General features: G+C 42.6%; 4 protein-coding genes and 6 gene segments (V, D, J or C); 6 read left to right on the forward strand and 4 right to left on the reverse strand.

Annotated features, from left to right (window-relative positions):
- Window positions 1-401, reverse strand: part of LOC122739549 (mediator of RNA polymerase II transcription subunit 19-like) — a 732-nt gene extending 331 nt beyond the window's left edge. The window contains exon 1 of the mRNA XM_043981247.1: window positions 1-401. This exon is cut by the window's left edge and continues 331 nt beyond it. Coding sequence (XP_043837182.1) covers window positions 1-389 — 389 coding nt within the window. The 5' untranslated portion in view covers window positions 390-401.
- Window positions 402-5,136: 4,735 nt separating this feature from the next.
- LOC122739550 lies at window positions 5,137-39,458 on the forward strand. The segment is given in 2 exon segments: window positions 5,137-5,219; window positions 39,142-39,458. Coding segments are annotated over 2 exon segments (366 nt in total).
- Window positions 39,459-50,169: 10,711 nt separating this feature from the next.
- LOC122741047 lies at window positions 50,170-50,929 on the forward strand. The segment is given in 2 exon segments: window positions 50,170-50,294; window positions 50,613-50,929. Coding segments are annotated over 2 exon segments (366 nt in total).
- Window positions 50,930-59,263: 8,334 nt separating this feature from the next.
- LOC122737999 (mediator of RNA polymerase II transcription subunit 19-like) lies at window positions 59,264-59,987 on the reverse strand. The gene is given in 2 exon segments (XM_043980040.1): window positions 59,264-59,434; window positions 59,436-59,987. Coding segments are annotated over 2 exon segments (711 nt in total). The 5' UTR covers window positions 59,976-59,987.
- Window positions 59,988-70,462: 10,475 nt separating this feature from the next.
- On the reverse strand, window positions 70,463-71,194 carry LOC122739551 (mediator of RNA polymerase II transcription subunit 19-like). Its single transcript, XM_043981248.1, has one exon. The coding sequence runs from the start codon at window positions 71,180-71,182 to the stop codon at window positions 70,463-70,465; it is 720 nt and encodes a 239-aa protein (XP_043837183.1). The 5' UTR covers window positions 71,183-71,194.
- Window positions 71,195-75,911: 4,717 nt separating this feature from the next.
- LOC122743516 lies at window positions 75,912-76,610 on the forward strand. The segment is given in 2 exon segments: window positions 75,912-75,995; window positions 76,279-76,610. Coding segments are annotated over 2 exon segments (381 nt in total).
- An 11,887-nt stretch (window positions 76,611-88,497) lies between these two features.
- LOC122739552 lies at window positions 88,498-89,261 on the forward strand. The segment is given in 2 exon segments: window positions 88,498-88,622; window positions 88,945-89,261. Coding segments are annotated over 2 exon segments (366 nt in total).
- Window positions 89,262-95,121: 5,860 nt separating this feature from the next.
- Window positions 95,122-96,134, forward strand: LOC122739553. The segment is given in 2 exon segments: window positions 95,122-95,246; window positions 95,566-96,134. Coding segments are annotated over 2 exon segments (618 nt in total).
- Window positions 96,135-107,373: 11,239 nt separating this feature from the next.
- LOC122739554 lies at window positions 107,374-108,278 on the forward strand. The segment is given in 2 exon segments: window positions 107,374-107,498; window positions 107,782-108,278. Coding segments are annotated over 2 exon segments (546 nt in total).
- Window positions 108,279-114,363: 6,085 nt separating this feature from the next.
- On the reverse strand, window positions 114,364-128,315 carry LOC122743706 (lysosomal protective protein-like). The gene is made up of 12 exons (XM_043988829.1): window positions 128,146-128,315; window positions 126,494-126,605; window positions 126,232-126,366; window positions 125,560-125,718; window positions 124,475-124,566; window positions 123,652-123,736; window positions 123,031-123,180; window positions 120,622-120,752; window positions 118,935-119,097; window positions 118,387-118,476; window positions 115,440-115,542; window positions 114,364-114,451 (listed from the first exon to the last, which is right to left on the reverse strand). Exons 1-11 carry the CDS (start codon window positions 128,313-128,315, stop codon window positions 115,456-115,458), a joined length of 1,374 nt encoding a protein of 457 aa, XP_043844764.1. The 3' UTR covers window positions 114,364-114,451; window positions 115,440-115,455.
- Window positions 128,316-144,179: the final 15,864 nt, after the last annotated feature.

Consider the following 144,179-nt stretch of genomic DNA (forward strand, 5'->3'; position numbering starts at 1 on the left):
ATGAGAGAACGGAGGCTGCTGTTGTCATGGGAGCCGGGCAGGTCGATCATCCCGGGCAGGTCGGGCAGGAAGTCGCTCAACTTCTCCTTCACCTTCTTCCCGCAGAATTTATTGTAGGCATGCTCCAAGTTGTAGTGTGTGATCAGATTGGTGCTGCCTGTCAGGTCCGTGCTGCCTGGGAGTTCCCGCATCAGGTAGAAGGGTCCGCACCCAGCTGCCGCCTTGTTAGCGCCTGGAGGAGCTGGGGTCGCAGCGGGTGGCGGGACCGTTCCGGGGCCCCCGCCTGCAGGAGGAGGTGGAGGGGGCGGCTTCCCCTGCCCAAAGCCCAGCATGGCTGGTGGAGGGGGCGGCTCAGTCTGTGCACCAAAGAGCGCTGTGAATGTCTCCATCACAGTGAGGGCTCTGCCTCTGCTATAGCTGCTGCCTCCCTTGCAGGCCCTGTTATATACCTTAGTCCCTAATGTGAATGGACCCTCCCCTTTTTCCTCATTGGTCCGATTACTCAAGGGTTACAATCCACAGGCAAGAACTAGCTAATTGGAACACAGTATTCCCACCCCTCTTCCTTGTATGGGCATAACTCAGAAGTGGACCTTATACATCCTTATATGGACACAACTCCAGAGAAGACCTTATTGAGACCAAAGCTCCTTGAACCATGTGATTTTGTTGGGGGTGGGGGAGGAGGGCATCTGAGACCTTTGTCCTACAAACAGGTCAGGGGGAATATGATTGACTGTTATATCCTCATCGAGAGGAGACAACTACCCTTTTTCTTACAGGAGGCAAGAGGATCTTAGAATTAGCTTTATCACTTAAAAGGAAAAAGAAAAACTTTCCTTGCAGGCAGACAAGTACAACACTTTACAGACACAGAACACAATAAAACACACAGACAAACACCTGTGTGACAGAGATCTCAATGTTTAGGTGAGTCTTTCCAGTCTACCTTACTAGAGCCCACTCTTGGTGTGAGAGGGGGCAGGGAGGAGGAGAAGAGGGAGTGAGGAGAGACTGAATTTACTACCAGCCAGTCCCACAGAAGAAATCCTCTGAAGGGGAGAGGCTTTTTTCTGTTGTTCTGCATGGTTCCCTCAACTCTGAGTTCAAACTTAAGCCAACAGAGCTAGTATATGTGGGATCTCTGTGAAGTTTCCCTTGTGCCTGCAGAGTAAGTCCAATTGCAAAATTTAGGTCCCATTTCCTGGCCCCAAATCTTGAGATTCTAACTGATATTATGCCAGGAAGTGCTTCTAAGGTCAAATGAAGCCTAATTGTTCAATTTGCATCTCAAAGGAGAGGAATCCTTTAGCATCCTGTCTCCCTGCCTAGGAGAAGTAGAGCTGTGTGAGCAGTTGACCTGATATTTTCCCTGCTTCCAGGGAAATATCAAACACCAGTCCCACACTCCTCAGGGCATCCCCCAATTGTCTTGTGTGGACACAAGGCATGGTCCTTGCAAAGGAGACACCACTGCTTTGGCCCTATGACCACCAGCCTCCCTTCCCTTGGGCAGGCACCCCACAAGGGGAGAGGGTTCAGGGCAAGGGGAGAGGGTTCAGGGCCTGAGGGAGAAAATACACAAAAAAGATCTTACCTTAGGGTGTTGTGGCAAGAAGAAAGAGGAAGGGTTTTCCTGGTCAGGGAACCAGTTATATTACAGCTAAATGGGTTTTTGAAACATTCCCCTTTCAAAGAATTACTCACCCATACGATCCAATTAAAATTTAAGTAAAAGTTTTTATTATTTGTCACACAGAGGCATGGTTGGGAGAACCCTAGACTTCAATTCCCAGGGAGGAACAGGTTTATGGCATGTTCTTTAATCAGACGGTCATAGAGGTATAGCTGGGAGGAGAAGCCTAACTTCAATTCCCCAAACAAAAGGGAAGATGACAATGTTATAGAGGTGAGAAGGGGGTGGAGGGAGAGACCTAAGACTGAACAGTTACAGCAGTTTTACAATGATGATGTTAGCTATATGGACATATGAATAATAAACATTCCACATTTCTAATTTGGGATTAATGTCACACAGGAAACATGACCGGTTCCCAACGAAGCTCATGTTGTAAATTCAGGGAGCCCAGCTTTCTGGGTGGCTGCTTTATTACCTGTTTGACCAAACACTACCTGCTTCATCAACTACTTTGCTTCTCCAAGGAAAGAGTCATCTCTACCTGACCCCAGCAAGGTAATCGATGGCATTTCTCCATGGTCATAGCGTCCCCCTCTGGGTCAGAGCTTCCGGAACTGGACCCAGGACTATCAGGATGCTACTACCAGGACCTAAGAGTGAATCCTATTAGCAAAACTCCAGAGTCTATCCACTGCCATTAGTTGCAATGGTGCTTTGGTGTGCTCAGGAATCCTTGGGATAAGGATGGCAATGGATGAAAGATAGACATTGATATGTTTGGTGAAGACACATCTGTTATAAAAGGGATGATTTCAGCAACATTTTAATCAGTTCCATGCAATTCAAAAGCATTTGTTGAGCACCTGCTGGAAACTCAACACCTAAGACTCTGTTTTATCTTATCAATGAAACTGGTCTAAACTTGAAAAATTCCCTAGTGTTTGGTAATGGCTTGGGCATGTTCTTGGGAACCTGTACACAGGAATGGCCTCAGAAACCCATCAGGGGATTGAAAGAGCTTCCAAAATATCACAAACACTGGTAGGCAGAGATCCCTTATTGGGGGGGGGCCTCAAAGCCCCATCTGAATTCCAATCAGGTTTACCTCTTTAATGGGCCCCAGATGTCTGATTAAAAAGAAGTCCCAGTCACTGAAGCTGGCTTTGGTTATATCAACCCTGAGAATAAATGTACTTTTTGATTCTTTATTTTTCTTTGGGGTTTTTCTGTATATGTCTTCTTTCACAAAATGACTAAAGTGGTGAGAGGAAAACAACTCCTGCTCAATAATTGCCTGGAACAACTCAGCAGTGGTGATGTGTCAAAGGCTCACTTACTGTCCTTCCCTCCAGAATGGGCAATCCAGTGTGCAGCTGGTAGGTGCAAAGAATGGGGACTCATAGGCCCCATGTGAACCCCTAGTCCCTAAGGTGAATGGACACTCCCCTTTTTCATCACTGGTCTGATTACTCAAGGGTTACAACTGTTTGGGACAAACTGCCTCAGTTTGCCCAAATAACTCGAGGAGACCACCAAGTCAAGTAGAGACAGATTCATTTCATTCTCACAAGAACAGGGAAACTCAATGACAAATTTGAGTCTGCAATGATAGGCCCAAACTTTTAGGTTTTTATAGTAATTTTGAGGAAGTGGGAAACCTTCACATGCACAGAGTGAGCTCATACTCTAACATCCAATCCTGTCTCACCCAGAGTGCGTGGTTACCCCGTGATCCATATATGGAGACATGTATAGGAATGTCAAAGAAAAAGGGGAGGCAGGAATCACTCCCTTATCTAACTGCAATTGATTCATGACAGGGACTGGGGCTCTGACGTGATGAATTCCAGATAGGCTGAAGACACAACTTTTATTACAGGCCATAAAACTAAGATGTAGCTGACAAGTGGGGAGACTGAGCAGAAATAAAGTAAATAATGCAAATTGGTAGAACTTGACAAGCAATAAAACTTACTGGGGGGGGGGGCTGGATATCTTCCAGACCCCATCCTCAGACTTTACAGAACTGACCCAAGTCCATTATCTCATCAATAAAACTTAAAGGAGACAGTGAGAATTTAACAAGCCATTAACTTTTAGGGAAAGCAAGAGACTAACTATACTGGGGGGGGGGGGGCTGGGTATCTTTCAGACTCCATCCTCAGAGTTTAATCTGACTCAAATCCATAATTATCCCATACACAACCTACACACAAAAACTATCTAACTGGAACACAGTATGCCTAACCCTGATTTCCCTAATTATTCTTTGGATTCTTAGCCAAAATGGGAGGAGACACAGGAACATTTCCTCAATCTTCCCTTATATGGACACAACCCAGGAGAGGACCCAATTGAGACCAGTTCAGGACTCCTTGAACCAGGTGATCTTGTTTGCTGGAGGGGAAGGAAAGGGACTAAGACCTTTTTCCTCAAACAGGTCCAGAGGAGTGTAATTTGAAGGGTGACTGTTATATCCTTGTTGAGAGGAGACCTATTTCCTCTCAAGTGGAAATATATTTTGTCTGTATAACATATAGGATTGTTTGCATTCACAAGGAGAAAGAAGGAGAAGGAAGGAGAAAATCTGGAATTCAAAATTAAAAAGAAACAACAGTTAAAATTGTTTTAAAAAGGAATTGTAAAGAAGCTTACTCATGTATTCATGTATTTTTGATCAACTGGAGAGAGGAGCATCTGGAAGCAGTGAAATCAAACAAAGGGATCTTGCAATTCAAAAGGAGAGAAGTGATTAGACAGAAGTGAATGACTCCAGTCTCCTTGTGTCTATTTTTGACACATTCCTACTCCCCTCTATAGCCTCATATTGCTCATAGATTTGCTCAGATCCCCATTTCTAGAAACAGTCACAACTGGGATACTGGGTTGATCATAGTAAAGGTCCTCACTTTTAGTGCATTTCTGGAATGGGAAAATGGGGATTCGTAGAGACATGTTTTCTTTCCAATTACAGTAATCTCATCTAGTGACTGACAAAACCCCCAAGTGTCCAGGCTAAGCTCCTTCCAGTGTCAGGCAGCCCCTCCTCTCTGCCTCTTTGAATTCACACCTCCTGCAGCAGGGGGCAGGAGAGGGCCAGGTGCATGAGCAGAGGCAGGTGAGGCACCTCCAGAGCCTACAAGCTGTGAGCTCCTGCCATCTCTTCCCCCTCCCCAGGGCTGGGAGCTCTCTCCTGGTTATGGGGCACAGAGAGAAGCCTCCCCTCATTCACCCACAACCAGCTCCAACCATTCCCATATCAGACACTAAACAGGAGCTTGTCTTTGCTCCTGAGGTCACACACTGAGGACAGAGAGGAGGGAGGCCCCTCCCCCAGAGTCAGGTACAGTCAGGGTGACTCCGTGTGGCTCACAGGATCCTGAGAGGAGGCTCAGAGCAGACCTGGGGCTCTTTTGCATATGGAGCCCTAGGGGCCTGCAGGGAGCCCTGCTCAGGGTACAAAAGCTTCCTCCCTCCTTGCTGCGCCCTCAGGGCTCTGAGTGCTCTCTCTGCAGGTGTCTGAAGGCCAGGATGGTCTCCCCATGGCAGCTCCTCTGGCTGCTGGTGCTCTGGGCTCAGGGTAAGACCCAGCAGGGCAGGGAAGGGGTGAGGAGGTCACAGGTTTTCAGGGATTAAAGACCTGATGACCCCTGGATCCAGGGGGTGAAGAAGCTTAGGGACAGCACAGGCAGATGGAGGCTGAGGAGCATGGTCAGGCCCCAGATTACAAACATTGTGAGGTCTGTGGGAAAGGTGGTGTCTGTGGTGACAGTAAATACATCCACTTGTCAGCCATTTGGGATCTCAGGTTCTCCACAGAATTTTCTTGTTCCTACACTTTAACTTGGACATTCACACATTTCTCATTTCCTCTCATTTCCTCTTATTTCCTCTCATTTCGTTGTTTCCTAGATTCCCGAGGAGCCATTGTGCTGACTCAGTCTCCAGCCTCCTTGTCTGTGTCTCCAGGAGAGTGAGTCACCCTCAGCTGCAAGGCCAGTCAGAGTGTTATATATAGTGGTTATAACTACCTTCATTGGTACCAGCAGAAACCTGGCCAAGCCCCCAGGCTCCTCATCTACTGGGCTAACAGGCTGGCATCTGGAGTGCCTGCCCGCTTCAGTGGCAGTGGGTCTGGGACAGATTTCACTCTCACCATCAGCAACTTGGAGCCCGAGGATGCTGGAGATTATTACTGGCAGCAGAGTAAAGACTGGCCCCCCACAGTGCTTCAGACCTGAACAAAAACCTCCCCAGGCTGCTCGGGGGATTCAGCTCAGAGCAGCAGCTGCTTCCTCTCTGGTCCCCAGGCAGAGCAGCCCCTGCCCTCTAGGCAGGCTCACATCTCTCAGGGCTTCCTCTTTGTGGTTCCTCAGGTCCCCTCCTTTCTCACAAAGCCTTGTCAGTCACATGCCCTGTCCCCTAGGCAGGACTGGCCATATTTTAGCTTGGTGATAGGGAACATTTGGTCCAGTGTGTTCTGGGGCAATAAGTGGTACTGAGTATGTGAAGATTGGAGTGGTTCCCCCTGATGGAAGGATGTTGCGGGCAGGGGGGTTGCCTTTGGAAGACATGTAACTTTAGTGTCTGGAAGCTGGCCAGCTAGCGTCCCAGAACTTGCATCTGTAGAGCCACCTGTTAGACTTGTCAATCAGAGCTACCATCCAATTAGCTTGGAGCTGTGTGTGTGGAGAGCCCTGTTTCCTGTTGGAGAGGAGGCTTCTGGGAGAAGGACGGGGTGAGGGAGCTCTCTTTTGTCTGGCACCTCAGTTTGAGTGGATCTGAGATGCTGGCTCCCTGAGATAGGTAGATGAAGGAATCTTGGTCTCTTTCTCTCTGATCACTACATTCTAAGGCACCTTAATAAATGCTTAAAAGTCTAAAGTCTTTTTAAAGCTTCTAACATATGGCGACCACTAAGTAGATTTTTAGGCAGTCTAGCTAGAATTTTAGCCCCTTACAAGAGGGAGGAAGGAAGAGGGAAGACAACCTTCCCCCCAACCTCCTCTTTCTCTGTAGGTTCACAAGCCTCATTCCCCAACAGGCTCATCAGGGAAGCTGGTCCCCTTCCTGAGCACCTGCTTCTTCTCCCTCAGAGCCCAGCTGGGGGATGCTCAGATGCAGCTCATCTGGGTCCATTTAGGGGAAGGATCTGAAGGAATCCCAGGGAGGGGCTGCCCTGCCCTTGGAATGCTCTCCTTCAGTCCTACACTGGGGGGCAGGGCAAGGCCTGGAGCAGGGCTCTATAGGCCCCGTTTCTTCTTTCACTCCTCATTGGGGGAATAGAGTTTTCTGGAAGATCTGGATCCCGGCCATGCCTGAGGTGTCGCTTCTTAAACTCTTTCTAGATCCTTAGACCCTGAGCAATGAGGCTTCCCTCTACTTCAGAGGGTGTTATTGGCACAAGGTTGGGGAGAAGGGAGACAGAAATATAAGAACCTCTGTGGGCATTGCTAGAACGGGATGCTTGAAGCCTCAATGTCAGTATCTTTCCATTAGAAGCTAACCTTGAGCAATCTGCTAATTATGCCTATGTTATTTCAAGTCCCTCTTTCTATATTAACATACAGGCTGGCCAACTATTCACTGGCATCCATGGACCCAAACGTGTCCCTCAGTTCTTTTGCCATCCATTCTCCCACTACTCAACCAGCAAGGTATGAATCCCCTCTCAGGAGATTCTCATTACCTCTCACTGAAGGACTTTACCCCATCCCTCCCTCTTTTTAATAATAAACACATCCTGGCGGTTCCCTGAGCCCTGGGCAGTGAGCACTTGGAATGGGGAAATGGGCCTTCTATGTGATCAGTGGGGTTGGCAGAGCCAGGCTGTCAGGGGCCAAGTATCCAAATGGAAGGAGACTTTGGTTGTTAGAAGATGTTGGTTGATTATTATTTCCTGCTTTTAGGTTCCAGAGGAGAAACTGTGCTGAGCCAGGCTCTAGCCTGAGTGTCTGTGACCCCAGGAGAGAGAGTCACCATCAGCTGCAAGGCCACTCAGAGTGTCAGACACCGGGATGGAAACACTTATCTCTACGAAACCTGGACATTCTCCTCGGGGCCTCATTTACCGGGTTTCCAGCCTGGACTCAGGAGTCCCTGCCAGGTTCAGTGGCAGTGGTGCTGAGAAGGACTTCACCCTCTCCATCAGCAGTGTGGAGGCTGAAGATGAGGCCTGTTGTTACTGTGGACAACATTATTTTATTCCTCCACGTTGCTACAGACCTAAACAAAAGTCTACCCAGCCCAGGCTGGCCTCTCAGCTCTTCTACTTCCTCTCCTGCAGCAGTTGCTGTGCTGACTGCTCAGCTGCAGGGTCTCTGGGGATGGCTGGGCTAAAGGAACTCATGGGCAAGACCATGGACTGACAACTCTGTCCCCTGAGTATGCTTGCTCCTCTACAGCCATGTATAGCCAAGGAAAAATCAACTCAACCCCTCTCAGACTGGGCTACCGACCCTACTACACCCTAGACCTGAGACAGTCTCCCATTCATGTCTAATCTGACTCCCAATGAGCAAGAACAAAGCAGACACCGGATACCCAGAGCCAGCGGTGCATTCTCCCTTTCTTCCTAGAAGCATATCAGTCAACCTCACTATTATACTTTAATGTCTAATTGGCGGTTGTTCAGCCATTGATCACCCATGGCTGACTCTTCATGATCCCACGTGGGGTTTTCTTACAAACACAGCAAAATAGCTTGCCATTTACTTCTCCAGCTCATTTTCAGATGAGGAAACTGAGGCAAACAGGGTGAAGTGACTTGCCCAGGGTCACACAGCTAAGGAGTAGCTGAGGCTGCATTTGAACTCTGAAAGATGAGTCTTCCTGACTCCAGACCAAGCAGGTGACCCAGGCTTTATGGTGCTATCTAGTGGCCTTGCTAGTCTTTTCATCCTCAGGCTTCACATAGTGCTTAGCACACAGAAAGTCCTCTCCTCCAACAGCAGCAATCTATCTAGATTTCTAGCAAACATAACTCTCAGTCATCCAGTCATCCCAGCTGCCAGTTCTGTTAGTGCCCAAGGATGTAGTCCATCCAGGTCAGTTGCCTTCTTTTACTATCTTCTCATATTTACACAGTATGAGTGAAGGGAAGGGAAGGGTATTCCAGGTGCCCCATATTGCCTCTAGGATCAGATCCACAGTCCTCAGTTTGCTGTTCAGAACCCTTCAGAACCCAGCCTGCTCCTGCCTTTTCAGTCTTCTTACACCTTGCTCTCCTGTATGTACTTTTCAATTACAGCTTATACAGGAAGCCTTTCCAGCCCTTCTTATTTCCAGCACCTTCTCTCTTGTTTCCTGTTAATCTGTTTATAGCTTGTATGTACATTTTTGTTGTGGCTGCTCCCATTTCCTCTATTGTATTGTGAACTACTTTTAGGGAAAGGACTGTCTTTTGACTCTCTTTTTAAAAAATCCTTTCTGTCAGGCACATAGTAGGTGTTTAATGAATGTTTATTGACTGACTGACTAATTGACAAACATACACTTAGCCAAAGGCTATTCACCTAGATGATCCTTGGTCTCCAACTTCTGATCCAGATGAAATCCTATCCCTTGCTCAAGAAAAGAGTCCAAGATTTCTTTCCTTAGAGAAACAGGAATATGGTGATTACCAGGTAGATTACCTCATACCCCTTAATTCTAGTGTCTTCCCTCTGTTGGTTTTCACCAAGTTTTCCTCACAGACCTTGTTTGTCCATAGTGGTTCTTATGTAGCTTACCCATTAGAGTGGGAACTTCATGAAAGAAGTGACTGCCTTTTAATTTTCTTTACATTCCCAGCTCTTAGCACAGTGTCTGGTGACATGCTTAATGAATGCTTGTTGACTGCCTGAAGCAGACTGAAAAGGAAATATTCAGAGTTGATTATAAGATCACTTACCTCCAGCATAAATTAGCATGAACTCTACACAGCCAGTCTGACAGAACAAAAATTGAGAGTTTTGACATTGCTTTTATTTTTGTTGTTTGTCCTCTGTTCCTGAAGAGAACCATGACATCGGGGTGAGGTCATGACTTGCACTGAATTGGATTTAAGTGAGGGAGTGTTGTGCAAAGTCACCAGCCTCACTATCTCCTCCTGAGCCAGAAGTTACACAAAGACCATACATAGAGCACATCAAATATGCTTTTTTTGTCCAAGCTGATAGTAAACAGAAAATGGAATGATTATACAGATGAGAATATACCAGACAATAAACAGAGTGAGTAAGCTTTCCTGCTCAGAATAAAATATCTCCATTGATCTAAGAGAGCATGTGGCAAATTCTGGCAAGGTGGTAGTTTGGATGATTGGAGCAGGGATGAGGGCAGAGGACAACTTCGAGGAAGGGATAGTCAGACTCCCAAGAAATAGATCTCCAGTGTCAACTAATCTATGCTCACTGGTACCAGAGAGTCCAATGAACTGGTTCTGTGTCTAATCCCACTTCTGACACTGATTTAAATGTTAACTGGACCAGAGGGTGAACAGAAAGGATTTATGTTTTGCCAAGCTCACAGCACAGCCAACTTCCTAGGTCTTAGTTCTGGAAAATAGGGCATTTCCTAATATCTTGGCATTTCCCCCTTTTGACTAAAAGGAAGGGGTCTGTTTTCATTTTTCAGATGAAGGAATCAAAACTACCTAGTCATATGAAAAAAAATTCTAAGTCACTATTGATTAGAGAAATGCATATTATTTAAAAAAAAAACTCTGAGGTACCACCTCACACCTCTCAGATTGGCTAATATGACAAAAAAGGAAAATGATAAAGGTTGGAGAAGATGTAGGAAAATTAGAACACTAATGCATTTTGGTGGAATTGTGAACGGATGCAACAATCCTGGAGAGCAATTTGGAGCTATGCCCAAGGGACTATAAAACTGTGCATACCCTTTAACTCAGCAATACCAATACTAGGTTTGTATCCCAATGAGATCATAAAAAGAGAAAAGGGCCCATATGTACAAAAATATTTAGCAGCTCTTTTTGTGGTGGCAAAGAATTGAAAATTGATGAGATGCCCATCAATTGGGGAATGGCTGAACAAGTTGTGGTATATGAATATAAGGGACTGCTATTGTGCTGTAAGAAATGACAAGTAGGCAGATTTCAGAAAAACCTGGAATGTCTTAAGTGGAATGTTACTGAGTGAAGTGAACAGAACCAGGAGAACATTGTACACAGTAACAGAAACATTGGTCAATGATCAATATGATGAACTTAGCTCTTCTCAGCAATCCAATGATCCAAGACAGTTCCAAAAGAATCATGATGGAAAATGCTCTCCACATCCATAAAAAGGAGAATGGAGTCTCAATGCAGATTGAAGCATACCATTTTCATTTTATTTGGTTTTTCTGTGTTCTTCTTTCTTTCTTACAGTTTTCCCTTTTGTTCTGATTCTTCTTTCATAATATGATTACTATGGAAATATGTAAGGAGAACTGCCCTGATATCATAGAATCAGAGGATAAAATCATCATTGAAAGAATCCACTGATCACCTCCTGAAAGAGACCCCAAAAGGAAAACTCCAAGGAATATTGTAGCCAAATTCCAGAATTATCAGGTGAAGGAGAAAATACTCCAAGCAGCCAGAAAGAAGCAATTTAAATATCATGGAGCCACAGTCAGGATTGCTCAGGACCTGGCAGCTTCAACATTAAAGGACCGCAAGGCATGGAATATGATATTCCGGAAAGCAAAGGAGCTTGGATTGCAGCCAAGAATCTATTACCCAGCAAAAATGGTCATTGTCTTTCAGGGGAAAAGATGGACATTTAATGACATTGGGGACTTTCAATCTTTCGTGGTGAAAAGACCAGAACTGAATAGAAAATTTGATCTCAGCATACAAGACTCAAGAGAAGTTTAAAAAGGTAAACAGAGGGGAAAAAAAAGTTACCCTATTAGGTTAAACTGTTTATATCTCTACACAGGAAAATAATACTCATAACTCTTAAGAACTGTAAATGTATTTGGGCAGAGAGAAGAACTTTATATAGAGGGTATAAATATAAATTGTCTTTGATGTGATGATACAAAAAAATTAAGGGGTTAAAAAGGGAGTCTATGGGGAGGAGAGGAAAGGGGAGGTGGAATGGGATGACTTATATCATATGAAGAGGTGGAAAAAAACCTATTACAATAGAGGGAAAGAAAGGAGGGGAGAACATGGTTTCAACCCTATTCTCATTAGATTTGACTCAAAGAGGGAATAACATATACGTTCATTGGGATAAAGAAACTTAACTCATTCTTTAGGGAAACAAAAGGGAAGGGAAAGGGGGGACTGATAGAAGGGAGGACAAAAGCAGGGAGAAAAGGGTAAAGACAAGAGAGGGGGGTGAGAAAAAGGGAGGGCAGATTGGGGGAGGCAGGGGTAAGAAGTAAAACGTCGGTGAGGAGGAATAGGGTGAAAGAAGGGGGGAAAAGTACAAAGGGGGGTAAATAGAATGGAGGGGAATAGACAGTCAGTAATAATAACTGTGAATGTGAATGGGATGAACTCTGCTATAAAACGGAAGCGAATTGCAGAGTGGATTAAAAACCAGAACCCTACAATATGCTGTTTACAAGAAACACATTTGAAGCAGAGAGATACACACAGAGTAAAGGTAAAAGGCTGGAGCAGAATATATTATGCCTCAGCTAAAGTAAAAAAGGCAGGGGTAGCAATCCTTATCTCAGACAAAGTGAAGGCAAAAATAGATCTCATTAAAAGAGATAAGGAAGGAAATTACATCTTGCTTAAAGGTACTATAGATAATGAAGTAATATCAATATTAAATATGTATGCGCCAAGTGGTATAGCATCCAAGTTCTTAGAGGAGAAGTTAAATGAGTTACAAGAGGAATTAGATAGTAATACTATACTAGTGGGGGATCTGAATCTCCCCCTCTCAGAATTAGATAAATCTAGCCAAAAAATAAATAAAAAAGAAGTGAAAGAGGTGAATAGATTACTAGAAAAGTTAGACATGATAGATGTCTGGAGAAAATTGAATGGGGATAGAAAGGAATATACCTTTTTCTCAGCAGTACATGGCACATTTTCAAAAATTGACCATGTATTAGGGCACAAAAACACCATAGTCAAATGTAGAAAGGCAGAAATAGTAAATGCATCCTTCTCAGATCATGATGCAATAAAAATTACATCTAAGAAAGAGCCAGGGAAGAGTAGAATGAAAATCAATTGGAAACTAAATAATTTCATTCTAAAGAATGAATGGGCCAAACAAGAAATCATAGAAACAATCAATAACTTTATCCAAGAGAATGACAAGAATGAGACAACATACCAAAATCTATGGGATGCAGCCAAGCAGTGCTTAGGGGAAAATTTATAGCTCTAAATGCTTACATGAATAAAAAGAGAAAGAGGAGATTAAGAATTGGGCATGCAACTTAAAAAGTTAGAAAAAGAACAAATTAGAAATCCCCAATTAGACACTAAATTAGAGATCCTGAAAATTAAAGGAGAAATTAATAAGATTGAAAGCAAAAAAACTATAGAATTAATCAATAAAACTAAGAGCTGGTTTATGAAAAAACCAATAAAATAGATAAAATATTGGTTAATTTTGATTAAAAAAAAGAAAGAAGAAAACCAAATTACCAGTATCAAAAATGAAAAGGGTGATGTTACCACCAATGAGTGAAAATTAAAGCAATAATTAGGAAATATTTTGCCCAACTGTATGCCAATAAATTTGACAATCTAAATGAAAGGGATGAATATTACAAAGATACAAACTGCCCAGGTTAACTGAAGAGGAAATAAAATCCTTAAATAAACCCATATTAGAAAAAGAAATTGAACAAGCTATTAGTGAACTCCCTAAGAAAAAATCCCCAGGGCCAGATGGGTTAGAGGTGAATTTTACCAACATTTAAAGAACAATTAATTCCAATATTATACAAATTATTTGGAAAAATAGGGGAAGAAGGAGTTCTACCAAATTCGTTTTATGACACAAATATGGTGGTGATACCAAAACCAGGCAAAGCAAAAACAGAGAAAGAAAATTATAGACCAATCTCCCTAATGAATATTGATGCTAAAATCTTAAATAAGATATTAGCAAGGATATTACAGCAAGTGATCACCAGGATAATACACTATGACCAGGTGGGATTTATACCAGGAATGCAGGGCTGGTTCAATATTAGGAAAACTATTAACATAATCAACCACATCAATAAGAAAACCAACCAAAATCATATGATTATCTCAATAGATGCAGAGAAAGCTTTGACAAGTACAGCACCCATTCCTAATAAAAACACTAGAGAGTTTAGGAATAGGGGAGCTTTCCTTAGAATAATAAACAGTACTACCTAAAGCCATCAGCAAGTATTATATGCAATGGAGATAAATTAGAGGGCCTTCCCAATAAGATCAGGGGTGAAACAGGGATGTCCATTATCACCCTATTATTTAATATTGTTCTAGAAATGTTAGCTTTAGCAATCAGAGAAGAGAAGGGAATTAAAGGAATTAGAATAGCAAGGAGGAAACAAAACTATCACTCTTTGCAGATGATATGATGGTATACTTAAGGAATCCTCGAGAATCAAGTCAAAAATTACTTGAAACAATGAACAACTTTAGCAAAGTAGCAGGATATAAAATAAATCCACATAAATCATCAGCATTTCTATACATGACCAACAAAGTCCAGCAGCAAGAGATAGAAAGAGAAATTCCATTTAAAGTAATGGTAGATAATATAAAATACTTGGGAGTCTACTTGCCAAGACAAACCCAGGAACTCTATGAACACAACTACCAAACACTCTTCACACAAATCAAATCAGATCTAAATAATTGGAAAGCTATCAATTGCTCATGGATAGGCAGAGCTAATATAGTAAAAATGACAATACTGCCTAAATTAATTTACTTATTCAGTGCCATACCAATCAGAATACCTAAAAATTATTTTATACAGCTAGAAAAAGTAATAACAAAATTCATCTGGAAAAACAAAAAATCAAGAATATCCAGGGAAATAATGAAAAAAAATTCACAGGAAGGTGGGTTAGCGGTACCAAACCTGGAGCTTTACTATAAAGCGCAGTCATCAAACTATCTGGTACTGGCTAAAAAATAGAGTGGTAGATCAATGGAATAGGCTAGGCTCAGGAAATGCAGTAGTAAATGACACTAGTAATGTAGTGTTTGATAAACCCAAAGACTCCAGCTTCTGGAATAGGAACTCAGTATTTGACAAAAACTGCTGGAAAACTGGAAGATAGTATGGCAGAAATTAGGCATAGACCAACATCTTACACCTTATACTAAAATAAGGTCAAAATGGATACATGATTTAGACATAAGAGGTGATACCATAGGTAAATTAGGAGAGAAAGGAATAGGGTACCTATCAGATCTTTGGAAAGGAAAACAGTTTTTGACCAAACAAGAGATAGAGTATATTATAAAATGCAAATGGATGATTTTGATTATATTAAATTAAAAAAAAATTTGTACAACAGAAGCAATGCATCCAAAATTGGAAGGGAGGCAGAAAGCTGGAAACAATTTTTTGAGGCCAGTGCTTCTGATAAAGGCCTCATCTCTAAAATATATAGGGAATTAAATCAAATTTATAAGATCCAAGTCATTCCCCAATTGAGAAATGGTCAAAGGATATGAACAGGCAGTTTTCTGATGAAGAAACAAAGCTATCTATTCCCATATGAAAAAATGCTCTAAATCTCTAATGATTAGAGAGATGCAAATTAAAGCAACTCTGAGGTACCACCTGACACCTATCAGATTGGCTAAAATGACAAAAAAGGAAGATAATAAATGTTGGAGAGGCTGTGGGGAAAATTGGAACACTAATGCATTGTTGGTGGAGCTGTGAGCTGATCCAACCATTCTGGAGAGCAATTTGGAATTATGCCCAAAGGGCAATAAAGCTGTGCATACCCTTGACCCAGCAATCCCACTTTTAGGTCTTTTGCCAAAGAAATCATGGAAGGGGGAAAGGGACCCACATGTACAAAAATATTTATAGCTGCTCTTTACGTGGTAGCAAGGAATTGGAAGCTGAGGGGGTGCCCATCAATTGGGGAATGGCTGGACAAGTTGTGGTATATGAATACAATGGAATACTATTGTGCTGTAAGAAATGATGAGCAGGAAGAGTTCAGAGAAACCTGGAGGGTCTTACATGAAGCTGATGATGAGTGAGATGAGCAGAACCAGAAGAACATTGTACACAGTATCATCAACATTGAGTGTTGACCTACTGTGATGGACTATATTCTTCTCACCAATGCAATGGTACAGAAGAGTTCCAGGGAACTCATGATAGAAGAGGATCTCCAAATCCAAGAAAAAAAAGAAAGAAAGAACTGTGGAGTATAGATGCTGATTGAACCATATTATTTCTTTTGTTTTGGGTGCTGTTGGTTTTTTTTTTCTTTCAATTTTGAGGTTTTGCATCACTGCTCTGATTCTTTCTCTTGTAACAGGATTAATGCAGAAATAGGATTAATGTTATTATGTGTATATATATGTGTGTGTATATATATATATCTATATGTATATGTATAGAGATATATAGATATAACCTATATCAGATTACCTGCTGTCTAGGGGAGGGGGGGAGGGAGGGGTGGGAGGGAGAAAAATCTGAAATTGTAAAGCATGTATAAACAAAGGTTGAGAACTAAAAAAAAATAAATTTAATTTAATTTAATTTAAAAAAAATATGGAAATATGTTTAACATGATCATACATATACAACCTATATCAGATTCCTTGCTGTGTTGGAGAGGGATGAGGCAAGGGAGGGAGGGAGAGCAATTTGGAATTCAAAATCTTAAAAAATGAATGTTGAAAACTCACTTTACATGTAATTGGGAAAAAATAAAATCAAAAGGAGGGGATATCAAAGAACCCCTACCTTTCTGGTCAACAAAGGAGAGGCAGTTTATAAGCCAAGATGCCACAAGAGACCAGTTGGGCCAGTATGAATGTTGCCCAGAGGGTCAGTTCCATGAGTGGGCCTATTGGAGAAATGTGTTCCAGGTACCCTTGCATAGCTATTGTTTGCTCGGAAGCAGAAAAGGGGGAGAGGGCAAGAAGGTAAAGGCAGAAAATGAGAGAAGCAACCAATGAAAAATGTCAACACAAGCTTGAATCAGGGCCTTTGTTGTTGGGCACATAACAAAAAGAAAGGAAAAAAAAAAAACTAGGACAGTATCCTCAGCCCTTGTATGGAATCTTAGGACAGCTGTCTCAACTAGACATAACCTGATTCTTGGTCTATATTAGATGAACCTTAAGGTTGATAGAGGGGTCCTGCTGTCCACTCAGGAGCACGGGCTTTCTTCAGATGATCCAGTGATACACACACACACACACACACACACACACACCACACACAAACATATATGTTTGGCAGCTGTAGGAGTAGTCCAGAAGGACCTAGTAGGGGACTCAGAAACTATGATTGCTAAGTTAGCATAAGTTCCAATCCTACTCTTGACACTTACTAGCCCTTTGCCTGGGTCTCAGATTCCCTTACCTGTCAAATGAAGTTATAAACTAATTAAACTTCTTTCCAGCTGTAAAAAAAATAATGATATAAGGAAAATTGTGAGAAAATTCCTTTTATCAACCTTTGGATCCCAGTCTCTGGTCAATATAGCAAAGGTCTTTGATTAAGAGTCTCTAAACAGCACATAGAGATGATCCAAGTCCCATCCATGCAGGCTCAACAGCCAATTAAATACTTGTTTTTTGGACCAAGTAGTATGTAAACTGGAGGATACTGCCTCCTACTCTGATACGGGTGGAAGAGGTTGGTCACCTCCATTACCTGCACTCAGACTCTGGCTCACCAAACCTCTACATGGGTTAGTACCAGGGATTCTAAGAGGTTAGCAAGGAGAGATTTGCAGGAGAGGGAGATGTGCCCCTGTACATGCCACAGGTAGCATCTTGTGAGAGTCCCTAGAGAGTTGCCTCTTTACAACCAGGCAGGCATCAGGAAGAATAGTGATGTTGGTGTTTTTACAGATTTTATTCCTGCAGTTTTGAGCCAACTGTGCCCAGATCTGGAAAGTCCCTGTCACACTGGGATACTCTCTTCCAGATCAGTTGTAGTATTTACCAGTTAAGGAACTAATAGAGTAATGGGACTGAATCATGAAGACCTGGATTTGAATCCTCCTCTCACCTGAAACTTAATATCAATAGGAAAGGGTACCAGTGCTGTTCTCATAGTCACACACTGGTCAGCTCCCTGATTACAACTCCCATAACTGGAGTCTCCTGCAGCCTTTGGTGGACTGATGGAATCCCTGAGCCCACAGTCAGAGGGCCTCCCTATGCTGCATAACGAAGAGTGAATCTTATTAGCAAAAGCACCATGGACAGTTCACAACCTTCAGTTGCCATTGAGTTTTGTGCACTCAGTAATCCTTGGAGAAAGAGTAGCTGTGGAATTTTGTTGTGCTCAGTAATCCTTGCAATGAGGGTGACACTGGATGAAAGATAGACATTGTTTTGTTTGGAGAGAACATCTGTTATAAAAGGCATGATTACAGCAAGATTCCAATCAGTTTCATGCAATTCAAAAGCATTTATTCAGTATCAGCTGTATACTTAGCACTAGTCTAGATGTCCTAAGACTGTTTTATCTGATCAAACAAAGTGGAATAAAGTTGAGGAATTCCCTAATTGTTTGGCAATGATGTGGGCATTCTCTTGGGGACCCTGTACCCAGAGATGGCCTCAGAAATCCAGCATGGGGCAGAAAGAGTTTCCAAAGTATTATAGCCACTGATGGGCAGAGATCCCTCATGGGGGTGGAGAGCTGAAAGCCCCTTCTGAATTGCAACCACTTTTATTTCTGGACATGGGCCCCCAATTGTCGTATTAGAAGCTCCAGCCACTAACACAGTCTGTAGTTGTGTCAACCCTGAGAACAAATGTACATTCTATTCTTTACTTTTCTACAGGCTCTTTGTGTATATGCCTTCTTCGCAACATGACTAAAGTGGAAATATATTTTGTCTGACTGCACATGTATAACATGAGATTGTTTGTGTTCATGAGGAAGGAGAAGAAATGAGAAAATTTGGAACTCAATATTAAAAAGAAATAAGTTAAAATTGTTGTAAAATGTAATTGTAAAAAAAGAAAATGTTTACCAAAAGTATAAATGCTTTTTCATGTATTCATTCATTGTTGATTGATTATAGAAAGAGGAGACTGGAGGTACATGAATCAAACAAAGGGATCTTGAAATCCCAAAGGAAAGAAGTGATTAGCCAAAAGTGAAGGACTCTCTCCAGTCTCCTTGAGTCTCTGACTCAGTCCCACTCACCTCCATAGCCACACATTGGACACAGATTTGTCTAGATACACATTTCAAGAAACAGTCACAACCAGGTTATGAGATGGATTATAGTATGGGTCTTCACCTTTAATGCATGTCTGTAATGGGAAAATGGGGTGAAGGATAGATATAACCTTTTCCTCCAAGAACAACTACAGTAATGTCATCCAGTGATTGTCAAAATCCATTCCCTGAGGAATGAGGCTCTACTAAGTTTTTTCCCAGCAGCCTAATCTAAGACCACTCCAGTACGGGCCAACCCCTCCTCACTGCCTCCTTGAATTCACACTTTCTCCTGAAGGGGGCAGCAGAGGCACAGGCGCAAGACAAGAGGAAGGTGAAGCACCTCCAAAGCCTTCAAGCTGTGAGCTTCTGCCATCTCTGCCCTCTCCCCAGGGCTGGGAGCTCTCTCCTGGTTATGGGTGATCTCGCCCTGGGGCACAGAGAGAAGCCTCCCCTCATTTATCCACAACCAGCTCCAACCATTCCCATATCAGACACTAAACAGGAGCTTGTCTTTGCTCCTGAGGTCACACATTGAGGACAGAGAGGAGGGAGACCCCTCCCCCAGGGTCAGGCTCAGCCAGGGTGACTCGGTGTGACTCACAGGGTCCTGAGAGGAGGCTCAGAGCAGACCTGGGGCTCTTTTGCATATGGAGCCCCAGGGGCCTGCAGGGAGCCCTGCTCAGGGTAGAAAAGCTTCCTTCCTCCTTGCTGCCCCCTCAGGGCTCTGACTACTCTCTCTGCAGATGTCTGAAGGCCAGGATGGTCTCCCCATGGCAGCTCCTGTGGCTGCTGGTGCTCTGGGCTCAGGGTAAGACCCAGCAGGGCAGGGAAGGGGTGAGGAAGTCACAGGTTTTCAGGGATTAAAGACTTGATGACCCCTGGATCCAGGGGGTGAGGAAGCTTAGGGACAACACAGGCAGATGGGGGCTGAAAAGCATGACCAGGCCAGAGATTACAGACCATTGATATGGTTTATGACCCATGTTGACAACAAATGCAACTACTTGTCAGTCCACTTGGGGGTTTTCTTTGGTCTCCCACAGAATTTTCTTGTTCCTACACATTGCACATTCACTCATTTCTTTCTCCTCTCATTTGTTGGTTTCCTAGATTCTCAAGGAGCCACTGTGCTGACCCAGTCTCCAGCCCCCTTGTCTGCATCTCCAGGAGAGAGAGTCACCATAAGTTGCAAGGCCAGTCAGAATGTAAATAGCAACCTTAATTGGTACCAGCAGGAAACCTGGCAACCCCCCAGGCTCCTCATCTATGGAACTGCCAACCTGGCATCTGGAGTGCCTGCCCGATTCAGTGGCAGTGGGTTTGGGACAGATTTCACTCTCACCATCAGCAGCTTGGAGCCTGAGGATGCTGGAGATTATTACTGTCAGCAAACTTGGAGCTCTATTTTCCCTCAGTGCTTCAGGCCTGAGCAAAAACCTCCCCAGGCTGTTCAGGGGATTCAGCTCAGAGCAGCAGCTGCTTCCTCTCTGGTCCCCAGGGCAGAGTAGCCCCTGCTCTCTGGGCAGTCTCACGTCTCCCAGGGCTTTGACTTTCTGGCCCCATAGGTCCCCTCCTTTCTCACAAAGCTTTGTCAATCACATATCATGGCCCCAAGGCAGAGGGGAGGCAGCACATCCCCCTGGGAAAAAAGGGCAAAAGCATCTATTTTGTATTTCATAATTTTTTCTACCTCTTATCTTGTCATAAATTCTCTCCATAAATCTGAGAGGTAAACTATTCCTTCCTCTCCTAATTTACCTGTGGTATCACCCTTTATGTCTAAATCACATACCCATTTTGACCTTATTTTGGTATATGTCGTAAGATGTTGGACTACAAGTAGTTTGTGCCATACTATCTTCCAGTTTTCCCAGCAGCTTTTGTCAAATGCTGATTTCTTATCCCAGAATCTGGAGTCTTTGAATTTATCAAATAATAGATTCCTATAGTAATTTACTACTGCTTCTCCTGTGTTTAACACATTCCATTGATCTACCTCTCTATTTCGTAGCCAATACCAAATAGCTCTGATGACTGCCACTTTATGATATAGCTTCAGATTTGGTATTTCTAGCCCACCTTCCTGTGCATTTTTTTCATTAGGTCCCTTGATATTCTTGACCTTTTGTTCTTCCAGATGAATTTTGTTATTTTTTCTAGCTCTATAAAATAATTTTTAGGTAGTCTGATTGGTATGGCACTAAATAAGTAAATTAATTTAGGTAGAGTTGCCATTTTTATTATATTAGCTTGGCCTATCCGTGAGCAATTGATATTTTTCCAATTATTTAGATCTGATTTTATTTGTATGAAAAGTGTCTTGTAATTGTGTTCATAGAGTTCCTGGGTTTGTCTTGACAGGTAGACTCCTAAGTATTTTAAATTGTCTACAATTACTTTAAATGGAATTTCTCTTTCTATCTCTTGCTGCTGAGCTTTGTTGATCATGTATAGAAATGCTGCTGATTTATGTGGATTTATTTTATATCCTGCAATTCTGCTAAAGTTGCTAATTGTTTCAAGTCATTTTTTTGGTTGATTCTCTAGGATTCTCAAAGCATACCATCATATCATCTGCAAAGAATGAGAATTTTGTTTCCTCTTTGCCTATTCTAATTCCTTTCATTGCTTTCCCCCCTCTTATTGCTAAAGCTAAAATTTCTAGTACAATATTAAATAATAGAGATGATAATGGGCATCCCTGTTTCACCCCTGATCTTATTAGGACTGCCTGTAACTTATTCCCATTACATATAATGGCTACTGATGGTTTCCCATAGATGCTGCTTATTATTTTAAGGAAAATTCCATTTATTCCTTTGCTCTTTAGTGTTTTTATTAGGAATGAGTGCTATATTTTGTCAAACGCCTTTTCTGCTTCTATTAAGATAATCATATGATTTTGGTTAGTTTTGTTATTGATATGGTTGATTATGTTGCTGGTTTTCCTAATGTTGAACCAGCTCTGCATTCCCGGTATAAACACCACCTGGTCATAATGTATTATGCTGGTGATGAATTTCTGTAATCTCCTTGCTAATATTTTGTTCAAGATTTTTGCATCAGTATTCATTAAAGAAATTGATCTATAATTTTTTTTCTCTGTTTTGTCTCTGTCTGCTTTAGATATCAATACCATATTTGTGTCATAAAAGGAATTTGATAGAACTCCTTCTTCACCTGTTTTCCCAAATATATTGTATAGCACTGGAATTAATTGTTCTTTAAATGTTTGATGGAATTCACTTGTTTAGAATTTTCTTTTTTCCAAATTACATGTAAAAACAAATTTTGTCATCAATTTTGTAAAACTTTGTGTTCCAACTTCTCTTCTTCTGCCCCTTCCTAATGCCCCCCCAAGAATTCAAGCAATTCAATATAAGTTATACATGAGTAATCATGCAAAACCTCTCCACATTAGTCATGTTGTGAAAGAAAACAGACAAAAACAAAACTTCAGATTAAGGAACTATCAAACAAAATGTACTTCAATCTCTTTTCAGATACTATCACTTCTTTTTCTGTAGATGGATTACAATTTTCATAAGTCCTTCAGAGTTATCTTGGATCATTGCATTGCTGAAAATAACCAAGTCATTTACAGCAGATCATCTTACACTATTGTTTTTATTTTGTATACAGTAACATTTCACTCTGCACCAGTTCATATAGGCCTTTCTAGGTTTTTCTCATAGTATCCTGCTCACATTTTTTATAGTAAACTACATTTATGTAGTACTTCAAAGAGAGATTTCCTTACAATAAACATATGGGGTTGGTTATTGCAACAACAGTAATAGATAACATTTATATAATACCTTAAACTTGACAAAGAATTTTCTTCACAATAGCCCAGCAAAGTAAGTACCATACCTTTTGCCATCATCATCAATCAATCACCAGTCAGTCCTCACCATCTTCCTCATTCAATCCTCCTCCTCCTCAATCAGTCCTCATCATCCATCAATCCTCACCTTCCCCTAATCAATCCATCATCAATCACCATCTTACATTACTCTTGACTCTGCTTCAAAATTTTTTCACAATTACTATTTTTAACTGTTTGCTTCCATCCTATTCCCTTCCAATGATATTTACTCTTTTTCCTATCTTCTTTTACCCTATCCCTCCTCAAAAGTGTTTTGGTTCTGACTGCCCACTCCCCCACTCTGCCCTCCATTCTTTTACCCCTCCCTCCTTAACCCCTTCCCCTCCCACTTCCCTGCAGGGTTACCTAGATTACTCCAGTCAATTGAGTGTGTATATTATTTCCTCCTTGATCCAACTCTGATGAGATTAAGGTCTTTCAGCTAATTCTGATGAGTGTAAGGCTCATTCACTGCCCCACTCCTCCCCCATCTCTCCACTCACTCCATAAGTCCTTAAGATTTCACCCCATTCTACCTATCCCCTTTCCCCTCCCCCAGAGCAATCATCTCCCCCCCTCAATTTTACCCTAAAGATGTCATCATGGGCCAAGTAGGTGACACAGTGGATAAAGTACCAACCCTGGACCCAGGAGAACCTGAGCCCAAATTCAGCCTCAGTCACAAGACACTCACCCACCCTGACCACCCCACAAAAAAAGAAGATAAACAAAAATAAATGCTTTACAGATATCATATCTTCATAATCAATTCCCACCTCTGCCTTCTGTCTAAATTTATTCCTATCATCTGCCCTAATACTGAAAAAGCTCTTATGATTTAGATATATCATCTTCCCATATAAGGATGTAAACAGTTTAACCTTTTAAAATCTCTCATTGTTTTTCTCCTGTTTACCTTTTTATGATTCTATAGGGTCTTGCATTTGGAAGTCGAATTTTCTATTCAGTTCAGGTCTTTTCATCACAAATAGCTGAAAGTCCTCTTTTTTCATTGAAGTTTCATTTTGCCCCCTGCAAGATTATATTCAGGGGCAGCCAGATGGTGCAGTGGATAGAGCACCGTCCCTGGAGTCAGGAGTACCTGAGTTCAAATCAGGCATCAGAAACTTAACACTTACTAGCTGTGTGACCCTGGGCAAGTCACTTTACCCCAATTGCCACACTAAAAAAAAAATAAAAAGATTATATTCAGTTTTGCTGAGTAGGTGACATTGGTTATAATCCCAATTTCTTTGCCCTCCAGAATATCATATTCCTTGCCCTCCCATCCTTTGATGTAGAAGCTGCTAGATCCTGTGCTATCCTGACCATTGCTCCCCAGTATTTGCATTTATTCCTTCTGGTTGCATGCAATATTTTCTTCTTCACCTGGGAGCTCTGGAATTTGGTTATAATATTCCTAGAAGTTTTCATTTTTGGATCTCTTTCAGGAGGTGATAGGTGGATTCTTTCAATTCCTATTTTACCTTCTGCTTCTAGAATGTCAGGGCAATTTTCCCAGACAATCTCTTGGAAAGTGATATCCAAGCTCATATTTTGGTCATAGTTTTCAGGTAGTCCAGTGATTTCCAAATTATCTCTCTTGGATCTGTTTTCCAGGTCAGCAGTTTCTCCAAGAAGATATTTAACCTTGCCTTCTATTTTTTATTCATTTGGATTTGCTTTATTGTGTCTTGGTTTCTCTTAAAGACACTAGCTTCCATTTGTTCAGTCCTAATTCTTAGGCAATTATTTTCTTCAGAGAGCTTTTCCATTTGGTTTTTCAACCTGTTGACTTTTTTCTTATGTCTTTCCTGCATCACTCTCATTCCTCTTTCCATTTTTTCCTCTACCTCTTTTATTTTATCTTCAAAGTCCTTTTAGAGTACTTCTATGGCCTGAGACCAATTCATATTTTTCTTGGAAGCTTTGGACATAGGAGCCCTGATCCTCCTCTAAAGGTGCATCTAAATCTTCCTTGTCACTAAAGAAATTTTCTCTGGTCTGTACCTTTTTCTGCCTGCTCATCTTGCCAGGCTATTTCTTTATCTTTAACTCCTTCTTAAAGTGGGGCCCTGCTTCCAGGTTGCACTATCCCAAGCCTGAGGGGGGGGGGTACCACGTGGTACAATTTAATGAGGAGCAGGTCCTTCACTCACCTAGCCTATGCTCTGGTGTGTAAATAACCCCAGGCCAACTTGCTAATTATCCAGGCAACACAATTTTGTTTGCTATGGTTGTTAGCTCCAATTAGGCTGCCGCCTTCCACTACCTAAGCTGCTGCCACTCAAAATTTCTTCCTGGTTCCCTGCTGGAGTATGACAACAAAATTCCCCCGCAGCTCCCACAGACACCCCTGTAGTCTCCCACCACCACCACCACCACAGCCAGTCATTCAGCCCTCTCACCAAACAATGACCTTAGTTCCAGAATATGCTGGAGTTGTGCCTTATTCAGAGGCTCAGAGGTAAATTTCTCTGGCTCAACCTGACTGGGGCTAGATCTGTGTCAATGTGACCATGGGGTTGGACATGGCACAGCATGGCACAGCAGACCCCTCCTGCCAAACCTCTAAGCCACCCTTGGCTGGAAAATTACCTTAGCCATCTTTTGTGGGGTTAGCTTCTCCAGGAGTTCTCTTATGGCTGTGTTTGGAGATTTTGGGAGTAATTGTGTCAGGAGCTCTGAGCACTTACTGTCTTTATTACACCATCTTGGCTGCACCCCCTAGAATTCACTTGTAAACCCATCTAGCCCTGGAAATTTTTTTCATAGGGAGTTCATTGATGGCTTGTTCAATTTCTTTATCTAAAATGAGTATATTTAAAGATCCTATTTCCTCTTCTGTTAATCTGGGCAGTTTATAATTTTCTAAATATTTGTAAACATTTAATTTAGATTGTCATATTTCTTTGCATGCAGTTGAGCAAAATAGCTCCTAATTATTGCTTTAAGGGGCAGCTAGGTGGCGCAGTGGATAAAGCACCAGCCCTGCATTGAGGAGGACCTGAGTTCAAATCCGGCTTCAGACACTTGACACTTACTATCTGTGTGACCCTGGGAAAGTCACTTAACCCTCATTGCCCCACAAAAAAGAAAGAATTATTCCTTTAAGACCCACTTTATTGGGGGTGAATTCACCCCTTTCATTTTGATACTGGTAATATGCTTTTCTTCTTTCATTTTAAAATCAAATTAAACAAAGGTTTATCTATTGTATTGATTTTTTCATAAAACTAGCTCTTGGTTTTATTGATCAATAGTTCTCTTGCTTTCATTTTATTATTCTCCTTTGATTTTTAGAACTTCTAATTTAATATCTAATTGAAGATTTTTAATTTGTTCTTGTTCTATCTTTTTAGTTGAATGCCCAATTCATTGATCTCCTCTTTCTCTATTTTATTCACAAGAGTATTTAGAGATATAAAATTTCCCAATATAACTTCTTTGGCTGCATCCCATAAGTTTTTTTTAATGATGTCTCATTGTTGTTTTTCTCTTGGATGAAGTTATTGATTATTGCTATTATTTGTTGTTTAAAACACTTATTCTTTTCCCCCTTCTCATTCTCCTCCCCACACACACTTATTCTTTAGGATGAGATTAATTGGTTTCCAATTAATTTTCACTTTATCTTTCCATGACTCTTTATTGTTTATATTTTTATTGCATCATGATCTAAAAAGGATGCATTTACTATTTCTGCCTTTCTACATTTGACTATAAGGTCTTTGTGCCCTAATATGTGGTCAGTTTTTGTGTATATGCCTTGTACTGCTGAGAAAAATGTATATTCCTTTCTTTCACCATTTAGTTTTCTCCAGAGTTCTATCTTATCTAACTTTTCTAAAATTCTATTCACCTCCTTAAATTCTTTCTTATTTATTTTGTGGTTAAATTTATCTAACTCTGAGTGGGGAAGGTTAAGATCCCCCACTAGTATAGTTCTTCTGTCTATTTCTTCTAGTAACTCACTTAACTTCTTTAAGAATTTGGATGCTATACCACTTGGCACATATATGTTTAGTATTGATATTACTTCATTGTCTGTGGTACATTTTAGCATAGTTTTCTTCCTTATCTCTTTTAATTAGATCTATTTTTACTTTTGTTTTGTCTGAGATAAGGACTTCTACCCCAGGCTTTTTTACTTCAGCTTAAGCATAATATATTCTGCTCCAACCTTTTACCTCTACTCTGTGTGGATCTCTCTGCTTCAAATGTGTTTCTTGTAAACAATACATTGTAGGATTCTGGTTTTTAATCCACTTTGCTATTTACTTCCATTTTACTGCAGAATTCATACCATTCATATTCATAGTTATGATTATTCAATATCTATTTCCCTCTAACATGTTCTTTCACCCTATTCCTTCTCACCAATGTTTTGCTTCTGACCACTTCCTCCCTCAATCTGCCCTTCCATTTATCAGACCCCCTTCCTTTTCTTTCCCCTTTCCTCCCCTGATTCTGTCCTCCCATGTATCAGTGTGCTCCCTTTCCCCCTTAACCATTTACTTCCCTAAAGGGTAAATTAACCTTCTTTATCCAAATGAGTATATATGTTATTCCCTCTTTGAACCAATCTGATGAGAGTAAGTTTGAAACAATACTCATCTCTCCCTTCTTTCCCTATATTCTAATAGGTTTTGGGTGCCTCTTCATATGATGTACTTAACTGCATTCCACCTCTTGTTTCCTCTTCTCCATATATACTCCTTTTTTCATGTCTTAATTTTCTTTATATTATCACATCAAAGGCAATTTATACCTATACCCTCTATGTATACTACTTCTATCTGTCCAAATAGAGATACACTTCTCAAGAGTTTACTTATCTTCCCCTGTAAGGATGTAAACAGTTTTTCCTTATTAGCTATTTTTTTTCCCCTGTTTACCTTTTTATACTTCTCTTGAGTCTTGTATTTGATAATCAAATTTTCTGTTCAGTTCTGGTCTTTTCATCAGGAAACCTTAAAAGTGCCATATTTCATTGAATTTCCATTTTTTACCCTGAAAGATAATGCTCAATTTTGCTGTGCATTAGATTCTTGGTTGCAATCCAAGCTCCTTTGCCTTCTGGAATATCATATTCCAAGCCTTGCAAACCTTTAATGTTGAAGCTGCCAGGTCCTGTGCAATCCTGACTGTGACTCCATGATTATTTAAATTGTTTCTTTCTGGCTGCTTGCAGTATTTTCTCCTTCACCTGGTAATTCTTGAATTTGACTACAGTATTCCTTGGAGTTTTCCTTTTGGAGTCTATTTCAGAAGGTAGTCAGGGGATTATTTTCCCCGTGACTATTTTATCCTCTGATTCTATAACATCAGAGTAGTTATCCTTGTGTCATGTTTAAAATCTATATTGTGTGATCGCCTTAAATTAGAAGCTTCAGCGCCATTCTTTGGGCATTAAACATTTATTAAAGCATACAGGTATTAACACGGAGTTCAGAAAGTTAAAAAAAGGTCTATCTCACATAGCGTTCCAGCCTGGTTGGGTTCTTCCTCAAGTCCTCCTCCATGAGCCTACTTTAATCAGAAACTCTCCAGCAAGCTGATTGTGGAAGCTTTTTATAGGTCTGGAACAGAGGGAGTCCTTTCACACTTCTTCAAGCTGATTGGTTGGCCTCATCCAAATCCATTGGTTTTTGAAGGTGTTCTCAAGTTGAGTCCACAGTCTAGCTTCTGAGAACAATATCTTCTTAAGGGATAGCCAGGTGTGATTACAATCCAATTAACTTGAAGTAGGCTAATCAGCTGTCAATCACTCTCACTTGATTCAATCAGTCTAGATTAATGTCCAGGTGGGTCTTTGAGTATCTGCAAAATCCCATTATTTCATCACACTTGATAATTTCCTGGAATACAGTGTCTAAACTCTTTTTCTACCATGGCTTTCAGGCAATCCAGTAATACTCAAATTATCTCTCCTGAATATTTATTTGTTTTAGGTCAGTTGTTTTTGCAATGAGATATTTCACATTTTCTTATTTTTTTCTTCTTTTGATTCCATTTGACTGATTCTTTGTGTCTCACAGAGTCATTAGCTCCCATCTACCCAATTCTAATTTTTAAGGTATTATTTTCATGAGTAAACTTTTGTGCCTCTTTTTCCATTTGGCCAATTTTTTCCTCACTTGGGAAACTGTAATTTTTAAGCAATTGTTTTCTTCAATCGATGTTTCTGCTTCCTCTTCTGAGTTCTTGACTCCTTTTTCATAATTTTCTTCTGTAAATCTCAATTATCTCATTTCTTTTCTTTTCTTTTTGTTGTTGTTGTTGTTGTAGTGGTGGTGTTTTTTTGTTTTGTTTTGCTTTGTTTAGTTATTTTGGCAGGGTAATGTGGATGTCCTGTGGGTGGCCCTCCAGCTGGCAGCCTGTCCTCACAGCTGGTGCTGGTGAATCTCCTACCTGGCCTGCTGAGTCACCGGCTTGCTGAGCCAGGATCAAGCTGCCTCAGTTGTTATGTTATGGCCAAGAGCTTCCTGCTGACTTACCCAGAACCCCTCCATGTTGTGCTGTGTTGTGAGCTGCACTGTGCTCCGCTTTTGCCCAAGTGAGACTGACATTTCCTGAAGTCTTCTAAATTATCTCAAGTTTGAAGATTGTGTCTCTCTGTCTTTTTGTAGGTTCTGCAGTTTCAGAATCTGTAAGGTACTATATAGATGCTAGCTATTATTGTTGTTGCAATAATCAACCTCATGGGTGTTTTGCAAGGAAATCTCCCTTTAAAGTACTATATAAACATAGTTTACTACAAAAAACATATGAGCAGGTTGCTATCAGCAAAATCTGAAAAGACCTACATGAGCTGATGCAAAGTGAAATGTACTGTATACAAAGTAACAGCAATAATGTAAGATGATCTCCTGTGAATGACTTAGTTATTTTCAGCAATGCAATGAACCAAGGCAACTCTGAAGGACTGGTACCTGAATAGAGATGAAAGTATATTTTGATTTTGTTGTTAGTTCCTTTTTCCAAAGTTTTTTGTGTGCTATGTTTTGCACAACTGCACATGTATAACTTATATTGAATTACTTGAATCCTTAAGGGGGGATAGGGAGGAAGGATGAGAATTTGGAACACAAAGTTTTCTACAATTTGTTACAATTTGATTTTACATGTAATGTGGGGGCAATTCTAAATAAATCAAATGAGAGAGGTGGAAGAAAAAAAAGGGGAAAAGAAATGAGATTCAAATCCAGCCTGAGACACTTCACACTTACTAGCTTTGTGACCCTGGGCATGTCATTAAAAAGGGAAAATTACCCATATGTACAAAAACATTTATAGCAGCTCTTTTTGCGGTGGCAAAGAACTAGAAATTGAGGGGATACCTCACTCATTCTGAGTGAAGTGAACAGAATCAGAATGCTGTACACAATAACCACAACTTTGTGAAATGATCAACTATGATAATCTTAGCTCTTCTCAACAATACAATGAATGATCCAAGACAATTCCAAAAGGTTCATGATGGAAAATGTACTCCACATCCAGAAAAAGAACTATGGAGTCTGAATGCAGATCAAAGCACACTATTTTCACTTTGTTGTTTTTTTCCTTTTTCATGGTTTTTCCCTTTTGTTCTAATTCTTCTTTCACAACATGACTAATGTGGATTCTAAGAGATTACCAAGGGGAAGATTGCAGAAGATGGGAGATGTGCCCCTGTACATACCACAGGTGGCATCTTGTGAGAGTCCTTAGAAAGTTGCCTCTTTACAACTAGGCAAGCACCAGAAAGAATTGTCATGTAGATGTTTTAACGGATTTAATTCCTACAGTTCTGAGCCAAATTTGCCCAGATCTGGAGTGTCTATGTCACACTGGGATATTCCTGTCCAGCTAAGGGATTAATGGAGTAAAAGATATGAATCATAAAGACATGAATTTGAATCCTTTCCCCTGAAATTAATGACCTGAATTTGAATCCTCCTCTCCCCTGAAACTTAATTACCACATAGCCTTTCTGAGACTCCATTTTTTCCACTGTCAAAAGGGGATAATAATAGCACCCACCTTTTGAGGGTCAATGTAAGGGTTAAGACCTAATGTCAAGTGCTTTGAAAATTATACATTTCTGTACATATATGAATTCTTGATCTGCTACTTTGCTCCATCTTGCTGGCTAATTTATGTCTACCATGAAAATAAATTCCTGTACTTTAACATCCTTCTGGGTGATTCCTCATGTCTCGATTCTAGTTCTAATAATCCCTGCTGCTGGAACTTGGAAAAAAAAAAAAAGATGAACATGAAGTATCCCTCCTTTCATTTCTCTCTATGACCAGCAGAGGGGATCATTGCTCTTCTCATAGTCACACACTAGTTAGTCTCCTTATCCCATAGCTGGACTCTTCTTCAGCCTTTGGTGGACTGATGGAATCCCTGAATCCACAGTTAGAGTGTCCCTTTGTGCTCTAGGACCTGAGTGAATCTTTAGCAAAAGCACCATGGACATGAACTTAAGCACAAGCTTAAGTTGCAATGGAGTTTTGGTGTGCTCAGCTATCCTTGGAATAAGGGGGAAATGGAGGAAAGATAGGCATTGTTTTGTTTGGTGAGGACATCTGTTAAGAAAGGGATAATTGCAGCAAGATTCCAATGAGTTCTATTCAATTCAAAAGCGTTTATTGAACACTTTATGTACACACAGCCCCCGGCTAAGTGTCCTGACACTCTCTTTTATCTGATTAACCAAATTGGACTAAATTTGAGGAATTCCCTCATTGCTAGTGTGAGAAATAATTATCAATAATACATTTCTGGGGGCAGCTAGGTGGTGCAGTGGATAAAGCACCCATCCTGGATTCAGGTGACCCTGGGCAAGTCACTTAACCCCCATTGCCCCTCAAAAAAAATACATTTGTTAGGGGAGCCAGAGACAAATCCTTTCTCTGCCTCCCCCTACAACCACACACACACACACACACACACACACACACACACACACACCCCAGAAAGTTCAGTTCTCCTTGTCTGGGACAAACATAAGGGAACAAAAGAAATGGAGATAGACACTTTTGTGTAGCTCAGTGAAGGACTGATGGGATGGATCTTGCCTTAAAGAACTTGAGTAAAGGTCTTTCCCTGACATCACCTGTAGAGTTCATTTTAATGTAGACCACCCTCAAGTCAAGTCAACCAATGGAATTGAATAATGCTAACCAATTAGCTTTAATCAATGTATAATGACCCACCTCTATACAAAGGGGATAAAAACCTTTGGAAAGGGCCATGAACTCTCTCTCTCTCTCTCTCCCTGGATATGCTCTTGGCTTGGCTTGGCTTTCTCCCTACTTGGTATTCTGGGTCTACTCTTGGGTCTTGTGATAACCCTTTCCTACAGTGCTTCAGCCCTGAACAAAAACCTCCCCTGGCTTTTCAGGGGATTCGGCTCAGAGAAGCAGCAGCTTCCTTTGGTCCCCAGGGAAGGCTCACATCTCCCAGGTCTTCTCCTTTCTGATTCCACAGATCCCCTCCTTTCTCACAAAGCCTTGTCAATCACAAACCCTGTCCCCAAGGCAGAGGGGAGGCAGCACAGCCCCTGGGAAACAAAGGGGAAAATCAACTGGAAGAAATGCTGATATTTCAAGACCACTTAAGATCTTTGTATTGACATAAAATGTTTCTCTTTCATGGAGCCCAAGGTTACATTGAGGAGCCTTTGCTCCAATTTTGTTTAGCATCGCTATAGACCACACCTATTGTCCTCCAGCCCTGACCACGCTGGGCTCACAGGATATGAGCTGGGCCAGGCCAAGAGCCAAGATGTATGCTTTCACCCACCCATCCAGCCCCTATTCAGGAAGTCATCCTTTCCTGCTTCGGGGAGGACAATGGCCTTATTGGCTGAGTCAGGCTAATGTGTGCCCCTGTGTGGGTTGGAGTATACCTCCCCCCAGGTACTGGGGGAGTTCCATGGAGAGTAGGTGGCAGGGTCACACCTATTCACTGGCTATCTCTGCTAGGTGTCTCTGACTCTATTCTCTTCCCCAAGGCATCTCTGGGGTTATGAAAGTTCAAGGCCCTGTCCATTCCCTTTAGGAGCAAGAGTAACTACATGTTTTCAATACTGCCGTAGGGCTCTCTTGTCAGTCTTTGTCACTGAAAAGAAGAGGGGATTGTTTCACCTCCTAGGTTCACTTCAATGGTGCCTTGGTCCCTATCCTCACAATATTCCCAGATTCTGTCTGTCCTTCTGAGTCACAAACTCAATTCCTCTACTTCTCTAATTTTATCTTCAAAGTCCTTTTTGAGGACCACTATGGCCTGAGACCAATTAATATTTTTCTTGGAAGCTTTTGATATAGGGGCCCTGATGTTGACCTCTTCCTCTGAGGGTGCACCTTGATCTTCCTTGTCACTAAAGCAACTTTCTATGGTCCTCACCTTTCTCTGTCTGCTCATCTTGCCTTTCTTTGACTTGACTTTTAGCCCCTTAAAGTGGGGCACTGTTTCCAGGCTGTACTATCCCAAGCTTCAGAAGTCCCAGGTGGTATGATTCAAGGAGGATCAGGTTCTTCACTCACCTGGCCTGTTCCCTGGACTGTAGCTGACCCCAGACCAACTTGCTAATCAACCAGCTTTGTGTGTTGTGTTGTCAGCTCTGATGAACCTATGCCCTTTCCCCATGTGGGCCACTGCTACTCAAGCCTACCTCCTGGTTCCCAGCAGGGGTGAAAAACCCAAGTTCTGCCTCAGCACCAGCATAGACCTCTGTAGTCTCCCTGCTGCCAATGGTTAAGCTCTCTCACCAGACTATGAGCTTAGTTCCAGATGGCACTGGGGCTTCAGCTGATTCAGAGGCTCTGGGGGTCTCCTTTTCTGGTGAGGCCTTCATGGGACTGGATCTGTGCCAGGGTGACTGTGGGGTTGGGCTCCACTCCTGTCTCAGCACAGCAGCTCCTTCCTTCCAGCCTTCCAAGCCATTCTTGGTTAGAAGATAATTTCAGCACATTCTTCTGTGGGTTTTGCTGCTCCAGGCATTGTCCTATGACATTATTTCGATGCTTTTTGGAGTGATCCATGTCATGAGTTCAAGAGCTCACTGCCTTTCCTCTGTCATCTTGGCTCTGCCCTGGAAGTCCCCACAAACTCAATTCCAAGATTGGAATTACATAAAATATAAGAAATTCCTTACTCATTTCCCCAACTCAGAGAGGTTTAGTAGTCTGAAGAAAGTCACACAGCTAATAAAGAGTACAGGGGCAGCTAGGTGGCACAGTGGATAAAGCACCGGCCCTGGATTCAGGAGTACCTGAGTTCAAATCCGGCCTCAGACACTTAACACTTACTAGCTGTGTGACCCCGGGCAAGTCACTTAACCCCAATTTCCCTGCAAAAAAAAAAAAAAAAGAGAGAGAGAGTACAACTGACACTTAGCCAGGCCAACCTCCAAGGCTGACATTCTTTTCCTAAGTATCATGGCTAGGCTCAGACCTGTCTTTCCAAAATTAGGCTATGTGATCTGTAGTATTCCATCTTCTCTCTGTGTTCATTTCCCCTCTCAGAATAAGTAGGTAGAGATATGGGTCATATAGATGATAAAGATGATATGGATAAGTTATATAGATATCAATGTTATTACTATATGATGAAGATGAGGCAACATGGAATTATGGTCACAGAGTTGACCCCTGAGTTAAGAAACTCAGGATCAAGTCCTGTTTCTGACCCTGTTGGGTGAGTTCCTAAATAAATACTTAACCTCTGTCCTGAGTGAAACATAACAAATATAGACTGAGGCACATTTTCTCTGAGCAAAACAAAAACTTGTTAGGAGGGACACCACATGGTAATAAGGTAGGTGAACTCAGTTTAAGACAAAGACCCTTATGTCAAGTGGCAGCCCCTTTCTATAAGCAAAGAAAAAAGAATACAATTGGTTATAGGATTGGTGAAGTCATGGGGTAATGCATCTTGATTGGTTATATAAATGAGGAATGGAAAACAATTTGATTGTTTGGAAGTTGGGAATGAGGGACTAGCAATAACCCACTCATTTTTGATTGTGACTAAGAAGTGTTTATTGTCTAAGTCCACCTTCAAGGCCAGTGATAGTGGGTCAGACATCCTTTAAGGGTGGCTCAGTGGTATACAGCTATTGGACCAGAATCCCTGGTGTCCACCCCTATTCCTCAAGGATAGCAGATGTACTTGAAGCATGGACAAAACAGTAATCAACAGGAGTACTGGATTTCTAAATTTAACTCATTGCAGTCCAGGAAATTTTCTGAACTAAGTTTCAGAGACCAAGAACAATGTAACAGTAACAGGACAACATCAATAAGCTCTAAATAGGAGCAATAAAAAATGTTGCAGAATCAATTTAAAGTCTCATATGGATCATTTATTTATAGCTACTTCTATAAGATCTTTAACCTCATTGTTACCAGTAGGCTACACTAACACATGTTTTCAGGTTTAAGTTCATAACAGGCTTTAACAAAGTAACTATGCAAGGTCTGCGGTTTATGCGTTGTTCAGGGAAGACTAGTTGCTCTGATGTTAGGGCTGCTGAGCCCATTTTTCAGGGCTTCTTCCCACTTTGGGTGTCCATCTGCCACCCAAATCTCACCAGTGGCTTTAAGAAGCTGTATCATTTTCAGCAGCCCCACCCAAGTAAAACCATTTTGGCAGACTGGCTTAACTACTTTGAAGGTAACTGAGAGGTTTCAAACCCACTGGTGAGTTAGGAGTGTGTCTACCTCAAACATGTAAAGACTTCCCTGGCTAAATAGACCAATATGAAAAATTTGTTCCAGTGGGCCATGAAGACAGTGGAAACAGCTGCTATGGAGAGCTTGGAGTTTGGTTTGACATTGAAGATGCCAACAGGAGCCATTGCCAGTCATTTTGACTTTTGTCTTGCCATTGAGTCTGATGACCAGAAGAGTGAGGATGATGACTTAGAGCAACTCTGCCTTACTGAAATCCTCACTTAAATAAAAAAATAACATTCATAACATTTTACCTTTTATAGTTTACTCTTTATTTTATTATTGGCCTTACAAATAACAGCAAGAAAGCAGATGTTCTCCACCATGTGGAACCATACCTTCCATACACAGAACCATTTTTATTGCAGCAAATTTGTTACAGAGAAATTTTTAATACTGTGAATAAGTTCACTTACCTTGGTACTATATTTTCTAGGGATGTACACATAGATGACAAGGTTGACACATGCATTGCTAAAGCTAGCTCACTGTTTGGCAAGCTCTAAAATAAAGTGTGGGAGAGAAGAGCATTTCCTAACTTGGGTAGAGAGATTTTCTACAAAAGAAGCATGTAGAGTTTCATTGGGGCAGCTAGGTGGCACAGGGGATAAAGCACTAGCCCTGGATTCAGGAGGACCTGAGTTCAAATCCAGCCTCAGACACTTGACACTTACTAGTTCTGTGACATTGGGCAAGTCACTTAACCCTCCTTGCCCTGCCGAAAGAAGAAGAAGAAGAAGAAGAAGAAGAAGAAGAAGAAGAAGAAGAAGAAGAAGAAGAAGAAGAAGAAGAAGGAGAAGGAGAAGGAGAAGAAGAATGTAGGGACACACAACAACAATAATGGCCATTCAGGCCTAATTCTAAGAACTCAGAATTATTCAACATATATTCATCAGCATAATAGGATAAAGCATCCCTAGTTCTATTGGATTTCAAGTAAGAGTCAGTTAAGTTTTGGGAACAGCCAATAATACAGTAAAGCTCCATTGTATTTATAGGGTATATTGGTCAGGCTCAGGATTAACGAGTTGGGAAACATTTCTTTTCAGAAAAGATAATACAACAGGGAAACCAAATCAAGAAGATTCTACTTTTGGACATGCCAAGGTCATCCCTCAGTCTTTCCCAGAAACAGACATCTTACCTCTAGCAATTCCCAGAATTCATTCCCTTTAAACAGCTAGTGGGATTTCCCTTGAATTGTGGAGTACTAACTTACTTATCAATCAGGTAATCATACCTAAAATCAAAATTTAGAATAATATAAGATTACAGTCTCTTAAGATTTTAGCTCAAATAGGAAGATTCACTAATTTAGAGCTAAACACAATTCTTGTTGTTCTCATGTTTTTGAAGTAAATCAATTTGCCAGGAAAAGGATCCCAGGAGTTGCCCAAAACAATTAACTTGCTTTTCTTTTGATCATTCTACCTCTTCTTCAGTTTAACCTCATCCTTGGGTTAAAAGAAGTCATTAATAATCAATAAAACAAATACATTCTACGATTCTACATAAATAGTGCATACATAATTGCTTTCTCAAAAAGAATCCCTCAGGAAAGACTGATAATAATCTCTAGAATGAGAAACTTTCATCTCTTAGATATTGTATATCAATATTTTAAGCAAAATTAAATCTGTAGGACTGGGCTCTTTTAAGACCTTGTTGATTTAAGATATTACTTTATTTTTTATTTATTTATTTTTTTTTAGTGAGGCAGTTGGGGTTAAGCGACTTGCCCGGGGTCACACAACTAGTAAGTATTAAGTGTCTGAGGCCGGATTTGAACTCAGGTCCTCCTGAATCCAAGGCCGGTGCTCTATCCATTGCGCCATCTAGCTGCCCCTGATGTTACTTTAATATATACTGTGCAAGTATAATCATAATTTTCACGATCACAAAGCATCACATAAAGTACTTCTATATTATAAACAAATTTTTCAATTCTTCTCCCTCTGTTTTACAAGGAAAGAAAAAGGGTTTCTCATGTGCACGATAAACCAATTCATAATCTAGGAAATTTAGAACATTCAGCAAGTTCTTTCACAGGGCTGATAATATATAATGACCTTGCTTAAGCAGATGGCCCCAAGAAACTTGGGAGATTTTTTACAAGTGTATTTCCCACTCACTTTTTCTTTTTTCACAAAGTAACTATTATTTTTCCTTTTAAAATATACCCAATTAGATAGTCTATCAATTTTTACATTATGACAATAACTTATAATAATTGCTCATTTCATAGCAATTTTACAGCAACAAATTTCAAAAGGATTTAAATTTATCAATGACACAACTTCATCATCTTCCTAACAGCATTCCTTACATAATGATTTCCCAGAAATTATAATAAAAGAAAATCTAGGACCTCAACAATAACATTCATAATATCTTGAATTTAAGAAATGAAAAGAAACTTATTGCTCTACTAGTCAGATCACATCAAATCAGACAAATTATCCCAGTTAATGTATAGAAAATCATTCATTTGAACACCGGTAACATTTTGTGCCAATCACATTTAAAACTCAAATGAGAGTCATCAGGTATGGCATAATTGCATTAAAAGAAATAATGGTATACAGTACTTACCACATGCCAGGTTTGGTCTTATATTTATTTATTTATTTATTTTGCAGGACAATGAGGGTTAGGTGACTTGCCCAGGGTCACACAGCTAGTGTCAAGTGTCTGAGGCTGGATTTGAACTCCAGAAGAGGGTGGTAGAGGGGCAGAGGCAGGTGAGGCACCTCCAGAGCCTACAAGCTGTGAGCTCCTGCCATCTCTGTCCCCTCCCCAGAGCTGGGAGCTCTCTCCTGGTTATGGGGGATCTAGTCCTGAGGCACAGAGAGAAGCCCCCCTCATTCATCCACAACCAGCTCCAACCATTCCCACATCAGACACCAAACGGGAGCCTGTCTTTGCTCTTGAGGTCACACATGGAGGACAGAGAGGAGGGAGACCCCTCCCACTCCCCCAGAGTCAGACTCAGCCAGGGTGACTCAGTGTGGCTCACAGGGTCCTGAGAGGAGGCTCAGCCCAGACCTGGGGCTCTTTTGCATATGGAGCCCCAGGGGCCTGCAGGGAGCCCTGCTCAGGGTATAAAAGCTTCCTCCCTCCTCGCTGCCCCCTCAGGGCTCTGAGTGCTCTCTCCACAGTTGTCTGAAGGCCAGGATGGTCTCCCCATGGCAGCTCCTCTGGCTGCTGGTGCTCTGGGCTCAGGGTAAGACCCAGCAGGGCAGGGAAGGGGTGAGGAGGGCACAGGTTTTCAGGGATTAAAGACCCGATGACCCCTTGATCCAGGGGATGAAGGAGACACATCACAGGCAGATGGGGGCTGAGGAGCATGACCAGGCCCCAGATTACAAACATTGTGGGGTCTGTGGGAAAGATGATTTATGTCTCATGTTGACAGTAAATACAAGTATTTGTCAGTTATTTGGAATTGCAGTGGTCTCCACACAATTGTCTCATCCACATTCTTTAGATTAGATACTCACACATTTCTGTCTTCCTCTACTTTTATTGGTTTCCTAGATTCCCAAGGAGCCATTGTGCTGACCCAGTCTCCAGCCTCCTTGTCTGGGTCTCCAGGAGAGAGAGTCACCCTCAGCTGCAAGGCCAGTCAGAGTGTAGGTAGCTACCTTAACTGGTACCAGCAGAAACCTGGCCAGGCCCCCAGGCTCCTCATCTACGGGACTAACAGCCTGGCATCTGGAGTCCCTGCCCGCTTCAGTGGCAGTGGGTCTGGGACAGATTTCACTCTCACCATCAGCAGCTTGGAGCCTGAGGATGCTGGAGATTATTACTGTCAGCAGAGTATTACCTTACCTCCCACAGTGCTTCAGGCCTGAACAAAAACCTCCCCAGGCTGTTCAGGGGATTCAGCTCAGAGCAGCAGCTGCTTCCTCTCTGGTCCCCAGGCAGAGCAGCCCCTGCCCTCTGGGCAGGCTCACATCTCCCAGGGCTTCCCCTTTCTGGCCCCACAGGTGCCCTCCTTTCTCACAAGGCCTTGTCAATCACTTACCCTGTCCCCAAGGCAGAGGGGAGGCAGCACAGTCCCCTGGGAGACAAAGGGGAATATCCAAACAGGGGAAATGCTGACATTTCATGTCCACTTGAGATCTTTGCCTCCACCTCAAGTGTTTCTCTTCTTGGGAGCTAAGTTCATGTTGAGGGGGCTTTGCTGCAGTTCTTTGTAGCAATAATTGTTTCCTCATTTGTTGCAGTCGTTCAGTGTTGTCTAACCCTTTGTGACCCCACCTAGGTTTTCTAGTCAAAGATCCTGCAGTGGTTTGCAATTTCTTTATCCAGCTGGCTTTACAGATGAGAAACTGAAGCAAACAGGGATTAAGTGACTTACCCAGGGTCAAATAGTTAGTAAGTGTTTCCAGTCAGATTTAAAATCAGAAACATGAGTCTCTGATTCCACGCCCGGGGCTCCCTCCACTGCACCATCTGGCTACCATGGCATAGACTAGATTCCTTTTTCTCCAGGCCTGGACACCCTGGTCTCACAGGGCTGAGTTCCTCATTTCTGAGCCAGGCTAAGAGCCAAGGTGAATGCCCCCACTCACCCAGCCACCCCCTCAGTGAGGGCCTCATCATTTCCTTCATCTGGGAAGATCATGTCCTTATTGGCTGACTCAAGCTAATGTGTGTCCCTGTGTGGATTGGAGGATACCCCCACCAAGTTTGAGGGAGTCTGAGGAGAGGAGGTGGCAGGGTCACACCCAGTCATGGGCCATCTATGCTGGGAGTCTCTCACTCTATTCCTTGCCCCAAGGGATCTTTTGGTGTTATGAAAGTCCAAGGCCCTGTCCATTCCCTTTAGGACCAAGGACACAGATGTTTTCACTACTACTCCAGGGCTCTCTGGTCAGCCTTTGTCACTGAAAAGAAGAGGGCACTGGCTCAGCTCCTAGATTGAGCTCAATGGTGACTCGGGTCCCTGTCCTTACCATGCTACCAGTCTCTGTCCTTCACACTCTTGCACCCAGTTGTTTACACTGAATTTCTTTTCATGGATAATCTTTCATGAAATGAAGGTCATGAAGTAGGCACAATAAATTCTATAGAAAAGTAATTTCAGTTCATATGGAAAGTGAGACATGGGCAGCCAAGAAAATCAGGTATCCTAGAAGAGGAGGTGCTTGAAATCAGCCTTGAAGAATGCAGGGGATTCTCAGAGTCAGCTATGGGGAGGGGGCATTTCAGGAATGGGAACAGCCTGAAAAAAGCCTGGAGGGCAGAGATACAACATCATTTGTGATGGAGACCAAGGTAGATGTTCAGTTTGACTGTAGTACATGAAGGCATGTACTGTGTGATTAATCTGGATAGGGAGGGTGAGCTAGATGCTCAAGATGTTAAAGGACAGAGTGGTTTGTATTTTATCCTAAAGACAAAAAGAAGCTGTGCAAGTTTACTCAGTGAGTCTGTCAGTAAACATTTATTAAATACCTTCCATAGGCAGGGCATTGGGTAGCAGAGTTCTATGGTCAGATCTATGCTCCACTCAAAGGACCAGAGAACCTCAGGGCTTGACTCCATCATTTGAAACATGTACATTCTCAGTCTGGGGGAGTGGGAGAGAAGGCTGCCCTGTTATCTATTAGTCCAGAAAAATGAAAATAGTTTCTAAATTAACTAAGAAGGAAGAAGGAAGAACTGAGAAGTAGGAATCCTAATTCTGATGTGTCTGAGGCTCAAAAGAGATCAACAAATGACACCTAAGGGATGGCAGGGATCTAGATTTTCCAGAAAACTCTACTCTCAAAATGAGGAGGGAAAGAGTGAATGGGGCCTCTAGAACATTGCTGAAATGGGGTAGATGCTTAGGTTTTAGCAGGCAAAATGGTTCTCATCAGGGAACCATCCACTCCCTGGTCCCAGCACCCACTCATGTAGACCTAGGCACCCTAAAGGCTGATAGTGCTTTAAACAACAAAGAAGCTACCTTCCCCAATAATGTCTTTGGGGGGTAAGAGAGAGTATTTGTGTGAGTGTGTGTGTGTGTGTGTGTGTGTGTGTGTGTGAGTATGTGAATGGTCCCTATATGCATCAGGATTAGCATCTCAGATATAGTTACAACCCCCCCTTCCAGGTGAAAGGAATCCTTTCTTGTATTCTCTGTGTCTGTATGTGATTCTTCACAGAAATGAATTTCATTTACTTTTTTTGTCATTTCTCCACATTAAGAATCCTGTGCAGACAATGTGCTGATCCAGTCTTCAGCCTCCCTGTGTGTGCCTCCTGGAGAGAGGGTCACCATCAGCTGCAGGGCCAGTGAGAACCTCTGACCCAGGGATGGTATCAGTGACCTAGCCTGGCACCAGCAGCCACCTGGATAGTCCCTCAAGCTCCTGATCTCTTGGGCTGCTACCTGCACTCTGGGGTCCCTGCCCATGTCACTAGCAATGGGTCTGGGGCAAATTATTCTCTTACAGTCAGCAGTGTAGACCCTGAAGACATTGCACATTCCTATTGTAATCATAGATAGATAGATATACACACATACATGTGTATGTATATGTATGCATGAATATATATATATATAAACTATCAGGTTATAACATGTAGCTATATATGGTCAAGGGGCCAATGGATCTAAGGTTCTTCATAGTCTCATTTTCAAAAATTTCTTGGAAATGTCTACATTTATGAGGTTGCTGTGGCCATAAAAGTGAAGGTTTGGGCACTTTTAATAATGAATAAATACTAAGACTAAATTTATAATAAAAAAAGCAAAGGGAGGGAGCCTAGCAATACCATATATGAAGCTATATTATAAAGCAGTAATCATCAAAAATATTTGGTACTGGCTAAGAAATAGAGAAGTGTGTCAGTGGAATAGATTAGGCACACAAAACACAGCAGTAAATGAATATAGTAATCTCCTGTTTGATAAGTCAAAAGACTCTAACCTCCATGATAATAACTCACTATGTGACAAAAACTGCTTGGAAAAGTGGAAAATAGTATGGTAGAAACTAGGCATAAACCAATATCTTACACTTTACACCAAGGTAAAGTCAAAATGGGCACAAGATCTACACATAAAGGGTGATACCATACTTCCAACCTTCCTGCATTTTTCGCAGAGGCACCTGCCTCATTCCACTCTGAAAAATAAATTATTAATAATGGATTTCTTGAGGGGGACCCAGAGATCAGCTCCTCAGTCCTTTCTCCCCCCACTCCAGAAAGTTCAGATCTTGCCTGGGACAAGCCTAAGGGAACAAAATAAATGGAGATAGAATCTTTTGTCTAGCTCAATGAAGAACCATACCTTCATTGCCCTAGGCAACTTGAGTGAGGGTATTCTCCCTGCTGTCATCTGTAGAGTTAATTTTAATTTAGACCACCTTCAAGTTATGTCAACCAATGGAATTGAATGATGCTAACCATTAGCTTTGATCAATGTTTAATGACCCGCCTCTATTAAAAGAGGATAAAAATTGGAAAAGACCAGGAACTGGCTCTCTCTTGACTGGTACTTGGCCCTCTCTCCGGATGCCCTCTGTCTCCCTCTTAGGACAATGTAAGTTTTGTAGGTCTTCTGAACTGTCTTTGAGATCATGTGCTGTCTCTTTGAGAGGCAGCATGGGTCATCTGGGGCTTTTCTCCTGCTCCTGCTGTCACACACTCAATTCTTTACTGGTATATATATAATATTACTAATAAATGCTTACTGCACAAACTGGTGCAATGGCAATTAATTAAATTTAGAAAACATAGTTTTAGTTTCTCCTTATGAGATGCTTTTTGGTCACCCTCTTATCCAAGCTAAAACTTTTCCCCAGTTTATACATCATTGGTTGGAGGTGGTACTTCTGTTGCCTCCTATATACAGGAATTACAAAATAGGCTATGTGAACTCCATGAGACAGGAGTTGTTGTACAAGCCGGTCCTTTAGATTTTTCCTTGCATGATTTAAGTCCTGGAGACAACGTATATATTAAGAATTTTCAGCGAACATTTCCCCTCTTCCCCTTTTCTATATTGTTATTAACATATTGTTTGTTAGCATAGGGTATTATATTCTGTTATTTTTGACTGTTTCATCAAGGAAAAACCCTGTGTTCTTCAAAGAAACAAATGGGGAAATGTGCTAAGATTATTGGAATTTGGCTGACTCATTGGGAGAGGCTACACCTGGCCTGCCCTGAAGTGAAGTATGCTGCTGAGGACAGAAGGAGAAACCATTCTCCATAGGCAGTTTTTGAAGGACCTCCCCTTTTGGGCAAGGAAGACTAAATGCTCCTAGAGGGGAGCTTGCTGCTCTTCTGGAGTTCTCTTTTCCTCCCAGTGGCATGAGCAGCAGCAGCAGTGGCAGACAAATCCTTCAGGCCTGGCTGTAAGCTGTCCTTTCCATTGAAACTACAAGCCCCAGGTGGTGAGTTAAAATAAGAACTCTGCTCTTTTGTATAGATTTAGGTTAGAGCTAGGAGGATTATCTATATTTCTTTTCCCCTATTCCCTTGTCTTTGATTTTATTAATTTCATGTTTGCTGTTTACTTTATTCTCCTTAATAAAACCTGATTCATTTGTGGAACAGCAGCTGTTAGGCTCCTTTCTTATTGGTCTGGTAGAAATATCTAAAAAGGCAGTTTGGAGGGGAGGGAGCTTTGTACCTAGAGGTCCCTCATTATTTCCAGGACCCCAAAATTTTGGTGAGCCACCCAATTAACTCTCCATATTAATATATTTGGCCCCCACAATTTACAAATTTTAATAACACACCACACAACATTCTCATGGTAAATAACACACAGCTTATCACAGGCTTGCTCTGGAGCTCTGATGACATTAATAATCTCTCCATGTCAGATACTTTTACCATTCTCTTTCCACAGCAGTAGTTCTTTGTACTCTCTGCAATAAGCTTGGTCTTATGCATGTCCCACCACTTTTAGCACACCAGAAAATGTCTTGTTTCCAGCTATGCCTCAGTACCAGAGCAATATTAACAAATCATTCAAATGATTATTCTCTCCTAAGATGGAAAACCTTGGGATCCACCTGAAGGAGGCAATACCATCACCACAGAATCCCATATTATGTGGTTCTCACTTACTGGTGTTTTTGTAGAAGACATGGGAGGTTAAAATATATGAAGACTATCATATGTGAAATAGATATCTCAGGGTTTTGGTCTTCCATGTCCCATATTTAGAATGTCCTGGTCTGTATGCTGGCCCGCCAATACTTCTTTTTTTTAATAAAAGTATTTTATTATTTTCCAGTTACATGTAGAAATAGTTTTCAACATTTGTTTCTATAAGATTTCCAATTTCAAATTTTTCTCCCTCCCTCCCCTAGACAGCAGGTAATCTGATATAGGTTTTCTATATATAAAAAATAACATGAAACATATTTCTTCATTAGTCATGTTATAAGAGAAGAATCAGAGCAGAAGGAAAAACCACAAAAAAGAAAACCAACAGCACCCAAAAGAAAAGAAATAGTATGGTTCAATCAGCATCCATATGCCACAGTTCATTTTTTTTCTTTCTGGATTTGGAGAGCCTTTTCCATCATGAGTCCTTTGGAACTTTCTTGTACAGTCGGATTGGTGAAAAGAATCTAGTCTATCACAGTTGATCAACACATAATGTTGATGATACTGTGTATAATGTTCTTCTGGTTCTGCTCATCTCACTCATCATCAGTTCATGTAAGTCCTTCCAGGTTTCTCTGAACTCTTCCTGCTCATTGTTTCTTACAACACAATAGAATTCCATTACATTCATATACCACAACTTGTTCAGCCATTCCCCAATTGATGTGCAACCCCTCAGTTTCCAATTCCTTGCCACCACAAAAAGAGCAGCTATAACAATTTTTGTACATGTGGGTCCTTTTCCATTTTTTGTGAGGTCTTTGGGGAAAAAGGCCCAAAAGTGGTATTGCTGGGTCAAAGGGTATGCACAAACTTTATAGCCCTTTGGGTGTAATTCCAAATTGCTCTCCAGAATGGTTGGATCAGTTCACAGCTCCACCAACAATGCATTAGTATTCCAATTTTTCCACAGCTTCTCCAACATTTATTATTTTCCTTTTTAGTCTTATTAGCCAATCCGATAGGTGTCAGGTTGTTTTAATTTGCATCTCTCTAATCAATAGTGATATAGAGCATTTTTTCATATGGGAATAGATAGCTTTGATTTCTTTATCAGAAAACTGCCTGTTCATATCCTTTGACCACTTCTCAATTGGGGAATGACTTGGATTGTTGTAAATTTGATTTAGTTCCCTATATATTTTAGAAATGAGGCCTTTATCAGAAGTACTGGTCATAAAAATTGATTCCCATCTTTCTGCCTCCCTTCTAATTTTGGATACATTGCTTCTGTTTGTACAAAACCCTTTTAATTTAATGTAATCAAAATCATCCATTTTACATTTCTTAATATTCTCTATCTCTTGTTTGGTCATAAACTGTTCTCCTTTCCAAAGATCTGAAAGGTAGGCAATTCCTTTTTCTCCTAATTTACCTATGGCATCACCTCTTATGTCTAAATCATGTACCCATTTTGACATTATTTTAGTATAAGGTATAAGATGTTGGTTTATGCCTAATTTCTGCCATACTATCTTCCAGTTTTCCCAGCAGGTTTTGTCACATACTGAATTCCTATCCCAGAAGCTGGAGTCTTTGGGTTTATCAAACAGTATATTACTAATGTCATTTACTACTGTGTCTCCTATGCCTAGCCTATTCCATTGATCCTCCACTCTATTTCTTAGCCAGTACCAGAGAGTTTTGATGACTGCCACTTTATAGTAGAGCTTCTCCCTTTTGCCTGAGTGAGACCCTGCCTCCACCCTTCTTCCACCATGGCCTGTAGCTTTGCACCACTTGCTTGTGCAGCTCTGGGAGCAAGCCAAGCAGCCACCAAGGCCGTGGGTGAAGCCACTATTAATTGTTGTATTTATGTGTTTTTTTAACCATGCATATAACATGTATAAAATTTTGCTAACATTTTTATTAGATTCTGAACTTTTTTATATTATCAACAAAGGTTTTTCAGGTTGTGACCCTAAGCCCATTTTCCCTATGAACTGTGAGATTTAAAATTGGATATTAGATCATAAATCTACCCTACTTAACCTTTCCCTTAATTTATCTCCCAGACCAGTAAATGGAAGAAGCTTCTGGTTTTCTAAATAGACCATTTATTCTATGGTAGTCACAAGGTGATGTTGATTAGAAGGATAGGAAAGTAGAAACACAATACAAATTGTCTTAAGTCTAAACTTAGTCTATATTCCGTATAAAACTCACCAAAACCGAAGGCCCCCTTTGGGGAGAGAGAGAGACCGTCTGTGCAGCGCAGTCAGACCAGCAGAGCAGGAAAAAGCCTCCACTTCCGTTCTCTCCTTGCCTTTTAAGCTCGCACCCCGGAAGTCGAGTGCGTAGCAGGCAGTCTGATGTGTGCAGCAGGCGGACTGGCGTGCGTAGCTCATGCCGTTGGTCTCCTCCACAAAAGGGTGGTCCTTCAAAAACTGGCGTCTTTCAGTTATCCTAACTGACTGTTAAAAAACTTTCATATTTTTTTTACCACAGATTCCTGTGGATTTTTTGCATGATTTTGCATAGTGAGATTCTTTGGGGAATATATATGTCATACTATAGTAGAACTGAATGTATTTGCTTGTGAGTTGTCTCTCACATTAGATTGTGAGCTCCTTGACACCATGGAATGCTTTAAAAAATCCCCTGTATTTAGCACAGTGACTGACACAAGATAGCTACTTAATAAATGCTAGTTGATTGAATAATAGTTGGACAATTCTAAATATACAAAATTTTTTGTTACCTAAATGAATCCAATGCTGCAAAGATGGAAAGAGAAAGAATTAACTGAAGTAACATTCTTTGCAGTAATTTTCTCTTAAGATGCAGTTTTCAATATGCATAATATAGAAACGTAATTTTATAGAATAATAACCATACCAAAGGGTCAGAACAGGCAGTTCTCAAAGTAAGATATTTAAACTACCTGTAACCATCTTTTATAAAAAATGCTCCAACTTGAAAAAGACCTATTTGTACAAAAATATTTCTAGAAGCTCTTTTTGTGGTGGCTAAGAATTGGAAATCAAAGGAATGCCTATCAATTGGGGAATGGCTAAACAAGCTGTGGTATACGATGGTGATGGAATATTATTGGACTATAAGAAATGACAAGAAGGATGATTTTAGAAAGGCCCGGAAAGACTTGTGTGAACTGATATATAGCGAAGTGAGCAGGAAAAAAAAGTGAAGTGAGCAGAACCAAGAGAACACTGTGCACAGAAACAGCAATACAGTTTGATGAAGCACTGTGAATGACTTAACTATTCTCAACTATACAATGATCCAAGACAATTCCAAAGGACTATTAATGAAACATACTATCCACATCCAAAGAAAGAACTGATGTTGATGGAACAAAGACGGAAGCATGCTATTTTTCACTTTCTTTCATTTTTTCTCTTTTATTCAAGTTTTCATATACAAAATTACTAACATTGTAATGTTTACATAATCATACATGTATAACCTACATTTGATTGATTACCACCTCACAGAGAGGAAGAGGAGGGAGGAAAGGAGGTATAAAAATTGAAACCCAAAACTATAAATAAAAATGTTTCTTACTTTTAAAAAAGAAAGAAACATGCTCCAATAGGAGCATATATAGGTATAAGTAATATATAGGTATAGGTATAAGAAAAAAGTAAATTAAAAATAACTATAAAATTCCATCTCATGCCCATTAGACTGGCAGCATTGATAAAAAAGGAAAATGACAAGTGTTGGAAGGGTTAAAGGAAAATAGGCACCTGGATAAACTGTTGGTAGAGCTGTAAATTGGTCTAGTCATTCTGGAAAACTATTTGTAACTATACACCCAAAGTTATGAGGCTGTGCATAGTATTTGACCTCATGATACCATTCCAAGGCCTATACCCCAAAGAGATCAAAGGAAAAGGAAAAGGTACTATATATACAAAAATATATGTGTTATTTTTTATATTGGCAAAGAAATAGAAAATAAGGGAGTAGCTATCAATCGGATAAGGGCCAAACAAATTATGTTACAAGAATATAAAGGAATGAAATTGAGTTATTAATTATAATGATACATAGTATGATTATTATTGCATCTGTCATAAAAATATGAACACCTTTGGAGCATGAACTATTTTTACTTGTCCATTTCTCACCCAAGTACTTACCATTCTACTGTGGACATAGGTTAATAAGTGTATTTTTAAATGATGATTTCTGAAGGCAGAACAAAGCATACATTTTTATATTTTATTTTTCCTATTTTGTTCTTTATATCTGCTTTCACAATATGACTAATCTAGAAACATGTTTTGCCTGACTACATATATATAACATATAACAAGTTTTTGCCTTCTCAAAGAGGATGGGAGAGAAGAAAGCAGAAAATTTGTAATCCCAATTTTTTTTAAAGGTTAAAAATTGCTTTTAAATATAATTGGAAAAAAATGAATTATTTTCAAATAAGCAAAGGTGCTTTCTTTCTTCTTTCTTTCTTTCTTTTTGTGGAGCAAGGAGGGTTAAGTGACTTGCTCAGGATCACACAGCTAGTAAGTGTTAAGTGTCTGAGAACAGATTTGAAATCAGGTACTCCTGAATCCAGGGTTGGTGCTTTATCCAGTGCTCTACTTACTTGCCCCCAAAAGTGCTTTTTCATGTATTCATTCCCTGTTGATTGGTTGGAGAGAGGAAAGACTGAAGGCAGGAGTCTAAAACAGGGGGGTATTGCAGTCCCACAGGACAGAAGGGAATGACTGTAGCCTTCTTTGGTGTATCTCTGAGCCAGTGCCCCTTACCTTCATAGCCTCACACTGGGCAATGATTTACTAAGGTCCACATTTCAAGAAACAGTCACAGCCAGGACATGGGTTGGATCATAGGATTCATCCTCACCTTTAGTGAATGGCTAGAATGGGAAAATGGGGTGAAGGGTAGAGATCACATTGTCCTCCATGAGCTCAGAACAACTGCAGTAATCTTATGTAGTGAATGACAAAACCCATTCACTCAGGAATGAGGCTCTACTAAGCTTTCCCAGAGACTAAGGCTAAGCTCCCTTCAGTGTCAGCCAGCCCCATCTCTCTTCCTCCTTGAATTCACAACATCTCCAGCAGGGGGCGGGAGAGGAACGTGTGTATGAGCAGATGCCCTTGAGGTACCTCCAGAGCCTACAGGCTGTGAGCTCCTGCCATCTCTGCCCCCTCCCCAGGGCTGGGAGCTCTCTCCTGGTTATGGGGAATGTAGGCCTGGGGCACAGAGAGAAGCCCCCCCTCATTCATCCACAACCAGCTCCAACCATTCCCACATCAGACACTAAACAGGAGCCTGTCTTTTCTCCTGAGGTCACACACTGAGGACAGAGAGGAGGGAGGCCCCTCCCCCAGAGTCAGGCGCAGCCAGGGTGACTCAGGGTGACTCACAGTGTCCTGAGAGGAGGCTCAGAGCAGACCTGGGGCTCTTTTGCATATGGAGCCCCAGGGGCCTGCAGGGAGCCCTGCTCAGGGTAGAAAAGCTTCCTCCCTCCTTGCTGCCCCCTCAGGGCTCTGAGTGCTCTCTCTGCAGGTGTCTGAAGGCCAGGATGGTCTCCCCATGGCAGCTCCTCTGGCTGCTGGTGCTCTGGGCTCAGGGTAAGACCCAGCAGGGCAGGGAAGGGGTGAGGAGGTCACAGGTTTTCAGGGATTAAAGACCTGATGACCCCTGGATCCAGGGGGTGAGGGAGCTTAGGGACAACACAGGCAGATGGGGGCTGAGGAGCATGGACAGGCCTGAGACTATAAACATTGTGAGGTCTGTGGGAAAGATGTTTTATGTCCCATGTTGACAATAAAAACAACTTCTTGTCTGTCATTTGGGATTTCAGGATCTCCACTGAATTTTCTTGTCTATACCCTTTAACTTGGACATTCACCCATTTCTGTCTTCCTCTCATTTCGTTGGTTTCCTAGATTCCCGAGGAGCCATTGTGCTGAACCAGTCTCCAACCTCCTTGTCTGGGTCTCCAGGAGAGAGAGTCACCATCAGCTGCAAGGCCAGTGAGAATGTATATAACAACCTTCATTGGTACCAGCAGAAACCAGGCCAAGCCCCCAGGCTCCTCATCTATGGGGCTAACAGCCTGGCATCTGGAGTGCCTGCCCGGTTCAGTGGCAGTGGGTCTGGGACAGATTACACTCTCACCATCAGCAGCTTGGAGCCTGAGGATGCTGGAGATTATTACTGTCAGCAGGGTTATAACTGGCCTCCCACAGTGCTTCAGGCCTGAACAAAAACCTCCCCAGGCTGCTCAGGGGATTCAGCTCAGAGCAGCAGCTGCCTCCTCTCTGGTCCCCAGGCCAGAGCAGACCCTGCTCTCTGGGCAGGCTCACATCTCCCAGGCTTCCCCTTTCTGACCCCACAAGTCCCCTCCTTTCTCACAAAGCCTTGTCTGTCACATGCTCTGTCCCCAAGGCAGAGGGGAGGCAGCACAGCCCCCTGGGAAACCAGGGAGAAAATCAATAGAGGGGAAATACTGACATTCCAAGTCCATTTGGTAGCTTTGCCTCCACCTCAATTGTTTCTCTTCTTGGGAGCATAAGTTCACGTTGAGGGGTCTTTGCTCCAGTTGTTTGTAGCAATCATTTGTTTGTTTGTTTCCATGTTTGTTTCTGTGGTTCAGTTGCATCTGACCCTTCATGACCCCATTTGGGTTTCCTTAGCAAATGTCCTGGTGTGTTTGTCCATTTCCTTATGCAGCTGGTTTTACAGATGAGGAAACTGAGGCAAATAGTCGTAAGTGACATGACCAGGGTCCCATAGCTAGTAAATTTCTAAGGTCAGATTTGAACTCAGGATCATGAGTCTTTTTGAATCCAGGTCCAGAGACATTGGGTCCATCAGACAGTGCTGAGTGGGAGCAGGGAGTTCTGTAACTCCCCCCTTAGAGAAGATGACCACCAAGTGCAAGGGCCAGCCTAGCTCCTGGTCAGACTTGGCTGAAGACATGGACCTGGAGGAAATCGTTTGCACAGGGCAGAATCTGAAGCAGAACGTCAAATTCCCCTTCCTGCAAAGTGCTTTGTGTTGTGATGTTTCATCCCACTACCTGAGGAGAGGGACCAGTGTATGTGTCACTGCTTCTCCTTGTTCAAGCCCCTTGTCTTGGGAATCTTTTGTGGTAAGCATCTCTGATAGGAAAGAACCAGTAGTTGTTTTGGACCTCATTGGCATGTGACCTTGAGTAGCTTTTCATTTTCCCTGAGGAGAAAGCACGAGGTGACCTTCCTGGGGTTTAGAAGGTCGGATTGGCTCTAGTTGGCAAGTCCCAGATGTGTTTTCTATAGATATAAGTTCTGGATGCCGGACTGACCTGTGAAACCCCAGAGAAGGTCACTCCTGGACACTAAAGTGACATGGCTTCTCCTCCCATGCCTTCTCCTCATGGCAGAGCTTCCCTGCAGTATCTCTCCAGAAGGGGACACCATTCTAATTTTCACCCAGTTATATCAGATTCTTTAATTTCTCATAATGGTTTCAGGATAATTAGGCAGGTGATGCAAAAAGGGATGAAACAAAGATGAAAATTATATTCTTAATTGTCTTGTATTAAAGGTAACTTATGGGCTCCTTTGCGGGTGGCTTAGGAAAGTTTTTATACATTTTGAAACACATCTCAAGTTCTTTTCAAGAAAGGTAAAGGAGGGTAACTTTTAGAATGTTGTGTGGAGATAACATCTGTCTGTAGAGCATACAAACCTGGTTTCTTTATTTGACATGTACTGTTTTAAAGTTAAATATTTAAATGTTCTACAATCGAAGTTGACTTTTATATAAGTTCATTTGTGATCATTTTCTTATGAAAGTATTCTGCAATCTAAATTTTATGTGAGGATTATATTTTAACAATTGAGTAAGATCTTTCAAAGAATTGTTTTATATATATATATATATATATATATATACATACATACATACATACATATATATGTAGTTTGGAGAGAATTAAGAGTTCTGCTTTCTGTGGTATTTTTTTTTTCTTTTATGTTTTTTGTTGTTGAGGAAAATGGGCTTAAGTGACTTGTCCAGGGTCACACAGGTAGTAAGTGTCAAGTGTCTGAGGCTGGATTTGAACTCAGGTCCTCCTGAATCCAGGGCCTGTGCTCTATCCACTGCACTACCTTGCTGCCCCTTTCTGTGGTATTCTGAGAGAAAGCCTGCAGGTATCAAGGTAACATAATCCTTGGGCCTGTTGTTAAAAATGCTTGTTAAAGAAAGAATTGGATAAAGCTTTAAACAATATGGGAGGGGCACTAGTGTTATAATTTTATTGAGCTTTCAATAGGAACTCTAAGAAAATGGATCTACGGGACGAGTGCCCTGGAGACAAGACATCTTCCAGAATGTCCCCAAGGAAAGTGGTTCCAGAGATCTGACAGCTACATGGGACATCTAAGATTCTCGATGAAACTGATAACTGAATGGACACTGGAGGACGGGAGGGGGGAGAGGGGAAGGGGGAGGGAGGGGGCTAATACTGAATTTACAAATATGATGCTGGATTACCTAGGTGGCTCAGTGGATAAAGCAGCAGCCCTGGATTCAGGAGGACTTGAGTTGAAATCTGGCCTCAGACACTTAACACTTACTAGCTGTGTGACCCTGGGCAAGTCACATAACCCCAATTGCCTCACCAAAAAACGAGAAAAAAATATCATGCTAGCAGAGGACTGAGGGAGACCCAATGGTCAAAAACAAGGAGGAGGGATTTGTGAGGAAAAAGTGGGCCCCCTCCCCATTAAAATTGAAACTGCCTGGGGACTTAAGTGTCTGAGAGGGAAGAATAAAAAGAGGTGCTTGAGAAGCTGATGTCCACAGGTGGGGCTTAGTTTCTCAAAAAAGGTTCCCACTGGAAGAAGTGAACAATGCAGGGGGTGGCAGGGTGCTGCCTTGATGGAGTAGCCTGTGCCTACATATAAGATTGTAACCCTGGGGACCAGATCACCCTTATAAAAACAGGCCTTCCAAGATGCACATTGCTCTGCCCACTTGGGGCTGAGCCCATTCTCAAGAGAATGTGAATAAAGTGTTTTTTTTTTCTTTTTTAACATCCCAGTGCTGTGTCTCAGAAAATTTTTCCATGTTTTTCACACCTAGGGACTCCTTGATTGCTTACTGAACAGTTTTAGAAATGAAGAAATCAAATGCCCCCTACTCATTGTCTTGCAGCTATTAACCTTGTAGTATTAGAAGGGTTAATTCACAACATAGAAAAGAAATTACATTCTCATTGCCAAATTCAAACTCTGAATAGTTCACATTGTAAAAACATCCTGCAGTTGATTCTGACCTTCCCAGCCTGGCCAGTGCATGGAAGGTGTGAGGGAAAAAGAATCCTCTTCTCAATAATTCTCAGGAACTCAGCAGTGAGGTAACAAAGGCTCTTTATTTCCTTCTTGTGAGGAGGCACCCGAGTGTGCAGCTAGTGGGTGCAAAGAAAGGGGGCTTGCAGGCCCTGGTTTTTTTGTTTGTTTGTTTGTTTGTTTTTTGTTACAAGAGGAATTTTTTAAAAAGAAACCAAATCCTAATAAACCAATCCAAATCTTCAAGCAGACAAACTGTACAAAAAGACATGGAGACTCAGGAGCCAAGATGGCGGAGAGGAATCAGCAAACTGCCTGAGCTCTCCTTCTGTTCCCTCAAAAAGAACACTGAATCAAGCCTCTGGACAGATTCTGAAATGACAGAACCTGCAAAGAGGCAGAGAGACACAGTGTTCCAACCAGAGACAATTTAGAAGACTTCAGGAAAAGGTCGGTCTGACTCAGGCAAAAGGGAAGCAAAGTGCAGGGCAGAAGCCCAGCACCGAGGTGGGGGTCGGGGCAAGTCAGCAGGAAGCTGCGGGCCACAGCCGAACAACTGAGGCCCCTGCAACCTGGCTCAAAAATCTGGTGGCCAAGCAGGAGAGTGGAAAACCTACCTGTACCAGCCAAGAGGGAAAGTTGCCAGCTGGAGGGCCATGAACAGGGCCACTGATCCTAGCGGGCTCAGACAGGAAGTGCAGGAGCATGGAGAGACTGCACACAATAAAGTCCTCAGTGTAAAAAGCTGGTGAAACAGCACCTATACCCCTGCACAAGAAGCCCAAAACCCTGGTGCCCCCAGAGCAGAACTCAATTTAAAAAATAAATAAATAAGCTGCAATAATGAGTAAGAAGCAAAAAAGAGCCTTCTCCATCAAGAGTTTCTTTATCAATAGGGAAGAAGCAAACACAAACTCAGAAGAGGACAATACCCTCAAATTGCCTACATCTGAAGCCTCACGAGAAAAGGTAATTTGGTCTCAAGCACAAAAAACCTTCCTGGAAGAGCTCAAAAAGGATTTAAAAAATCAATTGAGAGAGGTAGAAGAAAAAATGGGGAGAGAAATGAAAGCAAAACAAGAAAACTATGAAAAAAGAATCAGCAACTTGGAAAAGGAAGCACAAAGATTGACTGCAGAAAACAATTTCTTAAAAAATTCATCTGGCCAAATGGAAAAAAGGTGCATAATTTCACTGAAGAAAACAATACCTTAAAAAATCCATTTGGCCAAATGGAAAAAAAAAAGCTCATAATCTCATTGAAGAAAACAATGCCTTAAAAATTAAAATGGGGGGGGGGCAGCTAGGTGGCCCAGTGGATAAAGCACCGGCCCTGTATTCAGGAGTACCTGAGTTCAAATCCAACCTCAGACATTTGACACTTACTAGCTGCGTGACTCTGGTCAAATCACTTAACCCCAACTGCCTTACGAAAATAAAATAAAATAAATTAAAATTGGACAGTTGGAAGATAAGGAATCCATGAGACACCAGGAATCAGTCAAGCAGAATCAAAAGAGTGAAAAAATAGAAGAAAATGTGAAATACTTCATTGGAAAGACAACTAATCTGGAAAACAGATCTAAGAGAGACAATTTGAGAATCATTGGACTGCCTGAAACCCATGATCAGAAAAAGAATCTAGACACCATATTCCAGGAAATTATTAAGGAAAACTGCCCTGATATCATAGTATCAAAGGATAAAATCATCATTGAAAGAATCCACCGATCACCTCCTGAAAGAGACCTCAAAAGGAAAACTCCAAGGAATATTGTAGCCAAATTCCAGAATTATCAGGTGAAGGAGAAAATACTCCAAGCAGCCAGAAAGAAGCAATTTAAATATCATGGAGCCACAGTCAGGATTGCTCAGGACCTGACAGCTTCAACATCAAAGGACCGCAAAGCTTGGAATATGATATTCCGGAAGACAAAAGAGCTTGGATTGCAGCCAAGAATCTATTACCCAGCAAAAATGGTCATTGTCTTTCAGGGGAAAAGATGGACATTTAATGACATTTGTGACATTCAATGTTTCCTGACAAAAAGTCCAGAACTGAATAGAAAATTCGATCTTAACATACAAGACCCAAGAGAAGTTTAAAAAGGTAAACAGAGGGGAAAAAATGTTATTCAATTAGGTTAAACTGTTTACATCCCTACATGGGAAGATAATACTCATAACTCTTTTTTTTTTTTTTTTTTTTTTTTTTTTTTAGTGAGGCAATTGGGGTTAAGTGACTTGCCCAGGGTCACACAGCTAGTAAGTGTTAAGTGTCTGAGGCCGGATTTGAACTCAGGTACTCCTGACTCCAGGGCCGGTGCTCTATCTACTGCGCCACCTAGCTGCCCCAATACTCATAACTCTTAAGAACTGTAAATGTATTTGGGCAAAGAGAAGGACTTTACACAGAGGGTATAAATAGAAATTGTCTTTGATGTGGTGATACAAAGAAAATTACTGGGTAGAAAAGGGAGTCTGTGGGGAGGAGAGGAAAGGAGAGGGGGAATGGGGTGAATTATATTATATGAAGAGGTGAAAAGAAAACCTATTACAATAGAGGGAAAGAAAGGAGGGGTGAACATTGTTTCAACCCTACTCTCATTAGATTTGATTCAAAGAGGGAATAACATATACGTTCATTGGCATAAAGAAACTTAGCTCATTCTTTAGGGAAGCAAAAGGGGAAGGAAAAGGGGGGCTGATAGAAGGGAGGACAAAAGCAAGGGAGAAAAGGGTAAAGAAAAGAGAAGGGGGTGATAAAAAGGGAGGGCAGATTGGGGGAGGCCGGGGTAAGAAACAAAACGTGGGTGAGGAGGAATAGGGCAAAAGAATGGGGAAAAAGTACAAAGTGGGTAAATAGAATGGAGGGGAATAGACAGTTAGGAATATATTCTGCTTCAGCTAAAGTAAAAAAAGCAGGGGTAGCAATCCTTATCTCAGACAAAGCACAGGCAAAAATAGATCTCGTTAAAAGAGATAAGGAAGGAAATTACATCTTGCTAAAAGACTCTATAGATAATAAAGTAATATCAATATTAAATATGTATGCGCCAAGTGGTATAGCATCCAAGTTCTTAGAGGAGAAGTTAAATGAGTTACAAGAGGAATTAGACAGTAATACTATACTACTGGGGGATCGGAATCTCCCCCTCTCAGAATTAGATAAATCTAGCTGAAAAACAAATAAGAAAGAGGTGAATAGATTACTAGAAAAGTTAAATATGATCAATGTCTGGAGAAAATTGCATGGGGATAGAAAGGAATATACCTTTCTCTCAGCAGTACATGGCACATTTTCAAACATTGACCATGTATCAGGGCACAAAAACATCATAGTCAAATGTAGAAAGGCAGAAATAGTAAATGCATCCTTCTCAGGTCATGATGCAATAAAAATTACATGTAAGAAAGAGCCAGGGAAAAGTAGAATGAAAATCAACTGGAAACTAAATAACTTCATTCTAAAGAATGAATGGGCCAAACAAGAAATCATAGAAATGATCAATAACTATATCCAAGAGAATGACAATAATGAGACAACATGCCAAAATCTATGGGATGCAGCCAAAGCAGTGCTTAGGGGAAAATTTATAGCTCTAAATGCTTACATGAATAAAAAAGAGAAAGAGGAGATTAATGAATTGGGCATGCAACTTAAAAAGCTAGAAAAAGGCAAATTAGATATCCCCAATTACATACTAAACTAGAGATCCTGAAAATTAGAGAAATTAAGATTGAAAGCAAAAAAACTATAGAATTAATCAATAAAACAAAGAGCCAGTTTTATGAAAAAACTAATAAAATAGATAAAATATTGGTTAATTTGATTTAAAAAAAGACAGAAGAAAAGCAAATTAGCAGTATCAAAAATGAAGTGGAAATTAAATCAATAATCAGGAATTATTTTGCCCAACTGTATGCCAATAAATTTGACAATCTAAATGAAATGGATGAATATTTACAAAAATACAAACTGCCCAGGTTAATGGAAGAGGAAATAAAATCTTTAAATAAACCCATATTAGAAAAAGAAATTGAACAAGCCATTAATGAACTCCCTAAGAAAAAATCCCCAGGGCCAGATGGGTCTACAGGTGAATTTTACCAAACATTTAAAGAACAATTAATTCCAATATTATACAAATTATTTGGAAAAATAGGTGAAGAAGGAGTTCTACCAAATTTGTTTTATGACACAAATATGGTGGTGATACCCAAACCAGGCAAAGCAAAAACAGAGAAAGAAAATTATAGACCAATTTCCCTAATGAATATTGATGCTAAAATCTTAAAGGAGATTACAGCAAGTGATCACCAGGATAATACAATATGACTAGGTGGGATTTATACCTTGAATGCAGGGCTGGTTCAACATTAGGAAAACTATTAACATAATCAACCACATCAATAAAGAAAACTAACCAATGGGGCAGCTAGGTGGCTCAGTGGATAAAAGCACCAGCCCTGGATTCAGGAGGACTTGAGTTGCAATCTGTCCTCAGACACTTAACACTTACTAGCTGTGTGACCCTGGGCAAGTCACTTAACCCCAATTGCCTCACTAAAAAACAAAACAAAACAAAAAACTAACCAAAATCATATCATTATCTCAATAGATGCAGAGAAAACTTTTGACAAAATACAGCACCCATTCCTAATAAAAACACTAGAGAGTTTAGGAATAGGTGGAGCTTTCCTTAAAATGGTAAAGATATTATTTCTTTTGTTTTTGGTGTTGTTTTTCCATTTTGAGGTTTTTCGTCATTGCTCTGATTTTTCTCTTAGAACATGACTAACGCAGAAATATGTGTAATGTTATTATGTGTGTGTGTGCGTGTATATATATATAAACACCTATATCGGATTACCTGCTGTCTAGGGAAGGGGGGAGGGAGGGAGAAAAATCTGAAATTGGAAAGCTTGTATAAACAAAAGTTGAGAACTATCTTTACATGTAACAGAAAAAAAATAATACTTTATTTAAAAAAAAAAAACACGGAGAGAAGGCTCCTTGGGAAGGGGGTAGCAGCTCCACCAGAGAAGCCAATTGGGCCCTGCCTTCCCCATGCACTTCCCACCCCTAATGAATCCACCTCATTTGCCCCCAGCCAGAGCTGGCCTGGCCTGCATTCTCCCCCAATGCCAGGGGAATGCTCCAAGGGCAGCGTGACCTCCAGCCTCCAAGGCTGCTTCTGTTGGCAAGTTCAGTGTAGGAGAACAGAGCTCCCCGGCCGGTCTGTCGTCCAATGGTCTTGTTAACGGAGGCTACTGCTGGCCTGGGAGCTGCCCATACCCGGATGCTCTGGCCTGTGTCGGTTATTCTTTTCTTTCTTCTTCCTTTTCTGCTCAGGATCTTCTTCTTTTTTCATTTTCTTGTTATCCAAATAGGACGGAGTTTCTGGGGGGACGGGGTCCTGGGTCCGACTCCCGTTTGTGCTTGTGCTTATTCTTCTTCTTGGGGGGTTGGAGATGCATCAGGCAGCATTGCTCTGGCAGCGGGCAGGAGTGCAGGCGGAAGCCTGCCAGCATGGTGCCCGTGATAGGGGTGAAAGAACCACCAAGGATGGGCGGCCTCTCGATCAGAGAACGGAGGCTGCTGTTGTCATGGGAGCCGGGCAGGTCAATCATCCCGGGCAGGTCGGGCAGGAAGTCACTCAGCTTCTCCTTCACCTTCTTCCTGCAGAATTTATTGTAGGCATGCTCCAAGTTGTAGTGAGTGATCAGATTGGTGCTGCCTGTCAGGTCCGTGCTGCCTGGGAGTTCCCGTATCAGGTAGAAGGGTCTGCACCCAGCTGCCGCCTTGTCAGCGCCGGGAGGAGCTGGGGCGGCAGCAGGTGGCGGGACCGTTCCAGGGCCCCCGCCTGCAGGAGGAGGTGGAGGGGGCGGCTTCCCCTGCCCAAAGCCCAGTATGGCTGGTAGCAGCGGCAGCTCAGTCTGTGCACCAAAAAGTGCTGTGAAGTTCTCCATAGCATGGACAACTCTGCCTCTGCTACAGGTGCTGCGTCCTTTGCAGGCCCTGTTATATACCTTAGTCCCTAATGTGAATGGACCCTTCCCTTTTTCATCATTGGTCCGATTACTCAAGGGTTACAATCCACAGGCAAAAACTAGCTAATTGGAACACAGTATTCCCACCCGGTTTCTTGTATGGGCATAACCAGAAGTGGACCTTGTACATCCTTATATGGACACAACCCCAGAGAGGACCTTATTGAGACCAAGGCTCCTTGAACCATGTGATTTTGTTAGCCTGAGGGGGAGGAAGGGATCTGAGACCTTTGTCCTACAAACAGGTCAGGAGGAATATGATTAACTGTTATATCCTCATTGAGAGGAGACAACTACCCATTTTCTTACAGGAGGCAAGAGGATCTTAGAATTAGCTTTATCAGTGAAAAGGAAAAAGAAAAACTCTCCTTGCAGACAGACAAGTACAACACTTTACAGACACAGAACACAATAAAACACACAAACAGACAAACCCTGTGTGACAGAGATCTCAATGTTTAGGTGAGTTTTTCCAGTCTACCTTACTAGAGCCCACTCTGGGTGTGAGAGGGAGCAGGGAGGAGGAGAAGAGGGAGTGAGGAGAGACTGAATTTACTACCAGCCAGTCCCACAGCAGAAATCCTCTGAAGGGGAGAGGCTTTTTTTCTGTTGTTCTGCATGGTTCCCTCAACTCTGAGTTCAAACTTAAGACAACAGAGCTAGTATATATGGGATCACTGTAAAGTTTCCCTCGTGCCTGCAGAGTAAGTCCAGTTGCAAAATTTAGGTCCCATTTCATGGCCAAAAATCTTGAGATTCTAACTGATATTATGCCAGGAAGTGCTTCTAAGGTCAAATGAAGCCTAATTGTTCAATTTGCATCTCAAAGGAGAGGAATCCTTTAGCATCCTGTCTCCCTGCCTAGGAGAAGTAGAGCTGTGTGAGCAGTTGACCTGATATTTTCCCTGCTTCCAGGGAAATATCAAACACCAGTCCCACACTTGTCAGGGCATCCCCCAATTCTCTTGTGTGGACACAAGGCATGGTCCTTGCAAAGGAGACACTACCACTTTGGCCCTATGACCACCAGCCTCCCTTCTCTTGGGCAGCCACCCCACAAGGGAAGAGGGTTCAGGGCAAGGTGAGAGGGTTCAGGGCCTGAGGGAGAAAATACACAAAAAGGATCTTACCTTAGGTTGTTGTGACAAGAAGAAAGAGGAAGGGTTTTCCTGGTCAGGGAACCAGTTATATTACAGCTAAATGGGTTCTTAAAAACATTCCACTTTCAAAGATGGCAGAGAGGAAGCAGCAAGCTGCCTGAGCTCTCCTTCTGTTCCCTCAAAACAAACATTAAATCAAGCCTCTGGACGGATTCTGAAACTACAGAACCTGCAAAGAGACAGAGAGACACAGTCCTCCAACCAGAGATAATTTAGAAGACTTCAGGAAAAGGTCGGTCTGACTTGGGCAAAAGGGAGGCCCAGCGCAGGGCAGCAACCAAGTGCTGAGGGGGTCGGGGCAAGTCAGCAGGAGCTGCAGGCCACAGCCAAACAACTGAGGCCCCTGGAACCTGGTTCAAAAATCTGGTGGCCAAGAAGGACAGTGGAAAAACCTACCTGCACCGGCCAAGAAGGGCACGAACGGGTCAGGCGGGAGCAGATGCCGGGGTCCGGCGCCTGGCTGGCCAAGCACAATCAGACAGGAAGTGCAGGGCGGTGGATCTCCACACACCATAAAGGCCTCAGAGTAAAAACCTGGTCACACAGCACCTATACCCCTGAACAAGAAGCCCAAAACAGGGACCCTGGTGCCCCCAGAGCAGACCTCAACTTAAAAAATAAATAAATTAGCTGCAATAATGAGTAAGATGCAAAAAAGAGCCCTCTCCATTGAGAGCTTCTGTATCAATAGGGAAGAAGCCAACACAAACTCAGATGAGGACAATAGCCTCAAATTGCCTACATCTGAAGCCTCACAAGGGAAGGTGAATTGGTCTCAAGAACAAAAAGCCTTCCTGGAAGAGCTCAAAAAGGATTTTACAAATCAATTACGAGAGGTAGAAGAAAAAATGGGGAGAGAAATGAAAGCTAAACAAGAAAACTATGAAAAAAGAATCAGCAGCTTGGAAAAGGAAGCACATAATTTCACTGAAGAAAACAAAGCCTTAAAAAATTCATTTGGCCAAATGGAAAAAAAGGTACATAATCTCACTGAAGAACACAATACCTTAAAAAATTCACTTGGTCAAATGGAAAAAAAAGTGCATAATCTGATTGAAGAAAACACTGCCTTAAAAAATTCACTTGGCCAAATGGAAAAAAAGGTACTTAATCTCACTGAAGAAAATAATGCCTTAAAAATTAAAGTGGGACAATTGGAAGATAAGGAATCCATGAGACACCAGGAATCAGTCAAGCAGAATAAAAAAAATGAAAAAATAGAAGAAAATGTGAAATACCTCACTGGAAAGACAACTGATCTGGAAAACAGATCGAGGAGAGACAATTTGAGAATCATTGGACTGCCTGAAAGCCATGACCAGAAAAAGAATCTAGACACCATATTCCAGGAAATTATTAAGGAGAACTGCCCTGATATCATAGAATCAGAGGATAAAATCATCATTGAAAGAATCCACCGATCACCTCCTGAAAGAGACCCCAAAAGGAAAACTCCAAGGAATATTGTAGCCAAATTCCAGAATTATCAGGTGAAGGAGAAAATACTCCAAGCAGCCAGAAAGAAGCAATTTAAATATCATGGAACCACAGTCAGGATTGCTCGGGACCTGGCAACTTCAACACTAAAGGACCGCAAGGCTTGGAATATGATATTCTGGAAGGCAAAGGAGCTTGGATTGCAGCCAAGAATCTATTACCCAGCAAAACTGATTATTCTCTTTCAGGGGAAAAGATGGACATTTAATGACATTGGGGACTTTCAATCTTTCCTGATGAAAAGACCAGAACTGAATAGAAAATTTGATCTCAACATACAAGACTCAAGAGAAGTTTAAAAAGGTAAACAGAGGGGGAAAAAAAAGTTACCCTATTAGGTTAAACTGTTTATATCTCTACACAGGAAGATAATACTCATAACTCTTAAGAACTGTAATGTATTTGGGCAGAGAGAAGGACTTTATATAGAGGGTATAAATATAAATTTTCTTTGATGTGATGATACAAAAGAATTAAGGGGATAAAAAGGGAGTCTATGGGGAGGAGAGGAAAGGGGAGGTGGAATGGGATGAATTATATCATATGAAGAGGTGGAAAAAAACCTATTACAATAGAGGGAAAGAAAGGAGGGGGGAACATGGTTTCAACCCTATTCTCATTAGATTTGACTCAAAGAGGGAATAACATATACGTTCATTGGGATAAAGAAACTTAACTCATTCTTTAGGGAAACAAAAGGGGAAGGGAAAGGGGGGACTGATAGAAGGGAGGACAAAAGCAAGGGAGAAAAGGGTAAAGAAAAGAGAGGGGGGTGAGAAAAAGGGAGGGCAGATTGGGGGAGGCAGGGGTAAGAAGTAAAACGTCGGTGAGGAGGAATAGGGTGAAAGAAGGGGGGAAAAGTACAAAGGGGGTAAATAGAATGGAGGGGAATAGACAGTCAGTAATAATAACTGTGAATGTGAATGGGATGAACTCTGCTATAAAACGGAAGTGAATTGCAGAGTGGATTAAAAACCAGAATCCTACAATATGCTGTTTACAAGAAACACATTTGAAGCAGAGAGATACACACAGAGTAAAGGTAAAAGGCTGGAGCAGAATATATTATGCCTCAGCTAAAGTAAAAAAGGCAGGGGTAGCAATCCTTATCTCAGACAAAGTGCAGGCAAAAATAGATCTCATTAAAAGAGATAAGGAAGGAAATTATATCTTACTTAAAGTTACTATAGATAATGAAGTAATATCAATATTAAATATGTATGCGCCAAGTGGTATAGCATCCAAGTTCTTAGAGGAGAAGTTAAATGAGTTACAAGAGGAATTAGATAGTAATACTATACTAGTGGGGGATCTGAATCTCCCCCTCTCAGAATTAGATAAATAATAGCCAAAAAATAAATAAGAAAGAAGTGAATGAGGTGAATAGATTACTAGAAAAGTTAGACATGATAGATGTCTGGAGAAAATTGAATGGGGATAGAAAGGAATATACCTTTTTCTCAGCAGTACATGGCACATTTTCAAAAATTGACCATGTATTAGGGCACAAAAACATCATAGTCAAATGTAGAAAGGCAGAAATAGTAAATGCATCCTTCTCAGATCATGATGCAATAAAAATTACATGTAAGAAAGAGCCAGGGAAAAGTAGAATGAAAATCAATTGGAAACTAAATAATTTCATTCTAAAGAATGAATGGGCCAAACAAGAAATCATAGAAACAATCAATAACTTTATCCAAGAGAATGACAATAATGAGACAACATACCAAAATCTATGGGATGCAGCCAAAGCAGTGCTTAGGGGAAAATTTATAGCTCTAAATGCTTACATGAATAAAAAAGAGAAAGAGGAGATTAATGAATTGGGCATGCAACTTAAAAAGTTAGAAAAAGAACAAATTAGAAATCCCCAATTAGACACTAAATTAGAGATCCTGAAAATTAAAGGAGAAATTAATAAGATTGAAAGCAAAAAAACTATAGAATTAATCAATAAAACTAAGAGCTGGTTTTATGAAAAAACCAATAAAATAGATAAAATATTGGTTAATTTGATTAAAAAAAAGAAAGAAGAAAACCAAATTACCAGTATCAAAAATGTAAAGGGTGATGTTACCACCAATGAAGTGGAAATTAAAGCAATAATTAGGAAATATTTTGCCCAACTGTATGCCAATAAATTTGACAATCTAAATGAAATGGATGAATATTTACAAAGATACAAACTGCCCAGGTTAACTGAAGAGGAAATAAAATCCTTAAATAAACCCATATTAGAAAAAGAAATTGAACAAGCTATTAATGAACTCCCTAAGAAAAAATCCCCAGGGCCAGATGGGTTTACGGGTGAATTTTACCAAACATTTAAAGAACAATTAATTCCAATATTATACAAATTATTTGGAAAAATAGGGGAAGAAGGAGTTCTACCAAATTTGTTATATGACACAAATATGGTGGTGATACCAAAACCAGGCAAAGCAAAAACAGAGAAAGAAAATTATAGACCAATCTCCCTAATGGATATTGATGCTAAAATCTTAAATAAGATATTAGCAAGGAGATTACAGCAAGTGATCACCAGGATAATACACTATGACCAGGTGGGATTTATACCAGGAATGCAGGGCTGGTTCAACATTAGGAAAACTATTAACATAATCAACCACATCAATAAGAAAACCAACCAAAATCATATGATTATCTCAATAGATGCAGAGAAAGCTTTTGACAAAGTACAGCACCCATTCCTAATAAAAACACTAGAGAGTTTAGGAATAGGGGGAGCTTTCCTTAGAATAATAAACAGTATCTGCCTAAAGCCATCAGCAAGTATTATATGCAATGGAGATAACTTAGAGGCCTTCCCAATAAGATCAGGGGTGAAACAGGGATGTCCATTATCACCCCTATTATTTAATATTGTTCTAGAAATGTTAGCTTTAGCAATCAGAGAAGAGAAGGGAATTAAAGGAATTAGAATAGGCAAGGAGGAAACAAAACTATCACTCTTTGCAGATGATATGATGGTATACTTAAAGAATCCTTGAGAATCAAGTCAAAAATTACTTGAAACAATGAACAACTTTAGCAAAGTAGCAGGATATAAAATAAATCCACATAAATCATCAGCATTTCTATACATGACCAACAAAGGCCAGCAGCAAGAGATAGAAAGAGAAATTCCATTTAAAGTAACGGTAGATAATATAAAATACTTGGGAGTCTACTTGCCAAGACAAACCCAGGAACTCTATGAACACAACTACCAAACACACTTCACACAAATCAAATCAGATCTAAATAATTGGAAAGATATCAATTGCTCATGGATAGGCAGAGCTAATATAGTAAAAATGACAATACTGCCTAAATTAATTTACTTATTCAGTGCCATACCAATCAGACTACCTAAAAATTATTTTATACAGCTAGAAAAATTAATAACAAAATTCATCTGGAAAAACAAAAAATCAAGAATATCCAGGGAAATAATGAAAAAAAATTCACAGGAAGGTGGGTTAGCGGTACCAAACCTGGAGCTTTACTATAAAGCGGCAGTCATCAAAACTATCTGGTACTGGCTAAAAAATAGAGTGGTAGATCAATGGAATAGGCTAGGCTCAGGAAATGCAGTAGTAAATGACACTAGTAATGTAGTGTTTGATAAACCCAAAGACTCCAGCTTCTGGAATAGGAACTCAGTATTTGACAAAAACTGCTGGGAAAACTGGAAGATAGTATGGCAGAAATTAGGCATAGACCAACATCTTACACCTTATACTAAAATAAGGTCAAAATGGATACATGATTTAGACATAAGAGGTGATACCATAGGTAAATTAGGAGAGAAAGGAATAGTGTACCTATCAGATCTTTGGAAAGGAAAACAGTTTTTGACCAAACAAGAGATAGAGTATATTATAAAATGCAAAATGGATGATTTTGATTATATTAAATTAAAAAATTTTTGTACAAACAGAAGCAATGCATCCAAAATTGGAAGGGAGGCAGAAAGCTGGGAAACAATTTTTGAGGCCAGTGCTTCTGATAAAGGCCTCATCTCTAAAATATATAGGGAATTAAATCAAATTTATAAGAATCCAAGTCATTCCCCAATTGAGAAATGGTCAAAGGATATGAACAGGCAGTTTTCTGATGAAGAAACCAAAGGTATCTATTCCCATATGAAAAAATGCTCTAAATCTCTAATGATTAGAGAGATGCAAATTAAAACAACTCTGAGGTACCACCTGACACCTATCAGATTGGCTAAAATGACAAAAAAGGAAGATAATAAATGTTGGAGAGGCTGTGGGAAAATTGGAACACTAATGCATTGTTGGTGGAGCTGTGAGCTGATCCAACCATTCTGGAGAACAATTTGGAATTATGCCCAAAGGGCAATAAAGCTGTGCATACCCTTTGACCCAGCAATCCCACTTTTAGGTCTTTTGCCCAAAGAAATCATGGAAGGGGGAAAGAGACCCACATGTACAAAAATATTTATAGCTGCTCTTTACATGGTAGCAAGGAATTGGAAGTTGAGGGGGTGTCCATCAATTGGGGAATGGCTGGACAAGTTGTGGTATATGAATACAATGGAATACTATTGTGCTGTAAGAAATGATGAGCAGGAAGAGTTCAGAGAAACCTGGAGGGTCTTACGTGAGCTGATGATGAGTGAGATGAGCAGAACCAGAAGAACATTGTACACAGTATCATCAACATTGAGTGTTGACCTACTGTGATGGACTATATTCTTCTCACTAATGCAATGGTACAGAAGAGTTCCAGGGAACTCATGATAGAAGAGGATCTCCAAATCCAAGAAAAAAAAAGAAAGAAAGAACTGTGGAGTATAGATGCTGATTGAACCATATTATTTCTTTTGTTTTGGGTGCTGTTGGTTTTTTTTTTCTTTCTATTTTGAGGTTTTGCATCACTGCTCTGATTCTTTCTCTTGTAACAGGATTAATGCAGAAATAGGATTAATGTTATTATGTGTATATATATGTGTGTGTGTATATATATATCTCTCTATATGTATATGTATAGAGATATATAGATATAACCTATATCAGATTACCTGCTGTCTAGGGGAGGGGGGAGGGAGGGGTGGGAGGGAGAAAAATCTGAAATTGTAAAGCATGTATAAACAAAAGTTGAGAACTATCTTTACATGTAATGGAAAAAAAATAAAATACCTCATACATAAAAAAAAAAAAAAACTATCTGGTCCTGGGGCAGCTAGATGGCGCAGTGGTAAAGCACCGGCCCTGGATTCAGGAGTACCTGAATTCAAATCCAGCCTCAGACACTTGACACTTACTAGCTGTGTGACCCTGGGCAAGTCACTTAACCCTCATTGCCCTGCAAAAAAACAAAACAAAACAAAAAAAAAACCTATCTGGTACTATTCAATGATCAGTTGTGAATGAGTTAACTACTCTCAGCAGTGCAATGATCCAAGACAATTCCAAGGAACTAATGAGGAAGCTTACTATGCACCTGTATAGAAAGAACTTATAAAAAGAACACTTGTGGGTTGTACATATAGAACCTGATTGTGATCTTGTGGATGGGGGAGGAAAGGGAGGGAGGGAGAGGGAAAAACTTGGAACTCTAAAACTTATAAAAAAGAATGTTGAAAATGACCCTTACATGTAAATGGAAAATAAAATGTTTGTTGCTAAAGAAAAAAAAATAAAAAAAAAAACTATCTGGTTCTGGCTAAGAAATAGAGTGGAGGATCAATGGAATAAGCTACCCACAGGAAACACAGTAGTAAATCTCACTAGTAATGTAGTGTTTGATAAACCCAAAGGCTCCAACTTCTGGGATAGGAACTCAGTATTTGACAAAACCTGCTAGGAAAACTGGAAGATATTATGGCAGAAATTAGGCATAGACCAACATCTTACACCTTATACTAAAATAAGGTAAAAATGGATATATGATTTAGACATAAGAGGTATTACAAGAGGTAAATTAGGAGAGAGGAATAGTCTACCTTTCAGATCTTTGGAAAGGAAAACAGTTTATGACCAAAAAAGAGATAGAGAATATTATAAAATGCAAAATGGATGATTTTGATTACATTAAATTTTAAAAGTTTCTGTACAAACAGAAGCAATGCATCCAAACTTAGAAGGGAGGCAGAAAGCTGGGAAACAATTTTTATGGCCAGTACTTCTGATAAAGGCCTCATTTCTTTTCTTTTTCTTTTTTTTTTTTTAGTGAGGCAATTGGGGTTAAGTGACTTGCCCAGGGTCACACAGCTAGTAAGTGTTAAGTGTCTGAGGCTGGATTTGAACTCAGGTACTCCTGACTCCAGGGCCAGTGCTCTATCCACTGTGCCACCTAGCTGCCCCAAAGGCCTTATTTCTAAAATATATAGGGAACTAAATCAAATTTATAAGAATCCAAGTCATTCCTCAATTGAGAAATGGTCAGGCAGGTTTCTGATGAAGAAATCAAAGCTATCTATAGCCATATGAAAAAATGCTCTAAATCTCTAATGATTAGAGAGATGTGAATTAAAACAACTCTGAGCTACCACCTGACAGCTATCAGATTGGTTAAAATGACAAAAAAGGAAAATAATAAATGTTGGAGAACCTGTGGAAAAATTGGAATACTAATGCATTGTTGGTGGAGCTGTGAACTGATCCAACCATTCTGGAGAACAATTTGGAAATATGCCCAAAGGGCGATAAAGCTGTGCACACCCTTTGACCCAGCAATACCACTTTTGGGTCTTTTCCCCAAAGAGATCATGGAAAGGGGAGAGGGACCCATGTGCACAAAAATATTTCTAGCTGCTCTTTATGTGGTGGCAAGGAATTGGAAGTTGAGGGGATGCCCATCAATTGGGGAATGGCTGGACAGGTTGTGGTATATGAATGTAATGGAATACTATTGTGCTGTAAGAAATGATGAGCAGGAGGAGTTCAGAGAAACCTGGAGGGTCTTTCCTGGGCTAATGATGAGTGAGATGAGCACAACCAAAAGAACATTGGACACAGTATCATCAGCACTGTGTGTTGATCTACTGTGATGGACTATATTCTTCTCACCAATGCAATGGTACAGAAGAGTTCCAGGAAACTCATGATAGAACAGGATCTCCAAATCCAGGAAAAAAGAAAAAAAAAGAAAGAACTGGAGTATAGATGCTGAATGAACCATATTATTTCTTTTGCTTTTGTTGTTGTTGTTTTTCCACTTTGAGGTTTTTCGCCATTGCTCTTATTTTTCTCTTATAACATGACTAATGCAGAAATATGTTTAATGTTATTATGTGTGTGTGCATATATATATATGTATATATGTGTGTGTATAGATATATATACAGATATAGATATAGATATAGATATATCACCTGTATCAGATTACTTGCTGTCTAGGGAAGGGGGGAGGGAGGGAGAAAAATCTGAAATTGGAAAGCTTGTACAAACAAAAGTTGAGAACGATCTTTGCATGTAACATAAAAAAAACTTTATTAAAAAAAAAAAGACATGGAGAGAAGGCTCCTTGGGAAGGGGGAAGCGGCTCCACCTGAGAAGCCAATAGGGCTGTGCCTTCCTAGGCACTGCCCTTCCCACCCCTAATGAATCCACCTCATTTGTCCCCAGCCAGAGCTGGCCTGGCCTGCATTCTCCCCCAATGCCAGGGGAATGCTCCAAGGGCAGCTTGTCCTCCAGCCTCCAAGGCTGCTTCTGTTGGCAAGTTCAGTGTAGGAGAACAGAGCTCCCCTGGCCGGTCTGTCCTCCAATGGTCTTGTTAACTGAGGCTACTGCTGCTGCTGGCCTGGGAGCTGTCCATACCGGGATGCTCTGGCCTGTGTTGATTCTTCTTCCTTCCTTTCTTCTTCCTTTTCCGCTCAGAATCTTCTTCCTTTTTCTTTTTCTTGTGATCTGAATCGGATGGAATTTCTGGGGGGACGGGGTCCTGGGTCCGACTCCGTTTGTGCTTGTGCTTATTCTTCTCCTTGGGGGGCTGGATATGCATCAGGCGGCATGGCTCTGGCAGCGGGCCGGCGTGCAGGCGGAAGCCTGCCAGCATGGTGCCCGTGATAGGGGTGAAGGAACCACCAAGGATGGGCGGCTTCTCGATCAGAGAACGGAGGCTGCTGTTGTCATGGGAGCCGGGCAGGTCGATCATCCCGGGCAGGTCAGGGAGGAAGTCACTCAGCTTCTCCTTCACCTTCTTCCCGCAGAATTTATTGTAGGCATGCTCCAAGTTGTAGTGAGTGATCAGATTGGTGCTGCCTGTCAGGTCCGTGCTGCCTGGGAGTTCCCGCATCAGGTAGAAGGGTCCGCACCCAGCTGCCGCCTTGTTAGCGCCGGGAGGAGCTGGGGTCGCAGCGGGCGGCGGGACCGTTCCGGGGCCCCCGCCTGCAGGAGGAGGTGGAGGGGGCGGCTTCCCGTGTCCAAAGCCCAGCATGGCTGGTGGTGGCGATGGCTCAGTCTGTGCACCAAAAAGCGCTGTGAAGTTCTCCATCACGTGGAGGGCTCTGCCTCTGCTACAGCTGCTGCCTCCCTTGCAGGCCCTGTTATATACCTTAGTCCCTAATGTGAATGGACCCTCCCCTTTTTCCTCATTGGTCCGATTACTCCAGGATTACAACCCCCAGGCAAAAACTAGCTAATTGGAACACAGTATTCCCACCCCTCTTCCTTGTATGGGCGTAATTCAGAAGTGGACCTTATACATCCTTATATGGACACAACTCCAGAGAAGACCTTATTGAGACCAAAGCTCCTTGAACCATGTGATTTTGTTGGGGGTGGGGGAGGAGGGCATCTGAGACCTTTGTCCTACAAACAGGTCAGGGGGAATATGATTGATTGTTATATCCTCATTGAGAGGAGACAACTACCCTTTTTCTTACAGGAGGCAAGAGGATCTTAGAATTAGCTTTATCACTTAAAAGGAAAAAGAAAAACTTTCCTTGCAGACAGATAAGTACAACACTTTCCAGACACAGAACACAATAAAACACACAAACAGACAAACACCTGTGTGACAGAGATCTCAATGTTTAGGTGAGTTTTTCCAGTCTACCTTACTAGAGCCCACTCTGGGTGTGAGGGGGGCAGGGAGGAGGAGAAGAGGGAGTGAGGAGAGACTGAATTTACTACCAGCCAGTCCCACAGAAGAATTCCTCTGAAGGGGAGAGGCTTTTTTTCTGTTGTTCTGCATGGTTCCCTCAACTCTGAATTCAAACTTAAGCCAACAGAGCTAGTATATATGGAATCTCTGTGAAGTTTCCCTTGTGCCTGCAGAGCAAGTCCAATTGCAAAATTTAGGTCCCATTTCCTGGCCCCAAATCTTGAGATTCTAACTGATATTATGCCAGGAAGTGCTTCTAAGGTCAAATGAAGCCTAATGGTTCAATTTGCATCTCAAAGGAGAGGAATCCTTTAGCATCCTGTCTCCCTGCCTAGGAGAAGTAGGGCTGTATGAGCAGTTGAGCTGATATTTTCCCTGCTTCCAGTGAAATATCAAACACCAGTCCCACACTCCTCAGGGCATCCCCCAATTGTCTTGTGTGGACACAAGGCATGGTCCTTGCAAAGGAGACACCACTGCTTTGGCCCTATGACCGCCAGCCTCCCTTCCCTTGGGCAGGCACCCCACAAGGGGAGAGGGTTCAGGGCCTGAGGGAGAAAATACACAAAAAGGCTCTTACCTCAGGGTGTTGTGGCAAGAAGAAAGAGGAAGGGTTTTCCTGGTCAGGGAACCAGTTATGTTACAGCTAAATGGGTTCTTGAAAACATTCCCCTTTCAAAGAATTACTCACCCATACGATCCAATCAAAATTTAAGTAAAAGTTTTTATTGGTTGTCACACAGAGGCCTAGACTTCAATTCCCAGGGAGAAACAGGTTTATGGCATGTTCCTTAATCAGACGGTCATAGAGGTATAGCTGGGAGGAGAAGCCTAACTTCAATTCCCCAAACAAAAGAGAAGATGATAATGTTATAGAGGTGAGAAGGGGGTGGAGGGAGAGACCTAAGACTGAAAAGTTACAGCAGTTTTACAATGAGGATGTTAGCTATATGGATATAGGAATAATAAACATTCCACATTTCTAATTTGGGATTAATGTCACATAGCAAACAGGACCGGCTCCCAACGAAGCTCATGTTGTAAATTCAGGGAGCCCAGCTTTCTGGGTGGCTGCTTTATTATCTGTTTGAACAACCACTACCTGGTTAATCAATTACATTGCTTCTCTAAGGAAAGAGTCATCTCTACCTGACCCAGCAAGCTGATTGATGGCATTTCTCCATGGTCATAGTGTCCCCCTCTGGGCCAGAGCATCCCTAGCTGTGCCCAGGCCTATCAGGCTGCTACTAGAAGGACCTAAGAGTGAATCCTATTAGCAAAACTCCAGGGTCTATCCACTGCCATTAGTTGCAATGGTGCTTTGGTGTGCTCAGGAATCCTTGGAAGAAGGGTGGCAATGGATGAAAGACAGACATTGACTTGTTTGGTGAAGACACATCTGTTATCAAAGGGATGATTGCAGCAACATTTTAATCAGTTCCATGCAATTCAAAATCATTTGGTGAGTACCTGCTGTATACTCAACACCTAAGACTCTGTTTTATCTTATCAACGAAACTGGCATAACTTGACAAATTCCCTAGTGTTTGGTAATGGCTTGGGCATGTTTTTGGGAACCTGTATGCAGGAATGGCCTCAGAAACCCATCAGGGGATTTAAAGAGCTTCCAAAATATCACAACCCCTGGTGGGCAGAGATCCCTCATGGGGGGGAGGGGCTCAAAGCCCCCTGAATTCCAATCAGGTTTACCTCTGTAATGGGCCCCAGATGTCTGATTAAAAAGAAGTCCTAGCCACTAAAGCAGGCCTTGGTTATATCAACCCTGAGAATAAATGTACTTTTTTATTCTTTATTTTTCTTTGGGGTTTTTCTGTATATGTCTTCTTACACAACATGACTAAAGTGGTGAGAGGAAAACAACTCCTGCTCGATAATTGCCTGGAACAACTCAGCAGTGGTGATGTGTCAAAGGCTCATTTATTGTCATTCTCTAGAGAATGGGCAACCCAGCGTGCAGCTGGTAGGTGCAGAAAATGGGGGCTCATAGGCCCTGTGTTTACCCCTAGTCCCTAAGGTGAATGGACACTCCCCTTTTTCATCACTGGTCTGATTACTCAAGGGTTACAACTGTTTGGGACAAACTGCCTCAGTTTGCCCAAATAACTCGAGGAGACCACCAAGTCAAGTAGAGACAGATTCATTTCATTCTCACAAGAACAGGCAAACTCAATGACAAATTTGAGTCTGCAATGATAGGCCCAAACTTTTAGGTTTTTATAGTAATTTTGAGGAGGGGGGAAACCTTCACATGCACAGAGTGAGCTCATACTCTAACATCCAATCCTGTCTCACCCAGAGTGCGTGGTTAGCCCGTGATCCATGTATGGAGACATGTATAGGAATGTCAAAGAAAAAGGGGAGGCAGGAATCACTCCCTTATCTGACTGCAATTGATTCATGATAGGGACTGGGGCTCTGACATGTGATGGATTCCAGATAGGCTGAAGACACAACTTTTATTATAGGCCATAAAACTAAAATGTAGCTGACAAGTGGAGAGACTGAGCAGAAATAAAGTAAATAATGCAAATTGGTAGAACTTGACAAGCAATAAAACTTACTGGGGGGGCTGGATATCTTCCAGACCCCATCCTCAGACTTTACAGAACTGACCCAAGTCCATTATCTCATCAATAAAACTTAAAGGAGACAGTGAGCATTTAACAAGCAATTAACTTTTAGGCAAAGCAAGAGACTAACTATACTGGGGGGTAGGGGGCGGGCTGGGTATCTTTCAGACTCCATCCTCAGAGTTTAATCTGACTCAAATCCATAATTATCCCATACACAACCTACACACAAAAACTATCTAACTGGAACACAGTATGCCTAACCCTGATTTCCATAATTATTCTTTGGATTCTTAGCTAATGGGGGAGGTGACACAGGAACATTTCCTCAATCTTCCCTTATGTGGACACAACCCAGGAGAGGACCCAATTGAGACCAGCTCAGGACTCCTTGAACCAAGTGATCTTGTTTGCTGGAGGGGAAGGAAATGGACAGAGACCTTTTTCCTCAAACAGGTCCAGAGGAGTGTAATTTGTAGGGTGACCGTTATATCCTTGTTGAGAGGAGACCTATTTCCTCTCAAGTGGAAATATATTTTGTCTGTATAACATACAGGATTGTTTGCATTCACAAGGAGAAAGAAGGAGAAGGAAGGAGAAAATTTGGAATTCAGAATTAAAAAGAATAAACAGTTAAAATTGTTTTAAAAAGGAATTGTAAAGAAGCTTACTCATGTATTCATGTATTGTTGATCAACTGGAGAGAGGAGCATCTGCAGGCAGTGAAATCAAACAAAGGGATCTTGCAGTTCAAAAGGAGAGAAGTGATTAGACAGAAGTGAATGATTCCAGTCTCCTCGTGTCTATTTTTGACACATTCCCACTCACCTCTACAGCCTCACATTGGTCATAGATTTGCTCAGATCCACATTTCTAGAAACAGTCACAACCGGGATACTGGGTTGATCATAATAAAGGTCCTCACTTTTAGTGCATGTCTGGAATGGGGAAATGGGGACATTTATAAACATGTTTTCTTCTCAATTACAGTAATCTCATCTAGTGACTGACAAAACCCCCAAGTGTCCAGGCTAAGCTCCTTCCAGTGTCAGGCAGCCCCTCCTCTCTGCCTCTTTGAATTCACACCTCCTCCAGCAGGGGGCAGGAGAGGGCCAGGTGCATGAGCAGAGGCAGGTGAGGCACCTCCAGAGCCTACAAGCTGTGAGCTCCTGCCATCTCTGCCCCCTCCCCAGGGCTGGGAGCTCTCTCCTGGTTATGGGGGATCTAGTCCTGGGGCACAGAGAGAAGCCTCCCCTCATTCACCCACAACCAACTCCAACCTTTCCCATATCAGACACTAAGCAGGAGCCTGTCTTTGCTCCTGAGGTCACACACTGAGGACAGAGAGGATGGAAGCCCCTCCCCCAGAGTCAGGCTCAGCCAGGGTGACTCAGTGTGGCTCACAGGGTCCTGAGAAGAGGCTCAGAGTAGACCTGGGGCTCTTTTGCATATGGAGCCCCAGGGGCCTGCAGGGAGCCCTGCTCAGGGTAGAAAAGCTTCCTCCCTCCTTGCTGCCCCTCAGGGCTCTGAGTGCTCTCTCTGCAGGTGTCTGAAGGCCAGGATGATCTCCCCATGGCAGCTCCTCTGGCTGCTGGTGCTCTGGGCTCAGGGTAAGACCCAGCAGGTCAGGGAAGGGGTGAGGAGGTCACAGGTTTTCAGGGATTAAAGACCTGATGACCCCTGGATCCAGGGGGTGAGGGAGCTTAAGTACATCACAGGCAGGTGGGGCTGAGGAGCATGGCCAGGCCCCAGATTACAAACATTGTGAGGTCTATGGGAAAGATGGTTTATGTTGTTTGGGATTTCAGGGTCTCCACAGAACTGTCTTGTTTCTATATTTTGACCTGGACAGTCACACATTTCTTTCTGCCTCTGATTTTGTTGGTTTCCTAGATTCCCGAGGAGCCATTGTACTGACCCAGACTCCAGCCTCCTTGTCCGGGTCTCCAGGAGAGAGAGTCACCATCAGCTACAAGGCCAGTCAGAGTGTAACATATAGTAGTGGTACTAGCTACCTTCACTGGTACCAGCAGAAACCTGGCCAAGCCCCCAGGCTCCTCATCTATTATGCTAACAGCCTGGTATCTGGAGTGCCTGCCCGGTTCAGTGGCAGTGGGTCTGGGACAGATTTCACTCTCACCATCAGCAACTTGGAGCCTGAGGATGCTGGAGATTATTACTGTCAGCAGAGTAGTAACTGGCCTCCCACAGTGCTTCAGGCCTGAACAAAAACCTCCCCAGGCTGTTCAGGGGATTCAGCTCAGAGCAGCAGCTGCTTCCTCTCTGGTCCCCAGGCAGAGCAGCCCCTGCTCTCTGGGCAGCCTCACATCTCCCAGGGCTTCCCCTTTCTTGGCCCACAGGTGTCCTCCTTTCTCACAAGGCCTTGTCTATAACATCCCTGTCCCTAAGGCAGAGGGGAGGCAGCACAGCCCCCTGGGAGACAAAGGGGAAAATCCAAAGAGGGGATATGCTGACATTTCAAGTCCACTTGAGGTCTTTGCCTCCATGTAAAGTGTTTCTCTTGTTGGGAGCTAAGTCCATGTTGAGGGGGCTTTGCTGCAGTTCTTTGTAGCAATAATTTGTTTCCTCATTTGTTGCAGTTGTTCAGTGTTGTCTAACCCTTTGTGACCTCACCTAGGTTTTCTTGTCAAAGATCCTGCAGTGGTTTGCAGTTTCTTTATCCAGCTGGCTTTACAGATGAGAAACTGAAGCAAACAGGGATTAAGTGACTTACCCAGGGTCAAATAATAAGTAAGTGTCTACAGTCAGATTTAAACTCAGAAACATGAGTCTCTGATTCCACGTCCGGGGCTCCCTCCACTGCACCATCTGGCTACCATGATATAGACTAGAATAGTTGACAGAAAAAACATAACAAAAACAAACAACTCAGAATATGAGACCACAATATTCCTAGAATTAACATTGTAATATGAAATCAAAACCATCTTGCATTGTTTCAAAATTAGATAGATGAATGAAGGGAAGAAAATACACCTGGAAGAATAAAATATAATGAAATTCAAACTAGGGAAATCTAAATGAATATGATCTTAATATTAATAAGAGTATTACAAAATATAAATTTGATCACATGACTATAAAAACCTTTTACAAATATTCTCCCTTTTTTAAAAGCTAAGTACAAAACACAATCTCAAAAGCATGAAAATCTCTATGAAACTAAAACCATACCATTAATTTCAAAATGTAGATGTAATAGCATAGAAATCCTTTGTAACCTCTGAACTGACGTTATTTCTCTGAGTGTATCCAGAATACTTTTGATTCTGGTATCTAAAATCCCCAATACTCCTATCAATACCTTTCTGCTTACTTCTACATTTCTGCAAAATATGTACCCTTCCATGGCAAAAGAAGAGGAGTCTTAAACTATGATGATGAGCCTTGTCTTGTTCATCTGTATTCAGCTTTAGTGTCTCTTGTTTTTTTACCCCTTTATATTGTCTGTGGGTCCTTTCATAATATAAATGCTTTATAAGGTTACTAATTAAAGACAAAAGCAGATTAGCAAAATTATGAACAAAACAAGCATATCTGGAATTTAAAGTGTTTTCTAAGGTTAAGTGAGAATCACAGCTTAGCTGGGGTAGGGCTGTGCATGTGCAAGATCAGGACCTGAGAAAGGTGGATTAGATCTTGTGACCTCCTGTGCAGGAGGATCAAGGGGCTTGGCCATGGGAGGAGTAGAAAGTAGGGTCTGAAGAGGAGGGGAGGGATCAGGGCAATTTGAATCAGACTTGATTTTGAACTCAGGCCTGGTTTCCCCTTCCCCCACTGCTAGGGGATTAAAGGCTTCTAGAGGATGGGTCTTTGCCTCCAGGCATGCAAAATTAGAGAACCTCATAGCCTTAGAATTTGAAAAAAATGCAGGAGTCAGAGGTATCTCTGAAAAGGCATGGAGTATATCTATATTCCCTTGTGTGAGCACCTTGCTGACTCTTCTAACAAAAATAAAAATAGAAAATCCACAAAAACAAAGCATTAACATGATCTTATCCCCCATTTGTCTGGTTAAACAGACTAAAATCAGAAATAGGGTAATTAGGGAGTTTAAAAGGTCCATTTGAAAATTTAAATAGAAAACAGCTGGTACTTCAGCAGTACTTCAGATTTAAAGGGACAGGGTAGGGGAAATTTCTTACCCAATCAGAAGATCGGAAGACAGAGTTTCAGCTTATCCCTTCCTGGTCACCATCTACAAGGGGCTAAAATTCTAGCTATACCATTTAAAATCTAATGAGTAGTCGCCAATAAATTATAAGCTTTAGCAAGAGTATTTAATTGTTTAAGTATTTATTAAAGAGCAAAAGAGCATTAGAATCAGAGAGAAAGGTAAAAATCTAACTATTTCTAAGAGACCCTATCATCCGACCCACCATGGCGAGGTCAGGAACCAAAAAAAGAGCCAGAACCCCTTTCACCAGCATCTGCTTCCTACTTTCTGTCCTCCTCCCAGAAATGAAAGGCTCCTCAAGTTGACTGGCTGGTAGCCTTGATAGACAGTACCCACGAGCAAACATCACTTCCTGATGCCAAGGAAAAGCTGCATGGCCTTGCCCTCAGAGGTCTTCTTCTCATGGTGGAGCTTTCCTACAGTAAGTCTCCAGCAAGTAGTGTCATTCCAGTCCTTACACACACACACACACACACACACACACACACACACACACACGCACACACACACACACACACGCGCACACACACACACAAAAAGACTCAGAAACACAAGGTCTGCCTAAGGCATAACCTGAGTCTAATGCAGGGAATGGAACCAGAGGGTGATTGACAACCAAATGCTCTGCTGCAGCTTCGGCGCCCCCCTGGTGGCAACATTTGTCTGCATCAATATATATACACAGGTGTGAATGGGAACTGTCCCTGGAGCAAGAAACCAACCTGAGGATACAATGTGGCTGGAGTTCAGACAAGGGCTCAGCCAGCAGAGATGCTGCATTTGAACAAGAATGTGGTAGGGAGGATCAGTGCTATGGAGAAAGTGCAGCCCTCCAAGGGGAGAGGGGAGTCAGTGGGAACTGTGAGATCTGAAACATCTGACTGTCACTCCCCCATTCCCTCTTCCTTCGGTTTGACCTTGTTCCCCCTCCCCTTTTTCCCCTTGTTCCTGGAACACGTATGCATGTCTCCATACATTGATCACCAGCTAAACATGCACCCTGGGTGAGACAGGATTGGATGTTAGATTGTGAGCTTGCCCTAGTGTGAGTGGGGACTTCCCCTCTGACCAACATTCCTATAAAAGGTCAAGACATGTATTAGTTATTGCGACTCAGTTATTGAGTTTGCCCATTCCCATGGGAATGTAATTAATCTGTCTCTGCTTGACTTGGTGGTCTCCTCGAGTTATTTGGGTAAACTGAGGCAGTTTGCCCCAAACAGTTATGAGCCAACTTTGTCCACATCTGGAGACTCTGTGTCACATTGGAATAATCCTTTCCAGAATTAGTATGAATATTTATCATCTAAGGGATTACTAGAGTAATGATCATGAAGCCAATAAAACCTGAATTTTAATCCCTTTCTCACCTGAAACTTACTAACCATGGAATCTATTTGAGCCCTTGCTTCTTCCCCCATCTAATGGGGCTAAAAAGAACACCCAGTGTGTGTGTGCATGTGTGTGTGTGTGTGTGTGTGTGTGAGAGAGAGAGAGAGAGAGAGAAAGAGAAACAGAGAGAGACAGAGAGACAGAGACAGAGAGAGAGCTCTCTTGCTGAACTACTTTGCTCACTTTTTCTGGTTAGCTCATGTCCCCTGTAACAATGAATAGCTAGACCTTAATCCCATCCTAGTTGATTTCTCAGTCCCCTAGTCTAGCTCTAACAATTCCTGCTGCTGGAACTTGGGGGAAAAGAAAAATGACCATAAAGAATGCTTCCTGGATGGCGGAGGAGAAGCTGTGACTCCCATAAGCTCCAGATAAACCCGTCCATTCGTGCCCAAATAATGCGGTAAAAAATCAATACCCAGAACAGCTTAATGCACATAAGAGCAGAGTGAGACTATTTCTCAGCAAAAGAGGGCAATTCTGATCACCTACTGATCAGGCTGAACAGCTCAGCACGCAGTCTGGACCCAGCCAGGGACACTGCTTCCAGCGCATGTCAGAGTCTTCAGCACCAGCAGCTTCTGAGGCTCCGATCACGGACTGGTGAGGGGGTTCGGAGGTAGGCCGGGGTGAAGTGGAAGCATTATCTACTGGAGTTGGAGCAAAGCACCCTGGGTCTGAACCAGTGGGCTGAATCGAGTGGTGGTGGCCCATTGGGGGAGGGGCAAAAGCATGCCAAGCTTCTGACCATAGAGATTCAGAGTTCAAGCCGACTTCTGTTTCCGGGTCAAAGAGAAAGCAGCTGTGATTACTCACAAGCCAGGCAGGCTGAGAAGAAGCCCGATCCCCCGTGGGCCATGCTGTAGCACGAACAGTGTGTCCTGGAAGCAGCGCTACACTTTAAGAAAGAGTAAAAAGCCAAGAAATAGTAAGCCAGGATGAGTAAGCAGAGAAAGCAGAAGACCATCAAAAACATCTTTGGGGGGAAGGTAGACCACAATACATCCTCAGAAGAAGAAGATAATAACAGGGCCAAAGCTCCAACATCCAAAGCTTCCAAGAAAAATTTGAACTGATCTCAGGCCATGGAAGCTCTCAAAAGGGACTATGAAGAGAAAGTAGGAGAGATAGAACAAAGATGTAGAGAAAGAGAGGAAGGAATGGAAAGGGAAATGAAAGCAATGCAGGAGAGTCATGAGAAAAAAGTCAACAGTTTGAAAAGCCAAATGGAAAAGGAGATTAAAAAACTGTCTGCTAAACTATTTGGTACTGGCTAAAAAATAGAGTGGTACATCAATGGAATAGGCTAGGCTCAGGAAATGCAGTAGTAAATGACACTAGTAATGTAGTGTTTTTGTTTTTGTTTTTGTTTTTTTTTAGTGAGGCAATTGAGGTTAAGTGACTTGCCCAGGGTCACACAGCTAGTAAGTGTTAAGTGTCTGAGGCCGGATTTGAACTCAGGTACTCCTGACTCCAGGGCCAGTGCTCTATCCACTGTGCCACCTAGCTGCCCCTGTAGTGTTTGATAAACCCAAAGACTCCAGTTTCTGGGATAGGAACTCAGTATTTGACAAAAACTGCTGGGAAAACTGGAAGATAGTATGGCAGAAATTAGGCATAGACCAACATCTTACACCTTATACTAAAATAAGGTCAAAATGGATACATGATTTAGATATAAGAGGTGATACCATACGTAAATTAGGAGAGAAAGGAATAGTCTACCTATCAGATCTTTGGAAAGGAAAATAGTTTATGACCAAACAAGAGATACAGTATATTATAAAATGCAAAATGGAAGATTTTGATTACATTAAATTAAAAAAATTTTGTACAAACAGAAGCAATGCATCCAAAATTAGAAGGGAGGCAGAAAGCTGGGAAATAATTTTTGAGGCCAGTACTTCTGATAAAGGCCTCATCTCTAAAACATATAGGGAACTAAATCAAATTTATAAGAATCCAAGTCATTCCCCAATTGAGAAATGGTCAAAGGATATGAACAGGCAGTTTTCTGATGAAGAAACCAAAGCTATCTATTCCCATATGAAAAAATGCTCTAAATCTCTAATGATTAGAGAGATGCGAATTAAAACAACTCTGAGGTACCACCTGACACCTATCAGATTGGCTAAAATGACAAAAAAGGAAAATAATAAATGTTGGAGAAGCTGTGGGAAAATTGGAACACTAATCCATTGTTGGTGGAGCTGTGAACTGATCCAACCATTCTGGAGAGCAATTTGGAATTATGGCCAAAGGGCGATAAAGCTGTGCATACCCTTTGACCCAGCAATACCACTTTTGGGTCTTTTTTCCCAAAGAAATCATGGAAAGGGGAAGGGGACCCACATGTACAAAAATATTTATAGCTGCTCTGTACGTGGTGGCAAGGAATTGGAAGTTGAGGGGGTGCCCATCAATTGGGGAATGGCTAGACAAGTTGTGGTATATGAATACAATGGAATACTATTGTGCTGTAAGAAATGATGAGCAGGAGGAGTTCAGAGAAACCTGGAGGGTCTTGCGTGAGCTGATGATGAGTGAAATGAGCAGAACCAGAAGAACATTGTACACAGTATCATCAACATTGAGTGTTGATCTGCTGTGATGGACTATATTCTTCTCACCAATGCAATGGTACAGAAGAGTTCCAGGGAACTCGTGATAGAAGAGGATCTCCAAATCCAAGAAAAAAAAAAAAGAACTGTGGAGTATAGATGCTGAATGAACCATACTATTTCTTTTGTTTTTGGTGCTATTGTTTTTTTCTATTTTGAGGTTTTTCATCATTGCTCTGATTTTTTCTCTTATAACATGACTAATGCAGAAATAGGATTAATGTTATTATGTGTGTGTGCGTATATATATATATATATATATATATATATATATATGTATATATATATATAAAACCTATATCAGATTACCTGCTGTCTAGGGGAGGGGGGAGGGAGGGGAGGGAGGGAGAAAAATCTGAAATTGTAAAGCTTGTATGGACAAAAGTTGAGAATTATCTTTACATGTAACGGAAAAAAATAAAATAGTTTATTAATTTAAAAAAAAATCTGTCTGTTGAAAATAATTGCCTAAGAATTAGGATTGAACAAAAGGAAGCTAGTATCCTTATGAGAAATCAAGACACAGTAAAGCAAATCCAATTGAATGAAAAAATAGAGGGCAGTGTGAAATATCTCCTTGGAAAAACAGCTGACCTGGGAAATCAATCTAGGAGAGATAATTTGAAAAAAGAATGCTTCCTGTTCCTCCTCCTGGTAACCTGCAGAGGGAACTATTGCTGTTCTCCTAGTCACACAATAGTCAGCTCCTTGCTCCCACAGCTGGAGTTTCCTGCAGCCTTTGGTGGACTGATGGAATCCCTGAGCCCACCATCAGAGGGCCCCCTTGTGCTGCATGACCTAAGAGTAAATCCTATTAGCAAAAGCTCAGAGGAACATTCACAGCATTTAGTTGCCATGGAGTTTTGGTATGCTGAGCAATCCTGGGAATAAAGGTGGCAATGGATAAAACTTAGACATTGATTTGTTGGTGAGAACATCTGTTATAAAAAGGAGGATTGCAGCAAGATTCCAATGAGTTCCATGCAATTCAAAAGTACTTATTGAACACCAAATGTATACTGGGTACCAGGCTAGATATCCTGAGACTCCAATTTATTGGACCAACCAAACTGAACTAAACTTGGCATGTTCAGGCTAAATAGGCTAAAATAAGCTAAAGGATCCCCAGCCCTCCCTCTTCTATGTCCTCATTTCCTTTCCCAGTATAGGTAGGTAGAGATATGAATGCTATAGATGATAAAGATGGATGACATAAATATAGTTATCCATGATTATAAATATATGTGATTTAATGACTCAACATGGAATGATGGACAGAAGGTTGACCTGACAGTCAAGAAGCCCAGGACCAAGTCCTGATTCTGACCATGCTGCTTGAGTTCCTGGCCAACTACTTCACCTCCAAGTGTTGCAGACAACTCCCTGGGACTGTAAACTGTGGAGAAGATGCCAAGTCACATGGGGAAATGGTTTACTTTGAGAAGATTTCCCATAAAATCACATTTGGGTAAATTGATACCCCTAATGATAGATCCCAGACAAATGGGTGGTGTGGTGGACAGAGGCCAGGGTCTAGATTCATGAAGCCCTGAGTCCAAATCCTGCCTCAGGCATTTACTAGTGGTGAAAACCTGACCGTGTTTATTCATCTCTCACTGTCTCAGTTTCCTCATCCATAAAATGGTAATAATATCCCCTATCGGTGCTGCTAGCTAATAGCACCTACCTCTTAGTGCAGTTAGAAAGGTAAGATGACATAAACTTTTATTGCCCTTCGCAAGCTTTATGGCACTCAACAACTGCTAACTATATAATAATAAGAGGAGTAGTAGTAAATATTGTATTATCATCCCCATCCTCATCATTATTCATCATTATTTTGTATTATCCATTATAATATGGACACCTCTGGATCAAGGACTATCTCTGTTTTTCCATTTTTTCTTCCCAGCATTTAACAATCTATTTTCTTCATAGATTAATAATTGCTGTTTCAATTAATGGCATCTGAATGCAGAAGGAAAAATGTTTTAATTCTTTCTTTTTTCTTTTTTCCTGTCTATATCATCTTTCACAACATGACTAAATCTAGAAAACAATTTTTTTTTAATTCTATTTAGCAACAAACATTTATTTTATTTCTTCCAGTTACATGTAATGGTAGTTTTCAATATTCATTTTCTTTTTTTTTTTTTGCGGGGCAATGGGGGTTAAGTGACTTGCCCAGGGTCACACAGCTAGTGTGCCAAGTGTCTGAGGCCAGATTTGAACTCAGGTCCTCCTGAATCCAGGGCCGGGTGCTTTATCCACTGCACCACCTAGCCGCCCCCAGTATTCATTTTCATAAGATTTAGAGTTCCAAATTTTTCTCCCTCACTCCCTTTCCTCCCCCCTCCACAAGATCACAACCAGGTTATATATGGACAATCCACAAGTGTTCTTTTTATCAGTTTTTTCTATGGGAGTGCATAGTAAGCTTCCTCATTAGTTCCTTGGGATTGTCTTGGATCATTGCACTGCTGAGAGTAGTTAAGTCATTCACAATTGCTCATTGAACAATACTTCTGTCACTATGCACAATGTCCTCCCAGCTCTGCTCACTTCAGTATACATCGATGTTCTTTTCCAGGTTTTGGGGGGAATCATCCTGTTTGTCATTTCCTGTAGCACAAGACCATTCCACTACAATCATATAGAACAGCTTTTCCCATCATTCCTCAATTGAGGGACATTGCCTTGATTCTTAATTCTTAGCCTCTACTAAGAGTTGCTATAAATATTTTTTGTACAATTTTCCCCCTTTTTCTCTTTTTCATGATTACTATTGTTAACTGTTTCCTTTCCATCCTATTCCCTTCCCCATGATATTTATTCTATTATCCATCTTCTTTCATCCTATCACTCTTCAAAAGGGATTTGCTTCTGTCTGTCCCCTTCTCCACTCTGCCCTTCCTTCTTTTGCCCCTCTCTCTTTATCCCCTTCCCCTTCTATTTTCCTGCAGGGTTAGAGAGATTACTCCACCCAATTGTGTGTGTACATTATTCCCTCCTTGAGCCAATTCTAATGAGATTGAGGTCTTTGAGCCAATTCTGATGAGTGTTAGGTGCATTTACTGCCCAGATTAAATAGATTACTCCACCCAGTTGGGTGTGTGTGTGTTAGACCCTGCTTGAGGCAGCTCAGATGAGTTTAAGGTCTTTGAGCCTTTTGTGATGAGGGTAAAATTCATTTACTGCCCTGTTCCTCTCCCATCTCTTCCCCCACTCCATAAACCTTTTCCTGTTTCTTTCATGTAGGATTTCACCTCTGCCCTTCTCTCTCCCCCTGTGCATTCCCTTTCCCCCTCAATTTAATCCTAAAGATGTCATCACCTAGCTAGGTGACATAGGGGACCCAGGGGGATCCCAGCCAAAACTGGGCCTCAGACACAAGACAGTCACCCCCTGTACGACCCCAGGTATGTCCCCCAGCTCCAATTTTTTATGGTTCTCCAGGGTCTTGTATTTGGAAGTCAAATTTCCCATTCAGTTCAGGTCTTTTCATCACAAATATCTGAAAGTCTTCTTTTTCATTAAAGTCCCATTTCTTCTGCTGAAAGATTTTGCTGATTTTTGCTGGGTAGGTTATTCTTGGTTGTAATCCCATTTCCTTTGCCCTCTGGAATATCATATTCCATGCCCTCCAGTCCTTTAATGTAGAAGCTGCTAGATCTTGTGCTATCCTGACTGGGGCTCCACAGTACTTGAATTCTTTCTTTTTGGCAGCTTGCAATATTTTCTCCTTGAACTGAGAGCTCTGGAATTTGGCTATAATATTCCTAGGAGTTTTCCTTTTGGGATCTCTTTCTGGAGGTGATCGGTGGATTCTTTCAATTTCTATTTTAGTTTCTTCTTCTAGAATTTCAGGGCAATTTTCCCTGAGAATATCTTGGAAGATGGTGTCTAAGCTCTTTCCTTGATCATGGTTTTCAGGTAGACTAATAATTTTCAAATGATCTCTCCTGGACCTATTTTCCAGGTCAGCAGTTTTTCCCAGAAGATATTTCACATTGCCCTCTATTTTTTTATTCATTTGGATTTGCTTTATTGTGTCTTGGTTTCTCATAAAGTCACTGGCTTCCATTTGTTCAATACTCATTCTTAGGCAATTATTTTCATCAGAAAGGGTTTGTACCTCTTTTTCCATTTGGCCAATTTGACATTTCAAGCTGTTGACTTTTTTCTCATGTCTTTCCTGCATCTCCCTCATTTCCCTTTCCATTTTTTCCTCTACCTCTCTAACTTTATCTTCAAAGTCCTTTTTGAGCACCTCTATGGCCTGAGTCCAATTAATATTTCTCTTGGAAGCTTTAGATATAGAGGCCTTCATGTTGACATCTTCCTCTGAGGGTATACCTCCATCTTCCTTGTTACTGAAGAAACTTTCTATGGTCCTCACCTTTCTCTGTCTGCTCATCTTGCCTTTCTTTTACTTGACTTTTAGCTCCTTAAAGTGGGGCACTGTTTCCAGGCTGCACTATCCCAAGCTTAAGAAGTCCCAGGTGGTATGATTTAAGGAGAATCAGGTTCTTCACCCACCTGGCCTCTTCCCTGGTCCATAGATGACCCCAGACCAACTTGCTAATCAACCAGCTTTGTGTGTTCTGGTTGTTAGGTGCCAGGAGTCTGTGCCCCTCCCCTACCTGGGCCACTGCTACTCAGGGCTACCTCCTGGTTCTCATCAGGGGTGTAAAATCCAAGTTCTGCCTCAGCAATAGCATGGACCCCTGTAGTCTCCTCCCTGCCCAGGGCTCAGCCCTCTCACCAGACTGTGAGCTTAGTTCCAGACGACACTGGTGCTTCAGCTGATTCAGAGGCTCTGGGGGTCTCCTTCTCTGGTGAGGCCTTCCTGTGTCAGGGTGACTGTGGGGTTGGGCTCCACTCCCGTCTCAGCACAGCAGCTCCCTCCTTCTGACCTTCCAAGATGTTCTTAGTTAGAAGATTTCAGCACATTCTTCTGTGAGATTTGCTCTAAAACAAAAATTTTTTTAAATGAGTTAAAGTTGATTTTAAATGTAATTACAAACAATAAAATATTTTCATAAAGCATAAGTGCTTTTCATGTATTCACTGATTGTTGGTTGATTAGAGAGAAGAGACTGGAGGCAAGTAGGTCCAACGGGGGGCACTTACAATCCCCCAGGGCAGAAGGGATTAGCCAGAAGTGAATGACTCATCTCCTTGGGTCTGTCTCTGAGCCAGTCTCCCTCACCTTCTTAGCTTCACACTGGGCACAGATCTGCCCAGACCCACATTTCTAGAAATAGTCACAGCCAGGATATGGGATGGATCATAGTATGGGGCCTCACATTTAGAACATGCCTGGAATGGGAAAATGGGGTGAAGTAGATATAACCTTTTCAGAAAGGATTCTCAAAGCAACTATATTAATCTCATGTAGTGACTGACACAATCCATTAACCCAAGAATGAGGCTCCATTGGGTTCTTCCCAGGAGTTCAGGCTAAGACCTGTCCAATATCAGCCAGATGCCCCTCTCTGCCTCTTTGAATTCACACCTTCTCCAGCAGGGGGTGGTAGAGTGGCAGGTGCATGAGCAGAGGCAGGTGAGGCACCTCCAGAGCCTACAGGCTGTGAGCTCCTGACATCTTTGCCCCTTCCCAGGGCTGGGAGCTCTCTCCTGGTTATGAGGACACAGAAAGAACCCTCCCCTCATTCATCCACAGTCAGCTCCAACCACTCCCACATCAGACAGTAAATGAGTTTGTCTTTGCTCTTGAGGTGACACATTGAGGACAGAGAGGAGGGAGGCCCCTCCCCCAGAGTCAGGCTCAGCCAGGGAGACTCAGTGTGGCTCACAGGGTCCTGAGAGGAGGCTCAGAGCAGACCTGGGGCTCTTTTGCATATGGAGCCCCAGGGGCCTGCAGGGAGCCCTGCTCAGGGTAGAAAAGCTTCCTCCCTCCTTGCTGCCCCCTCAGGGCTCTGAGTGCTCTCTCTGCAGGTGTCTGAAGGCCAGGATGGTCTCCCCATGGCAGCTCCTCTGGCTGCTGGTGCTCTGGGCTCAGGGTAAGACCCAGCAGGGCAGGGAAGGGGTGAGGAGGTCACAGGTTTTCAGGGATTAAAGACCTGATGACCCCTGGATCCAGGGGGTGAGGGAGCTTAGGGACAACACAGGCAGATGGGGGCTGACAAACATGGCCAAGTCTGAGATTAAAAACCTTGTGAGGTCTGTGGGAAAGATGGTTTATGTCCCATGTTGATTGTAAATACAAGTATTTCTCAGTCATTTGGGATTTCAGGGTCTCCACAGAACTTTGTTGTTCCTACACTTTGACTTGGACATTCATACATTTCTTTCTTCTTCTAATTTTGTTTTATTTCCCCCTAGATTCCCGAGGAGCCATTGTGCTGACCCAGTCTCCAGCCTCCTTGTCTGGGTCTCCAGGAGAGAGAGTCACCCTCAGCTGCAAGGCCAGTCAAAGTGTATATAGCAACCTTAACTGGTACCAGCAGAAACCTGGCCAAGCCCCCAGGCTCCTCATCTATGGGGCTAACAGCCTGGCATCTGGAGTGCCTGCCCGGTTCAGTGGCAGTGGGTATGGGACAGATTTCACTCTCACCATCAGCAGCTTGGAGCCTGAGGATGCTGGAGATTATTACTGTCAGCAGGGTTATAAATGGCCTCCCACAGTGCTTCAGGCCTGAACAAGAACCTCCCCAGGCTGCTCAGGGGATTCAGCTCAGAGCAGCAGCTGCTTCCTCTCTGGTCCCCAGGCAGAGCAGCCCCTGCTCTCTGGGCAGGCTCACATCTTCCAGGGCTTCCCCTTCCTGGTCCCTCAGGTCCCCTCCTTTCTCACAAAGCCTTGTCTGTCACATGCTCTGTCCCCAAGGCCCCCAAGGAGGCAGCACAGCCTCCTGGGAAACAAAGGGCTAAATACAAGTGGAGGAGAAGGTGACATTCCAAGTCCATTTGGTGGCTTTGCCTCCACATAAAGTGTTTCTCTTGTTGGGAGCATAAGTTCACATTGAGGGGTCTTTGCTCCATTTCTTTGTAGCAATCATTTGTTTCTGTGTTTTATGTTTGTTTCTGTGGTTCAGTTGCATCTGACCCTTCGTGACCACATTTGGGTTTCCTTAGCAAATGTCCTGGAGTGTTTGTCCATTTCCTTATGCAGCTGGTTTTACAGATGATGAAACTGAGGCAAATAGCAGTAAGTGACATGACCAGGGTCCCATAGCTAGTAAATGTCCAAGGTCAGATTTGAACTCAGGAACATGAGTCTTTTTGAATCCAGGTCCAGAGACACTGGGTCCATCAGACAGTGCTGAGTGGGGAGCAGGGAGTTCTGTAACTCCCCCCCTTAGAGAAGATGACCATCAAGTGCAAGGGCCAGCCTAGCTCCTGGTCAGACTTGGCTGAAGGCATGGACCTGGAGGAAATCGTTTGCACAGGGCAGAGCTGAGGCAGAACGTCAAATTCCCCTTCCTGCAAAGTGCTTTGTGTTGTGATGTTTGATCCCATTATCTGAGGAGAGGGACCAGTGCATGTGTCACTGCTTCTCCTTGTTCAAGCCCCTTGTCTTGGGAATCTATTGTGGTAAGCATCTCTGATAGGAAAGAACCAGTCGTTGTTTTGGACCCCATTGACATGTTACCTTGAGTAGCTTTTCATTTTCCCTGATGAGAAAGCCTGAGGTGACCTTTCTGGGGTTTAGAAGGTCCGATTGCCCCCGCCCTACTCCCCGAGGCGAGGAGCGGGCAAGGCGTGTCCAGGGCAGTGCTCGAAATGTCCCCTCGGTTTGACGCACAGGGCACCAAACTCCATAGATAATAAGCAAAAGAACTCAAGATCAGGATGTGGAAGTAAGAAAAAAGCACTGCCATTACCTCATGGTGCTGATGATATTAACATTCTCCGATGCAGGTTTTGTGGCCTGGTCTTTCGAGGACCATTGTCTGTTCAGGAAGACTGGATCAAGCAGTTACAGCGACATATTGTGAGTGTTAATCTTCCATGGACTGGAGCAGGCATGCAGGAAAACGGGGAAAGTGAACTACAGTGACATCACAGCAAACTGAGTACATTAAAACAGTTAGAGTTGTCTCTGTCATTGAAGAATAATCAAAGAAAATAACGAAATGTTTCATCATCTTAGGAGACAAGATCAGACAAGGTGGGGGACAGGGAGGAAGTTGATAATGCAATACTAAGGAAAGATGGCGTGAGGTGGTGTTGGAAAATCTGAGGAACAGCAGGATTGGCTGTCCAGTTCTCAGAAACGATGTGTGTGTGAAGTCCAAAGGGCTTCAGTCCAGTGTTTCAGCTCATCAAGATCTTTTGGACTCCAGTTCGGTCTTCCATTTCCTCAGCTTCATATCATTCACAAAATGGATAAGCATGACATTTATGCCTTCTTCAAAGTCCTTGATATGTGTGTCTGTTTCAACTCAAGGACAGAGCCCAGCCCTCTACCATTCCACTCAATATCCCTCCACATGGGCAATGATCCATTAATCAGTTATTTTATCAGTTTGGAAATCACCTAACTACTACCATCCAGACCAAATCTCCCTTTTCTCAGTGAAAATAGCATGAGAGACAGTCAAAGGATGACAAAAGATAGAAACAAAAGTACAATATACACTGAAATCTTACCACTCTTGGTGGTAAGAACTAGAAACAGTAAATATCCATTGACTGGGGAATGGCTGTAAAAAATTGGAAAATTTCTGAAATATCAATGTAATTGACTATTATTGTGCAATATGAAATGATGAATAGGAAGAATTCAAAGAAACGGGATGATTTATCTGAACATGGTAGAGTGTGAAATAAGGAGAACCAAGAGAATAAATTTAAGCAAAGACTATAGAAATTTAGTGAGTTTGAATAGGAGAAACATGCATATGAACAGATCCTTAAAACGAAGTTGACCCCTTGAGCAGTGGAAAAACAGTGAAGGTCATAGAGAAGAAATAATGAAATACGCCTCCTTTATGGTACAGAGATGTGGGAGTCTGTTAGGACAGATTATTATACATTTTCACACAAAATCACTTTCAAATTTATTTAATTGTTTTCATTTGTCACAAAGCATGGTTCACTCTGGAGGGCTGTGTGGGAAATTATGATGTAAAGACAAAAGGCATCAATAAAATGTAATTTTACAAAAAAAAAAAAAAGGTCGGATTGGCTCTGGTTGACAAGTCCCACAGGTGCTTTCTATAGATGTAAGTTCTGGAAGCCAGACTGACCTTTGAAACCCCAAAAAAGGTCACTCCGGGATGCTAAAGTCACATGGCTTCTCCTCATATGATTTCTCCTCATGGCAGAGCTTCCCTATAGTATCTCTCCAGAAGGGGGCGCCATTCTAATTCACACCCAGCTATATCAGATTCTTTAATTTCTCATAATCGCCTGAAGATACTTAGGGAGATGATGCAAAAAGGGATGAAACAAAGATAACAATTTTGTCTTGTATTAAAGATAACTCAGGGCTCCTTTCCAGGTGGCTTAGGAAAGTTTTTCTGCATTTTGAAACACATCTCAAGTTTGTTTCAAGAAAAGTAAAGGAGGGTAACTTTTAGAATGTTCTGTGGAGATAACATTTGTCTGTAGAGCATACAAAGCTGGTTTATTTATTTGACATGTACTGTTTTGAAGTTAACTGTTTAAATGTTCTACAATAAAAGTTGATTTTTATGGAAGTTCATTTGTGATCATTTTCTTATGGAAGTATTCTGTAATCTAAATTTTATGTGAGGATTATATCTTAATTGAGTAAGAACTTTCAAATAATTGTTTTATATATATATGTGTGTGTGTGTGTGTGTGTGTGTGTGTGTGTGTGTGTCTGTGTGTCTGTGTGTAGTTTGGAGAGAATTAAGAGTTCTGCTCTCTGTGGTATTTTGAGAGACAGCTTGCAGGTATCAAGGTAATATAACCCTTGGGCCTGTTGTTAAAAATGTTTGTTAAAGAAAGAATTGGATAAAGCTGTAAACAATATGGGAGGGGCACTAGTGTTATAATTTTATTGAGCTTTCAATAGGAACTATAAGAAAATGGATCTACTGGAGGGGTGCGCTGGAGACTAGACATCTTCCAGACTGCCCCCAAGGAAAGTGGTTCCAGAGACCTGACAGCTACATGGGACATCTAAGATTCAAGATGAAATTGCTAACTGAATGAACCCTGGAGGGGAGGCTGGGGTGTTACTAAAATTACAAACATGATGCTGGGGCAGCTAGGTGGCTCAGTGGGTAAAGCACCAGCCCTGGATTCAGAAGGACCTGAGTTCAAATCTGTCCTCACACACTTGACACTTATTAGCTGTGTGACCCTGGGCAAGTCACTTAACCCCACTAGCCTGGGGGGGGGGGATATATATGAAGCTAGAAGAGGACTGAGGAGGGCACAATCCTGAAAAACAAAAAGGAGGGATTTGTGAGGAAAAAATGGGCCCCCTCCTCATTAAAATTGAAACTGTCTAAGAGGGAAGAATAGAAAGAAGTACTTGAGAAGCTGATGTCCACAGGTGGGGGTTAATTTCTCAAAAAAGGTTCCCACTGGAAGAAGTGAACAATGGAAGGGTGGTCCTGCCTCGATGGACTAGCCAGCTCCTACCTGTAAGACTGTAACCCTGGGGGCCAGATCACCATTATAGAAACAGCCCTTACAGCCTGCATGTTGCTCTGCCCACTAGGGGCTGAGCCCATTCTCAAGAGAATGTGAATAACGTTTTTTCTTTTTTAACATCCCAGTGCTGTGTCTAAGGAAATTTTTAAATATGCTTTTCACACCAGGAACTCATTGATTGCTTACTGAACAGTTTTAGAAATTAAGAAATCAAATGCACCCTTCTCATTGTCTCGCAGCTATTAAGGTTGTAGAATTAGAAGGCTTAATTCCCAGCATAGAAAAGAATCACATTCTAATTACCAAATTCAAACTCAGTAGTTCACAATGTAAAAACATCCTACAGTCAGATTCTGACCTTCCCAGCCTGGCCAGTGAATGGAAGGTGTGAGGGAACTGACCCAAGTCCATTATCTCATCAAGAAAACCTAAAGGACACAGTGAGAATTTAACAAGCAATTAACTCTTAGGCAAAGCAAGAGACTAACTATACTGTGGGTGTTTGGGGGGGGGGGGCTGGGTTTCTTTCAGACTCCATGCTCAGTGTTTAATCTGACTCAAATCCATAATTATCCCATACACAACCTACACACAAAAACTATCTAACTAAAACACGGTATGCCTAACCTTAATTTCCATAATTATTCTTTGGATTCTTAACCAAAATGGGAAGAGACACAGGAACATTTGCTCAATCTTCCCTTATATGGACACAGCCCAGGAGAGGACCTAATTGAGACCAGCTCAGGACTCTTTGAACCATGTGATCTTGTTTGCTGGAGGGGAAGGAAATGGACTTAGACCTTTTTCCTCAAACAGGTCCAGAGGAGTATAATTTGAATGGTGACTGTTATATCCTTGTTGAGAGGAGACCATTACCTATTTCCTCACAAGCGGACATATATTTTGTCAGTATAACATATTGGATTGTTTGCATTCACAAGGAGAAAGAAGGAGAAGGAAGAAGAAAATTTGGAACTCAAAATGAAAAAGAAACAACAGTTAAAATTGTTTTAAAATGGAATTGTAAAGAAGCTTACTCATGGATTCATGCATTGTTGATCAACTGGAGAGAGGAGCATCTGCCGGCAGTGACATCAAACAAAGGGATCTTGCAATGCCAAATGAGAGAAGTGATTAGACAGACTCTAGTCATTCACTTCTGTCTAATCTCCTTGTGTCTAATCTCCTTGTGTCTATTTTTGATGCAGTCCTACTCACCTCCATAGCCTCACATTGGGCATAGATTTGCCCAGATCCACATTTGTAGAAACATTCACAACCAGGATGCAGGGTGGATCATAGTAAAGGTCCTCACTTTTAGTGCATGTCTGGAATGGGAAAATGGGCACACGTATAGACATGTTGTTTTCTTCCATGATGCTCAGAACAATTACAGTGATCTCATCTAGTGACTGACAAAACCCATTCACTCAGTACTGGGACTCTGGTAGGTTCTTCCCAGGGGTCCAAGCTAAGATTTTTCCAGTGTCAGCCAGCCCGTCCTCTCTGCCTCCTTGAATTCACACCTTCTCCAGCAGGGGGCAGCAGAGGGCCAGGTACATGAGCAGGGGCAGGTGAGGCACCTCCAGAGCCTACAAGCTGTGAGCTCCTGCCACCTCTTCCCCCTCCCCAGGGCTGGGAGCTCTCTCCTGGTTATGGGGGATGTAGGCCTGGGGCACAGAGAGAAGCCTCCCCTCATTCATCCACAACCAGCTCCAACCATTCCCACATCAGACACTAAACAGGAGCCTGTCTTTGCTCCTGAGGTCACACACTGAGGACAGAGAGGAGGGAGGCCCCTCCCCCAGAGTCAGGCTCAGCCAGGGTGACTCAGGGTGTCTCACAGGGTCCTTCGAGGAGGCTCAGAGCAGACCTGGGGCTCTTTTGCATATGGAGCCCCAGGGGCCTGCAGGGAGCCCTGCTCAGGGTAGAAAAGCTTCCTCCCTCCTTGCTGCCCCCTCAGGGCTCTGAGTGCTCTCTCTGCAGGTGTCTGAAGGCCAGGATGGTCTCCCCATGGCAGCTCCTCTGGCTGCTGGTGCTCTGGGCTCAGGGTAAGACCCAGCAGGGCAGGGAAGGGGTGAGGAGGGCACAGGCTTTCAGGGATTAAAGACCTGATGACCCCTGGATCCAGAGGGTGAGGAAGCTTAGGCACAACACAGGCAGATAGAGGCTGAGGAGCATGGCCAGGCCCCAGATTACAAACACTGTGAGATCTGTGGGAAAGGTGGTTTATGTCCCATATTGACAGCAAATACATCTACTTGTCAGTCATTTGAGATTTCAGTGGTTTCCATAAAAATGTCTTGTCTATATGCTTTGACTTAGACATTCACACATTTCTGTCTTCTTCTACTTTTATTGGTTTCCTAGATTCCCGAGGGGCCATTGTGCTGACCCAGTCTCCAGCCTCCTTGTCTGGGTCTCCAGGAGAGAGAGTCACCATCAGCTGCAAGGCCAGTCAGAGTGTAAGTAACTACCTTAATTGGTACCAGCAGAAACCTGGCCAAGTCCCCAGGCTCCTCACCTACTATGCTAACAGCCTGGCATCTGGAGTGCCTGCCCGCTTTAGTGGCAGTGGGTCTGGGACAGATTTCACTCTGACCATCAGCAGCTTGGAGCCTGAGGATGCTGGAAATTATTACTGTCAGAAAACTAATAGCTACCCATTCCCACAGTGCTTCAGGCCTGAACAAAAACCTCCCCAGGCTGTTCAGGGGGTTCAGCTCAGAGCAGCAGCTGCTTCCTCTCTGGTCCCCAGGCCAGAGCAGTCCCTGCTCTCTGGGCAGGCTCACACCTCCCAGGGCTTCCCCTTTCTGGGCCCTCAGGTGCCCTCCTTTCTCACAAAGCCTTGTCTGTCATATGCCCTGTCCCCAGGCAGAGGGGAGGCAACACAGCCCCCTAAGAAGCATAGGGGAAAATACAAATCAGGGAAATGCTGACATTCCAAGTCCATTTGATAGCTTTGCCTCCACATAAAGTGCTTCTCTTGTTGGGAGCATAAGTTCACGTTGAGGGGTCTTTGCTCCAGTTCTTTGTAGCAATCATTTGTTTGTTTCCATGTTTGTTTCTGGGGTTCAGTTGCATCTGACCCTTCGAGACCCCATTTGGGTTTCCTTAGCAAATGTCCTGGAGTGTTTTCCCATTTCTTTATGCAGCTGGTTTTACAGATGAGGAAACTGAGGCAAATAGCGGTAAGTGACATGACCCACTAATAAATGTACTAAGGTCAGATTTGAACTCAAGAGCATGTGTGTTTTTGAATCCAGATCCAGACACTGGGTCCATCAGACAGTGCTGAGTGGGAGCAGGGAGTTCTGTAACTCCCCCCTTGGAGAAGATGACCACCAAGTGCAAGGGCCAGCCTAGCTCCTGGTCAGACTTGGCTGAAGTCATGGACCTGGAGGAAATCTTTTGCACAGGGCAGAGCTGAGGCAGAAAGTCAAATTCCCCTTCCTGCAAAGTGCTTTGTGTTGTGATGTTTGATCCCATTATCTGAGGAGAGGGACCAGTGCATGTGTCACTGCTTCTCCTTGTCATGGATACTTGGGAATCTTTCGTTTTAAGGACATCTCTGATAGGAAAGAAACCAGTAGTTGTTTTGGACCTGATTGGCATGTGACCTTGATTAGCTTTGCATTTTCACTTTTGGGAAGACCCAAGACTCGAGTACAGCCTTAGTTTTAAGTGGCTTAACCTGGGACTCTGGGTGTGTGTGTGTGTGTGTGTGTGTGTGTGTGTGTCTGTGAGTGAGTGTGAGTGTGTGTGTGTGTGTGTGTGTGTGTGTGTGTGTATGTGTGAGTGTGAGTGCGAGTGCGTGAAGAACCAGAGACTCAAAGAAAGAGTCCAATGCTTCTATTGAGGAGCCTGGCTCTCATGGGACTGAACCTGAGGCCAGGGCTGAGACTGAACCTTGTTCTACAGAGGGGTAAACAACAGCCTTGTTGGTATAGTCACTCTCATCATAGTAGCCAGCCAGTCAATCATCAGTCAGTCAATCAACATTTATTAAGGACTCCTAGAGATCAGTCACTGTGCTCAGGGCTGGGGTTACAAAGAATAGTGAAAGAGAGTTTGTGCCCCCATGGAGTTCACAGCCTATTTCTTTTCTTTTTTTCTGATACAAGTATTTTATTTTTTTCCAGTTACATGTAAAGATAGTTCTTAACATTTATTTATATAAACTTTCCAATTTCAGATTTTTCTCCCTCCTCCCTCCACTAGACAACAGGTAATCAGATATAGGTTTTATATATTATACATACATATATATATATATATATATATAAAATTAAACATGTTTCTGCATTAGTCATTTTATAAGAGAAATCTCAGAGCAATGAGGAAAAACCTCAAAATAGAAAAACAACAGCACCAAAAACAAAAGAAATAGTATGGTTCATTCAGCATCTGTACTCCACAGTTCTTTTCCTTTTTTTCCCTGGATTTGGAGATCCTCTTCTATCCTGAGTTCCCTGGAACTCTTCTGTACCATTGCATTGGTGAGAAGAATATAGTCCATTACAGTAGATCAACACTCAATGTTGATGATACTGTATCCAATGTTCTGGTTCTGCTCATCTCACTCATCATCAGCCCACACAAGACCCTCCAGGTTTCTCTGAACTCCTCCTGCTCATCGTTTCTTACAGCACAATAGAATTCCATTACATCCATATACCACGACTTGTCCAGCCATTCCCCAATTGATGGGCACCCCCTCAACTTCCAGTTCCTTGCCACCACATAAAGAGCAGCTATCAATTTTTTTGTACATGTGGGTCATTTTCCCTTTTCCATGGTCTCTTTGGGAAAAAGACACTAGTAATGTAGTGTTTGATAAATCCAAAGACTCCAGCTTCTGGGATAGGAACTCAGTATTTGACAAAAACTGCTGGGGAAAATGGAAGATAGTATGGCAGAAATTAGGCACAGACCAGCATCTTACACCTTATACTAAAATAAGGTCAAAATGGATATATGATTTAAACATAAGAGGTGATACCATAGGTAAATTGGGAGAGGAAGGAATAGTCTACATTTCAGATCTTTGGAAAGGAGAACAGTTTATGACCAAACAAAAGAGAGAGAATATTATGAAATACAAAATGGATGATTTTGATTACACTAAATTAAAACGTTTCTGTGCAAACAGAAGCAATGTATCCAAAATTAGAAGGGAGGCAGAAGGCTGGGAAACGATTTTTATGGCCAGTACTTCTGATAAAGGCCTCCTTTCTAAAATATGTAGGGAACTAAAACAAATTTATAAAAATCCAAGTCATTCCCCAATTGAGAAATGGTCAAAGGATATGAACAGGCAGGTTTCTGATGAAGAAATCAAAGCTATCTATTCCCATATGAAAAAATGCTCTAAATCACTATTGATTAGAGAGATGCAAATTAAAACAACTCTGAGGTACCACCTAACATCTATCAGATTGGCTAAAATGACAAAAAAGGAAAATAATAAATGTTGGAGAAGCTGTGGAAAAATTGGAACACAAATGCATTGTTGGTGGAGCTGTGAACTGATCCAACCATTCTGGAGAGCAATCTGGAATTATGCCCAAAGGATTATAAAGCTTGTGCATACCCTTTGACCCAGCAATGGCACTTTTGTGTCTTTTCCCCAAAGAGTTTACAGCCTATTTCGAGAGCAAAGAGGCAAACATCTATGTTAAGACAAACTATATTCAGGGGACATTGGACATAATCAGCAGAGGGCTTAGAAAAGGATTCTTATAGATGGTGGGGTTTTAGCTGAGCCTTGGAAGAAGCCAAGGCCGCCAAGAGGTATAGATGAGGAGAGAGATTGTTTTGTGCAATGTGGGAGAGCCAGAGACAGTGCCCAGAATTGGGAAAGAGGATGTCTTTTTGGAAGAAAGGCAAGAAAGCCAGTGTTTGAATATTGTAAACCACATGGCCTTAGTACAGTCAGTGTGGAGAGAGAATGCTAGGGAGGGAGAGAGGCTGGATTTTGTAGAGTTTGAGTCACACATAGAGGATTTACTCTTTGATACTGGAGGTATTGTGGAGCTATTGAAGTTTATAGAATTGGAAGGGTGCCCCTTGGGGCAGCTAGGTGGCACAATAGATAGAGCACCAGCCCAGGAGTCAGGAGGACCTGAGTTCAAATCCAGCCTCAGACACTTGACACTTACTAGCTGTGTGACCCTGGGCAAGTCACTTAAGTCCAATTGCCTCAAAAACAACAACAACAACAACAACAATGAAAGGGTGCCCATGTCAGATTGAAATATTAGAAAAATCACTTTGATAACTGAGTGGACAATGAACTAGAAGGAGGGGAGACTAGTTGCAATAAGAAATACATGGTTACCAGTAAGAGGTTTCACATAATAACTCTCACTGTAGCTGATACAATTGTTCACTAATTTTATACATTATAAGAAAATTTAGAAACATAATACCTTAAAACAATATTAGGAATACACACACACACAAACACATACACACACACACACACACATATATATATATACACATACATATTTCCTTCAGAATTTACTCCATTTCTCCAAAGAGTCAGGGCTTCTGCCCATACCTTAGAAACTTATCAGATAAGGAGTCTAGTTAAGGTGTAGCTCCTGTTTTCCCCAGCAGGTTTCCCAGGTTTTTGTGGGCCTGTAAGTCTTAATGTAGATAGGGTATGGACTGTTTTACCAGAATTAAGTAATTCAAAGCAAAAGGTTGTTCTTAAGCAGTGTGGTTCAATGGTTAGAGACTTTAAATAACCCTCTCTTTCTTTGAAACTTTTACACATTACAAATAATTCCAGATTTTAAACTATTCCACTACAAAAGATTTTGAGAGATCAAAATCTTAGGCACTAGATGCTTATTGATGGTTCTCCTCCCTCCCATAGAAGAAACTGACATGTAGAAAGGGGGGAGGGGGACTTTAGGACAAATAGTGCAAAGATCAATCATTAAAGATTACTTCTCTATAATAATCGACTGTATAAATTCTGAGTAAGTCCATTCCTTATCTAGGAATTTCACAAGCTCTTTTTTGACAAATTTACAAATTAAGGGGACTCTAAATGATCTTTTTCTGTGATTTTCTTCTTCTTTTCATACAATAATTTACCAGTTTTCCCCTTTATCTGTAAAATCAATCAACATAGTCTATAACAAAAACAGGTAGGAATCTCATATGATGTACAGGTTTTGGTTTTTTTTCCAATTTAACACACACACCAATTTAAAACTTACCTAACTTATAATTTGCAAGATTCCATAACCAACTAAACTCCCCCTCAACTACTTTCAGACTCACACAAACCTTTTCTCTTTTTTTAAGCCACAGTATATCCCCCCTTTTTTTCTTTTCTCTCTAAAGTTTCCAACTGTTTACTCTCATATTCTTGTTCACACTATCAATGCAAACAGGACACAACTTTCTTAACTCTTAATCGCAGTACTTCAGACCATGTTGGTCAGCAAAAAGCTTCCTAACCCATCCATTCCTCCTTCTTGCTTAAAACAAAATTAAACATCCTCATACTTTTTCAACATACTTCAATCATCTGAAATTAGCAAAATGGCAGTTTGGCCAACATTTCAGTAAAAAACCCATTTTTTTTTCAAAATTAGACCCAGGGGATTCTCTTCATTAATCTGCCTATTACAAAATTCAGGTGTTCCCTAGTGTGAGGAAAAAGTGGGCCCCCTCCTCATTATAATTGAAACTGTCTGGGGACTTAAGTGTCTGAGAGGGAAGAATAGAAAGAGGTGCTTGAGAAGTTGATGTCCACAAGTTGGGGTTAATTTCTCAGAAAATGCTCCCACTCTAAGAACTAAAAAATACGGGGGGCAGGGTGCTGCCTTGATGGACTAGCCAGTGCCTACATATAAGACTGTAACCCTGGGGGCCAGATCACGATTATAAAAACAGCCCTTCCAGCCTGCACATTGTTGCTCTGCCCGCTAGGGGCTGAGCCCATTCTCAAGAGAATGTGAATAAAGTTGTTTTTTTTTTCATTTTTAACATCCCAGTGCTATGTCTCAGAAAATTTTTAAATATATTTTTCACACCTAGGAACTTTTTGATTATTTATTGAACAGTTTTAGAAATGAAGGAATCAAATGAACCCTTCTCAGTGTCTTGCAGCTATTAACCTTGTAGTATTAGAAGGGTAAAATCAAAGCATAGAAAAGAAATCACATTCTAATTTCCAAATTCAAACTCTGAGTAGTTCACAATGTAAAAGCATCCTGCAGTCAGAATCTGACTGTATGAGGTGATTATGGATTTGAATCAGATTAAACTCTGAGGATGAGGTCTGGAAGATACCCAGCCCCGCCCCAGTATAGTTAGTTTCTCTCTTTGCCTAAGAGTTTATTGCTTGTCAAATTCTCACTGTCTCCTTCAAGTTTTATTGCCAATTAACAGTATTTTTACTTCTGCTCAGTCTCCCCACTTGTCAGCTACATCTTAGTTTTATGGCCTGTAATAAAAGTTGTGTCTTTGGCCTATCTGCAATCCATCATATGTCAGAACCCCAGTCCCTGTTGAGTGGGTCAGGGAATTCGCCCACCTATTCAATACTCGGGACTCAAGAAGAAAGGACAAACAATCACAAGGCTCAGCACAGGATGCGGCAATTAAGTTAAGACCAGATGTTAAGTGACATATTTCTTTTTCTCAGAGTAGAATCCCCTTGACCCTAGGGTCCCAACAATAGTGTATTCTTTTATCAAACCCTTGATTTCTTTTATTTCCCCAACAGAGCTGAAGATAAATTTTAAGCCTGTCATCCTTCTAAAATTAACATGACTACAAAACAATGCTAAAATAACTGAGTGACTCTTCCAGTTATTCAAGTTGAACATCTTTAAAGACAGGGGCCAGGAGAAGGGAGGGGAGGGGGTGTTAGTGGAAACTGTGAGATCTGAAACATCTGCTTCTTCTCAGTGTCACTCCTCCCTTCCTTCTTCCCTAGGTTTGACCTTGTTCCCCCTCCCCTTTTCCCCCTTGTTTCTGGAACTCCTATGCATGTCTCTGTATGTTGATCACGAGCTAAGCACACATACTGGGTGAGACAGGATTGGATGTTAGATTGTGAGCTCACCCTAGTGCACGTGGGGAATTCCCTCCCACCAAAATTATTACAAAAACTCAAGGTATGTATCGATTATTGTGGCATAATCTCAGGATTGAGTTTGCCCATTCTTGCGAGAATGTAATAAATCTGTCTGTGCATGACTTCGTGGTCTCCTCGAGTTATTTGGGTAAACTGAGGCAGTTTGTCCCAACCATGACTTTCCCAGCCTGGCCAGAGCATGGGAGGATCTTGAAATTAGATTTATCAGACACAGAACACAATAAAACACACAACAAAGAAACACCTGTGTGACAGCGCTCTCAATGTTTAGGTGATTTTTTCCAGTCTGCCTTACTAGAGCCCACTCTGGGTGTGAGAGGGGACAGGGATCAGGAGAAGAGGGAGTGAAGAGAGATGGAATTTACTACCAGCCAATCTCACAGGCCTAGTCTTCCTGATAACAGAAGAAATCCCCTGAATGGCAGAAGCTTTTTCTGTTGTTCTGCATGGTTCCCTCAACTCTGAGTTCAAACTTAAGCCAACAGAGCTAGAATATATGGGATCTCTGTGAATTTTCCCTTGTGCCTGCAGAGTAAGTCCAATTGCAAACTTTAGGTCCAATTTAATGGCCAAAAATCTTGAGATTCTAACTGATATTATGCCAGGCAGTGCTTGTAAGGTCAAATTAACCCTAATTGTTCAATTGGCATCTCAAATGAGAGGAATCCTTTAGCATCCTGTCTCCCTGCCCAGGAGATACAGGGCTCTGTGAGCAGCTACCCAGATATTTTCCAGGGAAATACCAAACACCAGTCCCACATTGGTCAGGGCATCCCGCAACTCTCTTGTGTAGACACCAGGTATGGTCCTTGCAAAGGAGACACCACCCCTTTGGCTTTATGAAGACAAGCCTCCCTTCCCTTGGGCAGCTGCCCCACAAGGGGAGAGGGTTCAGGGCAAGGGGAAAGGGTTCAGGGCCTGAGGGAAAAAATATACAAAAAGGATCTTACCTTAGGGTGTTGTGGCAAGAAGAAAGAGGAAAGGTTTTCCTGGTCAGGGAATCAGTTATGTTACAGCTAAATGGATTCTTGAAAATATCAAGGGTATAATGGGGTGTGGGGTTTGGGTTAGGGGTTGGGTTCCTTAGGAATTCCTCTTTAAATAATTACACCCTCTTGCACCCAAAAGCAGTTAGAAGAAGATGGTATTATATTTAGGGGCAAGGAAAGGGAGGAGAAGGGAAACATGAAAGAAATCCTTGGACTTCTCATGGGGAGAGAGGTATGGCACAAAGCACGTGGCTCTGAGGTACCAATCTCCTCCAGCAGGAGACTGGCAGGTACTTTTATAGAGGACTTATTGGGGGGAGGGTGACAATCTGACTGCTGAAAGTTACTTTAGTGAGGGAGGACCATCCCACACTGGTGGTAGCTGGGGGAACTGGGTGAGGGGTGGTTATGGATCTCTCAAGCCATCTCTCTCTTCAGGACACAAAGGCAGCAGCCACACCCAAACTTATGTCCCCAGCAGTAAGGGAGACCAGAAGGAAGGGTGGAGGTCCTGAAACTAGCTCAGTCCAATCTGGATCCACTTATCTCTCTAGGCTTATCTGTCCTCTGGTTTAGTTTCTCCAGGAGAAGATTCCTTGATGTGCCCCAGAGAATTCTGGGGTACTCTGGGCCCACAACAAAAACATTCCTCTTTCAAAGAATTTCTCACACATAAAATCCAATTAAAATTTAAGTCAAAGTTTTTAGTATTTGGCACACAGAGGCATGGTTGGGAGAAGCCAAGGCTTCACCTCCTGGTACAGGTTTATAGCATGTTCCTTAATCAGTCATAAAGGTATGGCTGGGAGGAGAAGTCTAATTTCAATTCCCAGAACAAAAGGGAAGATGACAATGTTATGGAGGTGAGAAGGGGTGGGGGGAGAGACCTAAGACTGAAAAGTTACAGAAGTTTGAAAATGATGATGTTAACTATATGGACATATGAAATTCCACATTTCTAACTTGAGATTCCTGTCACTACTTGGCCCTAATGACGCAGCAAACATGATCTGCTCCCAACTAAGCTCATGTTGTAAATTCAGGGAGCCCAGCTTTCTGGGTGGCTGCTTTATTATCTGTTTGACCAACCACTACCTGCTTACTCAACTTCTTTGCTTCTCCAAGGAAAGAGTCATCTCTACCTGACCCCAGCAAGCTGATCAACCGCATTTCTCCATGGTCATAGTGTCCCCCTCTGGGCCAGAGCTTCCCTAAATGGACCCAGGACTATCAGGCTGCTACTAGAAGGACCTAAGAGTGAATCCTATTAGCAAAATCTCCATGGTCTATCCACAGCCATTAGTTGCAATGGTGCTTTGGTGTGCTCAGGAATCCTTGGAATAAGGGTGGCAATGGATGAAAGATAGACATAAACTTGTTTGGTAAAGACACATCTGTTATCAAAGGGATGATTGCAACAATATTTTAATCAGTTCCACGCAATTCAAAAGCATTTGTTGAGTACCTGCTGTATACTCAACACCTAAGACCCTATTTTATCTTATCACCCAAACTGGTCTAAACTTGACAATTTGCCTAAATGTTTGGTAATGGCTTGGGCATGTTCTTGGGAACCTGAACCCAGGAAAGGTGTCAGAAACCCATCAGGGAACTGAAAGAGCTTCCAAAGTATCACAACCACTGGTGGGCAGAGATCCCTCATGGGGGGGGGGGCCTCAAAGCCACTTCTGAATTCCAATCAGGTTTACCTCTTTAATGGGCCCCCAGATGTCTGATTAAAAAGAAGTCCTAGCCAATAAAGCAGGCTTTGGTTATATCAACCCTGAGAATAAATGTACTTTTTTATTCTTTATTTTTCTTTGGGGTTTTTCTGTAAATGTCTTCTTTTACAATATGACTAAAGTGGTGAGAGGAAAATGACTCCTGCTCAATAATTCTCTGGAACTACTCAGCAGTGGTGATGAGTCAAAGGCTCACTTATTGTCACTTTCTCGAGAATGGGCAACCCAGCGTGCAGCTGGTAGGTGCTAAGAATGGGGGCTCATAGGCCCCATGTGAACCCCTAGTCCCTAAGGTGAGTGGACACTCCCCTTTTTCATCACTGGTCTGATTACTCAAGGGTTACAACTGTTTGGGACAAACAGCCTCAGTTTGCCCAAATAACTCAAGGAGACCACCAAGTCAAGCAGAGACAGATTCATTTCATTCTCAGGAGAACAGGCAAAATCAATAACAAATTTGAGTCTGCAATGAGAGGCCCAAACGTTTAGGTTTTTATAGTAATTTTGAGGAGGGGGGAAACCTTCACATGCACAGAGTGAGCTCACACTCTAACATCCAATCCTGTATCACCCAGCATGCATGCTTACCTCATGATCCATGTATGTAGACATGTATAGGAATGTCAAAGAAAAAGGGGAGGCAGGAATCACTCCCTTATCTGACTGCAATTGATTCATGACAGGGACTGGGACTCTGACATGTGATGGATTCCAGATAGACTGAAGAGACAACTTTTACTGCAGGCCATAAAACTAAGATGTAGCTGACAAGTGGGGAGACTGAGCAGAAGTAATGTAAATAATGCTAACTGGTAGAACTTGACAAGCAATAAAACTTACTGGGGGGCTGGATATCTTCCAGACCCCATCCTCAGAGTTTACAGAACTGACCCAAGTCCATTATCTCATCAACAAAATTTAAAGGAGACAGTGAGAATTTAACAAGCTATTAACTTTTAGGCAAAGCAAGAGACTATACTGCTCGGGGGTGGGGGACGGGGGGTTGGGTATCTTTCAGCCTCCATCCTTAGAGTTTAATTTGACTCAAATCCATAAATATCCCATACACAACCTACACGCAAAAACTATCTAACTGGACCACAGTATGCCTAACCCTGATTTCCATAATTATTCTTTGGATTCTTAGCCAATGCGGGAGGTGACACAGGAACATTTCCTCAATCTTTCCTTATATGGAGATGACCAAATTGAGACCAGCTCAGGACTCCTTGAACCAGGTGATCTTGTTTGCTGGAGGGGAAGGAAATGGACAGAGACCTTTTTCCTCAAACAGGTCCAGAGGAGGGTAATTTGAAGGGTGACTGTTATATCTTTGTTGAGAGGAGACCCATTACCTCACAAGTAGAAATATATTTTGTCTGTATAAGATATTGGATTGTTTGCATTCACGAGGAGAAAGAAGGAGAAGGAAGAAGAAAATTTGGAACTCAAAATTAAAAAGAAACAACAGTTAAAATTGTTTTAAAATGGAATTGTAAAGAAGCTTACTCATGCATTCATTCATTGTTGATCAGCTGGAGAGAGGAACATCTGGGAGGCAGTTGCATCAAACAAAGTGATCTTGCAATGCCAAAGGAGAGAAGTGATTAGACAGAAGTGAAAGACTCCAGTCCAGACTTTGTGTCTATTTTTGACACAGTCCCACTCACCTCTATAGCCTCACATTGGTCATAGATTTGCCCAGATCCACATTTCTAGAAACAGTCACAACCGGGATACTGGGTTGATCATAGTAAAGGTCTTCACTTTTAGTGCACATCTGGAATGGGAAAATCAGGACACATGTTTTCTTCCCAATTACAGTAATTTCATCTAGTGACTGACAAAGCCCCCAAGTGTCCTGGCTAAGCTCCTTCCAGTGTCAGGCAGCCCCTCCTCTCTGTCTCTTTGAATACACACCTTCTCCAGCAGGGGGCAGGAGAGGGCCATGTGTATGAGCTGAGGCAGGTGAGGCACCTCCAGAGCCTACAAGCTGTGAGCTCCTGCCATTTCTGCCCCCTCCCCAGGGCTGGGAGCTCTCTCCTGGTTATGGGGGATCTAGGCCTGGGGCACAGAGAGAAGCCTCCCCTCATTCATCCACAAGCAGCTCCAACCATTCCCATGTCAGACACTAAACATGAGCCTGTCTTTGCTCCTGAGGTGACACACTGAGGACAGAGAGGAGGGAGGCCCCTCCCCCAGGGTCAGGCTCAGCCAGGGTGACTCAGGGTGACTCACAGGGTCCTGAGAGGAGGCTCAGAGCAGACCTGGGGCTCTTTTGCATATGGAGCCCCAGGGGCCTGAAGGGAGCCCTGCTCAGGGTAGAAAAGCTTCCTCCCTCCTTGCTGCCCCCTCAGGGCTCTGAGTGCTCTCTCTGCAGGTGTCTGAAGGCCAGGATGGTCTCCCCATGGCAGCTCCTCTGGCTGCTGGTGCTCTGGGCTCAGGGTAAGACCCAGCAGGGCAGGGAAGGGGTGAGGAGGGCACAGGTTTTCAGGGACTAAAGACCTGATGATCCCTGGATCCAGGGGGTGAGGGAGCTTAGGGACAACACAGGCAGATGGGGCTGAGAAGCATGGCCAGGCCCCAGATCACAAACATGGTGAGTTCTGTGGGAAAGGTGGTTTATGTCATTCGGGATTTCAAGGTCTCCACAGAACTGTCTTGTTCCTACACTTTGACTTGGACATTCACACATTTCTGTCTTCCCCTTATTTTGTTGGTTTCCTAGATTCCCGAGGAGCCATTGTGCTGACCCAGTCTCCAGCCTCCTTGTCTGGATCTCCAGGAGAGAGAGTCACCATCAGCTGCAAGGCCAGTCAGAGTGTGACAGATAGTGATGGTGATAGCTGGTTAAATTGGTACCAGCAGAAACCTGGCCAGGCCCCCAGGCTCCTCATCTCCTATGCTAACAGCCTGGCACCTGGAGTGCCTGCCCGCTTCAGTGGCAGTGGGTCTGGGACAGATTTCACTCTCACCATCAGCAGCTTGGAGCCCGAGGATGCTGGAGATTATTACTGTCAGCAGTATGATAGTTACCCTCTCCCACAGTGCTTCAGGCCTGAACAAAAACCTCCCCAGGCTGTTCAGGGGATTCAGCTCAGAGCAGCAGCTGCTTCCTCTCTGGTCCCCAGGGCAGAGCAGCCCCTGCCCTCTGGGCTGGCTCACATCTCCCAGGGCTTCCCCTTCCTGGCCCCTCAGGTCCCCTCCTTTCTCACAAGGCCTTGAAAATCACAAGCCCTGTCCCTAAGGCAGAGGGGAGGCAGCACAGCCCCCTGGGAAACAAGTAGGGAAATGCAAATGGGGAAATGCTGACATTTTGCGTCCATTTGATGGCTGTGCCTCCATATATAATATTTCTCTTGTTGGGACATGCATTCATATTGAGGAGGCTTTGCTCCAGTTCTTTGTAGCAATAATTTGTGTCCATTTTTTTGCCCTTGTTTAGGTGTGTCCAACTCTTCATGACCCCATTCTGGGGTTCTTGGCAAAGATACTGGAGTGATTTGTCATTTTCTTATTCAGGTCATTTTATAAAAGAAGAAATTGAGGTAAACAAAAGTAAGTGACTTTCCCAGGGTCACATAGTTAGTAAGGGCCTAAATTCAGATTTGAGCTCAGGAACAAGAGTCTTTTTTATTGCAGGCCCAGCACTCCATCCACTGAGCCACAGTGGTAACACAGGGTAGGGTTTCTCATGACCTGGGGCGACCCAAGAGCCAAAGTGAACACCCCCACACAAGCAGCCACCCTCCAGTCTGGGCCTCATCAATTCCTGCATCTGGGAGGACAATGTCCTTATTAGCTGGCTCAGGCTGACGTGTGCCCCTTTGTGGTTTGGAGTGTTACCCCCCCCCAGGCATTCCAAGGAGAGTAGGTGGCAGGGTCACACCCATTCTACTCATCATCTCCCCCTCTATTCCCTGCCACAAGGGATCTCTTGGTGGTATGAAGGCCCAAGTCCTTGACCATTCCCTTTAGGACAAAGGACACACAGATGCTTACACTACTACTCAAGGGCTCTCTGGTCAGCCTTTGTCTCTTAAAAAAGAAGGGACTGGCTCAGCTCCAAGGTTCAGCTCAGTGGTGTCTTGGGTCTCTGTTCTCACAATATTCCCAGACTCCATCTCTCCTTCACCATCATACACCCCGTCTCAAGAGTCGGCTTCCACGAATTGTAAGCAGCTGCTTATAGGGAGTCTCTTTACATGAATTTTCTGACGTGTAAGAATTCTCTTAAATAAAATGAGGGTCATAGAGTAGGTACAATAAAGTCTATTCAAAGGTAACTTGGGGTTGACATGAAAATTGAGACATGGGCAGCCAGGGAAATCAGATATCCTAGCAGAGGAGATGCTTGAAGTCAGCTTTGCAGAATGCTGGGGATTCTCAGAGTCAGACATGGAGAGAGTGAATGTCAGGAATGGGGCACAGCCTGGGGAAAGGCCTGGAGAGTATAGATGAAACATTATTTGTAATTTAGGACAAGACAACTGTTTAATTGGGGTTGTAGAATAAACAAAGGAGTATATTGTGTAATGAATATGGAAAGGGAAGCTTAGCTAGATGGTAAAGGCTTTAAAGGACAGAGTGGTTTGTGTTTTGTCCTAAAGACAAAAAGAAACCATTTGAGTGTATGAATTTACTTCCTTATAATATTCCCAGACTCAGTCTGTCCTTCACACTCATGACCCAATCCCAAGAGTGGGCTTAGCTGAAGTACAGACAATTGCTAACATTGAATTTTTACATGAAAAGAAAGTCACAGAATTTGGGCTGAAAGAAAGACTGTTCCAAATGTCTTTGGGCTCAGAGTCCTCAGCATTTTCCACTGGGATGTGAGACATGATGGTCTAAGGGAGTGGTCTGACTTCCCTGGCACATGCTGCCTCCTGTCTTTCCCTCAGGGTGCCCTACTGCCTGAGCTAGGTGGCCTTGTCTGCCCTGTGTGTGTCTCGGTTGGCGGTGAGTGGGGATGTCTGGCCCTTTCTACACCGGGGTTGTTTTCCCCAATATTGGACATCAGTTGGGGGCTGAAAGAAGGAATGAGGGGGAATAAGTGCTGCCATTCCCAAGGCCCCTGTGTCTATCAGTCATGTTTGGCAGCATGTGGCAGCACGCTTAGAGCTGAGAAGCATCTTTTCATCGACTTTGGGTCATCTGTCATTGTCTTGAACCAAACATCATCTCTATGACCCTGGTTAAAATTTTTGTAGCCAACTCTCTCTTGCTATTTTACAACACTTCTACATTTCCTTTCCTTAGCCTGAGCTTGAATGGGCCCTTGTAGGTGATGTGGAAAGGGGTATTCTCATCCTCTTGTGGATTGGAATCCTTCCCCTTTCTGATTCCTACCAACTCTGAAATTTTCAAAAAACAGTTACTTACATATATAACCTATATCAGATTGCTTTCTGTCTTAAGGACGAAGGAGGGAAGGGAGGGAGGGAGAAAAATTTGGAACTAAAAATCTTCTGAAAACACATGTTGAAAACAATCTTTATGTGTAACTGGAAAATAATAAAATACTTTTATGATTAAAAAACAGTTACTTAAATTAGTTGTTGAAATAAAATGATCCCACATGAAATCATATAGACTGCCCAATTACATTCCTGGTGCACAAGAAATGTGGGGTTTTTTAATCCCAGGAATGCTTCCGATTCAATGGGTTCATTCTCACCCTAGAATTCTGGCAGGGAATGGAAAATTATTGTGCACAACAGGATGGCATGGAAGGGGCTGTGTGTGGTACTAGTAGGAGGTGAAATATCTTCAGTAAAATCACTTGGGTTAAATGGAGAATGGGGGAGATTCCTCTTCTTTTCTTCAAGCAGTGTCTGGTCCTTCCACAGCCAAGAATAAAAATGGGTGTTTCCTGTTCAGAAAGGGATTTTCTGCTGTGAGATTTAAAATTGGATATTAGATCATAAATCTCCCCTCTTTAACCTTTCCCTTAATTTATCTCCCAGACTAGTAAATGGAAGAAGCTTCTGGTTTTCTAGTTAGAGATTTTATTGTATGGTAGTCACAAGGTGATGTTGATTAGAAGGATAGGAAAGTAGAAACACAATACAAATCGTCTTAAGTCTAAGCTTAGTCTATATTCCATATAAAACTCACCAAAAGAGAAGGCCACCTTTGGGGAGAGAGAGACCGTCTGTGCAGCGCAGTCAGGAGACCAGCAGAGCAGGAAAAAAGCACCCCACTTCCATTCTCTCCTTGCCTTTTAACCTCGCACCCCGGAAGTGGAGTGCTAGCAGGCAGTCTGACGTGCGCAGTAGGCGGACTGGCGTGCGTAGCTCATGCCGTTGGTCTCCTCCCCGAAAGGGTGGTCCTTAAAAAAAAACTGGCGTCTTTCAGTTATCCTAACCGACTGTTAAAAAACTTTCATATTTTTTTACCACATAGCAAAGTATCAAGTTTCTGAAGTTGGATTTGAACTCAGGTCCTCCTGAATCCAGGGCTGGTACTTTATCCACTGTATCACCTAGCTGCCCTGTGGTCTTGTCTCTTAAAGAAGATGTTAGTTGATGAATTTCCTGCACAAATACATGGGTCTCCAGTTCAAATCAGCAAACATTAAGTGACTACTCTGTGCCAGCCACTGTCTTTGGACAGCTGCCCCTCTTCCTCCACACTGGAATTATTTCTATTTTTGGTTCTGAAGTCAGAGAACCTGAGGGCAAATCTCCCCATTGATGTTTACTACCTATGTGACCTTGGACAAGTCACTTAAACTCCATCAGCTTCAATAAAATGGAAAGTTTGGTCTAATGACTTCTGGATCTAAATGTATGTTCCTATCATCTTATGATCCTCCAATCCCTTCTGAGCTAGTTTCTCTTAAAAATTTTTAGGCCATGAGATCCATTCTGCTCTTTGAACCCTTTGAGATCTGATTAATGCCTGGATTTCCTCTCCTCTGTCACAAATTCGGAAATAGAGTAATCGCTTTCTCCACTGATCCCAGTTCTTCCTTCTTGGTTGATAACAGGTACAGAATGTTAGTTATCCTCCTGACTTCCTCTACCACTTGAAAGAACAAGCAGTGATTATCTGAGTGACTTTTAAGCATAATAGACTGTTGGTCTGCCAGGAAAACAGAGCCCTAGGTAGTTTGCAATCTTCCCACTTGGGGAAGGAAAGACTTATGCATCTGAAACTATTGGGGTCTAATTCTGCATGGCAATTTATGAGGTTTGCTGAGTGAGTTAAATCAGATAAGTCCAAATGAGTTTGACAGAGACAAGAAAAGGGAGTTGGATCCAGAATTGTATTAAGAAGATCCCAAGCTATTCTGTACTACAAAAGTTCTTCTTTTCTTAACACCAGTATAGTACCTGGGGTCCCTTTCACATGTGAATTTCCTGAGAGCAACTGCAGATTCAAGGAATATTAGTGGGCAGCATTCACTCAAAGATCATAGCTATAAGCCTCTACTAATCTGTTTTTTAAACACCCAAACAGGAAATATCAATTCAAAGCAAAAGACATTTAATCAGTGATTTAAAAGATTTCCCCCTTACATACAAGGCTGCACTTTCCCATGGGTGACCAAAAAGTCGGGAACAGACATCAGGAACACTCATGGCCAGAGAACATACACATAGGGAACACATGGCTAGGAAATATCACCAGTCAGGGAAACTCTTTTTCCTGGTTGCTTTCCTGAAGTGGGGCTGACTTCTTCCAGTAATGCAACTGGGCTGAGATCATTTCTGCTACTGTTCCTGATCACATGCTGAAGTGCTACTGCTCTCTAGTTTGTGGCCTCTTTCCCCCACTGAGGGAAGGGTCTATCATCTCTTTTGTATGATAGCCCCAGGAGCTTTGTTAGCTCTTTTGAGAGGAAGACCTCAGCTGACAGTACCTAGTAGCCAACCTGCCCACTAACTAGCTAGAGAAGCTCTTAGTCATTTAAGTCTATCTTTTGAACTAACTCTGCTGCCACTTGAATGATCTCATTCTAAACTCTTTATTTGACAAAATTCCTTTTAACTGCTGCCCTGGTTGCCCACCTCAGTCCCTGAAAATCATCCCTGGAGTTCTCAGCAAAATTATTGAGTAGAGAGCTGTGATAAGAAAGAGGATTCCTTTCAATTCCTATCATGCTATAGGTCTATGCAAATCACCTTGGGAAACAGACAAGAGAAGGGCTCAGTGGAGCTGGAGACCTTTGATCTACTTCCCCCTAACAACCAAATCAGTATACATCTTATACCAATATTTTTCCTACAATACTATGTGGCTGCAATTCGCTGAACTCTGCACTCTCAGAAGATCACAACTGCTAAGTGACCCAAAGGGCAGTGAAAAGATGGATGGTGGGTGTTGGCAGGCTATATAGCCTGCACAATGACTTGTGGGAGAGAGGTGACATAAAAGATATTATCAGGGACATCAATGACCAGGAAAGAAAGGGGTCTGGCTGGCTGTGGATGTAGCATATGGGAAAGATAACACATCAGCTTCAGTACTGGTGTCCTTGAACTATCAATCAATATCAATCAAATGAGAGGAAGCCCTCTAGTACATAGAGTAGATAAGAGACCTTTCTAATAATCCCAGTGGAGGAAAGGGCAAGGAGAAGCTGTGATAGGCATCTATGGGTGAACTACCCCACACCCAAATGAGATTATAAGATCTCCCGCAGAACACTTAGTACAGTACACATCACTTACTGAACCTATAATTTTACAGAGGGGCCTTATAAATAAATACCTTATTTTCCTGAAGGCAGGAGGCTGCATGAAATGATCTCGGAAGCAGTGTTGGGTTGCAAAGGAACTCATCTTGTGACCAGAGCTAATCCCTGTACCTGACTGTTTTCTCAACCATAACATGGGAATAATGGTATCTGTGCTGCTTACCACAAAAGCTTGTTGGGACTAAGACACTTGGCAAACTTTAACATGTCATATAGAGGTGAGTCTGGGTGGTGGGTTGGCTATCATTATCTCTTAAAGTTCCTTGTGCCTTTAAGATCTCCGAGTCTATGATTATGTCTCACTTCTCCCTCCTATCCCAGGAAGTATGCAGCTTGAGGCACACCTCTGGAGATTTGGGGGCAAGGAAGAGGTGTTGGGGAAAAGGGGATAGAAGCTGTCAGAGAGAGAGAGAGAGAGAGAGAGAGAGAGAGAGAGAGAGAGAGAGAGAGAGAGAGAGAGAGAGAGTCAAATTCTCCCTAACATGCCAGAAGTTAAATGAAGACCAAGAAAACGTTTGGGAACTTCACTTTTTTATTGTAGAAACTGAAATCTTTTCTAGTCCTTGAAAACTTACAAAGGAATGTTGATTTGGATAATCTGGGATTTTGGGGTGGGCTGACAATCGTGGGAGCTTTTCAAGGACCCCAGGACTGTGACCTTAACATTAGCAGTAGGTAGCCTGAGAAGTATCTATGGGGGAGAAAAAGAGAAAGAGGTTAAAAAAAAAAAGAGAGAGAGCAAGGCAGCAGGCAGGTTTCTATTATGCCCCTAGGGATGGATATTGGGATACAGAAATGTATATTTTCAAAGCATTTCTCTCATCTTTGGAGTCCCAAAATGACTTGGTGTTTAATTGTGTCTACTGCATGGAACAGTAGAGCTTGGATCTCCAGGGGGAGGATCTGGTTTTGAGTTTCCATTTTGATACTTTCTGTTGGCAAGTCACTGAGTCACTTACTTAACCTTTGGGAATCTGAAAGAAGTGGGGAAAATGCTCTCAAGAACCTACCTCACAGGGATGTGGGCAGAAAACAACTCTATAAACCCTAAGCCCTCTATAAATGTGAATCACTATTTCTTTAACGTTTTAAGGCTCGTAGAGTGCTTTACAAATATTATCTCATTTGCTCTTCACCATAATCCCAGGAGGTAAGGGCTATTATTATCCCCATCTTTACAGCTGAAAAAACTGAGGCAGGCAGAGGTATTATGTGACTTGTGCAGTCACACAGCTGTAGTAAGTGTCCGAGGCTAAATTTGAACTCAGCACTTCCTGGTGCTCTATCTACTGTGCCACCATTTTACAGATTAAGAAACTAAAACCCAGAAAAATTAAGTGACCTACTCAACATCACCTGACATGTCAGTGGAAGAATCGGGACCAAGATCTCAACAAGTAATCTCAGCACTGAGACCACCCCTCCCCTATGTGTCCCTCCCTTCATCCTCTCCTTTTACTCCTAACCTCTTTCCACCAGCTCTCTTTATTCCTCCCATGCTGTTCATTCTTTCCCTTTCCTTTCTTCCTCCTCACCTAGTCCTGAAGATTACAATATTAGTCACAGTTCAGGTGTCATTAAGGGCCATACCCAAGATGTGAAAGAGAGATGGGGTCACAGGAAGAGAATCCAGCAGCAGAAGCAGCCCTTGGCACCCGCTGCCACCCAGGAGTTCATACCAGCATCAGGGGAAGTTCACAGGTACGTAGTATTCCTGAGAAAAGACTCAAACATCTTCAGGGCCTGAGCAGGTCGGTCCTGGGGAACCATGTGTCCAGATCCCTGTGGGTCAGACACAGACACAGACACAGAGAGGGGTGAAGAGGAGTCCAGCAGGGAGGCAAATGAGAATCTATTTGGGAATAAGTATACAAGGTCCCCAAATGTGGGCTTGGATTGTTGGAATGCAGGGTCCTGTGGACTTGGCTGCAGGGCAGATGTGATGAGGGTCAAGCAATATCAGTATTAGTATCTGAAGTCATGCCTAGGAAATGAGAAGAGGTGAGGCTAAGTAATATCTCTTGGCTAGGGCTAAGGCTATGCAGGACATATCAGTAACACCACAGAAAGATGCCGGCCTGCCCAAGGGACCACCCAAACCTTACTGCATGCTCTCCTACATCACTGCAATTCCATTCTGCTATGTGCAAGAGAGAGGACAGAGTGCTAGACCCGGGGACGAGAAGACCTGGGTTCAAATTCTGATTACTAGCTGTGTGACCATGGGTAAGTCATTTCAATTCTCTGAAACTCGGGCAACTTTTGAAGACTTTATGTTATTAAAAGTTGTAGTAATGGCAGTTAGGCAGTCATTGGCTAGAGTGGTTTAAGATTCCCTGGAAGTTGGAAAGACCTAAGTTCAAATCCTGCCTCAGATACTTACTTAGCTCTGTTACCTTGGGCAAGTCATAGAATCTTTTTTTTTGGGGGGGGGGGTGAGGCAATTGGGGTTAAGTGACTTGCCCAGGGTCACATAGCTAGTAAGTATCAAGTGTCTGAGGCTGGATTTGAACTCAGGTCCTCCAGACTCCAGGGCCAGTGCTCTATCCACTGCACCACCTAGCTGCCCCCAAGTCATAGATTCTTTGCTAGCCTCAGTTTACTTATCTGTCAAATAGAGATAATAATATTAGCACCTACCTCTCTCAGGGTTGTTGTGAGGATAAAATGAGATAATATACATAAAATGCTTTGCCAGCCTTAATGCACTAGACAAATGTTAGCTATTATTAATTTGTACAGTTGAATTCACAGGTCCTGGGTAGAATGGATGTATACAGAGAACTGTTCCATTCAGACTGACCTAGTCCCCTTCCCTATACCCCCAAATACCATCCACAACATGAAGAGATGGATAGTATGGAGATGAAGCCAAAACCTCAGGTACAAGCTGTCTACTCTAGAAGCAAGTGAACAAAGGATATAAGATGCTTGAGAGTAGAGGCCGTGTCATATATATTTTTTAATCTTTGTATTCTCACCACCTAGCACAGTGCATTGCACATAGTAAGTCCTTCACAAATGCTTACTGAATAAATTTCAATTTATTTCCACCCAGTAGTTGCTTTGTAGTCCTTTTGACTGTGACTTTCCTTGGGCTTCAGTTTCCACATTTGCCTTCTTGAAAACCATGAGTACCCAGCCTATAGTAAAATTATTCTTCTTGGCTCTTATCCTCCTTAGCAACATTCCCATCCCCATAAGATCATAAGGTGGATAACCAGAAGAAATTTTAAAGTTCATCCAGCCCCTGGCTCTGCAAGTGTAGTCTAGGGATTACTGAGGGTCCTGGAGGTCAAATATATTTTCATAATAACGCTAAGATTTTTTTTGCATGACAATGAGGGATAAGTGACTTGCCCAGAGTCACACAGTTAGTGTTAAGTCTCTGAGGCTGGATTTGAACTCAGGTCCTCCTGAATCAAGGGCTGGTGCTTTATCCACTGCGCCACCTAGCTGCCCCAACTAAGATGGTTTGATTTCTAATGCAATAAAAATCTATAGAATAGTTCATCAATAAATACATATTGAGTGCCTACTATGTGTCAGGCACTGTGTTAAAGTGCTAGGGATACAAAATGAGGCAAAAGACAGTCCCTGCCTTCAAGGAGCTTACGGCCTAAAGGGGGGACAACATGCAAACAAATAGCTATAAACCACATGAACAAAAGTTGTTTGCTTGGGAGTCCTCAATAATTTTAAGGGTGTCCATCATATTATATCCTATATGTTTTTCTTAACTTTTTATTCCTTAAAGACAGGTTCAATTAGTTGTGTGGGGGCTAGGGGAAGGTTATCTGTGATTATGATACAAAAAACAAATACACACTCCACAAAGGGAATCATTAAACCAAGAGCAAATGATGAGCAGCTAGGTGGTGCAGTGGATAAAGCACCAGCCCTGGATTCCGGAGGACCTGAGTTCTTCAAATCCAGCCTCAGACACTTGACACTTACTAGCCGTGTGACCCTGGGCAAGTCACTTACCCCTCACTGCCCCGCAAAAAAAGAAAAAAAAATTTTAAAAAACAACAGCAAAAGAAGGAAAGTAAATATCTCAGATTCTATCTTGCTCTTTAAAAAATAATAAAATTCAAATTATAAAAAATTTTTAAAGAGTGCAAAGGGGTCCTGAGACTAAAAGGCTTGAAAACTGCTGATATACTTCAATCCCGTCCTTTTGTGGAAAAAGAAACTGAGACCCAGGGAAGCTGAGTTATTTACCCAAGGTCACACAGCCAGTAAGCATAAGGAGAGCCTAAACAAATCCCAGGTCTAAACCCAGATGCCTTCTCACTCTACCAAGCTATCTCTGTTCACTCACACCTAGTTCTGATGTCTCCACTGGGGTTCCCTTCAGTCAGAGAGTCCTTCAAAAGTTTGGAAAGATTCTCTCCCTTTGAGAAGAGCTGTCCCATCCTCTTCAGAAGACAGTGGTGAGGGGCAGCTAGGTGGCTCAGTGGATAGAGCACCGGCCCTGGAGTCAGGAGTACCTGAGTTCAAATCCGACCTCAGACACTTAACACTTACTAGCTGTGTGACCCTGGACAAGTCACTTAACCCCAATTGCCTCACTTAAAAAAGAAAAAAAGAAGACAGTGGTGAGAAGGGGAGAGAGCACCTTACCTTGACGGTGAGGAAGGTGATGCGCTCATATTCCTTGAAGAATCCTGCAACCTGATTCTTATAGTACCAGGGCTGATAGGGGCTCATCACCTGTGAGAACAAGGGAAAGGGGGACAGCCTGAACTACAGGGCTATCAACAACAAATTCCACAAGCACTTGCTAAGTACCTACTATGTACTAACCACCTACTATGTGGAAAGTACCTACTGCCCTAGGCAGGAGAGTTAATAGAGAGTCATCCTGCCCCCAGCATCCTCCCTTAAAGCCATCCTTAGGGTAGTTGCCCCAGTCCCCTCCTGAAACTGGGACTACTAGAGAAGAGTTGGTTCTTGAGCATCCAATTTGAACATCAACTGCCTTCTAATCTCCTTCTCAAAGCTCTCCTCTACATCTCCCCCACACCAGAAGGCCAGCTGCAACTTCTTTTGTAACTCCTTTTAGAAATCTGATCTTTCTTGATACAAATGTATTCTAAGCTGGAGCTTCCCACACTTCCTCCAAGCCTTCCACCCTGACCTTCCAACTCCACCACCCCTTCCCTTCTCACGGGCTGGTTCAGCGACTCCACAAACTTCTCGCCTCCCAAGAAGTTGCAGGCCATGTCAGTGTCCCCATTGTACACCAAGATGCGGATGTTGCTCTGCAGTAATTCCTCATAGAAGGGAGCCATGTCCATGTACTGCCTCTGGTATTGAGAAGTTACCTGGGTGCTGGAGGGATGAAGAGGAAGAGGAGGAGCAGACAAAAAAAAAACCTATAGTAGAGGGGGGCTGGAAGTCAAACCAAATCAATATCAAATCAAGCCAATAAACTCTTATTAAGCACCTACTGCATGCCAAGCACTATGCTGGGAATTTTTGTTTTTGTTTTTGTTTTTAGTGAGGCAATTGGGGTTAAGTGACTTGCCTAGGGTCACACTGCTAGTAAGTGTTAAGTGTCTGAGTCTGGATTTGAACTCAGGTCCTCCTGACTCCAGGGTCAGTGCTCTATCCACTGCGCCACCTAGCTGCCCCAGGGAATATTTTTTAAAGGGCAAAAGATAGTTCCTGTTCTTGAGGGGCTCTTAATCCAATGGGGGAGGATGACATGAAAACAAATATTTAAAAAAGCAAGCTATATATACAGAATAAATAGGAAATACTTAACAGAGGGAAGGCACTAGAATTACGAGAGATTGGGGAAGGCTTCTTGTAGAAGATGGGATTTTAGTTGAGACTTAAAGGAAGCCAGAGAGGTCAGTAGTTTCAGCAGAAGGAGGGAGAGTGTTCTGGACATAGGGGACAACAAATGAAAATGACTAGAGTTTAGAGATGTGAGTACATGGAGGGGACTAAGGGTTTAAATGTCTAATCCCACAATCCACAAGGGCATCCATTCAAATATTTGAGGACAATTGTTAAGTCTTAAATCTCCAACCCCTGTTCTCTGCAGCCCAGGAGCCTAAGGCTAAAAGCCCTGGGAATTGAATTGCCAAACTACTTCAGGCCAGAGTTTGGAGCCCCCATCCGAGCAAGGAGATAGATCCCCCATCCGAGCAAGGAGATAGATCCCCCAGCTACTGAAGATGTAGAAGAGAAAGTTCTCAACACCCAAACCCTTAGCATCATCATTAAGTGGTTCAACATCAGAAGTGGATGTGGTTTTATTAGTGGAAGTGACAGTAAAAAAGATACAGTGATTGAATGAATGAATAAATGTGCACTTATTAATCCCTTACTAAATTCTAAGTCCTGGGGATAGAAATGGAAAATAGGAATTAAAATGATTATTATTATAAACACCATGGGACTTTTCCATTTGACTTAAAGCTGAAAACTCCTACATATGCTGTCCTCACCATTAGAATGTGAGCTCCTTGATAGTAGAGATTGTCATGATTTTTTGTAACCTCAGCACCTTGCATAGTACTTTTCATATATTAAGTCTGTAAGAAGTGTTTTCATTAAACTCATTCACCCATTCATCTCTCATCAGTTTCTCTATCAGACCTCAACAAGTTCTCTCCAGGGTCACACAGCTAGTAAGTGTCAAGTGTGTGAGGCCAGATTTGAACTCAGGTACTCACCACAAGTATTTGTTTCTGTTGGTAAACCCCAAAGGAAAGCCCTAAAGCTCTCCTGGGGGCTCCCCAGCCATGATTATTGTTCTTTTCTCTCCCCTGAGCAAGGACGAGATAGTGGCTGGAAAGACCAAGAGAGACCTCCTTCCCCACACACAACACAGAGACTGCTCACTTGCAAAGTTCCCAAATGGGGAGGAAGACAGGAATGTGGAGGGCCTGCCTCACGTTGTCCTGGTTCAACCACACATCCATAGCTGTGCTATTGATGCACTCGGTGACTCCAGGGATGCGGGCTCCTGGGGGCTGATGGCAAACAAAGAAAAAGGTAAAAAGTTTCAGGGAGGATACATGTCAAAAGCCCAGAAACCCCTGGAACTGACCTTGAGCTACTCCCTCCCACTCCCCTTAGCCCAAAACTGAACTTTCACAAAATCCCATGTGAGATTTATTCCCCTCTCCCTTTTAGGATGCCTCCTCCTCTCCCAACAACAACTGGGTTTCCTCTTCAACCCCACACTCCAAGACTATCTCTTTCTCCCAACTATGTCCCCATCATTGTAATAAGGCATGAATATAGTGCTTCAAGACCTCATTTCATCCTGACAACCCTGTAAGGTAAGTAAGTAGTAGAAACATTGCTGTCCATTTTAGAGATAAGAACATTGAGGCTAGGGAAGGTTACAAGACCAGGGCTCTTTTAGCTACATCATGCTGCTCCCATACATCTAGTGTATAACTCTGGACCAGGAGAAGTCAGAGGTAGTCTCAAGAATAAAAAAGATTGGGGCAGCTAGGTGGCACAGTGGATAAAGCACCAGCCCTGGAGTCAGGAGGACCTGAGTTCAAATCCAGACTCAGACACTTAACACTTACTAGCTGTGTGACCCTGGGCAAGTCGCTTAACCCCTACTGCCTCACTAAATAAAAAAATAAAAAAAGAATGAAAAGGATGGGGGGGGGGCAGCTAGGTGGAGCTGTGGATAAAGCACCAGCCCTGGATTCATGAGTTCATGAGTTCAAATCTGGCCTCAGACACTTGACACTTACTAGCTGTGTGACCCTGGGCAAGTCACTTAACCTCTATTGCCCCGCAAAAAAAAAAAAAAAAAAAAATTAAAAGGATGGTCAGGGAGGGACTGAACACCAGTAACTAACAGATCTGTAACCTAAGGCTACTTTGAAGCAGCAAATCATTTCCTGGAAGGCCCTGAGAGAGATTCAAAAGTTAGATGAGACAAGGACAATTGTAGTATGAATGAATGAATGAATGAATGAATGAATGTAACATGTATTAAGTGCTTACTATGTGCAAAAAGTGTGTTAAGCGCTTGAAATTCAAACAAAAAAGTAAGACTTGCTTTCAAGGAGCTCACACTCATAATAGGGGGTTATGATACATAGACAAGTAACTATAATATAAAAATAAAATATACAAAAATACATAATAAGCATGCGAGAGAGGGGCAAACAAGGTTCTTTGTGAGGTCTTAGGAAGGAAAAGTCATTACTGGGGTGGGGGGGGTCAGGGAAAGCTTTCTAGGGAGGTAGAGTATGACTTGGGCTTTGAAGAATTAGGTAGGGGGGAAGCTAGGTGGCGCAGTGGATAAAGCACCGGCCCTGGAGTCAGGAGTACCTGAGTTCCAATCTGGCCTCACACACTTGACACTTACTAGCTGTGTGACCCTGGGCAAGTCACTTAACCCCCATTGCCCCGCAAAAAAAAAAAAAAAAAAAAAAGAATTAGGTAGGAATTTAACATGTGGAGAAGGGAAGGGATTTCAGGCAGAAATTACGTTACACGCATGTGGATGTCACCCTTACTGACTTTTCTCTTGATCTTGTGCAACTTTTTAGTCCGGGCTACTCAGCACACACTGTTCTCCCCACTCCGCCCCCATCTCCACGCCTATTAAGTCCGAGTTTTTCTCGGTACAAAATGTTCCCAGTAAACTGCTCCATATATTTTTCATCCTTTTAGATGAAGAGTTTTAAACCTGGAGTCCACGAACTTGCTTTAAAAAAATTTTTTTTTGATAATTGTATTTCAAAATAATTGGTTTTCTTTGAAATCCTAGATTTCTTTCATGCATTTATAAACATGATTCTGAGGAAGGTTCTAGAGGTCTCACCAGACTGCCAAAGAGGTCCATGACAAAAGAAAGGCTAAGGATCTCTGTATCTGTTTGACTGGTATCTTGAGATCCAGTTGCGGACATCTTTTTATGCCAGTGCCTTGTTCTTAATGTTTGTGGAATTCAATTGGAATCCCTCCTTTCTCACTTAGTGGACTGCAGAAAGGTAACAAAGTCTTTCCTCAAATCATATACTATTAGCACTGAAAGTGATTCTAGAGGTCATCTAAGCGAACCCCTTCATTTTACAGGTGAGGACAATGGAGCCCTGAGAAATTGGGTGAACTGAGCTGGGGCCTGATCTCAAGTGTCCCAACTCTAAATCTGTCCCTCTTTCTGTCACACCAAGATGTCTTCCCCTCTTGGCTCGGGGGTACCTGCCCAACAGGACTCGACACCCCGGCCGACTCTGACCTCTCAATTTACAGCAGGTCTCTCTTCTTGCTTACCGGGACAGCCACGTTGAACTGATATTCGCGATAGAGGTTGCTCATGTCAGTGGCCAAGCGCTCCTGGTATCCCGGAGCCCCCCAACATGGCGAGTAGAGGTTGTAGATATTGAGGCCCACGCCCAGGATCATTCTGTAAGCCTCCAGTATCTGCGGAGAGGCCAGGTGGGAGGCATTGCTAAACTGCCCACGCTTCCCGGCACGGGTCCCTTCTTTCCTTCCCCCACTGCCCACCCTAAGCCAGGTAATCCCCTGGGGAAGCCATTCCCAAGGTAAGGGTGGGGTGGGATGGAGTATAGTGGGATTGGGATTGTCTGGTCCAGTCTGCTGAGATTACCCCAAAAGAGACAACCCGTCCTCCCCCGGCGCTGGCCGGGCTGGAATCTACAGGATCCCCGAGGCTCTCTTGAGTTCCAAGCGCAAAAGGCTCAAGTTGTCCTCCTAGCTCTGGAGTCTCGGTCCCCGAATTTCAAACCTGAGCCTCCCAGTCCTAACGGGCAATTGCCCCTTTCCTTGGGCTTGGAGGGCCCTCCACCTTCCCCTGCCCCCCCAGCCCACGAGCCCCGCCCGCCCGCCTCCTCTGTCCGCTGGACCTCGGTGGGCGAGGAGGGTAGGACTTACGGAATCGGAGCAGTCGTTTTCGGTGCTGTTGTAGAAGTTGCAGGAGCCCGCTGAGCAGCAATAGGTGTTCAAGGAGTCCCACAGGCTGCGGACAGAGGGCAAGGGGAGTGAGAAGCGAGGGAGGCGCGCACGGGATTCGCGCTCTTGCCGTCCCCCAGAGGGAGTTTGCACGGAAGCCAACCCGGGCCACCCTCCGATCCCGCAGGGAGTGGCATAGCGGCGGGGTGGGGGTGGGGGGAGAAGGGGTAGGAGGGTAGGGGTGGGGGGGCGGCGAGTCGCATCCGACCACCGCCTTTGCACAGTTAGGTTATGGATCTGTTAGATTAACTAATCTTCTAACATCGCATCATTGGCATTCGCATCGCATATTTCTACTGGCCTGGAAACTGCGACCTTGTTTGACATTAATATACTTTCTTTTTTTTTTTTCAGGGCAATGAGGGTTAAGTGACTTGCCCAGGGTCACACAGCTAGTAAGTTGTTAAGTGTCCCAGGTCCTCCTGACTCCAGGGCTGGTACTCTATCCACTGCGTCACCTAGCTACCCCTTTGTGGCTTTATTGACGTTTGAAATGCAGCCACTTTACCCCCTTGCTCCATCTTGGTGCATTCTCTTTCCTCACATTGTGGTATCTATTATCTTCTTCTGTATTTTACAAATAAGCTTGTCTGGTTGTCCCTGCCTTCCTCTTAACCAAGTGATGTGGCTGAGGGCTGCATTAGACAGGAGAAAGGGTAGCTTATGATCTTGCTGAAGATTAAAGGGGAGAAGGGAAGGATGAAGAGGGAGATACAAATACTCACAAGCCTCCCTCTGAGCTTACTTTTTTCCGATGATGCCGTGGTAGTAACTGAACTCAATCAGCGTCTCATCATTCAGCCGGTAGTTACTCATTCCATTTCCTACACCAAAGCCCTGGATGGGAAAGATGGTTTATGTAAATCCAGGAATCCCCAGCACAAGCTACCCTACTTTCCCATGCTAGACAATCTGTAACAGAAAAGCAGTAGATGAGGAGTTTGGAAACAAAAAGGGACTCCTTCATGTAACTTCTGAGATTGGAAGACTAGGTGGTACGTGGCTCAGAACTCATACCTTTACTTAGTGGGATGTATGGGGTGTTCGGGAGGACTAGCACCTCTGGCGTGAGGGCTTTTGTTGTTGAGTCATTTCAGTCATGTCTGACTCCCATTTGGATTTCTTTTTGTTTTTGTTTTTGGGGGGTTTTCTTTGGAGGGTTTGCCATTTCCTTTTCCAACTCATTTTACAGATGAGGAAACTGAGGCAAACAGGGTGAAGTATATGAGGCCAAATTTAAACTCAGGTTCTCCTGACTCCAGGGCAAATGTTCTACCACTGTACCACCATGCCAACTGGTGTGAGGGTTTGTCAAACCCTTTTTAGGTCTGCTTATCCACCTTTGGTGTCCACCTGATTCACCCAACTGCCACCTGTGGTTTCAAGAGGCTGTAATATTTCAAAGTTGCCACACCCCAGTATATTGTATCAGCAGTGGGCTAAACCAGGTTGAGGATAACTGACAGACCTCAAGGCTGTTGGTGAGTTAGGGGGATGTCTACCCCAAGGATGTGAAGACTTTTCCTGGTAGTATGGGGTGACGAGAACAATTTGTTCCAACAGCCAGGAAGGCGGCTTTAGCAGACACTGGGGAGTGCTTAAAGCTTAGTCAGGTGTCAAAGATGCCAAGGTTATCCACTGCATCCCGGGCCATCTTGACTTTTGTCCTGCCACTGGACTTCGATGACTCAAGAAGAGAGAGTGAGGCTGATGACTTTGTGCAACTCTGTCTCATTTAAAACTAATTCACTCTCAAGTCAAAATATTATCTGTGATGTCATTGGTCCTCTTGGAAAACAAAGTACAAACAGCAACAATGCCTGTACTTACCTTAAAGTTGATGGAGGCCGGACCATTAACAATCTGGGCACTGAGAGAGGGCACGTAGACCCCACCATAGCTCTCTCCAAATACATAGAAATCATTGCTGGTGAAGCTGGGGAATTTGGCGAAGAAGCTCTGTAAGGCCTGGTAATTATCAGCTGCCACCTACAGACCAAAACCAAATAGCCATAGAGTCACAGAATGCCAGAGGTAGAAGGGACCTTGGCAGATAGAATGTCCAAACTAAAAGAGATCTTCTTTGGAGCATTGAATGTTAGAGCTGGGAAGACATCGAATGCTAGAACACAGAATGAACGATGAAAGGAACCTTAGAAAATAAAATACTAGAACATGAAGTGACAGGAGGAAGGGACTTTGGAAGACAGAATGTGAACACATCGATGTGAATGGTCGAGCCGAAAGGGACCTAAGGAAATAGAATATTAGAATACAGAAGAACCTTGAAAGATGGGAACGCCAAATGACAGCAGGAAGGGATCTTGGCAGATCAAACCAGAGAGTGCCGGAGATGGAAGAGATCTTGAGATCATCTCATCTAACCCTTTTTTGACTTCTGATGGCACCATTTTGTTCTTGGATTTAAAGGGGCTTAAGCCATCCTCCTCCCACTCCCACACACATACAGACCCCCTGTCCCTGCCCCTCCTTCCCACTCACCTGCTGATCATCAGTTTTGTAGTTCCGGCTGGAAGAGTAGGAATAACCCACTCCGGCCGGTGATTCCAGGTACAGCATGTTAGCCACCAGATTCCAGCTATAGGGGTTCACGTAGAGGGAACCGTCATTATTCATCTGCCCAGAGAGATGCACAAAGTCACCAATTGCCATTCCAGGTTTGGGGCCAGTACTAGAAAGGGAAGCCCAGCTCTCATTTTCTTTCTAACCCTCCCGAAGGCCTAAACATTTTCCCAATCCTCACCCCATAGGGTCCATTCTCTGCCAATAGGCCTTCCATGGAACTGCAGCCAGGGCCTCCATTCAGCCATAGAACCAAGGGATCAGACTCAGGGTTTCCCTGGGACTCCACAAACCTATAAGACCATGAAAAGAAAAATCCCTCTCCTCTGGTGAAATGGGTAGCTCCTTTTGGGGGGGGGGCAGGGCAATGAGGGTTAAGTGACTTGCCCAGGGTCACACAGCTAGTAAGCATCAAGTGTCTGAGGCCGGATGTGAACTCAGGTCCCCCTGAATCCAGGGCCGGTGCTTTATCCACTAGGCCACCTAGCTGCCCCTACCCTATTGTCTTATGATCCTAACTCAAGGACTCTACCCCCTTCCCTATAGAACAGAAAAACTCCCTTATTCTATTCCCAATTAGTCAACAAAGTAGAGAAGATAGGGGGCTGGGCATGGTGCAGAGGAACAGACAAGGAAGGAAAAGATGAACCCCACCCCAGGAGACAAGAGCCCCATCACTGTGGCACTGGGAGAAGGGCTGAGCCTAGATCTGAGAACTTTTCCAACTTCACAGGTCTCAGACCAAACCCTAATGTTGTATTGAAGGTGATTTTTGTTTTGTTTTTTGTTTGTTTGTTTTTGCAGGGCAATGGGGGTTAAATGACTTGCCCAGGGTCACACAGCTAGTAAGTGTCCAGTGTCTGAGGCTGGATTTGAACTCAGGCACTCCTGAGGTACTCCAGTGCTTTATCCACTGCGCCACCTAGGTGCCCCTGAAGGTGATTTTTCAAAAAGCATCCTAAGTCATTTTCCAACATATATCGAGCCCACATAAAAATTCGTGGTTAGCTCCCAAGTTCCCATTCCCTGCTCCAACATTCTCAGGAATGAGAAATCCTCTTTGTGAACCTTGTCCTCTTTAGAAAAGCTACCTATTGGGGGCAGTTAGGTGGGGCAGTGGATAATGCAATGGCCCTGGATTCAGAAGGACCTGAGTTCAAATCCTGCCTCAGACACTTGACCCTTACTTGTGTGACCCTGGGCAAGTCACTCAACCCTCATTGCCCCACAAAAATAACAACAACAACAAGAAGAAACAAACAAACAAAATAAGACAATGGGGGGGTAGGATCTTCGATATCACCTTGTCCAACTTCTTCATTCCATATTAGGAACATGAGTCCCAGAGAAGTTAAATGGCTTTCCCAAGGTCACATAGCTCCCAGTGCTCCTTCCATAAGACCTCTCTCTTCCCTTACCCTTTTCCAAGTTCCCAGTGACATCCCATGGAACATGTTGCCCTTGGAATCTCACTCTAAAGGAGGGGGTTTCAAACTGGGCTCCCAAAAGGAATCAGCAGAGAGACTTCTGGGGACTGTGAACTTAGACAGGAAAACAAACTACAGGTTGACATTCACCAACCTTTGACTCCTTTGTAATCCTGTGTATTTTATTGTATGCATTTAAAAACAGGATTCTGAGAAAGGGTCCACAGGCTTCACTAGACTGTCTGAGGGGCCCAAGATACAAAAAATAAAGCTTTTATTCCTTAGGCTTAAGGGGGATAATAGAGACTCCCATGTTTTTCCCCAGGCATCAATGCTGTCTGACTTGGGCAAGTCACCAAATCTGTTTGGGGCCATAGAATGATCTCTCTCTTGTCCAGGAACTTACCAGTAATGGAAGTATTTGTCAGAGCCGGCCTGGAGGTAGCCAGACCACTGCTTGAAGCTGGGCAGATCAGCCAGGCCAGGCAGGGAGGTGATGAGGTCGGGGGCGTATTGGCTGGTGCTAAGGCCCCAGCATAGGCTGGAGAGGGCTAGAAGGCTGCCCAATAGCTGCATGATGACTGCCCTCTAAGATTGGAGAGGCCCCACCACCCTCTCCCACCTTTATAGTCCTGGTTCTGTTTGCTTCATTGATAACTGCTGATAGGTATGACCTGCAGGCCAGCTTGGTACCAGCCATTGGGCTGCTCACCTGGGGGGTAGGTATTCACCTTGAATGTCATCAAGATTTATACAGAGTGGCCCCAGTCCCTGCTCTTCTAGAGGGGGTAGAGTGGAGGGTCATTCTGTAAACAAGTCTATGGAGCTTAGGGAACTGAGGAAAAAGGAATATCTTCAGGAGAATCCTAAAATCTTGGCTTTGTTTTAAGATGAAGGGACTTTAGAGACTATGTAATCTAAAGTTCACATTTTATCAATATGGAAATTGAAGCCCGAAGAGGGAGTCAGTCAGTCCAGAAGCTTTTATTAGGCACTTACTGTGTGCGAGGGACTGTGCTAAATGCTTGGGATACAAAGAAAGGGAAAAACCAGCCCCAGTTCTCTCGGGGGCTCAGTCTATTGGAGGAGACACAGTGCAAATGACTAAATATGAAAGAATAGTGGGAGGTCATCTCAAAAGGACAGTGCTAGCATCTGGAAGGGGCCTCTTGCAGAAGGTGAGATGTGAGGTGTCTTATAGGAAGCCAGTTGCACATGACCTCTAGTATGCAACTGTGTATACCTGCAGTGTGTCAGCCTCCTCCATTCACCCAGAAGCAAGTTGTCCAGGGTTATACCAGACCTGACTTGAACCCGGCCAGGACTCACACCGCCTACATCATTTCAACACTGACCAGAGCTTTTCATCCTATGAAATTTGGGGATTGGACCTGGAGCGATCTCTGCCTTGTGAGATTTAAAATTGGATATTAGTTCATAAATCTCTCCTACTTAACCTTTCCCTTAATTTATCTCCCAGACTAGTAAATGGAAGAAGCTTTTGGTTTTCTAGATAGACCTTTTATTGTTATGGTAGTCACAAGGTGATGTTGATTAGAAGGATAGGAAAGTAGGAACACAATACAAATCGTCTTAAGTCTAAGCTTAGTCTATATTCCTTATAAAAACTCACCAAAACCAAAGGTCACCTTTGGAGAGAGAGAGACCGTCTGTGCAGTGCAGTCAGGAGACCAGCAGAGCAGGAAAAAAAGCTCCCACTTCCGTTCTCTCCTTGACTTTTAAGCTCGCACCCCAGAAGTTGAGTGCATAGCAGACAGTCTGACATGCGCAGCAGGCGCACTGGCGTGCGTAGCTCATGCCATTGGTCTCCTCCCCGAAAGGGTGGTCCTTCAAAAAACTGGCGTCTTTCAGTTATCCTAACTGACTGTTAAAAAACTTTCATTTTTTTTTTACCACAGCCTGCTTCCTGTTCCAACATTCTGTGACTCAAAGACGTTGCTAGCGAGGTAGCATTATGATTCTGACAAATGAATTCCCTCGTGCCTCAGTTTCCCCATCTTTAATTGCGGGTGGATCACAGCTGTCACCACAGCTGCTGATGATTACAGATCTGGGCTGCAGCCTTGAGCTAACTCCCTCTTGGCTGTCATTAGCCCAAGTCCCTCCATCCCCCAGTGGATGACAGAGTTGTTCTGCCACTTTAGCGGAGGCCACCTCCTTCCCCATCCATTGTCAGCAAACATTGTGAGCATGTGTTTCAAACAGAGTTCCAAGGTCAGCAGGAAGGGAGCAGCCCAAGGGAACAGCATGTAGATCTGGGGGGACCCAGTCTTGGTCCTTGGGTGCCCAGCCCAGGCTAATAGGGGAGGTAACAGAGATCAATCCAGCAAGACTTCCAGAAGAGGGCATGATTCTTGGCCTCGGTTTGCCTGAGGGGAGGAAGGCAGGATGTTGCAGATGGAGGGAGCTGTGGGGATGTGATACAATGATGGTATCTGCCTCATCCATTTATTCAGAGGCGGGGTCGAGTGACCTGCTATAGGGAAAACACTCAGGAATGGCAAACATTTTTCTATCTTGGACAAGGCCAGGTTCCATCCCTGTCCCTCACAAAGGTGTTTTCATGGAATAGGGAGGCAGTGGGCAAAGCCTAGCATCAGCCAGGTGTGTGTTCTCCCTCTCTTAACACAGAATAGAGCACATGCAAGAATTTATCTAATGGGTAAATACTTGTGGATTGATGATTTGATGAGGGAAAGAGCAATTTCTATCCTTTCTTAGACTTAGGGAAGAAGGAGGGGAAAAAAATTCATGAAGTGCCTATTATGTGCCTCTATCATACTAAGCGCTTCACAAATATCTCATTTACTGGGAAATTGTAAACTTCCGGGGGGAAGGGATTTGGGTTGACATTGTTCTGTGGCCCAGAAACCACTCTGTGGTCAGACTTCTGCACCTGGAATCAAGAAGACCTGGGCTTGATGAGCCTCAGATATTTTCTTAGCTGTGTGACCCTGGGCATGCTTCACCTGTCCAAGTCTCAGTTTTCTCATCTGTAAAATGAGGGATAATAATAGCATCTCCCTCCTCTGTTGCTTTCTTTTAATTGGGTCTGGCCTTTTGTGTGTGTGTGTGTGTGTGTGTGTGTGTGTGTGTGTGTGTGTGTGTGTGTGTGTGTGTGTGAGGCTTCTCTGATATCTCTTCTCATGACACTTATACTTGCTCTCATTCTAGAATACAAGTTCCTGTAGATCAGGAATGGTTTTGTAGGTAGAGGGAGCTCCTGATACCAGTGAAATCACAGGTCCAGTGCTTCGCTCCGTTTCTTCTTTGTGTCCCCAGCAGCTAGGACAGTACCTGACACAAAGGGAACTTAATGAAAGTTTGCTAGTTGATCGTCGATTTGATATGCATGGAGCCCTCTTAGTGGGTGCTGGGGAGAGAAGGGGAAACTGGAGGGGATTTAGAAGACACAATCTTTTTTTTTTAGTGAGGCAACTGGGGTCAAGTGACTTGCCCAGGGTCACACAGCCAGTAAGTGTCAAGTGTCTGAGGCCAGATCCGAACTCAGGCACTTCTGACTCTAGGGCTGGTGCTCTATCCACTGCGGCACCTAGCTGCCCCTAGAAGACACAATCTTAAAGTATAAGTGTCATGAAAAGAGAGAGAAGAGATATCAGAGAAGCCTCACACTCACACACACACACACACACACACACACACACACACACACACACACACACACACACACACAAACAAAAGGCCAGACCCAATTAAAAGAAAGCAACAGGGGAGGGAGATGCTATTATTATCCCTCATTTTACAGGTGAGAAAACTGAGACGTGGACAGGTGAAGCGTGCCCAGGGTCACACAGCTAAGAAAATATCTGAGGCTGATCAAGCCCGGGTCTTCTTGATTCCAGGTGCAGAAGTCTGACCACAGAGTGGTTTTGAAGATGGAGTAATCTTGGTGGAGCCACTCTGGATTGTAACCTTAACTTGTCCTTGAGGAGAAGAAAAAATCCTGCTAACACCATAAATATTGATTTTTCATTATCTCCTACAAAAATATTGGCCAGGGATGTGAGAGGCCGGCAGTGCCTGTGGGGACCAAGAAGTCCTGATTGCCAGATTCTGGGAACTCTAGGGGCAGCAGGTTCAGGTTTCTCACGTAATGGAATAAATGATCTATGGGCCATCACGGATAGAGCAATCCTCAAAGAAGCTTTCTCTCTTTTCCTTATTTATAACACTCCATCTCAGTTAGCCAATCAACGTTTATTAAGCACCCACTATGTTGCAGGCACTGTGCCAAATGCTGAGGATGCAAAAAGAGGCAAAAGACAGTCCCTACCCTCACGGAACTTACACTCTAATGGGAGAGACAACAAGCAAACAAATATGTACAGACAAGCTATATATAGAATAAATAGGAAGTAAATAAGAGTAGGGAGGCACTAGAATTAAAAGGGAGAGAAAAGAATCTCCCATCTCTATATATTTGCACTGTACTCCATCTTCACATCTGCCTCCCAGACATGTTCTACATGAAGCCTTCCTGATCACCCCCAATTACCACTGCCCTGCCCTCCCTACTATTCTGTACTTACATGTATTTATTCCTTTTATCTACTCTGCATATGCTCATATTCTAATAATAGCTAGCATTTATATAGTGCCTGCTGCGTGCCAGACATTGTGTTAAGCACTTTAGAATTATTTCCTTTGATCCTTGCAACAACCCTGTGAGGTACGTGTTATTATTATCCTCATTTTCCACATAAGGAAACTGAGGCAAACGAAGGTGAATGACTTGCCCAGGGTCACACAGCAAATAAGTATCTGAGCGTGGATTTGAAATCATGTGTGTATATATGTATATGGGTGTGTGTGTATATGTGTGTGTGTGTGTGTGTGTGTGTGTGTATAGGACAAGTTAAGGTTACAATCCAGAGTGGCTCCACCAAGATTACTCCATCTTCAAAAACCCAGGGCTGTTTCTTGGTCTGGAGGCAGAAATGTGGGCCAACACACTCATCTGGCAGGAGAGAGAAACCAACAGGAGCAGGAAACCATGCTAGTTTGAGGGTGGGAAGTCAGACTGAACAGGTTGGTGATTCTCCTTGCCCAACAGTAGGGAGTAGAAACCTGACTGGCTCAGAAGCCCACACCCTATTTAGGGGAGGAAAGGGAGGGGGCAAGAACAACTCCCTTTTCTCCTGCTCCTCCATTACTTACTTCCTCATCCCACTGCCAATAACCTATTCTCCTTTCTGATTTTCAGTGGTCAGTTCAGCAGCCAAAAGCCAGAGAGAATTATAGGATCTCAAAGTTCGGAGAGACTTCAGAAGTCATCTAGTCCATACTGATATGGGGAAACCGATAGGAGAAAGCACGTGGGTCCTTAGGATTCCTCTGTAAAGAATTACACTCTCGCACAAGACCTAATCAGGAATAAGAGAACAGGTTTATTGGGGTACAAGAGAAACCGGCCGGGAGGAAGGTTTTGCCAGAACATAACGCTTTCACCCCCAACTGACTTGTGGGGTGCCATTTTATAGGGTTTAGATGGGGGGTGGGTAAGAGTCTCTTATTGGGTAAGGGGCTGGTGGTCTTCCCGAGTTGCGCTGTGGTAGGAAGAATCCCTCGTGAGAGATCTAGTGGTGGGTGTCAACATTGTCCTGATGGGTCTAAGCAGTCTGCTGATGGGCGGTTCCAGGTGGTCTTCTCCTGGATTACCTCATCCAGATGCTTAGGAGGACTGGAATGTGGGGTGATGGTCCTGGAGCATGCTCAGTTCAATCTGTGCCGCTTATCTCCGTTAGGTGGGTGTGAGTGTCCTTGATTGTGTTCAAGGAGAGGCCTACTTGATTTCAAGGGAAAACCCCTGAGGTTTCAAGGAAAAGGTTCCTTGAACCCCCCAGAGAATTGTTGGGGTGACCGGGGCCCATAATCCTCCCATGACAATACCTCAATAGGAATCCTTTATTCATCATTCCTAAAAAGGGATGATCAAGTCTCTTCTCAAAGTCCTTCAGTGGGGAAGAACCTGCTACCATCCATCACTTTGGGACAAGCTTTAATTGTTAGGAAGTTTTTCCTTATATCTACCTAAATCTGTCCATCTTTAAGTCAACAGGCATTAATTATTAAGTGGGTCTTTGTAGTTTCCATTAATTACTTTCCCTAAAATCTGGTGCTTAGAATCACCCAGAAAATTTCACTTTTTCTGATGAGGGAAGAGAACACCTACCTCCCTTGCTCTCGACTCATTGTTCTTGATGTAGCCTATGCTTGTATTCTTTTTTTGTTGTTGTTGTTGTTTTTTTTAGTGAGGCAATTGGGGTTAAGTGACTTGCCCAGGGTCACACAGCTAGTAAGTGTTAAGTGTCTGAGGCCGGATTTGAACTCAGGTCCTCCTGACTCCAGGGCCGGTGCTCTATCCACTGTGCCATCTAGCTGCCCCGCTTGTATTCTTTTTAAAAAAATGTTTTAATTTTATTTTATTTTTGAGGCAATTGGGGTTAAGTGACTTGCCCAGGATCACACAGCTAGTTAAGTGTTAAGTGTCTGAGGCCGGATTTGAACTCAGGTCCTCCTGAATCCAGGGCTGGTGCTCTATCCACTGCGCCATCTAGCTGCCCCCTATGCTTGTATTCTTGATGAAGCCACTGTGTCCCACTGTTGACTAATACCAAGCCTGCAGTTCAGCTCTTTGTAAATAAAAACAATTTACTTTTGGAAATGACTCTCAGTCCTTTTATCTTGTTTCTCATTAGATCTAGTCAGGGAAAAAAAGAGGAATTTAAGTAAAGATAAACAGGATTACTAGCAGTTCTCTGAACTTGGCATTCCATCTTCTATCTTCTTAGGACGGTCTGTCCCTGGTGCTTGGAATTTTATTCCCTTTTCACCTCCCCCTCTTAGAATTCTTAGGATTAAAGGCAGGACACTTCAGATGCTACATCTTTTAGAAAGCCTTTTTTAAAAAAACATCCTACAGATATTGCTAGTGCTTTCTTCATCCTCAAGTGATCTAATATTTATTTGCTTGTATTACACTAGAATGTGAGCCTTTTGAGAGCAGGGACTGGTGTCATTGTATCTCCGGTACTATGTACATAGTGGTTCTTAATAAATGTTGAGTTAAATCTCCCAGATCTTTTTTGGACCAAATTCTGCCTAGCTATACATCACCTATTTCATACACATGAAACTGATTTTTTGAACCTGCAAGGGACTTTCTATTTATCACTATATATTTAATTTTCTCAGATTTGAACCATCATTTTGGCCTATCAAGATATTTTTGGATCATGACTATTATCAGCTATCTCTCTTAGCTTTGTGTCATCTGTCAATTTGACAGGCATGCCATCTATGTCTTCATCTAATTCACTGAGAAAAATGTTGAGCAGTATAGGGCCAAAGACAGCTATTGACAATGGCTCAAAGTGGTAGCTCATCATTTCTGTTTTGGCCTTCATTCTTTTTTGCTTGTTTGTTTTTAATAGTATTTTATTTTTTCCAATTCCACGTAAAGACAGTTTTGTGATGTTTAAAATCTATGTTGTGTGATCGCCTTAAATTAGAAGCTTCAGCACCAGTCTTTGGGCATTAAACATTTATTAAAGCAAACAGGTATTAACATGGAGTTCAGAAAGTTAAGAAAAGGCTTATCTCGCATGGAGTTCCAGCCTGGTTGGGTTCGTCCTCAAGTCCTCCTCCAGGAGGCTGCTTTAATCAGGAACTCTCTAGCAAGCTGATTGTGGAAGCTTTTTATAGGTCTGGAACAGAGGCAGTCCTTACACACTGCTTCAAGCTGATTGGTTGGCATCATCCAAATTCATTGGTTTTGAAGGTGTTCTCAAGTTGAGTTCACAGTCTAGCTTCTGAGAACAATACCTTCTTAAGGGATAGCCAGGTGTGATTACAATCCAGTTAACTTGAAGTAGGCTAATCAGCAGTCAATCACTCTTACTTGATTCAATCAGTCTAGATTAATCTCCACGTGGGTCTTTGAGTATCTGCTAAATCCCATTATTTCATCACAGTTTTCAGCATTCATTTTTGTAATATTTTGGGTTCCAAATTTTCCTCCCATCCTCCTTTCCCTCCCCCTCCAGAGGCCAGCAAGCAATCTCATATAAGCTATACATTACGATCATGTTAAACATATTTCCACATTAGTCATGTTGTGATAAAAGAATCAGAACAAAAGGAAAAAAACACAAGAAAGAAGAAACAAAAAAACCCAACAAAAACAAAAGTGAAAATAATATGTTTTAATCTGCATTCAAACTCCATAGTTCTTTTTCTGGTGGTAGAGAACATTTTCCATCATGAGTTCTTTGGAATTGTCTTGGATCATTGTATTGCTGAGGAGAGCTAAGTCTATCACAGTTGATCGCCAAACAGTGTTGTTGTTACTGGGTATAATGTTCTCTTGGTTCTACTCATTTCACTTAGCATCAGTCCACTTAAGTTTTTCCAGGTTTTTCTGAAATCTACCTGCTCATCCTTTCTTACAACAAAATAGTGTACCACTACATTGATATACCACAACTTGTTCAGCCATTTCCCAACTGATGGGTATCCCCTCAATTTCCAATCCTTTGCCACTTCAAAAAGAGCAGCAGCTATAAATATTTTGTACATGTGGGTCCTTTCCCCTTTTTAAAAATTTTTTTAGGATATAGACCTAGTCGTGGCATTGCTAGGTCAAAGGGTATACAGTTTTATAGCCTTTGGGGCATGGTTCCAAATGATTCTTCAGAATGATTGGATCAGTTCACAACTCCACCAATGATGCATTAGTGTTCCAATTTTCCACATCTTCTCCAACATTTATCATTTCCTTTTTTTGCATTTATGTGTTTAATGTGGCTAGAGAAGTGAAGGTTTGGGCATTTAAAAGTATGTATGTATGTAGGTAGGTAGATATGTATTTCACTTCATAGTATTTTATTGGGGCAGCTAGGTGACTCAGTGGATAGAGCACTGGCCCTGGATTCAGGAGGACCCGAGTTCAAATCTGGCCTCAGACACTTGACACTTATTAGCTGTGTGACCTTGGGTCCCTATAGCCCCACAAAAAAAATGAAAGAAAAAGAAATGAATAGTATTTTATTTTTCCCAATTACAAGGGAAGATGCTTTTCAGCATTCATTTTTTGTAAGCTTTTGAGTTCCAAATTGTTCTCCCTTCCTACCATCCCTCCCCCTCCTCAAGACAGTAAGCAATCTCATAGAGGTTATATATTACAATGGTGTTAAACATGTTTCCACATTAGTAATGTTGTGAAAGAAAAATAAGAACAAAAGAGAAAAACTACAAAAAGCAAAAATCAAGTCAAAATAGTATGCCTCAAACTGCATTCCAACTCCACAGTTCCTTCTCTAGGGGTGGATAGTATTTTCCATTATGAGTCTTTGGAGATTGTCTTGAATCCCTGTATTGCTGAGAAGAGTTTTCTGTTACCATTGTTGTGGGCCCAAAGTATGTCAGAAGTTCTCTGGGGCACATTGAGGAATCTTCTCCTTGAGAGAAAACCAGAGGACAGATAACGCCTAGAGAGATAAGCAGAAGCAAATGGGACTGAGCTAGCTTTGGGACCTCCACCCTTCATTCTGATCTCCCTTACCCCTTGGGGGATAACTTTGGGTGTGGCTGCTGCCTTTTTGTCCTGAAGAGAGAGTTGCCTTGAGAGATCTGTAGCCACTCTTTACCCAATTCCCCCAGCTACCACCAGTGGGGGATGGTCCTCATTCACTAAAGGAACTTTCCACAGTCAAATGGTTACCCCCTCCCCATCAGTCCTCTCTAAAAGTACCTGCCAGTCTCCTGCTCGAGGAGATTGGTACCTCAGAGCCACATGCTTTGTTCCATACCAATCTCCCCATGAGAAGTCCAAGGATTTCTTTCATGGTTTCCCTTCCCCCCCCCTTTCCCTTCCCTTGCCCCTAAATAAACTACCATTTTATTCTAACTGCTTTTGTGTGCAAGATGGTGTAATTCTTTAAAGAGAAATTCCTAAGAACCCCAACCCCTAACCAAACCCGTACCCCATTTTCCCCCATAACATTTTGGTGCCCAAACGTTTGAAGGGACACAGGAATTTCCTCTTCTTAGCACACAAAACTGGGGGGTAGGAACCTCCCTTCTGGGTTTCCTTTCTCCCTCTACCACCTGCCTCAACCTCCAGTTTGAGTCACAGAGCGGTAGAGAGAGGGTCAGCTTCCACGCGACAGCAGAGGGAAGCCTGGGTCTCCCTCCCTCGCCAAAAGCTCAGCCAGACATCTGGACCACGCTTGGCACACAAAACCTGGAGGCAGGGCCCTCCCTTCTGGGTTTCTCTTCTCCCTCTCCCACCCGACTGAACCTCCTGTTTGAGTCACAGAGAGGAAGAGGCCATCGGCTTTTGCACGCGACTGCAGATGGGCAGCCTGGGTCTCCCTCCCTCGCCAAAAGCTTAGCTAGATGTCTGAACCACAGTCGGACCCTTGGACTCCACTTTTCTGGGTAAGAACTTTTGTGCTTGTGTGTCTACCCCTTGCCAGCGCTCTGTGACTGAGACTCCTCTCTGTCCACCGGCTGATCTCAGAACCAATCCCCTGTGCCCTCCACAGCTGAGCTCTGGCCACACTGGGAATGGATTTCAGTATTCCTCTATTTTCCCTACCCAGCAGCGGTCTCCACAACCCCTGTCACAATCTGGGGGAGCCCCAATACGTACTCTATTCTCCTATTTCTTTCCATTCAGCAGCCGCTCCCATCTGCTTTACCTAATCTGCAGTTGCCTACACCCATTCCCCCAGCACAGCTGTCATCTGATTACTTAACTTCAGTAAAGCAGGCCTCAGAGTCACGTGCTTTGTGCCTTTCTCCCCAAGAGAAGTCCAAGGATTTCTCTTGGTTTCCCTTCCCTTCCCTTCCCTTCCTCCCTACCCTTCCCTTCTCTTGCCCCTAAATAAACTACCATCTTATCCTAACTGCTTTTGTGTGCAAGTGGGTGTAATTCTTTAAAGAGTAATTCCTAAGAACTCCTACCCTGGGGTGGCTAGGTGGTGCAGTGGATAGAGCACCGGCCCTGGAATCAGGAGTACCTGAGTTCAAATCCGGCCTCAAACACTTGAAGCGTACTAGCAGTGTGACTTTGGGCAAGTCACTTAACCCCAATTGCCTCACTACTACAAAAAAAAAAACAAACTCCTACCCCTAACCCCCAAACCCGTGCCCCATTTCCCCCATAACACCATGAATAATGTTCTCCTGGTTCTGCTCACTTCACTCAGCATTAATTAATGTAAGTCTTTCCAGGTTTTTCTGAAATCTGCTCATCATTTCTTAAAGCACAATAATATTCTATTATTCATATACCACAATTTCTTCAGCCAAGTCAATAGCTTCAGATCTTTGTTATCTTTAGGCTCTCACCTCTTTCCTCTGGGCAGTATTACCTTTCATGAAAGCCCTCTTAACTTTTGGAAGTATTTTTGTTGTTCTTCCATATTCTCCAACTCCTCATGACTTATTTTGGTCACCAAACCACTGGAATGGTTTGCCATTTTCTTTTTCAGCTCATTTTACTCTTTAGGAAACTGAGGCAAACAGTATTAGTGAATTACCCAGAGTCACACAGCTAGGACATGTCCAGGGCTGGATTTGATCTCATGAAGATGAGTCTTCCCCACCCTAGACTCAGCACTGTATCCATTTTACCACCTAGCTTCCCCATGATATCATAAAATAATTTAAAATTTAAAAAAACTAAGGACCGGTGGGTGTAGCAGGAGCACATAGCCCACCAGTGTCGTGGGCCCAAAGTACCCCAGAAGTTCTCTCTCCACTTCACCCCTCCCCCTCCATTGCACCATGATTTCTTCTACCCCACTCAGCATGAAGCAGCTTCAGAAGAATCTTTGTCCCCTTTCCTTATATAGAGAGAAATGGGGAATGTTATGGGCCCAGAGTACCTCAGAAGTTCTCTGGGGCACATCAAAGAAACTTCTCCTTGAGAAACTAAACCAGAGGACAGATATGCCTAGAGAGATAAGTGGAACCAGATCAGACTGAGCTACCTTTGGGATCTCCACCCTTCATTCTACTCTCCCTTACCCCTGGGGAGATAAATTGGGGTGTGGCTGCAGCCTTTGTGTCCTGAAGGAAGAGATATCTTGAGAGATAGCCTCCCCTCACCCAATTCCTCTAGCCAACACCAGTGGGGGATGGTCCTCCCTCACTAAAGGAACTTTCCACAGTCATATGGTCAACCCCCCCCATCAGTCCTCTATATAAATACCTGCAAGTCTCCTACTCAGTGAGATTGGTATCTCAGAGCCATGCTCTATGCCTTTCTCCCCAAGAGAAGTCCGAGGATTTCTCTTGGTTTCCCTTCCCTTCCTCAGCCCCGAAATAAACTACTGTCTTATTCTAACTGCTTTTGTGTGCAAGAGGGTGTAATTCTTTAAAGGGAATTCCTAAGAACCCCTCCCCTAACCCAAACCCTGTACCCCATTCCCCCCCATGAGATAAATATAATGAAATACTATTGTGCTATAAGACATAATGGGCAGGCAGATTTCAGAAAAACCTAGAAAGACGTAATGAACTCATACTGAGGTAAGTGAGCAGAACCAGAACGTTGTACACAATAAGAGCAAAATTGTACAATGATTGAGTATGAACAACTTATCTCTTCTCAGAAATACAATGATCCAAGGCAATGCAAAAAGACTCATGATGGAAAATGCTCTCCACATCCAGAAAAAGACATATGGAGTCCAAATGCAGAGCGACCCGTACTATTTTCACTTTATTTGTTGTTTTATTTTTGGTTTTCTTTTTTTGTTTTTTCCCTTTTGTTCTGTTTCTTCTTTCTTTCTTTTTCTTTCTTTTTCTTTTCTTTTTTTTTTTTTTTTAGTGTGGCAATTGGGGTCAAGTGACTTGCCCAGGGTCACACAGCCAGCAAGTGTTAAGTGTCTGAGGCTGGATCTGAACTCAGGTACTCCTGACTCCAGGGCCAGTGCTCTATCCACTGCGCCATCTAGCTGCCCCTCTGATTCTTCTTTCACAACCTGACTAATGTGGATTCTAAGAGTTTAGTTAGGAGAACATTGTAGGTGTGAGATTAAAATTGGATATTAGATCATAAATCTCCCCTACTTAACCTTTCCCTTAATTTATCTCCCAGACTAGTAAATGGAAGAAGCTTCTGGTTTTCTAGTTAGAGCTTTTATTGTATGGTAGTCACAAGGTGATGTTGATTAAAAAGATAGGAAAGTAGAAATACAATACAAATCGTCTTAAGTCTAGGCTTAGTCTATATGCTGTATAAAACTCACCAAAAACCGAAGGCCACCTTTGGGGAGAGAGAGACCGTGTCAAGCACGTGCTGCTGCTAACCGCGAGCCAGGCCAAGTTGAACTCCAGTCAGTGTCTGTCTGTGCAGCACAGCCAGGAGACCAGCGGAGCAGGAAAAAGATCCCACTTCCGTTCTCTCCTTGCCTTTTAAGCTCGCACCCTGGAAGTCGAGTGCTCAGCAGGCAATCTGGCATGCGTCGCAGGCAGACTGGTGTGCATAGCTCATGCTGTTGGTCTCCTCCCCAAAAGGGTGGTCCTAAAAGAAACTGGCGTCTCTCCATTATCTAACACACTGTCAAAACTTTTTACCACATTTCCCCCTTTTGTTCCTAAAGAAACAAAATATTTCCTTGATGGAACAGTAAAAATAATATAATAACTACTGCTAACTAATAATATGTGAACAACAATATAGAAAAGGAAGAGAGGAAAGTTTTGTCCAGAGGGGCGATTTTTTTTGTCCTCATGAACGGTGGATTTGAATTCAGGTCCTCCTGAATCCAAGGCCAGTGCTTTATCCACTGCACCACCTAGATACCCCCAATTGGGGTTAAGTGACTTGCCCAGGGTCACACAGCTAGTAGGTGTCAAGTGTCTAAGGCACGCTTTGACATTAGTCTTGCAAAGGGAGGGCCTCTGCAGAGAGTACATGTTACAGATAGTGTATATTATAACAGAAAGGAGATAGTAAAAACTAACAAAACATATAAAGTCTCTGAGTTCTCTTGTCTTCTTGAAGTGGTAAGATGTCATCAGGAGGAAACTGGATTCTGGTCTGGAAAGCTGGATTCTGGACTCTGGTCTGGAAAGCTGGATTATCTTCTTTAACTGTTTGAATTGCTGTATTTTTACTAAACCTTAGCATAGCATTGTCAATGATCAAATTAATAAATTCCATTACATTTCCTACTTTATATCCTTAGACTTCTAATAGAGGGTTGAGGTAGTTATGCAATCTGTAACACTTTTTACCACTATGTGTCTGGATCAAAGCCAAATTTAGTATGTGTTCATGACACCTGAAAATGTTATGGAAAGGTCATCATACCATATCTCATGGTTCTAAGACAGCCAGTGATTGTGCTAGGCCACAGGTGAGTTCAACAGAGTGAGATAAAAAGATAAATAAGTTCAGTTAAATTAGGTTAAATTAGGAGGGAGAGAGGATGAATACTGGACTGTGCCTAGTAATTGTGCTCTACATAGTCACCATCATAAGCAAACCATGGACTTACATATACCTGTCTCTCCTTTTGTTGCACATATATTCTCTCCAGGGCCTGCATCAGAGTTCACAGCAAGTTAGTCTCTGAAATGATAAGTTTCCATACTTCCAAAATCTCATATTAATTTCACCAAAGACAGTATGATGGTAAAAATTCGTGCTATGCTGCATTACTGAGAATATCTTAGTGATATATACAATAATTCCAAACCATACCCAGAGTATAATGATATATAAATAATAAATGAATGTAAATATCTGATTATATTAGACATTATTACATAATCTTCTTTTAGCAAGTAGACCACATCATCTTATACATGAATTCTCTAGGATAACAGTAGCAGATACTTAAAGTGGTGATTAATTCATCAAAAAGAAATAAGACTTCAATTAGCAAGATTCAATATTCAATGTTTTCAGTGAGGTATCAAGCAATAGGGTTCTATAACCGTCTCTCAAAAAGAAAGAGTAAAAAAAAAGAATTCTGGTAGCTTCTGAGGTCTGATGGCCTCACCCACAGCATATACTTAAAATGTCTTTGAAAAGTCACTTAGTTTACAAAATCGGGTTTTTAAAGAAAAGCAAAAGAAACAAAAGTCAAAACAAAGCAAAACCGAAAACCAAAAATAAAAAGCAAAAGATTCGCTAAGAATCTTTTGTGCTCTTAAAGAATTTAAAGGTGTGGTGAATTCCAGGTCTTTTCAGTGCCTTTCAAAAGTAAAAACAAAACAAAAAGGATTAAAAAGAAATAGGTATAGGGTAGGGAAAGGGTGGGGGAAATTGAGGTGGGCCAGAAAACTAGGCCATGTGCTTCAGTGGTTTGCCTGTAGAAGGAAATGCTTGTTAAATTTTAAGGTATTTAAGCTGCTAGAATTTGGGGTATGCCACATTGTTTTAACTGGTTCCCCAATTCTCTGCATGGCAAAGTGGCAGGGGTTTCTGAATTGTCATTGATCTTTCTAATGCTGTCATAATGTTCTTTATGGTAGAAAATGTGGAGTTCTCTAGCATCAGTTTTGTCTGTGCCACTGATTTTCAATAAAGGCTGATTTAACTGATGAACTACCACATTCAGCTGATGCTGCTTAGCAAATGCTACAATCGTATCATTTCCTCCCCACTTTCCAAATTTCTTTAATTCGTCAACATATTCTTCAAAAGGGGAGTCATTTACTATAAAAGACTCAAACTCTTGTCTATGGTTAATCATATAAGAAGCAGCTTCTTGTCTGTGTCTGAGATGATTTCTACAGTGACCTTCTAGCTGGTCTGCTAAAGCCCTAAAAAGGCAATTTCCGTCTCCTGATACTTTACGAAGACTGAGTCCCAAAGCATTTAACTGATCAGTGGGATTATCAAATGGGAACTGCCTGTTTCCTCTGAACTCTCTTTGCTCTTTAACAGTTGCTATCGTTAGGGTTTTTAGCTTTTTAGCATCTACCTCAGGTCTATCTGAAATCTCTTCACCTATGAATGATGCAGGCTTTATATGAGAGCAATGAATCCATGAGTCTTTTTCACCAATTTTAATGGCAGTAGGAGTTGTCAATAATACCTGAAAAGGTCCTTCCCAGGCAGGTTGGGTTCCACTGGTTCTCTGAAAATTCTTTACATATATTTTATCTCTTGGGTTGAGGCTGTGCAATGAAAAGTCTAATGGGCCTGCCTGGACCACAGCTCCTGCCTCATGGAGTTTATGTAGCCTGGTCTGTAATTCCTGTATATAGGAGGCAACAGAAGTATCACCTCCCACCAGTGATGTATAAACCGGGGAAAAAGTTTTAGCTTGGATAGGAGGGTGATCAAAAAGCATTTCATAAGGAGATATATGAAGTTCTCCCCTTGGTCTACTGCGTAGATAGAATAATGCCAATGGTAGAACATCAGGC

This window comes from Dromiciops gliroides, chromosome 2, assembly GCF_019393635.1.
Source record: "Dromiciops gliroides isolate mDroGli1 chromosome 2, mDroGli1.pri, whole genome shotgun sequence".
NCBI lineage: Eukaryota > Metazoa > Chordata > Mammalia > Microbiotheria > Microbiotheriidae > Dromiciops > Dromiciops gliroides.

Excerpts from the sequence above, each read along its gene's own strand:
- LOC122743706 (XM_043988829.1), bottom strand. The coding sequence starts at position 128,315 with ATGCAGCTATTGGGCAGCCTTCTAGCCCTCTCCAGCCTATGCTGGGGC. Across the intron at positions 119,098-120,621 it reads CCCATTTGGGAACTTTGCAA|CACCCAGGTAACTTCTCAAT; the intron begins GTGAGCAGTCTC and ends TCATCCCTCCAG. Across the intron at positions 115,543-118,386 it reads TCACCTTCCTCACCGTCAAG|GGATCTGGACACATGGTTCC; the intron begins GTAAGGTGCTCT and ends TCTGACCCACAG.
- LOC122739551 (XM_043981248.1), bottom strand. The coding sequence starts at position 71,182 with ATGGAGAACTTCACAGCGCTTTTTGGTGCACAGACTGAGCCATCGCCA.